The 103,233-nt window shown below is 37.7% G+C and overlaps 2 protein-coding genes across 6 annotated transcripts; one reads left to right on the forward strand and one right to left on the reverse strand.

Moving 5' to 3' along the window:
• The first annotated feature begins 18,900 nt into the window (after positions 1 to 18,900).
• Positions 18,901 to 58,996, forward strand: LOC578180 (staphylococcal nuclease domain-containing protein 1). Of its 2 annotated transcripts, XM_030987884.1 has the most exons (20): positions 18,901 to 19,019; positions 22,944 to 23,093; positions 23,755 to 23,878; positions 24,627 to 24,708; positions 25,367 to 25,524; positions 27,234 to 27,325; positions 28,231 to 28,392; positions 29,477 to 29,583; positions 32,851 to 32,941; positions 33,583 to 33,705; positions 38,259 to 38,425; positions 40,210 to 40,393; positions 41,549 to 41,690; positions 43,669 to 43,778; positions 45,260 to 45,448; positions 49,586 to 49,718; positions 50,828 to 51,024; positions 53,076 to 53,183; positions 56,230 to 56,478; positions 57,264 to 58,996. In XM_030987884.1, the coding sequence occupies exons 1-20, from the start codon at positions 18,969 to 18,971 to the stop codon at positions 57,327 to 57,329; spliced, it is 2,685 nt and encodes an 894-aa protein (XP_030843744.1). In that variant the 5' UTR covers positions 18,901 to 18,968; the 3' UTR covers positions 57,330 to 58,996. The 2 variants fall into 2 exon arrangements, with proteins under 2 accessions (XP_030843744.1, XP_030843745.1); XM_030987885.1 differs by lacking the exons at positions 56,230 to 56,478; positions 57,264 to 58,996 and adding an exon at positions 55,965 to 56,051.
• A 4,550-nt stretch (positions 58,997 to 63,546) lies between these two features.
• Positions 63,547 to 94,249, reverse strand: LOC100890916 (methylosome protein 50). 4 transcript variants are annotated; one of them, XM_030987889.1, is made up of 8 exons: positions 93,899 to 94,055; positions 76,817 to 77,002; positions 75,971 to 76,106; positions 75,057 to 75,177; positions 73,377 to 73,497; positions 68,313 to 68,424; positions 66,711 to 66,785; positions 63,547 to 66,247 (listed from the first exon to the last, which is right to left on the reverse strand). In XM_030987889.1, exons 1-8 carry the CDS (start codon positions 93,966 to 93,968, stop codon positions 66,112 to 66,114), a joined length of 957 nt encoding a protein of 318 aa, XP_030843749.1. In that variant the 5' UTR covers positions 93,969 to 94,055; the 3' UTR covers positions 63,547 to 66,111. The 4 variants fall into 4 exon arrangements, with proteins under 4 accessions (XP_030843749.1, XP_011678366.2, XP_030843746.1 ...); XM_011680064.2 differs by lacking the exons at positions 63,547 to 66,247; positions 66,711 to 66,785; positions 68,313 to 68,424; ... (1 more) ...; positions 75,057 to 75,177; positions 75,971 to 76,106 and adding exons at positions 80,951 to 81,701; positions 83,020 to 83,231; positions 83,919 to 84,065; ... (1 more) ...; positions 86,478 to 86,644; positions 87,233 to 87,379 and having other exon boundaries at positions 76,864 to 77,002; positions 93,899 to 94,249; XM_030987886.1 differs by lacking the exons at positions 63,547 to 66,247; positions 66,711 to 66,785; positions 68,313 to 68,424; ... (1 more) ...; positions 75,057 to 75,177; positions 75,971 to 76,106 and adding exons at positions 80,124 to 81,701; positions 83,020 to 83,231; positions 83,919 to 84,065; ... (1 more) ...; positions 86,478 to 86,644; positions 87,233 to 87,379 and having other exon boundaries at positions 76,919 to 77,002; positions 93,899 to 94,249.
• Positions 94,250 to 103,233: the final 8,984 nt, after the last annotated feature.

A 103,233-nucleotide genomic window follows, 5' to 3' on the forward strand; every position in this document is an offset into this window, starting at 1 on the left:
AGAATATGCCGACGCCTTCCCCCTACAAACAAAATTAATCTTGCAAGTATTTTGTCATCATTGATATTATATCATGCAATTCAGAGGTGGCGGACCCGGGGGGCAGGGAGGGAGCACAGTGCCCCCCCCCCACTTTTTCAAGTACCCCAAAAGTGCCCCTTTTTCCATAGGAAAAGTGCCCCTTTAACTTTGTAAGAAGCGCCCCTTTTTACATAAAAAGTGCCCCTATTACTTTGATATGTGCCCCTATTAATTTCCCTCCCCTTTCCACCTCTGATATGTGCCCATTTTATTTTGACACGTACCTCTTTTCCCTGACAAGTTCCCAGTTTCCTTTGTCTATTTCCATTCTTTTTAATCTCTAGTAGGTGCCCCTTTTCGGGTATGAGAAGCGCCCCTTTTCACTTTTGTTAAGCACCTCCTTCAGCTCTGATGATTGCCCTATTCGAATCTTAGAGGTGCCCCTTTTACTTTGACAATTGCCCTTTTTCCTTTGTAAGAAGTGCCCCTTTCCCTTTTAATAACTACCTCTTTTAACTCGGATAAGCACACCTTACACTTTCACATGTGCCCCTTTTCCTTTCTAATAAGTGCCCCTTTTCCTTATGATAAGTGTCCCCATTTAACAAAGAGCCCTTCGCCTTTTCATAAATGCCCCCTTTTCACCTATGAAAATAGTCCTTTTTCATTCTCCTTCTAGTGCCCCTTTTCATGTCTGGTAAATAACCCTATTCAATTCTGAGAGATACTCGTTTTATTTTGACAAGTGCCCCCCTTTCCTCCTGATAAGTGCTCTTTTCATTTCTAATAACACCCCCTTTTATTTTGACACGTGCCCCTTTTCCTTCCTAATAGATGCTCTTTTTCCTTCATAATATCCGTTTTTCATAAAAGCCCCCTTTCACCTCCAATAAAAGTCCCTATCAAAATCTGATCGGTGCTCCTTTTCTTTCAACAAATGCACATTTCCCTTTATTATTAGTGCCCCTTTTCCATTCTCATAAGTGCCTTTTTCATATATGGTGTGTGCCCCTTTTCAGATGCGATAAGTGCCCCTTTTCACCTCTGATAAAGTTAACCTTTTTAACAATGATACGTGCCCCTTTTCCTTTCTTATGAGGAACCTATCCCTTTTTCAGAAATGCCCCTATCAAAATCTGATGGTTGCCTCTTTTCCGTCGACAAATGCCCAATTTCCATTCTCATAAGTGCCTTTTCATCCCTAGTAAGTGCCCTATTTTCACCTCTGATAATAATCCTTTGTACTTTGACAGGTGCTCCTTTTATTTTGTAATCAGTGTCTTATTCCTTCGATAAGTGTCCCCTTTTCCTCTCATCATTAAACGTGTCCCTAATTTCAAGCGACTAAGAGCAATATCTCCCAAAGATCGCTCGCTACGCTCTCTCACATTTATAGATGTTATAATTATGTTTATTATCAAAGGTCTTCTCAGTTTTACTATCATGAGAATGTGCTTATTTATAACCCGATGAGGATTGGTTTTTTCCTCTTTATAAGATGTAGTTTCGCACTGCGACCTCACAAATCTTATATTTTTCCTCGCTCGCAAATGATTTTTTTCGACCATCACACCCAACTGCAAGGTTTGATGCTTAAGCAGTATTTTATACGATGTATAAGAGAAACAAATATTGAAATCATCCCTGATAATGTAATCAAATTATACGGGTATATACCAATGTCTAAAAATAGTATATTTTCGCTTTGAGATTTCCCTTTGTAGGTGCCCCTTTTTTCCAGAAAGTGCCCTTTTTTGTTGGTGCCCCCCATTTTGGAAGTCGCTCCGCCGCCTCTGATACAATTGGATAAGATATCACATGACATGATTATACAACATGATATGAAATAGAAGTAGACCTGTGTGATTTATTTTAACAATATTATAGTATTAATGACTGCTTTGAGAGAAATAGTTGTTTTTATACGCTCAATGGAAGGTTAGAATTGTGCTATTCCCCGAGGCGTGCCGAGGGGAATAGCCCAATTGTAACCTTCCCGAGAGCGTATAAAAACAACTATTTCTCGAATATTAAAGCAGTCATTAATACTTTTATATGCCGAAAAAAAATTTTTTTGTCGAAGCTGGGATTCGAACTCTTGCTTACAAAAGGTGATGTAACTACAGTCAGCGCCACCATGTACAGTAGTTTTCTTTAATATATACATTAAAATGAATTAAAAACGGCTTCGCGTGGTCGATGCTTCGCCGCTGCTCCATTAAACGGGCCCTTCTTTTACTTTTGCAATGCATATTGGCACGAACTTAGATCAAGATCTATCGGCAGATGTTGTTTTTTTGTTTTTTGAAGTTTATTTTCGTCTTCCTGTCAACAATGCAAGATAAAATTGTCGGTAAGATCTATCGAGATTCAATTGTATCGAAATTACCGACCAATTTTTCGCACACGTACGGTATCCTCGATCGCTCGGACCATTTTTTAACATGTAAACCTATTGGGTAACCATGGAGACTGACCTATTTTCCCGATAACCATGGTTATTGGGATTTTGAACTGTTTTTTAACCATGGTTACCGAGAATTTTCGGGAACAGTTAAAGTTTATGAATGCAATTTCGACCAATCAGATTGCTGGATTACTTAAGTGAGGTATATAAAGTGTGATATGAAAGGTCTACTGATATGATTTTCTTAATTATATGGTTGTAGGCCTATAATATATTTTCATACATTTTCGCGTTTTTCTTGTGTAATGTAGGAAAACTATGCATTCGTCTATGAGTTGATCAATGAATACCTGTCTGCCAACGAGTACGAACAATTGCCAGTCCCGGTTGAATACGAACATACCTACGGGAACGTCGAGTCTGCTCCCCTCGCTCCGCCAGGCGATAGCGTGTACGAAATCACCCAAATCCAAGATGGCGCCGATGAGGGAATCTCGCATGGAAACCTAGCTAAAAGGAACTTTACTATGGACGTAGTGCCTCCTGCAGCTGAGGGAGGTCAAGCACAAGGGAATTCCGACTATGAAAATGTTAGCTACCAGTAGTAAGAATACAAGAAGGTACAGGAGAGAACAAATCGTTTAAAAAAGACATATGCCCAATAAATATGCTTCTTTATCATTTGCCTCTTAAATCCACCATGCCCATATTATGATTTTTCTAATAAATACTTGCAATAAAAACCGGTTAAATCGGTGGTTTAGATAGTATCTTGGTGGGACGATTTCTCTTTCCTCGAGAAAGGAATATGTTATGTTTTTGTATCCACAGCCCATGATATATTACCTCTTCTTTGGCAATATTGGGTTATTTGTTAGGTCATATATTAAAATCTAGTTCTTCTGCGACTTTTGATATAGTATTGCTGCTGGGTTTCATGTTGTGGTTGCCTGTTTGATTATTTGTTTCATAAATGTATCTTTCATTGTAATGTAGTTCAATTTGTTATTTGTTTCAATTATTCATTGATGTTTGTATATTTATCTGTCTTTGTACTTAGTGTAGAGATGTTATCTCGCTATATAAAGACATTTCAGAATGAACAAATTATGGTCAATTTTAAAAAGGAAAACAAAATGATGAATTATGTTTCTGTCATGCCCATGCAGTTATATTAATGTTCTTGTTCAATTATGTACATTGTTTATGAAGATGTTTATTTTTATCAATCAAAACAACATAAGTATCAAATGTCGTAAATTCGTTCATGAATTGCCATGTTAAAGGTACTATGTCCCATTCGTAGTCCAAAAAAATGATAAGGTTAAATTCCAACGGCATTTGAAAGATAATACTAATTTAGAACTTCACTAAAAAAGGTGGGGCTTGAAAATGTCTTCAAGTGGGAAAATAAAGACTATTAGTTGTCAAATCGACTTAGGAGCTATAGATCCAATAAGTAATAGTCTTGATTTTCAGACCATTGTACTGAATGGTCATACGTTTTATGCTGCGCAAAGATTCAATCAGTTTAATTTTGGCCATCACAAGAAGTGGGTTATTGATGTAGACAAATGCTCATGTACCCTTTACAGCTCATTTTATGTATGTTATTATCAAGGAAGAATAACAAGCCAGTCGGTCACTCAATAGTGTCTGACAGTAAAGTCTAGCAAGTAAACAGGTTTCCTTGCATAATTTAAATAATAGGACACTGTTAAAATTTAAATTTCACAGATAGGACACACATGACATATTCATAATTCCTGCAAAGTTCTACAGAATTTGAGGTTGGCTGCAAAAGGGACATAATACCTTTAACATAAATGTTCCTTGTTTTTTTAAAAATATGTAGTGTATGATATTTTGTATTGTATTACCTTTAAAAAAAAAAGTTTATCATGTTTATAATTGCGATTATGTTTAATGAATTATCGGTACTTGTAAGATGATGGCCCAATTATTCAAGGTAAAGACCAGTTTTGGAAACGCACGCCTCTCAAAAAATGAAATGGAAGCTCTTATTACCTATTATGTGAAAGAATATGATTTTACTAATACGTGACGATACAAATGTTGCCGGGAAACCGCCTACTAATTGATATATTTGGTAAATTAGTTTATCTACTGGGACCAAATAAATGGTTTTTACCTTTAATGCATGACAACTTTTAAGTGGTATAAAGAAAAATTAAACTTACTTAAGCACTTGAAAAAGAATTGGTCTACCTAATAATGAAAATACATTGGTTTTCGTATGTGTTCCCCTTCTGAACATTATGATCTGCCATGTAATCAATTAATTCAGATAAAGGTTGACCTGGAGTCGAAGATTACGTTTACTGAAAGTAAAACTTATTACTCAGACTAATCCCCCTTGTTAGACCCTAGCATCGGGTTTAAATTGTAGTAGAAAACGAGCTTAAGTATACCAAATCTGTGCATTATGGTTTAAAAGCAAACAACTAATCATTTCGAAATTTAGATATGGAACCGTCATGTATTCAAGAGTTTAAGAATATGTTAAATTAATATAGAAATATACGATAAGTAATATTGAGAAAGAAATCTTAACAATTAAAGCCCGTCTTTTTCATGGTTGCACAGCTGATCATAAGCCCCGTGCTCAAAGAATATCGCCCCCTTTCCCAAAACTTGAAATTTAAATATTGATTTAATACTCAATTAGTACAAGTCAATATTAAATATGTTCTCAATCTTAATATGCATTGACTTTTCGGTCATGTGGTAACGATCAAGTCAGACTGAAACTGTCGGTTTCGTGATATTATCGGTTTACTGCAGGGCCGGGATGCTCCCATACATACCGCATCGGAGAAAGGATGTTACCGTAAATATGGCTTGACCGGGGTGATTCTAGTAAATTGACAACCAATGATACACTCAGAAAGATCGAGAGAACAAAGAAACGAATATTAAGAGAAAAAGAAAAGATGAAAGTTCAATGAGGCCCATGGGAAGGGAAAGTGTTCAGATTCGATCCCTCGAGTTGGCGGTCTAGTGAATCATGTAGAAAGTGGTATGAAGTCCCGATTCTTCTATGTTGCCGGTCTCCGGTGCTGTTTGTTTAGTGGCCTGCGTTGTCGGTGCATACTTCATTCTTTTACAATCAATAGAATGTGTTTTATGTTACTTTATTCGGAAGTACGGCACGAGAAGTATTGTTCGGTAGTTGCAACCAGGCCTGGTTGCAACACAGACGAGGTGTGAAGAAACAAATAAATATGGGTGTTCCAGTTGCTGGATTCATGTAACGATATTTTTTCTTTCAGTAAAGAAGTTTATATCAATAAAGAGTTTTTTAATGCAAAATATGGCATTGTCGTTGTTTATTCCGTGCGTGTTATATGTTGTTATATTATCACGGTATGTGTGTTGTTTAACTACAGTGTATATCTTTATGATTGAATGTTTTAATGAAATATGAAAATTAGATTTCGTATTTTAGTACGTATTTTACATCTATTTTTTAAACAATGTTTTGTGAGAGACTAATATTTAATAAACTCTTCAATATATCTGACACTTAATAGAAAACCAACTTCCTCACCTCGTGACATGTAACAGCAATACGGTAATGTAATGGTACGCTCATTTGGGCATCTCATTTGACCTAAAGGGGGCGCTAGAGCCATAGAAGAGCCGGGCTGGGTTGATTAATTGTATTCACCTAAAAGTTAAATAGCATTAATTATGTGTCCAATAGTATGCCGGGAATGGGTAAACAACCCCAGGTTTTGAATTCTTGCATTAGATTAAAGTGTTCATTTCGAAATGCACGTTGGAAATGAATTCCTGCATCAAGATGTACAGGTGTTCATTTCCAATAACACGTTAGACAAGACTGTTTTGCCGGGGACGCGATATTCTCGCGAAGAGATATACTCCTCCCATTTTTGTCGGTGACTAGTTCAAATCATTCTTATATAATGCTTTGTCGTTGGTTATAATTAATTAAAGGTATAACTCCTCTCTTAATTGGTCAGATGACCTAAGGGTAGTTAGATATATTCCGTCTTGTAATTGGCTGTCTTCATAAGGGTCCCACTGGTTGGCTGGTGATGTCTAAGCCTCGTCGGGTGCCGCAGTATTTAAATGCCATGTGCGGGGTTTTGTAGTCATATCATTTGAGAGTTTATTTCATTCCGTTAACATGTTTAGGATGTGCTGCTAGTTTACTGTCAATATGGCCGCCCAGCCTCTGAGAGAAGCAGCTTATTTGAAATGTTTATACAATAATTACTCATCGTTTGTGACGATTGGAGCTTCGGCTGACTTATATAACTAATAAAGTGGACTTCAACTGTAATTCCGAGCTTCTTTTGTTTTCATTAGGTGATACGTACGTAGACGTATCACCTTTTGATTTCGTCAAGATTTTTATTATTATTTATTAGGTGATACGTACGTAGACGTATCACCTTTTGATTTCGTCAAGATTTTTATTATTTATTTATTTATTTATTTATTTATTATTATTCTTCCTCGAATTTGTTCGCAGGATATCTCAAGACTGAATAAAGCCATTATCATGAAACTTGCCATGATGATAGATCTTAGTCTAACTTAGAACTGCGTGACTTTTCAAAGACTCAAAATTATCGTGACGTCATCCAGGCGCCATTTTGTGAAAATAAACTTATGATCATATCTTCATAACGGAAAGGAATTTTTCATTCATATTTATCAGGAAGAAGATCAATATCCATCCGGTCAATTTCAGATCAATAAACGTGCGCAAATGCGCGCGTGCGCGTTCGTACGCGCGTTTACGCGCGCGAAAAAAATTAAAATGCTCCAAATCATCCCAAATTTTTTTTGCATACGTTTCAGGCCATATGGAGCATTTGACAAAAAATCACGCAAACGCGCATGCGCGCGCGTTTTTTGCGCGTACTAGCATTTTGCAACATAGAATCGCCGAATGTTCTCTATCATCATATTTGGTACATCTTTCCAAGCATTTTGATAACTTGTTCACCTTTTAATAACGCAATGAGCGTCCGTCAAAGTTGACAGCGCGCGCGGACCTGCGTTATCTTTATCCACAATACATGAGCAAAAACATGTCTATACAAAATTCTTTGTAACTCTTCAGAATAGATAGAAACTCCCAATATTTTTTCATATTTAGATAGGTTATAAGTTGGAGATATGATTTCATGTCTCATTTGACCCTCAATTAACTCATAACGTCATCATAATGGCCTCCAAACTCAAAATTTCAATTTGCATATTATGACGTCAGCATAATTTTGGAAAATTGATTGTATCTCTGTAAATATTGATTGATTTTCTTTTAAATTTTGATATGTTCTACCTGAGACAATTTTCTACAAATAAATAATCCACAATTTTCCATTTTGACAAAGGCATCATGGCGTATTTTTGCAATTAAAGAAGGCATGTCAATTTTTCACATTTTACGTGTATTCTCTATGGGACATGACTTTTTCTCAAAACTGGATTCTACACTCCTGTCTTTCGCGAGCAAAATCTCTGTTGTTTTAGCTTCGTTTTCGCTGAACTTCGGATATGTTGTAGCTGAGACAATGAGCTATCACAAATGCGCCCTTTATTTTTCGATTAGATGCCGGGATCATGCTCATATTTCACTTGCAAAGTAGGATTTCTGAATTCCATTTCCCGTTTACGTGTAATCGCTATGGGAGATGTTTTGGTATATCGGTAACGCACTTGACTTCCAACCTCGAGATCCCTGGTTCGAGTCCGGGTGTCTCCAACACTTTTTTTTTCACTTTTTTTTCCTTTTGACCTTCACTGTACCATCTCCTTTGATTATTTAAACACGTAGATTCGCACATAATGTCATAAATAACCCTTTTTACTTTATTATTACCCTATTTTCACTTAATCCATTACTTTTTGCGTGTAATCCCTAAGGGAGATGACTTTTTTCTAAAATCTGGAGTCTACATTCCTGTCTTTTGCGAGCAATATCGCCGTTATTTCGGCTTGGATTTTGTTAATTTTTGAGTATGTTGTAGCTGAGACTAAATGCTATCTAAATCAACCCTCATTTTTTCAATAAGATGTCATGATCGCGCTCATGATCATGATCATGATCATCATGATCATCATTATCATAATGATGATAATCATTTATCAATTACATTTTCCTTTCTTTGAATAAGATAAAAATCATCAAAAGGTGTTCTTCATGATGTAAATTAGAGTCAAATGTGTAACTGGTTACTGCACAGGGTCAAAGGTCATATATTGTTTCAATCTATCTTCCCTAGATCCATGATGATCAAGGAGACACAATTTAATCTTGACATATGAATAGATCATAATGGGAGAAGCATATGAATGGGAGAAGCATTTTACAAAATAATATATCGTGTAATGCATTATTCGTTATGTAGACCATTATCATACGTATCACCTAATTCGTCTAAGTGACGAATTAAAGTCTAGTTTATTTATTATTATTCTTCCTCGAATTTGTTCGCAGGATATCTCAAGACTGAATAAAGCCATTATCATGAAACTTGCCATGATGATAGATCTTAGTCTAACTTAGAACTGCGTGACTTTTTAGAGAGTCAAAATTATCGTGACGTCATCCAGGCGCCATTTTGTGAAAATCAACTAATGATCATATCTTCATAACGGAAAAGTATTTCTCATTCATAATTATCACGATTAAGATAAACATCCGTCCGGTCAAGTTGAGGTCAATAAAAGTGCGCAAATGCGCGCGTGCGCGTTCGTCCGCGCGTTTACGCGCGCGCAAAAATTAAAAATGCTCCAAATCATCCCAAATTTTTTTTGCATACGTTTCAGGCCATATGGAGCATTTGATAAAAAATTACGCACACGCGCATGCGCGCGCGTTTTCGCGCGTACTGGCATTTTGCAACATAGAATCGCCGATTTTTTTCTGTCATCATATTCGGTACATTTTTCCAAGCATTTTGATAATTTGTTCACCTTTTATTAACGCAATGAGCGTCCGTCAAAGTTGACAGCACGCGCGGATTTGCGTTATCTTTATCTACAATACATGGGCAAAAACATGCCTATATAAAATTCATTGTAACTCTTTACAATAGATAGAAACTCCTAATATTTTTTCATATTTGGATAGATTATGAGTCGGAGATATGATTTCATGTCTCATTTGATCCTCAATTAACTCATGACGTCATCATAATGGCCTCCAAACTCAAAATTTAAATTTGCATATTATGACGTCAGCATATTTTTGGAAAATTGATTGTATCTCTGGAAATATGGATCAATTTTCTTTTTATTTTTGATATGTTCTAGCTGAGACAATTTTCTACAAATGTAGTGTTCACAATTTTTATTTTTGACAAAAGTATCATGCTGTATTTTTGCGATTAAAGGAGGCATGTCAATTTTTCGCATTTTGCGTGTATTCTCTATGGGACATGACTTTTTCTCAAAACTGGATTCTACATTTTTGTCTTTCGCGAGCAAAATCTCCATTGTTTTAGCTTCGTTTTCGCTGAGCTTCGACTATGTTGTAGCTAAGACAATAAGCTATCACAAATTGCCTTTTATTTTTCGAACAGATGTCAGGATTATGCTCAAATTTCACTCGCAACGTAGGATTTGAGAATTCCATTTCCCGTTTACGTTTAATCGCTATGGGAAATGTTTTGCTATATCGGTTACGCACTTGACTTCAAACCTCGAGATCCCTGGTTACAGTCCGGGTGTCTCCCACAATATATGCCTTAATTTTGTTTTTCTTTTTGACCTTTCACTGTACCATCTCCTTTAATAATTAAAACACGTAGAATCGCAAATAATGTAATAAACAACCCCATTTTCTTTATTATTACCCTATTTTCACTTAATCCATTACTTTTTGCATGTAATCCCTATGGGAGATGACTTTTTCTCAAATCTGGATTATACATTCCTGTCTTTTGAGCAATATCGCCGTTATTTCTGCTTGGATTTTGTTGATTTTTTAGTATGATGTAGCTAAGACTATATACAAACTAAATCATCCCTCATTTATTCAATAAGATGTCAGGATCACGCTTACGATCATGATCATCATGATCATAATGATGATAATCATTTATCAATAACATTTTTATTTCTTTGAATAAGATAAAATCGTCAAAATGTGTTCTTCATGATGTAAATTAGAGTTCAAGTTGTAACTGGTTACTGCACAGGGTCAATGGTCATATATTGTTTCAATCTATCTTCCCTAGATCCCTAATGATCAAGGGGACACAATTTAAACTTGACATATGGATAGATCATAATGGGAGAAGCATTTTATGAAATAACATATCGTGTAATGCATTCTTCGTTATGTAAACAATTAGCATACGTATCACCTAATTCGTCTAAGTGACGAATTAAAGTCGAGTTTTATTTTTATTATTCTTCCTCGAATTTGTTCGCAGGATATCTCAAGACTGAATAAAGTTCTTGTCATGAATCTTTCAATGATGATAGATCTTAGTCTAACTTAGAACTGCATGACTTTTCAAAGACTCAAAATTATCGTGACGTCATCCAGGCGCCATTTTGTAAAAATCAACTTATGATCATATCTTCATTACGGAAAGTAATTTTTCATTCATATTTATCATGAATAAGATCAATATCCTTCCGGTCAATTTCTGATAAAAAAACGTGCGCAAATCCGCGCGTACGCGTTTTTGCGCGCGTTTACGTGCGCGCAAAAATTTAAAATGCTCCAAATCATTCTCAATTTTTTTTGCATACGTTTCAAGCCATATGGAGCATTTGACAAAAAATCACTCAAACGCGAATGCGCGCGCGTTTTTTGCGCGTTCTGGCATTCTGCAACATATAATCGCCAAATTGTCTCTGTCATCATGTTTGGCACATTTTTCTAAGTATTTTAATACCATGTTCATCTCTTTATCATTATTAATAACGGAATGAGCGTCCGTTCAGGATAAATATCCGTGTGCGCGAGCTCATGTATTACATAGTATATATGGGCAAAAACATGCCTATAAAAAATCCATTGGAATGAATAAGGACTGCCAAATATTTTTCATATTTTGATAGAGTATGAGTCGGAGATATGATTTCATAGCTCATTTTGCCATTAAATTGATCTTGACGTCATCATAATGGCCTTGGAAGTCAAAATACAAAATTAAATATTATGACGTCATTATATTTTTTGAAAATTTAGTGTATTTCTCCTAATATTGACTGATTTTCTTCCAAATTGCGGTATCTTGTAGCGTAGGAAATTGCCTACAAGATTAATACACACTGCTTTTTATTTAATTGACGTCATCATAGTACAAAATTCAATTAAAGGCCACATTTCAGAATTTCTTAATTTGAGTGTTATACCTAAGGAAGGTGAATTTCCTCACATCATGAATCTTCATGACATTGATCTTTGAGCACTTTCTAGCTTATTTGTATTCTATGTTCTCCCAAATTTTGATACGGTGTAGCTAATAAATTATCTACAATATAGACGTACATCATTTATCATTTCGATGACATCATCATAGTGAAAATTTCAATTAAAGGTGACATGTCAGAATTGTCTTAGTTTGCGTGTTAGGCGACTTTTTCTGAAATCCTGATTCTACAAATCTCTATCGAATACCTGAAGGGGGCGCTATACCACTCTTAATCATGGTCTTTATCGTATTAATTATCATTATCATGAGATCATCATCGGCACACTTTCATGATAAAAAAATAGCACGTATCACCTAATTCGTCAAAGTGACGAATTAAAGTCTAGTTTATATTTGAACTTGTCATCTCCAACTCATTAACTGGCCCACCACAGTAACATACATCTTGCAACCGTTGACAGTTTTCAAACACAAATAAATATAGGTTATTGTAATAATCAACCCCTAAAAATATTTCTGTATGATATTGCTTAACAAATAGTCAGTGACGAGATCAACAAATAAAATGTTGTGGACTTTGTTTGGACTTTTCTGCACTCGACTTCTCAATCGAGGCAAGTAAATGAAAGCGTGATAAGAAGTTGCATTTTAATATCGGTCTCTTAGTAAAGTAGATATGTTAGATAAAGACCAGAGAGAGATTTAAAAAAAAAAAGCAAGGAAAGTTTTACACCCACGTAAGTTGTGTGCGGGCGTGTGTTATATATATATATATATATATATATATACTGCATATGAGTTTTTGTTTAATTATGTTTATGTATAAGCAATCAATGTTGACAACGTTTATTTATTTCATTCAATTATATGTTTGTATAACACAATAATATTGGAGGAATACAAACAAATTATTATAAACAAATGTGCACGTGCGTGTGTGTGTGCTAGGTTGGCGCTCCTCTTGCTCCTATTGTAACTTTGCAGACAAAATACACTGTCTGTGTATCAATATTAGCATCATCAAAATGAAATACAAAATATCAGGTACAGACATGAAAATCATGTGAGGGTTGCACGTCCGTGTCTGCATGCTATAGTATTACAATCAAGAAATTGATTGTGTTTGCGTTCACAACTGGATGATAAGTAATCGGTGAAAATAATTTCAACAGAAGATGAGCAAGGACAAGTCACTTTCAGGATAATATATTGAGTATTATTGGTGAATTATGGCACGATATAAATATGTTGCACTGGATTTATGGAATATATAAACAAATCAGGCACCTCGTCGTAGGACACCCCGTTATGTATGCAAACGCTCTAGGGGAGGGGGCGGGGTCGTGAAAGCATTATACAAAACTAATGCATTAATAAAAGTAACAAATCAAACAAAAAATGCAGACTTTCTTTCATCGTTACAATGTAATTTAATGACAATAAAAGCTTATAGGGCGTACATGTGTATATTCCAAATACAAAGATGCCAACGTTTCATTTAATACGTTCAACAAATTTAATTTAAAAAAAAACACTTCAAATAATGCTATTTCAAACAAAAATATGAAGAACAAAATAATATCCTAAAATGCTAGCTTTACGTTTGAATAAATTCATAACTCAGAACAATTATTTACAATGCAATGAGAGAAATTTGACAAATGCTAACAACTTTTGTAGTTCTCTTGAAGATGAATGCACCAAGGTGAGAAGTTTAACTAATGCTACGGTCACAAAGGTTCGTACGAACGATAATTTCGTACGAATCTCCCTGTTTTTCCATTGTCTTCCCGAATTTCCATTGTCTGAAAATCGTTCGTACGGCGTTCGTAGCAGGTCGTAATGGCATTTGTGACCGAGGCATAAGAGAATAAAAATAATAATGGTGCACAGCTCTATCAAAGTTCCGCATTCCCTTGTTCCCTTTTTTATTTTTTTTACAAAGCTTGAAAAAAAAGTGATTCCGTCGGAAATCAATAGGTGCCCTTTTCAGGTACAAGAAATGTATCTTACCTCATCTGATAAGACTTAGTGCCCCTTTACCTCTGACAAGAGAAAACAATTCCTAATGGAAGCAAATACATGTTTTTCCCTTTAAAAAAAGGAATTCGTCCATGTACATTACCTTGTATTGTATTTTCGGGGAGGTAAGAAGGGGCGTTACCTTACCCCATTTGTACAAGAAACAAAGTAAATGTATCATGTTGTGGTAATTAAAATTTCTAATTTCAATCATATAACAATTTTAAGAAAAAAATATGGCTAAAAGGTTGTACGACTCAATCGTTTACTTGAACTCAGTAAGCCATCCCCTCCTTTTTTTTTCTGTGGGGGGGGGGGGGGGGGGGCTTTACATATATAATTCTTTCTATAAAAATTAAATCAAACGTCTAAGTTTTTCGCGCTTCGCGCGGAAAGGGAGATACTGAATTCAGACAAGGATCAAGATTCGAAAACGGTACAACGAATCGCCTGCTTTCTCTAATAATTTAATGAAACGTCAAAGCTTCCGCGCTTCGCGCTAAAGGGGGAAACTGAATTCAGACAATTAGGACTGTTTAATAGTCGAAAACGGTACAACGAATCGTTTTCTTTCTCTAATAAGTTAATGAAACGTCTAAGCTCTTCGCGCCAGGCCTATCACTATCACCCATACCCCCCTGAGCGCGCTTCCCTTGCGGGAGGGGGAAACTGAATTCAGACAAATATTAAGAGTCGAGCACGGTTCAACGAATCGTCTACTTTCTCTAATAATATTTAATGAAACGTCAAAACTTCCGCGCTTTGCGCTGGAGGGGGAGGACTGAATTCAGATAAGGATTAAAGCAAGTTTTAGCGAATCGTCTAAGTTCTCTAATAAGTTAATGAAACGATTCGAAAACGGTACAACGAATCGCCTGCTTTCTCTAATAATTTAAGGAAACGTCTAAGCTCCCGCGCTTCGCGCCAGGCCTATCACTATCACCCATACCCCCCTGAGCGCGCTTCCCTTGCTCACTACCGCCCCTCGATCCCTAAAATAAGATCCTAGCTCCGCGCCTGATGCTGACTAAGTTGACGAAATAATTCGTATGTCGTCGAGGAAAATGACCATTTGCGCATACTCAAATACTATATAGATAGTCTAAAAAACACTTTAGCCTTGAAGAAACATGGTTCATACAAATACAATTTACATGAAGGACAGCCTTGGCTGGAATATTCATGTTTACATGTTCGGCACAATAGATAACACTTTTAAATATATACATGTAAAAAACTAGCAATTTCAAAAATAAAACTTAGATTCTGTAACTAAAATCCATAAACACATTGCACAAGTTTCCAGAAATACAGCTGTATTTTTTTACAAATGTTCTATAAAAGTCAATACAAGCATGGTAAAAAGATTAAGAAAGATACATTTTAAACAGCCTGCTTGGGGGAGGAGACAAGCACTTAGTATACCTGCAATAACGATAAAAGTAAAAAAATAAAACAAGTTTGTTTGTTGTTTTTTTCAACTTTTATTGAGTATGTCAACTAAAAATGACAGTGGCTATTTTTAAATCTTTTTGTTTTGAATTGAAATTGTTGATAAATGGGAATACGGCGAAGAGTGAAATTAGTGTTTTTTTTTCTTAGGTAACCAGGTCTAACAAATAGAGTGATTTGAAAGGGATTTTGCGAATTTTCTACAAAGTGCTAGTCTCCTCTCCTCAAGAGTTGGTAAATTGCATACTTGACATGCATTAGAATAGGTAATGTAACTAGGCCCTTAAATAATCTTACATACTCTACGTTGTATTTTTTCAAGATTATTATTTTGTTCTACTGTAAGACTGCTATGGAACGCTGGAGCACAATATTCTAAAATTGGTCGTATATAACCTACGTATATTGTCACTAAATCTTTAAACGGTAAATTGAATTTCTTAAGTTTCCTCAACATGTACAGTTTTCTATTGCACCTTTTGACTAAATCATTAACATGTAAATTCCATTTTAAATCAGATTGTATAATTACTCCAAGAATTGTGAGAGTTTGTACATTGCATAGAGTAGAGTCATTAATGGAAAGAACTTCAGGAGGAGCAGGATTTTTCATAAAAGTAACCTGCAGGGTAAAACACTTGGATTGAGGATTGAGTGACATATTGTTTGATTGAGACCAGTATTGCACAGAGTTATTGGTTGTAATTGTGAAACGTCTGTTGATTTACGACATTGTACTAAAGATAAATCATCAACATATTTGAAGTAATGTATAGGAATATTTTCACATAAATCTTTAACCATAATTGAGAACAGAATTGGGCCAAGGCGTGTCCCTTGGGGAACACCGGCATGACAACATTTAATATCAGACAGAGTTCCGTTATATAATGTACTTTGTTTACGACATTCTAAAAAACTTATGATCCAACTTATTATCCAAGTTCGTATGTGCATATTAACCATTTTTTCAATTAGAATGTTGTGATCCAAGCGATCAAAAGTCTTTTTAAAATCTGTACATACAATAGATGATATAGACCTGTTGTTTTCTGCATGTTTATAGAGATGATGTAAAAGGCCAACAAGATAATGTGTATATAACCCTGGTCTGTTACCGAACTGACGTATATCAATGAGTTTCTCAATATCTTTCAATAACCATTGAGCCATAAAAGATTCAGCTAACTTAGAAAAATGTGAGGTCAAAGCTATAGGACGCAGATTATTAATACAAGGTGGGTGCGATTTTGGAATAGGAGTTACTTGAGCGGATCTCCATTGTCTAAAAGATATATTAAGGATCCTAGTAACCGGTACACTCAATTCACATGCAAATTCTCTAATTATGCGAATAGGAAGATCGTCTCTAACAGATGCTTTATGTAGCTGCATTTTACGCAGTTTACAATAAACTACCCAAGAACTAATCTCTGGACTTTCACACTGAGAAGGTAAAAAGGCTGGTAATGATTTCCTGTTTAAAGGAGAAATTAGATCAGAAGCAATAGACACAAAAAAGTCATTAATTGCATTAGCTGCTTGTTGAGGATACTGTGTACTTTGAACATTAATACCAGGAATAATTATCGGAATATGGTCCTGGTTACCATTTCTAAGTATCTTTATATGTCTATACCAGGCTGAAGGATTATTCAACTTTTCCTTTTTAATACGAGTATTATAATAATTCTTTTTTGCAACAGAAATAGCTTGAGCAACTTTATTTCTCAAATGCCTCCAAAGAGTATCGTTTCCTTTTTTAAAAGCTTTTTGTCGGTCACGAATAAGTGATTTGATAAATGGAGTTACCCAAGGTTTGTCAGTACTACTCACTTTCACTTCATGCGAAGGTAAGTATAAATCAAAATCAAATTTTTATTTTAATGGTGTCAATTAACCTATTACCCGTTAATGATAAATCAGAGGTATATCTAAAAATACTTCTTCCCAAGTTTGTGCAGTCAACCATTGACCAAATAATCGTAATCCACTGTCCTTCAAAGGACGAACAATCCTGGTCTTTTTATTAGTAGTATTTTTTGAACCAATAGTTGAATGCCAAATAATACAATTGTTATCGCTTCTACCAATTGGAGGAAGAATTGAAATATTTGCATAAAATTCGGAAAAGTTTGTTTGCTTTTTTTTTTCAACATCCCCTAGTTGGTTTGTTGACTACTTGTCTAAAATTATCATCTCTTAAAATTTCTTGAAAACTTAGATCATTAAAATCACCAAGTACGGTTATCCCCGCGTCAGGATATTTTACAAGTAAAAAATCAATTGTCGAAATTACATGGTCAATAATAGTCCGTCCCATTAGAACTTCTTGGAGGAAAATAGAGTACACACAGAATAATATAAGAGATTTTCCTCGGTAAATGTGCCGGGGTCTTAAAATAACCCATATTACTTCAATATCATCTGGTACAGAGATATCAGTCAATAAACGAGGATGAAATATGTGCTTAGCAAACAAATCTACTCCACCTCCTTGTCGTTTTTCACGAGGCCTGGATCGGAGAAGGTGGCAAACCCATCTAGGTTTAACAGCTCAAGAGGTGAGTCTTTTATTTCCCATGTCTCCGTTAAAGCTACTATATCAACAACATGATCTCTCACGATGATTTCAAGCTCATCCAATTTGTTATTAATTGATCTTGGATAAGACAAAAGAACTTTAGGCAAATTAAAACCTGTATTTACACATCTCTCCTTTGTAATTCGACGAAGATTGGAGAAATTAACCTGCACTTTATCTTTATGCTGGTATTTTTTCCTGGGTCTGGTAATGACTGGTATTTTATGTTGAAAATCACAAGATGCATTATCCTGAGCTGGATTAAAAAGAAGAATTGGATCCTGCTTTTTAGATATAGTAACTTTTCTCTTTTCCGCTCGTTTGCCGCGATGATGAAAAGGTTTCCGTTGAATGCCTAGATCTTTGATGATTTTCCATGTTGTCTGTGGCAGCTAGGTGAGTTGTTGATTTACACGAGTTTTGTAAGGCATATAATTGAGACAGAGGATATTGACGATTGCTCTCAGTAGAAAAGGTGGGTCCTGGATTCGGGCTTATGTCTCCGCATTGTAGGAGCTCAAGCTGAAAAGTCGAATTACTGTTACTGTACGTAGTACAAAATACGTGTAGACAAATATGATGAACACATTTTTATATTACACCAATTAATGAAAAGTTAAAAACGTAAATATTTTCAACGAATGAACGTTGATCGTAATAGAAAACAACAAGAACAACAACGAAGTTCTTATGGGTATATTTCTGGAGCAGCTTATGTTATGTTCTAGTTTCCACTGATTTATTTGTGTTTCAACTTTAACCAAGACTAGGTACGTACTGCGTGCCTCATACATATTCATTTACATGACGTCATAACGAAGAGGATTGTAGTAATTTACGACGTGTTTCTTTTTGGGAAGTACTGATCGAGATCATTAATACAATGCCATGTTTGAATAGAAAAATGTATTAATGATAAATTTAACCACAAATTTTAAATAATTCAGTATTTTTAATTTATTTACATTAAGATATGTATTTCATATTACTATAAAATCTATAAAATATTGTTTTAATGGGTCAAACCTTTGTGCAGTTGAAATTGGCATCGTTGAGCAGCAGTGTACAACGTGTGCAAGCAGCAGACATGGCTAACCCAGCCCCTCGTCCGGTTCTTCAAATTGGTATCGTAAAGCAGGTATTATTACTCGTTTTAACTTTTAATTTGAACTATTACAATATGGATGGATTCTTTCGTTTTTTAAATAATTTCTCATGTTTTTATTATGTTGTGTCGTCCAAAAGTATCATACCATCTGCATGGTCTACTGCACAGTGCATTGCCACTGCACTGTGCAGTCTGGACACAGACAGCTCAGTCAGTCACAACTCACACAGTGGCATGGCACTGCAATTGGCACTGCCAGTAGGCAGTAGATCTAGGCCTAGCCCTAGACCGAATTTTCCGTCTCTTTCGTTCGTTAGCCTCTTATTGGGGTAGGGTCGGCCGGCTCTCTCTTTAGAGACGGAAACCGTCTATACACATTCCCTTGATAACGCCACGGCCATTTCAGGTCGTAGCGTTTTGCCCCCAAATTTAAATCCCCCAAAAATGTCATTTTAGTTTACCTCGTGCATTTTATATTGTAAATTAGGCCTAGGCTATAATAAATCAGTTCCACTTACCAACTTGACTGAAATAATCGGTTTAATAGTCCCTTTTTAGGAATTTATGGGTCAAAATCGAAATCCATGTTGAAAAAGATTTTCAAAATGGATTTCGATTTTGACCCATAATTTCCTAAAAAGGGACTAGGTCTAGACTATTAAACTGATTATTTCAGTCAAGTTGGTAAGTGGAACTGATTTATTATAGCCTAGGCCTAATTTACATGTGGATATGCAAGAGGTAAAATGACATTTTGGGGGATTTTGGGGGCAAAACGCTACGACCTGAAATGGCCGTGGCGTTATCTAGGGAATGTGTATAGACGGTTTCCGTCTCTAAAGAGAGAGCCGACCCTACCCCAATAAGAGGCTAACGAACGAAAGAGACGGAAAATTCGGTCTAGACCTAGGCCTAGCCCTAGCCCTAGGTCTAGTCTACACCGAGTACAGATCAAGACAAGTAGAACTTTACGCATTGAGCGCTGTACAGTGAGATTATCAGAGATAGCGTGCTCTCATCAGTAGGGGCGCTGGTCGAGAATGAGGATCATCCTCGTATTCATAAACGGTGATATCCTCGTCAATGGCAATGCGGACGAATTGCATCCTCAAAAAAAAAAAAAAAATTCATTGACGCTCTGCCGGTTTCGGGGTTCCCGAACTGCGCGCTGGTGATGCGAAAAATATAATCTGCGTAATAAAAAAAAACCCAGTTCACCGTCTGCTTTTATGGGTTCTTGTCTGGATTTATCAGTCATAACGTGAAAGTCTCGGTAGTCTACAAAGTCAATGTGAAATGCATCAAGAAAATCATTGCAAAATCTGTTTCTTGCATCTAAACGTGCGGATCGGATATAAGGAAGTTTAGGCCCGAGTCATCACAGGTTTTGCCGCACCCGGGTTTGACCAGGTCCCCGAACAGAAACTTTTACCACTTGCATCAGCGCGAATTAAGATGAAGTTGCTGTTCTAAAATGTGACGGAAAAGACAGTAGAGTGGGCCGCCATCTTGGATTATAATGCATATCTACATTATAATCCAAGATGGTGGCCCGCATGTTTTGTCTCTGCTCTTAGACCAATATTATTAATTTCAAAGTCATGAAAAGGCACTAAAGATCAACAAACATGGTCTACAACAACTCTAAATGACAAAATAATCCCAGCCATGATTTTTTTTTAAAGCATTTGATAGCCAAAAACTTGAAAATTTTCATAATTAAAAAAAACCAAAAGCCTACATTATAATCCATGATGGCGGCCCGCATGTTTTGCCTCTGCTCTTAGACCAATATTACTAAATTTCAAAGTCATGAAAAGGCACCAAATATCAACAAACATGGTCTACAACAACTCCAAATGACAAAATAATTCCAGCCATTAATTTTGTTTGAGCATTTGATAGCCCAAAACTTGAAAATTTTTGTCATTTAAAAAAAAAAATTAAAAAAATCAGCGGATTTTTTTTTGTCGATCTTCCGATCCGTTTCCGATCATAGGTGCGAGGGTGTCGCTCCGATCTTCCGATCCGATCAGACTTACAAGGTTAATCTTATCATGGTAATAAAAAATAATATATTGAATTTTAAAGCACTAATGCCTGGATAACATTTGGCCTGCGATTAGTCTATGGAGCTCGTATCCTGCTCGTATTCTCTTTTCCGTGCGGCCTCTGTGCGGTGGCAGGAGGCGGCCGTGAGATTTTCGTACGGATTCACGGGCTCCGCAGCCTTAACGATTTTGTTTCGCGAACAAACAAATTTGAGAAAATTGTAAGCCCGTAGCCCGTATACATGTCGTAGGTGGCAATGCACAATCCCCGCACGGGCATCGCCCGAAGGCCTCGCACTTATTGTGCAGCAAACGTACGATTTTTCGGTGAACATGGGGGCAAAGAAAATCGTACAGAAATTGTAGACTCATGTAGTAGGAGACCAGCCTGTAGGTCCCGTGACCAATCTCTGGGAACAAAGGTTTGAAAGTGTTTTTGTGTTCCCTGATGAATACCAAACAATTTTGACTTGGGCTGCCCCCTTGAAAATCCCAGGCATTTTCGTGAGGGGTCAACAAAGGTCACACAGGGATAGAAATTCAAATAGTTCCAATCGTGTCAATATGCATATCAAATTACTTGTCTGGTCATGAGGATTCCAAAAATGTATAGTTTGCTATACCTCCGACCTTAAATGAGGGCGCTACGGTAAAAAACGTTGAAAGGTCAACACACTTTTGACTGGTAGTCAAATTCACCAGCACAGTTAACCTTATCAAATTGCATATCAAATTACTCGTCTGGTCATAAGGATTCCAAAAATGTATAGTTTGTTATACATCCGACCTTAAATGAGGGCGCTATGGTCAAAAAGGTCAATGCACTTTAGAAATTCACCAATACAGTTAGCATTGTCCGAATCAAATAATTTTAGGGTCTAATAATATGTTCTCTGACATGGCAAATTCAACTATACAACTTTCAAAAGTAAAAGTGCTTACCTTGACCACGTACATTCAATATGGCTGCCGTTTCGGTGACAAACATCTAACAACTTCTTATCGATGGGTTTGGGGGAAATTTCAAGGTTATGGCAACCACTTTTGATTTTAAAAGTTGCTTAGTTGAACTTGTTATGTCAGAAACCATATTATTAGACACTAAAATCATTAAAATCGGACAATTCTAACTATGTTGGTGAATTGGTGATTGGAACTATATGAATTTCTATTCCTGTGTGACCTTTGTTGACCCCTCACGAAAATACCTGGGATTTTCAAGGGGGCAGCCCAAGTCAAAATTGTTCAGTATTCATCAGGGAACACAAAAACACTTTCAAACCTTTGTTCCCAGAGATTGGTCACGGGACCTACAGGCTGGTCTCCTACTAATGGGGCATTCGCACGACAATTGCACAGCTATCGCAAGGTTGCTGTACGGTCACCGCGCCTTCTCCGCGCAACCTTTGCACGGAAGCTGCACGGCTACTGCATGCAAATTGCACGATTTTCGTACAATCTCCGAGCAGCCTCTGTACGGATTTGCCCCGGCCTGCCCCCGAGGGCCAATACAATAAATGGCACGATGCTCGTAGATAATGTAAACACAAACATCGTAGCCTGTAGCCTCCTACGATGTCTACGAAAAATCATAGACTAATTTATCGTATGGCGCCCGGGGCAAATGTAATCCAGGCATATTGTATAAGTCGTAACAAGTTAACAACAGTCATTTCTGCGATACACCCCGAAGGCCGTGAATAGCCTCCCAGAGCTTGCAGTGGGGGCTTTGAAATTCGAGCGGGCAAACTAAATAGATCTTGTTAAGAAAAAAAAAAGAGCCTTTTTCATTCAGTATTCCAAGATTCAGAAGTTTGTCTTGTTCTGTGTGTTCATTTAATTCTTAATAATAATAATAATAATGTATTCATGATTTTATCTTGGTTATTTTTGTTGTTTACAGGTTCTTTCTGGTGATTCTGTAATCATCCGAGAACAGCCAAGGAATGGACCTCCACCAGAGAAACAGATCTGCTTGTCTAATATCACTGCCCCCAAGCTAGCGCGCAGAGCATTGCCCAGCGCCGAGAACTCAGTACCCACCAAAGATGAGGCAAGTAATGGTACTGGGGAAAACTACCTACATGTAGGGCTCTGATATTTATTTCATAACATTCACATGACGTGTGTGAACTATGGTACATTTTTCACCCTGTTGTCTGTAATATTTAACTTCATTTTTTTTTCTTTTTCATTTTGACTCCCGCTTTAGTTCGATGAATTCATTGTTTTTATGCCTCCGCCCTCCTAAAGTGGAGCCGGAAGAATACAAAATTACAAACAATGCAGCCCACTTGCAGAATATTTTCTTATCCCTTTAAAACACAATCCGTCCTCCAAACAACCATGTATTGCAACATTTCATTTTTTACTTGGCTTAACAATCAGGTGTACTGCACAATCTGTGATTAAATAATACCGGTAATTACGATTGGGGCATCATTGTAGAGGGGAATAAACAGGCTTTTCAATGAAACCAAGATCAAGAATGATAATATGTTACAAAACCTTTCGAGTGTTAAAGTATACAAATTAACTCCCTTCTAGCTTCAAACAGATGGTATAGATTTGTACATGAAGGCTCCTGAAAATCTAACCGTCTTTTGATGCATGTTTAATGAACTTTTTGAAATTTTTATTCTGTGCATAAAGCTACAATAATGATTTCCAAATGCTTTGTTTTGAAAGATGTTTTTCTCTACTTTTTTCTGTAGCCATACGCATGGCAGGCCAGGGAAATGTTGCGCAACAAACTTGTTGGGAAAACTGTGTGTTACACAATAGAGTACACAGTACCTGGATCAGGAAGGGCGTATGGATGTATCTATATTGGAAGAGGCAAGTATACAAAAATTTCATGTTTAAAGGTATAGACCAGTTCTGGTCATGCGATTGCATTGTGAAAGAAACGTTGTGGAATCGATCAGAAAAGGTTGATCATCTAGCATATGAGTATTGGTGTCTACTGCAAGGTTCTGGAATCATCAAAATGATTAGAAATTTGGCCCAGTCTTGGTAAAGTTACAAGCACTGTACACAGAAAGATGTATATGGGACTACGCGACATCTATCCAGTCCGTATAGATATAATAACTTACCAAATGAATCAAATAGTAGGCAGTTTGCCCGCAAAATTTGTATGATCACGTATTAGTCAAAACATATTCATTCACATGATTGGTAATAAGAGCTTCCATTTCATTTTTGAGACGGGGGCGTTTCCAAAACTGGAGTAGTTTAAATCCTTACACGGCACTAATATCCTTTGGCAAGATATTAACCTGCACTTGCCACTCTCCACCCAGGTGTAAAATGGGTAACCGGTAGGATGCGACCGTCATTGTTGGTCAAACGGTGTTTAAGCGTCAAGTAACGCCTGACTGGAATGCTCCCCAGGGAGTGGAGACTGTGCACACAATGTGTGTGGGCAAGTATTGAATCCAATGACCGGGTTAATAGTACAGGTGTATATCTGTAAAGCATTTAGAGACATTTTCATTAAGCGCTATTTAAAAGTGGAATATTACCGGTATTTTTATTATTATTATTATTATTGAGTATCGTATGTCTTGTTTTGATTTGCTAGATACAACTGGAGAGAACGTAACAGAGGCACTTGTCTTAGAAGGATTGGTGGAGGTACGGAGAGGAGGAATCAAACCAAGCGAGTGAGTACATTTCTGTAATCATCCGGGCCGGAAAATTCTATGAATTATGAGACTTGGCAAACAAGATTAAAAACAGTATTTCTTCCATCATTTATTATAATAATGATAATAATAATAATATCGGACGTTTATATAGCACATATATCCATTATGCAAGGTGCTGAAGGCACTCTGAATATTGCCCAGCTCTGCTAGGCAGCCGATTTCGGCGCTCACAGCATTCAAGGAATTCCTTCCTACCGGTAACACCTGGGTGGAGAGTGGCAAATGTTGATTAATGTCTTGCCAAAGGACATTATGGCCAAGATGATTGAAATTGGGACCATATGTCTGGATGGAATAGGAATCATTTTCTATCATTAATTTTATCATTGCATGCCCCTTGCATGGAGAATGTGAAACCATACATGAATTGACATATGTGGGAATACACCAAAACAAAAGTATGGATGAAATATTAGATTTAGCATACATTGAAATTGAAGATTGGATGGAAATGCACCAAGTCAATGAATTAAATTATACATTTTATTTCTAAACATTTCAAAATTGCCCATTGCAAAAAAATAAATTCACACCTTATCGCTGAGTGTAGTAAATGCATTGTATGACCTTATGGCTCTGAATGTTAATATTTGTTTTCTCTTTATGTGTGAAGTGATCAGTCTAGGTTGTGCGACCTGGAAGATGCGGCAAAGGCTGCTGGGAAGGGTAAGTGGGCGAAGGAACAGGCTGCTGATGCTGTGCGTGAGATCAGTTGGACCGTGGAAAACCCTCGTCATTTAGTTGACTCACTGCATCAGAAACCAGTCGATGGTGAGTTTACGGATGATGAGATCCACATTTCCCATTCTTCTTTATATTGAGTTTGAAAAAAAAGTCAGTATAAATGATGCATTCTTTTATAAAAGTTGATTGGAATCAATCTTAATTCCAGTGTATCTTGATTCCAAATAAAGTACATGGTTTAATCGTCTCCTATATGACACCAAACTCATGGTGATCCGACATTTCATTAAAATATATCTATTAAAATAACAATGCTTTGTCAGAAAGGCGACCATTATTGAAACATTTAACTGTAACAACTGTTGCAAGGGCTCCTAGGCTAAAAAAGTTTATTATGTACATAATGGAAACTTCTCACAAAAACTCCTGCTTTTGTCATGATAATTAATAGTTTTTACCCTTACCCACCAAGCTATTAAGGGCTTAACCAGAAATAACTATTAAGTTAATAGTATGATTAGTATTTGTGGAAAAGATGTAAGATCTGGCAAACAAAACTTCTCTGCTTGAAATAGGTGAGTGACACCAAAACCGTTTGTTCTTGCTTGAATTGTGACAAAAGTTTTGGCATGGTTACTCTCTAGAATATATGGAATAAGACGTAACCTGCTGGGGTGTTTTACAAAAATCCTAATCTAAAATCATTGAATTTTCGCTTTTGAATATATTTTATTTTAAAGGCACACTGTCCTACTTGTAGCTACTTGCTCCCTCTATATAGAAAACTTCCCCAATCGGTGCCTGTTGGTCCCCCATGATCCTCTTTTTCTTATGTTAAATGAGAGCTGAGTTAATGAGATAGCCACCTGTCACAGTGACCTCGCTGGCTCGCTGGGTGGTCTAATCCCTTCTAGCTGAAGTAGTAAAGCCTGCCTTTTAGGCTACACATAGCCTCTTGTCGATGGCCCTCGCTTTGTTGGAGTCCGTAAATTCTGGCGAGCGAAGCGAGTCAGAGAAACCGAGCGCGAGCGAGGGCCTCTTGACAAGTGATATGAATTATATATTCATGAGACCCGATTTCCTACTGAATTATGCATGTCTAGACTGCAGCGATTGTGTGTGTGTATGTGTGTGTTCGAGATTGCCCAACTAGGCTAGTCTGCAAGCACAGACCCTAGTTTGACACTCTATCAAAAAGTAATTATGCCTTGAGAGAAACCTAGCCCAGCTACCTACTGGTATCTACTGGTTGTACCAATATAGGTCAGGAGCAGCTATAGTACATGGCCTATGGTAGTCGTATAGTGCAGAATCTCTTTTACAACTGACCAGGGTTTGTGCTTGCAGACTACAACTAGGCGGCCAGTCTCGCTCTCACGGAGGGAATTCGCACAGAGCGGTAGATATTACGTCATAGTAGCTCTCTCTGATTGGATGACTTTCACCGACTTCTCATGGGTCGGAATATTCGCCAAACAATGTAAAACATAAGAACTTCAGATCACTTGTCAAGAGGCCCTCGCTCGCGCTCGGTTTCTCTGACTCGCTTCGCTCGTCAGAATTTACGGACTCCAACAAAGCGAGGGCCATCGACAAGAGGCTAGGCTACACATGGCTCTCCATAATTTTTAAGTTCCACTTCGAGTTAAGTTTGACTTAAAATCTTTGTGAAACAACCCCCATGCATGATGGGAATACAATTTAAGTGAAAAGTTATGCATGCAGAAATAGAGTTGCCCTGTCATACATGTTGAGCAAATAATGACTGATTGAAATTGTTTATATTTTTAAAACAGCTGTTGTGGAGCATGTCCGTGATGGATGTACACTACGTGCCTTTTTACTACCCAGCTTCCAGTATGTCACAGTCATGCTCTCTGGAATCAAGGTAACCTCTCTCTTCTGCCTACTCCTAACGCATGCTAGGGCACTATTGACTGCTCTGAGGGGCACGGTTAAAACTATTGCCCAAGGTGATCTTGAAACTATACTGTGACCTGATATCACCGAGGAGCACTAGTTCTAAGCGAGACCTGAAAAATAAGCAGATATCATTTGTTTTGTATACTGCATCCACAGTGTCGATCCCCAAATAGATATATTATAACATATCGTGATACTCAAAGCACAGGACTATTGACTGCTCTGAGGGGCACGGTTAAAACTATTGCCCAAGGTGATCTTGAAACTATACTGTGACCATATATCACCGAGGAGCACTAGTTTTTAGCGTGACCTGAAAAATAATAAGATATCATTTGTTTTGTATACTGCTTCTACAGTGTCGATCCCCAAATAGAGATATAACATATCGTGATAATCAAAGCACAGAAATTTCTGTAACATAAAATATATGGAATGTAATAAAAAAACTGGAATATTTTCCTTGAGAAAATGATTAAAGAGAAGTCTAAAAGATTTGACAGATTTGTTTCTGATAATGAAGCACTATGATTGTCTCTGTGATGAGTTGCGCCCTGGGGACATTCTTGCATACCGTACTGGTGTACGGCAGCATACTGTCCCTCAGATATACCAGGTCATGTGATCACTTCATATGACCATACCATGTGATTGATACATCAAGTGCACAGGGGCCATCTGAGAGCTGTTAAATGAATTATGATTATCTGCCTGTTCAGAGCTAGAGCCTAAAGGGCATTAACTCTTGTGTGAACGAATGAGTAAATACCCTTCTGGCTCCGAACTGACAGCATCGTGTAAATCCTACTCTGAAATTGCATCGCTTGGTAATTCTGTAAAGTTTTTTATTGTATTTTGTATGAACTACAGTGTCCTATGTTTAAAAGAGAGGGTGAGACTGAGGTTCCAGAACCGTTTGCAGATCAGGCTAAATTCTTCACTGAAACCAGACTACTCCAAAGAGAAGTCAAGATCATTCTGGAAGGGGTATCCAATCAGAACTTCCTCGGAACCATCTTGCACCCTCTTAACGTAAGTATCATCCATACCATTAGAGTCATTATAATTGTCATTGTTAGGCCTAAACAAAAAGATGTTGTATTGCCCTTTGCGACCGACCAAAAATCTTAAGATCTACAGAAGATCTCAGTAGGCTTTTTAATAATTTTTTTTTTTAATCGTTTTTTAGGAAAAAAATGTTTGATGAATAAAAAAAAATATGTATTTTATTTGTTTGAATGGGATATAAATGCATAATATTATCAAATTATTCCCAAATTTTCACTTGTCTTCTGCCCTAGTTTCGAAATCCTGCTAGCGTAAACAAGTAGACCCCGGCCTCATGTACGTGTATATACCATGCAATGCACCAGCGAGAAACCAGCGAGATTTGGGCGACGTGCCCGGTTTTGAGTATTTTTGGCAACGGTCGCTGTTTTGAGGGGGGAAAAAAAGTTGGAGAAAAAGACCGACCCAGGTTCTGGCACCTAAAGGGCAATACAACATCTTTTTTTAGGCCTTATTGTCGTCAACAGTCATGCTATACATTGGACAAAACGTTCATTGTACAGGTTTCTTTTACTACCAAAAAATATGAATAATTGTTGTTTTACTAAAATTGCTGTATCTTTGCAATTGTGACCAAGGCTATGTCTTTTTACCGATGATATTAATAATAATATCGCTATAATTAGATGTCTTGCGAGTAAGCTCTTTGTGAAACTGTTTAGGAAGATCACAGACATCTCCGTAGTTGGCAAGCAAAGTTATGACCGATTTGTCGTTGGTATAGAGAAACAAGCCCCCTCGTGAATCATAAGTTATCAAGCATTGCATTGTTATAAAAACTGTTTAGGAAGATCACAGACATCTGCGTAGTTGGCAAACAAAGTTATGACCGTTTTATCGTTGGTTTAGAGAAACAAGCCCCCTGGTGTATCATAAGTTATAAGTATTGCATTGTTATAAAGAAAGATATGATCTTCATATTTAATAATCAGATATACTGAAATTTGAGGTGTGGTGTATAACGGTTGGCACAAATTAGCATGGACTTGGCCAGAAATCCTGCATTGCATCAGGATTATTTTCTTTCTGCTTTATTTTCTGTTGTTAGAACACAAACATTGGGGAGTGTATGCTTCGAGATGGTTTTGCACGCTGTGTAGACTGGAGCATGGGAGTAGTCACATCAGGAGCGGACAAACTCAGGGCGGCAGAAAAGTGAGTTTACCTACACCGCTCTTATTCAGCTTTCCTAGTGCAGAGAGTTATGATAATAGTAATGATAATACATCTGTAGCAGAGATGCCAGCCGTTACGGTTTTAATGCTCTTGTTACGGCGTTACGGTAAACAATCAAAAGGTTACGGGGAAACGATAAATAAAAGTACATTATAGTGGATGCCGCCTTATCACATAGCCTCCGTACACAGCGCTGCATGTCGCACGCATTTACTCATAAGTTCACTGAATTTGACTACACTGGATAGGCACTTTCGCATGCATGGTCCGTTCGACGCCATCTTGTTTAATTCCGAAACAACACGGCTGCCGTCATAACTGTTTAGTAGTATACTAGTATAGTACGTGTGGTCGTGCGTTTTGTGGGGAGCATGGTGGTGGATGATCGTGCGCACGGCGCCCGCAATACCCGTTCAAATTATAGTAGTGAAGACTTTGGTGATTCAGCGGGCGCATTGCAAGTGCGGTATACGGTGTGTTGTTGTTCATGAACGCCGGGCCTAGCGGCCTGGGCTGTTGTGTCTGTGGTACTGGTGAGTGTACGTGTGCGTGTGTAGGATACGAGTTCTGCCATTTGACTGTGGATTCGAATTTGCCGTTCGACGCTTGAACGAGGTGTTTTCTTCCTGAATATTAACATGGATTCTCTCAAAAGAGTGAGTACCCGAGGAGGAGATCCTTTGACCGCAAACAGATTTTTTAAAAAGTTTTTATGCACATCTAAGATCTTTATTTTGGACTAGGCCTGAGTCATGTCGGGATTTTCATAAACCGGTACCCGACGGCCTTGTACCGATCGGGACCCGGTGTCCCGAAATCAGCTCGCAGGATTTGTCACTTGCCTCTATAAAAAGCGCATATCATCAGTATGTCCCTTAAAAGTGACCTTTTTTATCAATCAAATAAATCAACACATGCATACCTCGGCTCAGATCGGTATATTATTCCATTTGACATTATTTTCATCCATGATTGGCGATGTTTAGTGCCATTTTCGTGCCTCTAAAAGTAAAAAAACTGGGGCAGAAATGGAAAGACAACATTCGAGCCGCCATTTTGATTTATGCAGGTTGAATAAATCTGGTCAAAAAATATGAATGTTATAATAATAAAACGGCTTTCTAAAAATTTCTTCTGTACAATACACCGATCATATAATATTTTAAAGACAAAATAAATATTTATCTCTTATTTTAAACATCGCATGTTTTTTTTTTAAAGCTGAAAATTACTTGGTAATCAAGAGTTTCGATACGGATAGCCGTTACAAGGCAAGTTCAGACTAGTCTCAGAAAAATGCGCAGTGCTCCTCGTAAATAGCTGTAATGCGTGCCAGAACGAACCCAAACAAAGACGTGATCGTAACGAGAAAAAAATCATTAAAAACTACGAGAGCACAATTGGAAAGACAACTACTGCTCAAAATTACCATAATCAGATAGATAACTTGGACAAAGAATTCAATAATCGCCCAAGAAATGTCACAGAAATTGTGAGAATCGAGGAGTAACTGGGTACATTTTTATCGCAAGGAGCCTACTGCAAATACTTGAATCCTTTGTTATACTGCTTTTTACCGTAGAGGACGGTATTTGCCTCGTATAGCCTCGTGTTCAATTTAAACACGTGTAATTCAGATATTGCAGGCCCTTCCGATAACTTGATTGTACCTATAGTAACTCCTTAAATATCACTATTTATATGTCTTTTCTTGGACAACTATTGTTTTCTTCCTCCAAGTTATGTATCTGCTTACGATAATTTTGAGTAGTTGTCTTTCCAATTGTGCTCTCGTAGTTTTTAATGATTTTTTTCTCGTTACGGTCACGTCTTTGTTTGGGTTCGTTCTGGCACGCATTACAGCTACCGAGGAGCACTGCGCATTTTTCCGAGACTAGTCTGAACTTGCCTTGCAACGTATCGAAACTTCTTGTGATTACCAAGTAATTTTCAGCTTTTAAAAGAAGCATGCGGTGTTCAAAATCAAAGAAAAAATATATATTTTTGTCTTTTAAAAATTATTCGATCGGTATGTTGTAAAGAAGTACTTTTTAGAAAGCCGTTTTATTATTCAAACATTAATGTTTCTTTCAACCTGATTTATTAATCCTGCCGAGAGACCCGGCCAGTACAGTAGCTAGCTAGCAGCTGGCAACAACAACCCCATGGGCCGAGCGAACTGCCTTGCAATCCATTTTTATATCACTTATCAGCAGTTCGGATTGATTCAGGATATGAGCTAGAATATGATCATGGTAACCATTAAATACTTAAGTTTTAAGGTGGATTGATTTTAGTGGTGTGCAAAACTGCAATTTCTTTCATATTTTTTTCGGAGCGTCGGTTCTCAAAAAACGAAACCGGGACCCGACGGCAACGGTCGGGTCCCGGTGTGATCGACCGTACCGACTCGAGCCTATTTTGGACTTAAAAATGGTAGGTTCGAAATGCAGTAAGAGTGATTGAGTGTTTGTGTACGTTTTGCACAAAAATTATGCTGCAGTGTCTTGCGTTCCGGAAAGACCCCCATTTGTTACGGACAAATGTGGTAAATGTTACTGACAGCTATCCTTTAGGGTTGGCATCTCTGCTGTAGTAATGATAATAATAGTGGGTTCTTGTATCGCACTCGTGTCTGTCCAACTTGACTCTCCTGGCACCCCACAATTATTACCCTAGCTTTAGCATGGCTGCCATTATGACGCTCTAGCATTTCAAGGAATTAATTCCTACCAGGACTTGGGTATTCATCTCACCTGGGTCGAGTGTGGCAGATGTAAATAAATTTATGTCTTGCCAAAGAACATTGGTACCACGGCGGATGGGATTCACAGTCGGGTGACTTATACGCTAGACCAAGATACCTCCCACTGTGGTGAACATGTGATTGTAATCTCAATATAACAATGATAATTCTGCTTTTATATAGCGCTTAAAGCCCCACTGCACTAAAAGCTACTTGCGCCCTCTATATAGTAAACAATACCTAATCGGTGCCTGTTGGTCCCCCATGATCCCCTTTTTCTTTTCTGGCAAAACTAGTGCAGACAGACTTTAATACACCTACGATGTCTCTAAGCGCTTGACAGATATACTATTACCCCTGTCATTGGATTCAATACTTGCCCACGATCTCCACTCCCTGGGGAGCATTCCAGCTAAGTCTAATTCAATAATGCCCAGGTCATGTGTTTATGCAATCCATGTATATCTTCTATCACCTTGTCTCTCTTTGTGTGCTTATAGGGTAGCCAAGGAGAAACGGTTACGCCTCTGGAAGGACTACACCCCATCTACTACAACCGTTGACATCGGAGAAAAGAATTTTGGTGGCAAGGTTTGTGATTAATAGAATTCAACTTTGAAGAACATCTATCGCTACTTTAAAGAGCTCGTTTAACAATGTTAAATCTGAGATGCACGGCCCTACGTGTTATCAGTGTCTGTGATATGGTGTTTTATTGAAGCCCTAAAAAAATTGCGCTTCAAAATGGTCTAGAAGAGGCTCAAAAAAGTTTAAAACTTTGAGTGACCGGTTTTACCATACTCATTTTCCCTAATGGACTGTAGTGTTATGAATAGTGTATGACAGTGAAGTCTAGAAGGTAAACAAGTTTCCCTGCATAATTTGAATCCTAAGACACTGCTAATATTTAAATTTCACAGACAGGACATACATGACATATTCATAAATCCTGCAAAGTCTACAGAATTTGATGTTGGCTGCAAAAGGGACACAAAAGTATCTTTAACCCTATTTTAACTGGCTATTTGAATAGTCAATAGCCTCTCTCATAGAATGTGTTTTAACACAGAGCTCAGTGAATACACCCATGTCCTTTGTTGCATGCAGTGGCCAGTCATTAAACATATCTGTACAAGCCTGTATAAGATCATTTTGTTCAGTCAATAGTCTCGGTCAATAGTCTCGGTCAATAGTCTCTCTCATGGAATTTTTTTTTCTTTGAATGAATACAGGTGGTGGAAGTAGTCAATGCTGACGCCTTGGTTGTCAAACTTGATAATGGTACCTTCAAGAAAATCACCTTGTCTAGTATACGACCCCCAAGACTCCCTGCTCCAACAGAAGATGCTCCTAAGGTAATCAAAGCATCCTATAGATTATCTATAGAGCAATAAGACCAAGGGGGGTGTTTCACAAAGATCCTAAGTCGAACTTAACTCTAAGTTGAACTTAACAATTATGGAAAGATTTTGTAAAAGTTATTTTAAAAAGCATAACATTTTGATTCAAATCATTCATATTTTCTATTATGAAGGAGAGTTCATGTTCTTGATGTGGAATTTATATAAAGTCTTAAATACTTGAATTTTCGCTTTTGAATATATTTTATTTTAAGGTTACAAATGGCTCTCAATAATTTTTAAGTCCGACTTAGAGTTAAGTTCCACTTATGATCTTTGTGAAACACCCCCCAAGCTCTGTAATTATTAGGATCTTTGTCCAGTAGTGCCATCAACCTGGATCGACCAAATCAATTGATTCATAATATGTATATTTGTTCCCTCGTAACATGAGAGTAATATTAATCGCTTTATTATTTCAATTAAATGTAATGTTAATTGTTATTGTATAATTGTGTTAAGTGGGGGCACGCTACAAGAGTCCTATATCGCACCCCGGGGCAACGTGTCTGACACGGCCGGTTGTAGCAACTACTCTGAAGATCAAGATACATTAATCTTAATCTAAGGAGACACAAATAGATTATCTTAGTTTTTATTTTTATTTTTATTTTTTTGGTTCACATTTCATGATTAAACATGTATTAATTGACAAATTAATCAGGACTACAAAATTACATATCACCTGACATGTTTGACAACTATTATCATAAATGAAATTCTTCCTGGGAGAAATTTCAATAGTCTAAACATATCAGTAGATCTTATTTACTGGGTGTAAGCATCAAATATGTTTAAACTAGGCCTGAGTCATCACGGGTTTTGCCGAACCCGGGTTTGACTTGAAAATTTCGGGCGGGGACCGGGTACCCGAAATTTTCGGGCAGGAGTAAGACTAAGTTGCTGTTTTAATAATGCGACGGAAAGGACAGTTACTGCTTTCAAAACAATAAAATAATCAATTTAATTAAATTAAGATGCTTTAAAAAATAAATGGATATCGTTTCAGTTGACGGTAGGTGTTTTTATTATGAATATCTATAGTATTATTTGTCAAAGCAAATAACTATTTTACGGTAATTTTGTTGAATTGGAGTCCCTCAAAGTCTTACGTGATGTTTTTTTAATTGGTTCAATGCTTATTGTTCCGATCAGGTCGGATGACGGTGCAGGGATGTGAACATACATATCAAGCTTGACTCGTAACTTCTGATTGCCGTTATACACGCATTTTTAGAACGAACGAAAGGCACTTCGATGTTATTTCAAGAGCTTTAATTCATTTTCCTTCATCAAACTATCAAGGGTAAACCATTATATTGTGGAAATATTTTGACAATTAAATTAATGCCTTTAGTATTACGATTTAATTGCAATAGTCTGATCAACATTTTAGTCTTCTGTGTGGCACTTTCTTGCTCTGTCTTCAGTGAGTCTAAGATCTATTTCCACTTCCGTTTCTGAACGCACTCGATCGGTACCACGAAGCGTGATTCCTTTATTGCAGCCTCAATTTTAGAGCGATAAAAACACCTACCGTCAACTGAAACAATATCCATTCATTTCTAAAGCATATTTATTTGATTATATTGAAATATAAGTTTGTGAATTGCATATTTTTAGTTCTATATTTCACAATATCAGTGTGAAATTTAATTTTGAAAAACCCGAAACCCGAAAACCAAAAACCGGGTTTCAGCTCGACGGTCGGGGCCCGGGCGGGGACCCGTTTCGACTCAGGCCTAGTTTAAACTATTATCATGTTAAAGGAAACCCAGACATAAAAGTACAAAACTGTGCAGGAGCCTATAAAAAGCATAGCTTGTAAAGAATAGGTTCCTGAGAGACATGGACAAATAACCAGGAAAGAATATGTTTCCTACATAATCAATGTAAGAGGGCATTACTTTGAAAAATATTTGTATACAAGTTCAGTAGAATTTGAGACAAATTTGATATCAAATTGTGTTCATAAAGATTCTTGTTAGTCTGAGTTGCATACCATAAATATCAGTTACACACAATTATTGCTTTGACTTGAAACAGGGCTCTCAAACTCCATCTTTCATTTGCATCATTCATACATCAGGCCTTAAATTTCGTCATTTTTATGGCAAGGCCAGTTTGGCCTCGAGTACCTCATATTTTTAAGGGCACCAAGGCCAAAATATTTTTACAAAAAGGGCATCGAGGCCAAAATATTTTACAAAAAGGGCATCGAGTATGAGGCCAAAAAAATTGATTCTACTTTTGTTAGATGTCATGTGTATTTTATGAAACTTGTGTGGGATCAATTTCCCATGACTTTTAGCACCAGCTTCTTCACAGAATGTATAGAGGTCTACGGTACATACAAACAAGGCGGCGGCCCGCAAGCCTTAGATTTAGCAGCCAGGAGCAAGGGGCAATTTTTTTTTTTAAGTCGCCCTTTGCCACAGGAATTTACCAGAGCAAGGGGCAATTTTCCAAAAACAGATAGGCCCCTATCTAATCATAAGTTCAAACTCAAAGAGAGTTGTTAATTTCATAATGTGAATAGATCGAACGATCAATTTAATAACTTTTTAATCTTAACAATATGAACAGGAAAGATTGATTAAGAACATTAAACTTGCACATTAAACAGTATTCTAAAGTAACTAAAAATATTGATGAGCAAATGAATAAATAAATTGTCAATTTCACAAACATCGAAAGTCAGAAGGACTTGGCAAGTTTACCGGGCCGGGTTTCCCAAATCAAAATCGCACCTCACACACAAACCTTCCGCCACTCTCTCGGTAGTACGAGCAAATTTGAAGAAATTATCTTTTTAACTGTTGTATAGAAAGGTCTAGATAGGCTTACTAATGAAATAAGATGTAAAAATGTCCTTATAGACTAGACATTCGACAGCTGAAAGTGACACGCTCAGCTCAGTTGCGTAACGTGCATTCACGAAACCAAAATCGTTCCTCGCACACACACTCTCGCCACTTTTGGTGGGAAGCTGTCGGGCTGGAAGTTTGCCAGCGAAACCGATGCACCCTCGGAGACTCGCAGCGCGTAATTTTACCGGGACTCGAAACGTTCGTCTTGGGAGGCTGGCGGGGTAGCTTTTTGAAGCGAGGTCGGCTGGTGGCAAAATGAGAGTAATTACGATCGAGAACATCGTAGGTGTTCTTAACTTATTAATAAGATAATTCTAAATTCTATTTGAGATAAAATAATAAACTAGACCTACAAACAAACCTCGACAGATCTCTAATGACTATTTGAATGCTTGTTTATTTCTCCATTTGACGATTTGTTTTCTTGATCCTGGCCTTTGATTTGTACGTACGTACGTGCGTGCGTCAACAACATGCACCATAATTATGCATATCATGCGATCGCATGAACGTACGTACGTGCGCTAGCGCATTGCCTATATAATAACAAAGGGCGCATTTTCACGGCACTTGCGCCTTATTAAAGCACTAAATACGAAGCTAGAAGAGAGCTCGTGGGTGGCAAACTGTTTGTGATTCGTGTATTTTTTCTGTTCTAATAATTTATGGGCGCATTTTCACGGAAAACACTTGCGCCTTGCCGTCTAGTTTTAAGCGCAATTGGTGGTTTTATGTGCGCAAATTAAAAAAGAGGGCACGTCCAGTTGGAAAAAAGGCACGTCGGCCAGTTTGAAAAACAGGGCACGGCCTTTTTGGCCGTGAATTTATCTTTTTTTGGGAGGGCACCGCGGCCAGTCATAGGGGCATCGACGGCCTGGCCGTCGATGGCCGTCGATTAATTTAAGGCCTGATACATGTATAAACCTGTAGGTATCTTTCAATAACATTTGCAACAGTGATGACAACAGATCATTCCATTCATTTTTATAATGATATCAAATTGTGATTATAAAGTATCTCGTTAGTCTGAGTTGCATACCATAAATATTTGCTTGAAACCTTCATTAATCTCCCAAGTTCAATAGAACTTGAGACTTGAGACTTGAGACTGAAAGAAAAAATAAATAAATAAATAAACTGAAAGGAAGAGGAGTAACGAGCCAATAAATGGAGTATCTGAAGTGGTCATATTATCCTCAAAGTTTGTTATCCTTTATTTCAATGAATGGCTCTTTAATGTTGATAGCAAATTGAAATTGCTTAGAATTAACACTTAAATGCATTCCTGGTGCTTGGGCAAATGGTGATCTGGGCCCCGTCTTACCAATCGCAAGTCCTCCAATCTCTCGCAAGTTTGCTGTTTCCGATCTCTTATGTACATACTGGTAGTTGCAAATGATATCAATCACAGATAATTTGCTATTGATATCAACTCTTTGTAAGACGGGGCCCTGTGCACAAATTATGCAGCTTTGCATATATACATCCATTTATTAATTCTATGTCCTGATACAATGTAAGGTAATGTATTATTTTTATTTTTTAATGTAAAGCACATAGAGAATTGTATTATGTGCTATATAAAACACTTTCCATTATTTTTAATTATCATCCCATACATGTTGTCTTATGATACAGGACCGTCGGATCAGACCTCTGTATGACATCCCATACATGTTTGAAGCGAGGGAATACTTGAGAAAGAAGTTGATTGGTAAGAGGATCAATGTGTCTGTGGACTACATCAAAGCAGCTTCGGATGGTTATCCAGAGAAAACGTGTGCGACGGTCACCATTGGACAAGTGTAAGTAGACCAATCACCAGCAAATATGATGCTCTGAATTTTTAGCATTCAACATAAAATATTAGGGACTTTTCGATTTGCACGTTTATAAGTGGACTGCGACGTATGTGGTCATTTTTAAGCAGGGTTGACGAGGCACGCTGACTGTTGTTCGTTACCTTTTCGATTTTACACAACTACGACGCTCGCTTAGTGAGCGCGAAACTCAATCGAATAGCTAAGATATAACACCAAATTTGGTGCATGGGACTGTGCTAACAAATAATGCTGCAACCGATTAGCGTTGCATAAATAAAATGTGTTTATTTAATGAATTATTCTGCTTAGTGAGCGCGAAGTTCAATCGAAAAGCTAAAGATTCAACACACCGAATTCGGTGCATGGGACTGATCTCGAAAATTATGCTGCAACAGATTGGCGATGCATAAATAAAATGTGTTCATTTTATGAATTATTCTGCAACAATTTTGATTTAAGGGAAATTGCAGACATGAAAATGTGTTAATTTAAAAGAATTCACGCTTCCACCACTCTCCGGTTCTAGAATTAGGTCAATTTGGGTCCATTTTGTGACTTCAATGTGATGTTTCGTGCTACAAAAGATTGCTTACGAACATGTATCGTCACAGTTTGCGAACGACGGCAAAACAAGGGCGAACGCTTTCGAGAATGCTGCTACGAACGATGAGCTCGTCGATGCGCATGCGCACTGCTTCAAAAGTGACCGCATACGTCGCAGTCCACTAGTGAACGTGCAAATCGAAAAATCCCTATTATAGAGATATCGCCTGCTTTGAGAGGACTGGCTGTTTAATAGGCTCAAGGAAACGGGCGCATATCCTACCATGACCCTGAGGCACGCCTCAACACTTCATTTTCCTTTACTATGTGTGTGACATTTGGGGAACGAAACTACACAAACTGGAAATTAAAGTTTTAAAAAAGAGAGCTCAAAACAAACTAAATCAGTTACTAAGAATTACAGGCTTTGACTTGAAACAGGGCTCTCAAACTCCATCTTTCTCTTTCATCATTCATACATGTATAAACCTGTAGGTATCTTTCAATAACATTTGCAACAGTGATGACAACAGATCATTCCATTCATATTTAGAATGATATAACATTGTGATTATAAAATATCTCGTTAGTCTGAGTTGCATACCACAAATATTAATCTCCATTAATCTCCATTAATCTTCCTTGTCCCTGGGAACTTTAAAATGGGATACCGTACTGAATTCTGTGCAGCAACTCTACTTGAAAAAATATGTTATGTACATGCTTGTATGATGTTTTGTCTGTTTATCTTTTAAAAACAAATTATGTTATATTATATTATTTTGCAAAGGAAAATGTCTGTATGGAATGTTGCTGTAATTTTCAAAGGAAGTGTTCCTCTCTTCTTTTTAACAATGATTAACAATTTTTTAGATTTTTTAAACACAAGTCTTCTTGGTCTTCTTACTAATATGTTTTATGCTACACCTATATTTATTTTATTCGTTTAAACATATTTGTGGCTTACACCCAGTAAATAAGATCGATTGATCGATCTGTATTGAAAAACAAGTCAGAAAAAAAAATCTTGGAACCAGCGGGACTTGAACCTGCATCTACTGCTTGCCAGGCAGCGACTCTACCACCAGGCCATCACTGGTCCATGGCACAGTCACGATGAACTAGAACACATACCTTTGTAAGCCACAAATATGTTTAAATAATTGAAATTTCTCCCAGGAAGCATTACATTGATAAAAATATTTTGTTTGTTTGTCATACAGTAATGTTGCTGAGGCTTTGGTGAGTAAGGGACTGTGTACGGTGCTGCGTTACAGACAAGACGATGATCAACGATCGGCCCACTACGATGAACTACTGGCAGCAGAGACACGAGCTATCAAGAATGTGAAAGGCTTACATAGTAAGAAAGAACAACCACTTCACAGAGTAGCTGATCTATCAGGGGTAGGTCTTTTCTTTTAAAGCCCCACTGCACTACTTATAGCTACTTGCGCCCTCTATATAGCAAACAATGCTTAATCTGTGACCATTGGTCCACATGATCCTCATTTTCTTATGTTAATTAAGAGCTGCTTTGATGAGATAACTACCTGTCCAGTGACCTTGCAGGGTGGTCTAATCTCTCCTATAAACTAGTACAGATGGGCTTTAATCTCTCTCTCTCTCTTTATCTCTTTCATAGTGTAAAGATCTATGACTGTCTCTCTCCATTTGTTAGTTCATTGTTAGCATTGTTAGTTTATATGTTCTGTTGTCTTCTGTTTGTGTGTGTGTATGTGTGTGTGTGTCTGTCTGTCTCTCTCTCTCTCTCTCTCTCTCTCTTTATACATTGTAGGGTTCATGTCTGTCCTGCTCCCTCATCTCATAGTCTTCATCTCTCTCTTTTTCTTTCTGTTAATTTCATGATACTGTAAAACAAAAACAAAAAATAGAGAGTTGCAATCAGCAAATAAATACAGGGAACGGGTGAGTGATTTAGCTAGATGGTAAGCACTAAAACAGCTCTGGTAATTTGGAGAAGAGCTCTGTTAACAAAACAAAACATAATCACTTTATAAATATCATTGAGAGTACAACATCAAATCCTAAAAGAGCTCCCCCGAACATGAAAGTTTTTTTGTTTTTATACTGGTTGAAATGACAGGATTAAAATTGTACATGTATACCTTAAAGCTGAACTGCACTACTTGTAGCCGTACTGTTGATCCCCCATGGTCCTCTTAAAAATGTTAATTGAGAGCCAATTTGATGAGATAACCACCTGCCAGTGACCACGCAGGGAGGTCTAATCCCTCCTGGCCAAACTAGTGCAGATAGGCTTTAAGCGAAAAAAGATAGATAATCTTCTAGCACAAATTATTTCTAAACTTAACTAAATTGATTCCGTCTCAAATTGTATTGTTTACATCAATACGTTTGTAAATTTTGTATTTATGTTGTTGGGTCTCCAAAGAAAACAGTACTTAACTACTGAAGGAGCTACCCTACTGTAAGCAGACTAATAAATAAATAAATAAATAAACTTAATCATGTGCGCAGGACGCATCTCTTGACATTTTTTTGTTGAATAACTGATGTAATGATATGTTTCTTTGACAGGACTCTGCCAAAGCAAAGCAATTTTTACCTTTCCTTCAACGAGCCGGTCGAACGGAAGCAGTGGTAGAGTTTGTAGCAAGTGGATCCCGACTCAGACTCTTCCTACCCAAAGACACCTGTCTTATTACATTCCTTCTTGCAGGTTAGTAGAACTTATCTCATTCTTCCCAAAGACATAGCAGAACTAATCTCTTTCTTCTCAGCTGACTTACTAAGCAGTTTAATAGCCAGTTTCGCAAAACCAATCCTAACAACTCGCCAAGAATTTTCGTACTATTAAATTAATAATTCAGGGTTTTTTTTGCTTTTTTTTGTGTGGTATTTTAAGTGCATGTCAAACAACTTGAAATTACATTGTAACATGTGAATATTATTTTTGTGTGTGTGTAATTATATACATTTATTCAATTCAAATTCAATCTTGTCAAAAAGTCCAGACTAAAAATGTGAGTTAAAAAAAAAAGGGAATGTACAACATACATCCCATGTCAAATTGTTTATGACTATGTTATATTTTGATGTTATCACTCATACAGGCCTGATAAAAACCCGATTTAAATCGGTTTCCCGATTTTTTTTATTTTTCCCGATTTTTTCCCGATTTTTTTTTCTTCCCGATTTTAAAAAAAAAAAAAAAATGATTTTTTTTTTTTTTTTTTTCCAATTTTTTTTTCCCTTCCCTATTTTATCCTGATTTTCCCGATTCCTCCCTTATTTTCTCTATTCTTCCCTATTTTGCCCTATTTTTTTCCCCCAATTTTCTTACTCGAAAGGGGGGAATGTTGTTAGATGCCATTTTTTCCCCGCGAATCCTCTTTTTTTTTTTTTTACTCAATGGGGGCGTGGTTGAGGGGAAAACAAAAAACCTATTTTTTTTTTAGTGCTCACTATCACCCCTGCTCATAGGCCTTCTTAGGCCAGCCATCTGATGACGTGTGTGTTTTCTAGTAAAGAAATGATTTCTCACTAAAACTAAAACTAGTAGAACTAATCTCTTTCTTCTCAAGGACTTAGTAGATGCTTTCTTGTAAAATCTTTTTGTAAATCTTTTAGAATTTGATAAAGCAGTTTGTCAATATTGGATGGTTATACAGGCATTAGCTGTCCAGGCATGGCAAGGACTGGCCCGGGATGCTTTCTTCTCAAGGACATAGTAGAAATAGATGCTTTCTTGTAAAATCTTTTTGTAAATCTTTAAGAATTTGATAAAGCAGTGTGTCAATATTGGATCGTTCCAACCGGAGTGTTGGCTCAGTCAGTAGAGCATCCGCCTCACAACCAGGAGGTCGTGGGTTCGAACCCCGGCCACGTCATGCCAAAAGACGTTAAAAGATGAGTTGCTGCTACCTTGTTTGGCGTTCAACAATAAGGCCTAAAAAAAAAAATTGATGACTTGGCGTAACCCGCCCGACCCTATTTTTATCGCCGACCCTACGCTTTTTTATTTTTTTTTATCCGATTGCGATTGCGTAAATATCGATATCGCAGTGGGGAAAACCCGGATGTTTGTTGCTTTCGTTCTGGGCTTTGCCGCGTTGGAAACCTATTAATGCGTTCGTATGTTTGCATTTTATGTGCATGAGGGTGTATGTACATGTACATGTATGTATGCAGGGGGGGGGGGGGGCAGGTGTATGTATGCATCCCCCAGGTCCCAAGGTGATCAAGATTTCAACAATTTCTTGCTCACTTTGCTCACACAGTGTGTGTGTCCATATATGTGTGTGTCCATATATGTGTGTGTGCGTGGAGTTATTTGAACATATTGTGGTCTACCCCTCTCATCAGATCATCCCCAAGGTCTGAGGACCTATCTACGCCACTGTATGTATGTATGTGTATGAATGGCTAATTTCATGTATGCAAATATAAGCAACAACAACAACAACAACAAGAACAAAAAACAAAAAAATCGCCCTACCTACCCTAATTTTCAGTGACCCGTTACGCCAAGTCATCAATTTTTTTTTTTAGGCCTAAGGGATAGAGCAACGTCGATCTGGCGCTGCTCAGTGGCTGCCGGGCTCACGATCAATTAGGCCAAAAGAATTTCCATTTTTGGTTTAAATAAAATTTGGAGTGGACTTTGAAAGGTTATTATTATTATTATTATTCTACAGGCATTAGCTGTCCACGCATGGCAAGGACCGGCCCGGGAGGTCCAACTCAGGGAGAGCCATACGGAGATGAAGCCTTGCAATACACCAAGGAGATGTGTCTACAAAGAGAGGTAAGATAGAACCAGTCAATGGACATCCAGGGGCAGATCTAGCTTTTTGCCAAGGGGGGTGGGGGGGGGGGGGTGGGGGGTTGACCCAGTGGCGGATCCAGGATTTTCAAAAAATTGCGTCGTTTTACTGTTTTACTTTTCTTTTCTTTTTTTCCCCCCTTTTTTTTCCACTTGGACGCCCAAGGTGCGTCATTGCCAATGGCATAACTACGGGGGCCTTGGTAAATGTGTGTGTGTGTGTATTGGGTTTTTACAGACATCTTTCAACCATATATGATTATTTACGTCTAGGGACCAACCTTTAAACATCACCATCCGAAAGACGCGACTCAGTTTAGAACCTGCGTCCTCCTCGGAATCAGTTTGTAACTTCCATTGTTAGCTGGATAGATTACAGGCACACACAACGCCTTGAAACATCACCCTCTTAATATAAAGACAACGGGGGGGGGGGGGGGGGGGGGGGGGGGGGGGAGAGAAAGAGAGAAAGAAAAGGAGAGTCCAACATAATAAGAAATGATATGGCTGTACCTGTCACTGCTTTCCCTGTTCACGCCAACGTCCTTGGTGAGTCTTAAGAGATAGATGGGGTAGAAAAATACATTATTTATCTAAAAAAAGCTGTTAGAATTACATAAAAGGGCATGGAGGGAATATACCATTCTACCATGTTTACCTCTTCATTTTAGAGATATGTTTTTAGTGGCTGTAGTCAATTGCACGATCCAAACATGCAGGATTTTTGCAAGTCCAAGGTATTTTGTCCCATACATGCATATGTTGATGATAACACTAATCACAACAACAATAATCACAGCAACAACAATAAAAATAATAATAATAATTATGATAATACTATTCATAATAATACTTTTTAATAGTTATAGTGATACTACAACTATTTTTTTAAATAAGGATAACTGTTGATTTAGTGTTTAAAGGTAATACAAAAATTTGGTATGGGGTCATGAAATTGGTTCAAATGAACATATTGGAAGCATATGCAATCCTATAATATTCAGTGATCGTTGTCCCGGTTGAAATAGAGTCATGAAAAGTTATGAAAGTTATGAAATTGTAATAATAAACTGTCTACATGTATGTTGTATAACTCCCTCTCAAGGTCAATTTATTGATTTAGCTATGAAACGATGTTTCTTGACTAAAATCTACCGATGGGCTTTTCCCGTCTGGAAATTATATATCACAACTACATATTCTGAGATTTTCATGGTATGGCCGTAGGCGCTGTTTGAAATTCATCAAAATTTACAGGGAGCACCAGTAAATTTTTATATTCAATTTATCTCGAAAGCAGAAGTGTTTTACGGGCTAAATTTTCTAGTGCTTCTAATACATCCATAGGGGCACCCAAATATATCAAAATTGTAAAGAATCCCTATCCAGCCAATTTTCAAAATTTCCCAAAACTTTGTATTACCTTTAATATTGAGAACAATGCAATGTATTTTATGTTTCAGATTGAGGTAGAAGTTGAAAGCATGGACAAGGGTGGTAACTTCATTGGATGGTTGTTTGTGGATGGCGTCAATCTCTCGGTGTCTCTGGTTGAACAAGGTCTCTCTAAGATGCACTTCACCGCTGAGAGGAGTAACTATGCCAGGCACATCAGCGAAGCAGAGAGTGCAGCAAAGTCTAACAAGTTAAAGGTACACTCTTCACTTTTTATCATAGATACACGAAAAAAATACAGAAAATATGAGTATAAACCAATTGATGCGATTTGTTTTTTCTTTTGATGTAAAGTAATTAAATTATTAGGCCATATTTGATAGAGACTAAGAGAAAGAGCTAGTAATAAGGCGTTGCAGTGTCAGGACAATCAATACATGAATGACCCGGTTCAATGACCTGATTTTAAAGCCCCACTGCACCACTTATAGCTACTTACGCCCTCTGTATAGCAAACAATGCAGAATCGGTGACCATCTGTCGGTGACCATGGTGGGAGGTCTAATTCCTCCTGGCCAAACTATTACAGAGGGGCTTTAATCTTAATCACAGAGATTGGAAAAAAGTGAGTCAAATGGAATAGTCATATTATAGAGTGTAAATGGATAAAAAGTATGCAACAGTGATGATAACAGATCATTCCATTCATTTCTAGAATGATATCACATTGTGATTATAAACTATCTCGTTAGTCTGAGTTGCAAACCGCCCCATAAACTTTTACAGTGTATTCAGTTTGCTCCTTTTACAAGAAAACATGATGTAGAGTCTGGTAAGAAACCATTATTAGGGAAGTCAATGAATAATGCTGAGGTAATACCTCAGTCACTCTACAAGACCAACTCCAGACCAACTCAAGACCAACCTTAAAGGTATAGACCAGTTTTGGAAACGCCCCCCTCTCCAAAAATGAAATGGAAGCTCTTATTATCAATTGGTTATTTCTTCTGATGTATGACGTTTGAAATTACAAATTGCTGAACGATTTCATCAGGATGGTTTGGTTAATCTAGAAATGGGTTCTATGACACATCCAAAGTCAATTAGCTTTTGGGTGGATGAGTCTTATTTACTTTTATCTTTCTGGATCAAGTGTTAAGAAGGGTGGATCTTGAAGGATTGAGTTCTGGGGAGTGGTGAAAAATAATTTGTGAGCATTATCATTGTTTTTATGCAAGTTTGGAAGAACATCAGAGAAAAAATGTTCCCTGAAAAGCATGGCTCTTCAAATGCCTTCATGTTCTAAATATGACAAATAACCAGCTTAAAAATGAGGCCCGAGTTTTATGCCACATGTTTGTGTAGTCCCATATACATCTTCCTGTGTACAGTGCTTGTTACTTTACCAAGACTGTGCCAAATGTCTTGTCATTGTGTTGACTCCAGAACCTTGCAATACATACATACTTATATGCTACATGATCAGCTTTTTCTGATCGATTCCACAACGTTTCTTTCACAATGCAATCGCATGACCAGGGCCCTATTTCACAAAACCTTTTTTTCAATGACAAATAACAAAATTCAGTGACAAATCTGCAGATGTCACAAGCAAGGATTTCACTAGCTTATAACAAAAACTGTCATTTGATACTGATGACAAGTTTTGTGAAATGGGGCCCTGCACTCAACTTTATCTTTAATTCAGCCAAAAAAATACACGGGGGCGGAGGGCGGATTCGCCCCGGAAACACCATAAACAGCCCCCGAAATAGGCTCAAAATCCGATTCGGGGGCGACATCAAAAAGTGAAATGATCTCAAATCATCCCCGTAACGATTACGAGCGGTCGCATGCTCTCTTCTAGCTGTAACGATTACGAGCGGTCGCATTCATTGTATTCATTGCGTGCATTTCTTGGTCCGCGCGCTGAATCTCTGTGTAAAATTGTATACACAAAAATCGGTCGTAAAAAAACTTGAACCATATTCCATACCTTACCTGGCTTACCATGTCGCACGCAAGTACGCCAAAACACGTACATTTTCGCAGTTGCGAGATCGAGACGGAGCGTAGGGGTCGAATTTTTGGCGGTCGATTTTGTTTTGGTAGAAGCTGAACCTAGACCATGAACCACTAAATGTCGCGAAACTGCAATCAATTTCCATCACGAATTCACGACTGCCGCAATTTTATAAAGTTTCCATAAATAGAGGTATGAAATTAAAGACTATTTTGTGATATTCTCGCCATGTTTACGTAATTTTGATAATCATTTCTTCAAAGTAAAAAAAATCAGACAAAATCACTGTGACTGACACGCATACAATACAGTGCATTGCCGCTGTGCAGTGTGTGTGAGTTGAGCTGAGCTGCAGTTAACTCCAGGAAGCTCCAACACCGGCAGCGCAGGCGTCCGACGCCTGTGGCGCCGGTGTTGGAGCTTCCTGGAGCTACGCTGCAGTTACGCTGCAGTGTGTGTGAGTTGAGCTGAGCTCGAGTCAAAGAGATTTGACACTTTGAAATTGTTATCTGTTGGTTTGCATCATTATTGCCGCGATTTCAATATAGTTTCGTGAATAGATTTACGAAACCTGAGCTTAGAATTAGTAAAAGTATTGTCTACGTTTTTAAACGACTGTCTGATTTTCTTGTGAAAATTTTACTTTCAAAAATGATTACCGTATTTTCCGGCGTAAAGGCCGCAGTATTTTTGGGTGAGAAAAAATCAAAAAGTCGGGGTGCGGCGTATACGCAACAACAACAAAATTCAGCGGTCAAAACATCACGTCCATTTGCACGTATGGGACTATAGGAACGGTAGCATGACTAGACAATGGTACAGGACAATTCTAGAATAACTCTACACAACTTACCGACAAGTTTATGTTGCATAGTTGACATGAAGACGTAAAAAATTATTTTTCTAATAAAATCTGCCGATAGATCTAGATCTAAGTCCATACCATTGCATCGCCAAAAAGTAAACAAAGGGACAGGCCGTTACTTACGGAGCTAGCTGCCGCGCAACGCAACTGCGCAGGTCGAAAAATGCTATTTCGGATTACACCGCACATCGAGGAAGGGGTATTGTAGGATACCAAATCTGCGTACGATACAGTACTAGCTTAAAAGTCGATGAAGATCTGCTCAATTATGATCATTTTTTAGGTTAACTTCTTGTTGATTTATAAGAATATTGATGAATTTGGTATAGTTTGTAAAAAAAAAAGAGTGTTCTACAAGAAAATTACGATCATTTTGTTTGGTCCGCTCTTTTTTTTGTTCTTTTTTTTGTTGTTGTAGTTCTTTTTTTTCATCTACGAAATGTCAAAGTTGGGGGTGCGGCCTATACGGCGGTGCGGCCTTTACGCCGGCAAATACGGTATCGAAATTCATGGCCAGAAATAATCACAATCTAGGGTCTATTATGTTACAGTTCTTGCATCAAATCAATGCATGAAAACTTAGTTATTGAACTAGAAAAAGGGGTTTCTTTTTTAATAGGCAATTATGAAGCCAGAAGCCAGAAACCTTAGCCTACTAAACAAATCTCAACAAACTGTAGGCCTATCCTTTTATGAATTAATGAAAAAGTAGCCCCAGAAAAAAGAACCCTTGAAATGGAAAAAAGATCCCCCGAAAGTTGAAAAAGTAGCCCCCGAAAACTTCCCCAAAATTTGAAATGGAGCCCCCGAAATGAAAAACTTAATTTTTTGCCTGCTTTAATTGTCAAACATGAAGCCAGTGTAATAATTTTAAATTGAAACTTTCATCTGGGGAGTGAACTTTTTTGTGATAGAGTAAAAGGAATCATAGTTTTTTGATTACTTTGCTTGAAATAGTAATTTTTAGCTGCAGGATATTGAAGAGGATGTGAAATAAAGCGGTACAAACCTCCTAGCAAAGACGCGGGGCGCCCCAAACTTTGAATTGTCAACATCCCGATGATGGCCAATTATGAAAGAAGGGTCAATTTGGGTTTCATTACTGATGAAGACTGTAGCTGAACAGCTGAACAAATTTGGCTGTGAAGATTTTGTTTTGAGATCGAAAGTTCAACTTTTAAACATATGATTCATCAATGCAGATGAACTAACACAATGATGATAATAATACACAGCATTTATTAGTTGTTTAATACGGTTGGTTCTTAGCACACCGTTGTCTGACTAAAAAGTACCAACCAAAACTTATAATAAACACACAAATTATAAATCTGTTCGTATTCAATAAATCATGCATATATAATATTAAAAAAAATAAATGAGATCAAACATAAGGTCATACATAAGATCAAACAAACAAACGAGGAATAAGATGGTGTGCACCTCCTTTGACTGGCTCACAACTGCAGAATATCATTCATGAATTAATGTTTTTGTTTTCTTCAGGTATGGGAAGGCTTTGTAGAACAGGTTGAGACTATCCAGGTGGAGGAGACTGAAAGGAAGACCAAATACGTGAAGATCTTAGTGACTGAAGTAGGCCAGGAACTGGACTTCTTTGCACAGTATGTAGAGTCGGGTAAGAAACCAGTATTATGGAAGTCAATGAATAATGCTTCTTTGCACAGTATGTAGAGTCTGGTAAGAAACCAGTATTATGGAAGTCAATGAATAATGCTTCTTTGCACAGTATGTAGAGTCTGGTAAGAAACCAGTATTATGGAAGTCAATGAATAATGCTTCTTTGCACAGTATGTAGAGTCTGGTAAGAAACCAGTATTAGGGAAGTCAATGAATCACAGTATGTAGAGTCTGGTAAGAAACCAGTATTAGGGAAGTCAATGAATAATGCTGAGGTAATACCTCAGTCACTCCACAAGAACAACTCCAGACCAACTCAAGACCAACCTTAAAGGTATAGACCAGTTTTGGAAACGCCCCCTCTCCAAAAACGAAATGGAAGCTCTTATTACCAATCTTGTGAAAGAATATGTTTTGACCAATCTGTGATGATACATGATCTGTTATGCTTGTTGAGGATGGGTTGAATTGCGTGCATCACGAATATAAGAACCAGCGAATATGTTTTGGGGTCGATCAGCGCGAAAATTTAATCACGCTAGAATAACAGGGTTTACAGTAGTGTGTAAAGGGTCAAAAAGTATGCAACAGTGATGACAACAGATCATTCCATTCATTTTTAGAATGATATCACATTGTGATTATAAACTATCTCGTTAGTCTGAGTTGCAAGTCGTCCCATAACCGTTTACATGGTATTCAGTTGGCTACTTGGTGGTGTTCTTTCAATGATTTTTTAAAGTGATGGCAATATTTAAAGCCCATATTGCAATAAGTTGGGTTTTGGATTGCATTCTTTTTCTGTTGAACACCTCTTGCGCTAGACGTTAATCTACATTTGCCACTCTCCACCCAGGTGTTAAATGGGTACCTGTTACGATGCTAAAGTTAATGTGGTTGGAAGAGCTAGTGGCGCTTGTAAAATGGCGACTGGCTGGGATGCTCCCAAGGGAGTGGAGAATGTGCATGCATTGTGTACGGTTAAGCTTGAATCTGATGACCGAGGTAATAATATGTACTGCGCCTAGAAACAAAGTACTGTATTAGGCGCATTATGAATATGAACTATTATTATTTTTATTTTTATTATATAATTTGTTTGTTTAGGTCCTAAGTTTGAGCAGTTGATGACTCAGTTACGTGCAGAGTTAGAAGCATCTCCACCTCTCCCAGGATCTTATACTCCTCAAGCCGGTAAACTGTGTGCTGCTAAGTTTGATATGGACGGTCAGTGGTATCGAGCCAAGGTAGAGAGAGTCACATCCAGGGAGAAGGTCACTGTACTCTTCATCGACTTTGGAAATGTGAGTAGAATTGGTACACATATATATATATATAATATATATATGCGTGAAGAAAATGGTCTAGGAACGTGAGACGTAGCTGTACTTTACAATTTTATTACGAGCTTTCAGCTTGTGAGGCCTTCTTCAGGTTCTGAAGTGCAAACACATACAAAAACCAGTACATTGTATGAACAAATATTCTGGAACACCCGCTGTCATGTCAGAGTTGAAAATTCTCGAAATTTTATACATATATATATATATATATATATATAAGAAGTTGAGTTCAGTTTCGAAATATGCTACATCCACTTTTTATTGACTCTTTTTTTAAGCACGAATGTAGTAATTTTGAGTAGACATCCCCAAAAGTTGAATTTCATAAGAATTTCATGTGTGAGTAAGGTATGATTTTGGTACCTTACTCACACACTCTGTGGTGGGGAGCTACGGGGCTGGAGTTGCTAACAAATCCAACGCACCTTCGGAGACTCACAGCGTGCAATCATCGGTGTTCTTAACTTTTCAGTAAGATAATTCTGAATTATAATTGAGACTATCTAATTAATTAAAGCGACAAACTAACCTCGGTAGATTTCTAATAACAATACAAAAGCTTGTTCATTTCTCCATTTGACAGTACGATAGGGGTAAGACCAGATAACATTATAAAAAAGATCATTCCTTCCACCATGCTTCCATCCTGCGATAGGTTGGCCATTCAGGTTTCTGTATGGATGCGAAGCACCTAGTGTCCCATGAATGTGCTAATCTGCCTAAAAATCGATGAAGATTTGCTCAATTACGATCATTTTTTAGGTAAACTTCCTGTTTATTTATAAAATGATTGATAATTTTGGTAGGAAAAATAGGTAGGAAAAATAGAGTTCTACGGGAAAATTACAATTATTTTCTGTGGTCCGTTTTTTTTTTTTTTTTTTTTTTTCTCTACGAAATGTCAAAGTTGGGGGTGCGGCCTATGCGGCGGTGCGGCCTTTACGCCGGCAAATACGGTACACAATGTTGTGCCATGTGAGCCCTCCCTGGCCAATCACTTTACAGGAATCTTTAATTTTTGATGTAGGATATAATATTGTCAAATATTGAATTGTAAACATTTAATCTTACTCTGCTAAATTGAGGAACATTCAATCAAGAAAGAAGTTGGCAGTTTGATAATAATAATAATATTGCTGCTTATATAGCGCTTATTACATATGTGATGTCCGAGTTTCTAAGCGCTTTACAAATATGTTATTACCCCGGTCATCGGATTCTGGTTTGCCCGCTCACAATGTAGGCACTTTGTTCAATCCCTGGGGAGCATTCCAACAAGAGCTACTAGGCTCAAATCGCACACAGTGTCATTTTCGAGTGGTTTAGGGCACTTGACTGGAGATGCGAAGGTCGAGGGTTTGAATCCCGACACGGCACTAATATCATTTGGCAAGATATTAACCTGCACTTGCTACTCTCCACCGAGGTGTTAAAATGGGTACCCGGTAGGATGCAACTGTCATTGTTGGTCAAACCGTTTTTTTGCGTCAAGTAACGCCTAGCTGGAATGCTCCCCAGGGAGTGGAGATTGTGCACACAGTGTGTGTGGGCAAGCACTGAATCCCAATGATGGGGGTAATAGTATATCTGTAAAGCGATTAGAGACGTACGAGATGTATTAAAGGGATCCAGTAACTTTGTCTTAGATCCTTTAAAACAATCCTTGATTTAGCTCATGCTGCAATGATAATTATTAACCTTTATGCCAATCAGGAACCCCATGACTTTTACAAGCCGATCGTCTGTCTGATTATCAAGATATTTATGATCGAAATTACAAATTTTGAAAAACGTTTGCCAAACGGTTTTTATAACACTACAGTCTATTGGGATAAACGAGTATGCTAAAACCGGTCACTCAAAGGTTTTTACGTTTTAGAGGCACTTTTTGATCATTTTGAAGCGCAATTTGTTTAGGGTTTCAATATAACACCGACACTGATAACACGTATATTATTATTATTATTTCTCCAGTTTGAACTATAATCCATCCCGATGTTTGTTTTGTACAGCGTGAACTGGTACCATCGACAAGCCTGGCCACTCTTCCCCCTAGCTATCACACTCAGACTCCTCAGGCACAGAAGTATCATCTAGCATGCGTACAATTACCTAAAGATGTAAGTATTTCATATTAGTATTATTATTCTTATTATTATTATCAATTTCATTTCATTTTTTGTTTGGTACATTTGATAAAAATCACAATTACAAACATACACAATACAAAGGAAAGTCCAACAAATGACATAGCAGAACAGAAGTATCAAAATGTAGGGGGGGGGGGGGGGACAAACAAATGTTTTACTTTTTTGAGGCACTCCATGATCGTTTTGAAGGGCAATTTTTTAGGGCTTCAATATTACACCATATCACAGACAGTGATAACAGGACGGGCCATGCATCTCAGATTTAACATTTTTATACGATGCCTTTACAGAGACTTTAGAAATAACGCACAGAGGGTCAATTTTCTCTTACCAGATTGAGAATCTAGTAAATGGACAGTCACACCCTGGAATACTTTGTTCCCCTGTGATGCTGCAAGTCTAGGTCACTAATTTCAGAGCAAAGTTAGGTCTCTCAAGTTAGACTAAGCCTAGGTCACTAAAGTTGAATCAAGTCTAGGTCACTAATTTCAGAGCAAAGTTAGGTCTCTCAAGTTAGACTAAGCCTAGGACACTAAAGTTGAACCAAGTCTAGGTCACTAATTTCAGAGCAACGTTAAGGTCTCTCAAGTTAGACCAATCCTAGGTCACTGAAGTTGAACCAAGGCTAGGTCATTAATTTCAGAGCAAAGTTAGGTCTCTCAAGTTAGACCAAGCCTAGGTCAATGAAGTTGAACCAAGGCTAGGTCACTAATTTCAGAGCAAAGTTAGGTCTGTCAAGTTTAGACCAAGCCTAGGTCACTGAAATTGAACCAAGGCTTGGTCATTAATTTTGGAGCAAAGTCTAGGTTTCTCAATCGGAACCTAATGTAGAGAATCAGGATTATTATTAATCATTTGAATTATTATTGGAATTTTTTAAATATAAAAGTTCTTCCACGGAGTTGTTATCCTGAGGCCATTTCCTTCTGAACTTGTCACTTGCACTCAACTGTGTTTTTGGTTTGTTTGTTTTTAAGTAAAGCCCTTGTGAACTTGACTTTAGTGCCCCCCCCCCCCCATCCCTCCCTCATATTTCATGAGATTTCTGAGATGTCGTTGATCCTTGCTTTGGATGTAAATTCCCATATGTAAAACAGCAGTCGGCTATGAGGTTGCATTGTGATAACCTTGATTTGACTTTCCATTATTGAAAGCTATTTACACAATGATCTCTCTCAAGTTATGAATGGAGTACTTAGATATTGCTGCATGCATCTTTTTATACAATAAGCCAGTTCGTAAATAGCTTTGGATACGTCTCACTTGTGCACTTTAGAATAATCACTGCCGAAGTGATGGAGGTGCTTTATGAATACCTTTTGTTTGCCTCTTGAGAAGTATACTTCCACCTGTGTATCAGATAAATGTACTGTCGGTGCATAAATGAATACTGATTACATAAGGTTCATGAGCTCGATACCAGTATTCGACTCAATGGTTTTACAATTTAGGAACAAATGACCTTTATCTGCCCAGCCCATGCGCAAATCCTAATTACGAACTCGCTTATTAGGACAGTATATACAAAACATATACAAGCAGGACCCTGTCTATTAAAAACTTGTTATCAATGCTAAATATCTGTGACAAATTTAGGTCTCTGTTAATCAAATTCCAATAACGATTATTGTAACTTGTCATTGATAACAAGTTTTATGAAACAGGGCCCAGATCAGTGTACACAAGACATTGCAGTGTCAGGACAATCAATACCTGAATGACTCTCGGTTCATAGGTCTGAATTTAATCCTGATCATAGAGAATGGAGCAAAATGAGTCAAATAAAATCTAGTCATATTATAGTGTGTAAAAGGATAAAAAATATGCAACAGTGATGACAACAGATCATTCCATTCATTTTAGAATGATATTACATTGTGATTATAAACTATCTCGTTAGTCTGAGTTGCAAACCGTCCCATGAACTTTCAGTGTATTCAGTTTACTCCCTTTACAAGAAAACATGATTAAAAACCAATTGATGAAATCCATTTTTTCTTTTGATGTAGGACTTATGAAATTACATATAAATATCTTGCTTAATGATTTCATCAGGATGGTTTGGTTAATTTAGAAATGGGTTCTAATACACATCCATAGTCAATTAGCTTTTGGGTGGCGGAGTCAAAAGCCAACCCTCTATGATTGCGTAAATATGAAAGGGGTATTAGAAACAGCAAGTGTGTGTGAAATGTAAGTTCTTATTAAAAAAATGAGAGTAAGTGACCATCGATTAAGACTAGGAAATGAGTTTTATAAAACTTCTTATTAATGCTAAATATCTATGACAAATTTGCTCTCAGTCAATCAAATTCCATGATTTCAGTAGCTTAGAACGACTATTGTAACTTGTTGTCATCGATAAAAAGTTTTTATGAAACGGGGCCCATTACACAAGTCGAACAATATATTAGGAAAATTCATTTCAATTTCGTACTTTAAATGAACATGGTGATAAATATAGAGCCGTTTGTTTTTGTTTATAGGAAGAGAATCGGCAGGATGCGATAGGAGCTATACAGGTCATTAGGAAAATTCATTTTAATCTTGTACTTTAAAGTTGCTCAAGCGTGGATGTATAGAGGGCAGCACACGGAGGTACGCACGGGAGCGTAATACCCATTGGCTCAGTCTTATAGTGATCGGGAGTGATCGCCAAGTGGCCTACTTCACGAACGACTATATACCCACGCTTGAGCAACTTGAAATGAACATGGTGATGAATATTGAGCCGTTTGTTTTTGTTTGCAGGAAGAGAATCGCCAGGATGCGATAGAAGCTATACAGGTCATTAGGAAAATTCATTTTAATCTTGTACTTTAAAGTTGCTCAAGCATGGGTGTATAGAGGGCAGCACACGGAGGTACGCACGGGAGCGTAATACCCATTGGCTCAGTCTTATAGTGATCGGGAGTGATCGCCAAGTTGCCTACTTCACGAACGACTATATACCCACGCTCGAGCAACTTGAAATGAACATGGTGATGAATATTGAGCCATTTGTTTTTGTTTGCAGGAAGAGAATCGCCAGGATGCGATAGAAGCTGTACAAGTCAGCATCATGAACAACACCTACCTGGCTAACGTGGAGTATAGGAATGGCGCGCTGGAGTACGTTACGCTGCTCACACCGGAGAAGAAGGACGATGTGGCAGAGGGACTGCTCAGAGATGGTCTCATCTTAGCCGAGAAGAGACGAGAGAAAAGACTAGCTAAACTCGTCACCGAATACGCAAAGGCCCAAGAAGCCGCGAGAAAGGACCATGTAAGTACTTCTCCTCAACATTTTTTTTCTTCTTCAAAATAGTTTTTTTTATTGATTCCAAACAATATATAAATCAATCTTAGAAATGAAGTACAGTTGTTTTTCACCTTGACATGAATTCAAAACATATTCATTACATAGATTGTATGTTTGATGGAGGAAAAAAAATGGAATCAGTTGTAACATAAAACAAATAACCCCATCCAACAAAACACTACTAACCCCCCCCCCCCCCCCACCATGCGACACACACACACACACACACCACACTTCCACACAAATACCACACACTGTTCCTAGCCTCCTCAAAATACCCATGCTCACATGACAGTTGCTCAGTGGGCAGTCGGTAGCGAATTCCAAGCATGCAGTTTCAACCAATCAGAGGCCTAGAATCTACATATGCGTTTTATAAAGTAAAACCTGTTTATAAAGACCGCTCAAGGGCAACAAAAAAGTGGGTCCTTACCGAAAATCATATACTACACTGTTGTTTGTGTAAATAACCTTCCACTTTCGCTTTTGTTCAACTTCAAGCTCATTCAGATATCAAACAATAAGCTGCTGTTTGTTTTTTAATTTTGTTTATAGGGGAGGGGGGGCGGTTAACATCTAAATGAACAGCAACCGAGTGGACCTAAGTTCCCATGTGTTACGTTATAAGATAAAGAAGTTTGAAGTGTATTACAATTATATAAAAAATGGCTCAGTTTTAATACCACTTTGTATCTGGAGGAGGCTTTAGCTGCCGATGTATGAAATATTCTCATATTTTCTCTTTACAGAAAAATTTGTGGCGATACGGCGACATCACAGAGGACGACGCCAAGGAATTTGGCTTTTCGGGGTGAAGCGTCACAGATCTAACCTCGACTTCAGTCTTCAAATAGAAAGAAAAAAACACTTGACATGACCCAAAATTCAAATGCTTTAACAAAAATTAAAATAAACAAGTCAATATCATGAATTCTGTCAAATGCTTTTGAAAATGCTTTTGTTACATGAATGTCTGTTCAACCTGATTTTGATAAATATTTTCTTTTTTGCTCCTACTAAATTTGAGCTGGACATGGACATCGTTAAATAGGGTTTTTCATTACAGATCTTATGAGGAAAAAAAATGATAAAGGAGAGACAGTCAGGAACAGTCTTTAGTAGGCAGTTTACATGTAGGTACTTATTTACTGGAAACAAATGTTTTTATCAAGTTGTTATGTTTGAATTTTGTTGAGTTCAACAACATTTGACTATGTTGAATTTACAACCCTAAAGCATCCCTTAAAGCAATGCTGATTTCAGTGTCACGATACTTGCATGCTTGAAAACTTCCCTTCAAATAAGGGCAAGAATAACCCTGATGGGCGGGGCATCGAATATGCCCGTTCCAAACCTACATTTAAACATTTACAAAGCAACTTTCTATATAAAAAAACAGCAGTGAACGGTGTTTGCCATTTTTCATCTTGTTAGGTGTATACATAATATATTCATCAGTTAACGATGCATAGGCTTTGCCTTAAATATGGGGCTCGTCCTATACACATAAGGGTTAAAATCATGTCAGTGTGACTTTTCTATTTGAAGACTTGAACAACCCAGCATGCTCAAGTGAATAATAGATACTCTCTAACAAATTAAAAGAGAACCTTAGATACATTTAATCAGAAATATCTTTATTATGCTTCCAAGAAGAAAAGGTCAGAGATAAATTAGGAATTTAAAATGTAAATGGATGTCTCGACAGTAGTTTTACTTTGAGACGATTTATTAATTTTCATTGTATTAGTAGCATGTAACAATGTATGTCTATGTTAGTTGTAGTTTTAGTTGAATGGGGTCAAAACAGGAGTTGTTTGTTTTTGGCCGAGGTATAACACGGCTTGTCTTACGTAGTATTGTTCTTTCTTTATGTGGTGTTTGGGAAATGATCATCATTATTCCTTATTTCTCACTTTATTTCGGTATAAAAGGACAATAGGAACGACCTTTGTTTCTTCTTCTTTGTCCCCTGTAGCTCCTCTGCCTTTTGCATGAAAGTGAAGGGTTGGGGGGGGGGGGGGCATTTTATTGAAATTAGCCATTCTTTTGTGCAAATTTTCGTGTAACATTTCGTTTCTTTCTCCTTCTTTAACTCCATAATATTTCTGCTATTATCTACCCTCTACTTTGTTCTCTTGTATTGAATAGTTCTTTATTCTAAGTTGACAACAGGAATGTAAGAATCATGACAGTAATTGTAATTCTACTTGTTCTTTACATATAATACATGTATTTGTGTTTCAGACAAAAACTGAATTTCGTTATAACGTGGAAAGGAAAAGTAATCGCTTTGGAATATGTTACAGTTGCTTGTAAACAGTTTTTAAGTTTAGCATTTTTTCCCAGATTATGCATCTTCAATAATATACATTGAGAAACATTGATAAATACCAAATGAAATATTCAGGAAATTTACTTGTGCTTAAATTCGTTATTTTTTAAATGTATTAATTAATTAAACACAAAGTGTCATTATCTACATTGTTCATTCTTTCCAGAAAATATTTTTTTATCCTTGGTTATCTAGCTGTGTAAACAATTAACTCACAGTTTTAGTCATACTTGGTGAGGGAAAACATTTTGATGATGACTTTTCCTATTATTATGGGGCGATTGATGGAAAATGCAAAGCGCATTTTATAAGACCTGGGGGGGGGGGGGGGTGTTTCACACAGATCCCAAGTTGAATTTTATCTCTAAGTTGGACTTGGAAATGATGGAAAGCTGTTAGCATCTATGAAAATATTTTGTAAAAGTTATTTTTAAATGTCATAAAATGTTGATTCAAATCATTCATATTTTCAAGGAGATTTCATGTTCTTGATGTGGAATTTATGAAAAAATTAAAATCTAAAAATACTTGCATTGAATATATTTTATTTGAAGGCAACAAATGGCTCTCCATAATGTTTAAGTCCAACTTAGAGTTAAGTTTGACTTCAGATCTTTGTGAAACACCCCCCTGTTGGTCTTACTAGTGAAGGCCACTCCAGGTTATTCAGTATCAGAATGACAACACATTCTCCATGAGAATCGATTCTCTAGTGTCTTTAAGAAATACATGTGCAAGAGATAATACATGGATATTATATGTAAGACATCTCATCATTACATGAATTTGGTAATCACTTCATTATCAAATGTACTATGCAATGGTTTAATGTATCATTGTTTGTACACAACCATGAATCAAGACATTGTTTCTTGATAGGTATTCATTGTTTATAATCAGGGGGGTGTTTCACAAAGATTATAAGTCAAACTTAACTCTAAGTTGGACTTAAATATTATGGAGAGCCATTTGTAGCCTTAAAATAGAATAAATCCAAAAGCGAAAATTCAAGTATTTTTGAGTTTTCATAAATTCCACATCAAGAACATGAAATCTCCCATGATAATAGAAAATATGAATGATTTGAATCGAGATATTATGCCTTTTAAATACCTTTAACAAAATATTTTCAATGATGCTAATGGCTTTCCATAATTTTTAAGTTCAACTTAAAGTCTTTGTGAAACACCCCCCTGGTATTTGATGAACTAGCCATCTACTTCAATTGCTCATATTCCATTATAAAACATATATGTCTTTATGGGATTTTATTACTTTTATTTTTAGTATAGCAGCCAAGTAGTATTAAACCTTTTCTGAGAAGAAACTTGTCTGTTGAAGTGATTTCTCTGGGGATTTTAGGTCTGTAACCTGACCTGGGGGGGGGGGGGGGGTGTTTCACAAAGATCCCTAGTCGAGCTTAGCTCTAAGTTGGACTTAAATATTATGGAGAGCCATTTGTAGCCTTAAAAATAGAATATATTCAAAAGCGAAAATTCAAGTATTTTAGAGTTTTTATAAATTCCACTTCAAGAACATGAAATCTCCTTGATGATAGAGAATATGAATGATATGAATCAACATTTTAAGCCTTTCTAAATAACTTTTACAAAGAATTTTCAAAGATACTAACGGCTTTCCATAACTATTAAGTCCATCTTGGAGATACCAGTAAGTTCAACTTTGTGAAAAACACCCCTGGTGTCTAAGATGTTTATTTAAAGGTAATACAAAGTTTTGGGAAATTTTGAAAATTTGGGTGGATAGTGAATCTTTACAATTTTGATATATTTGGATGCCCCTGTGGATGTATTATAAGCACTACAAAAATTGACCCCTAAAACACTTCTGTTTTCGAGAAAAATTGAATATAAAAATTTACCGGTGCTCCCGGTAAATTTTGATAAATTTCAAATAGCGCCTACGGTCGTACAATGGTAGCTGCGACCATGAAAATCTCAGAATATGTAGTTGTGATATATAATTTCCAAACGGGAATAGATAATCGGTCGATTTTAGTCAAGAAACATCGTTTCATAGCTAAATTAATATCTTGACCTTGAGACCTTATAACTTCATAACTTTAGACTCAATTTCAACCGGGACAACGATCAATGAATATTGTAGGAACGCATATGCTTCCAATATGTTAATTTGAACCAAATTCATGACGCCATACCAAAACTTTGTAATACCTTTAACAAATGCAAAATTGTGCTAACTTTGCTAAGCCCAAATTTCAACCAAATTTGACCAGTGTGTTTTTGCCATGTGTATACACATTTATGCCTGTATGCACCCCTTTTAGGCACAGGAAAAGTGTGGTGTAATGACCGACAATAGAATGCCAATGAGACTATAAGAGCCCAAGTATAGAAGAGGATGGCCCACCCGCCACATTGGGTAGCTTTTGATCCTTACAACCTACTTGATCTACAGTGTGAAATTTACTCACTGTGCCACGTCTTCTCACAAGTCCCTGTCTTACAAAAAAAAACTGTTTTGATGTCGCTACTCGACGGCAACCCGCTCTTGTAGAGATCAATTTTCAGCTGAAGTTCTCATTTTCACCACTACCGGTATGAAGATTTACCTTGAATGCTGTCGTAGGATCTAGTTGAGGACTTAATCCTTAACTTGACGCATGCGCAGGTCTCTGTGACCGTTTCATGTTGTAGATTACGTCGGTCGTGCAAATCGAAAGCTCTCTATTATATGGAGGAGAGACCTGGGGGTGTTTCACAAAGATCCTAAGTTGGACTTAAATATTAGGGAGAGCCATTTGTAGCCTTATAATGAAATATATTCGAAAGCAAAAATTCAAGTATTTTAGACTTTTCATAAATTCGGCATCAAGAACATGAAATCTCCCATGTTAATAGAAAATATGAATGATTTAAATCAACATTTTATGCCTTTTGAAAGAAGTTTTCAGAATATTTTCAAGGATGCTAATGGCTTTCAACAATTATTGAAAGCCATTAGCATCCTTGAAAATATTCTCTCCCTAATATTTAAGTCCAACTTAGAGTTAAGTTTGACTTAGAATCTTTGTGAAACACCCCCCTGGGCATGTGAAGAAGCTGGAAGCTGCAGAGATGAGATGTCTGAGAGGTGTGAGAGGAGGGGAACGATGAGGTGCGAAGGGAAGTAAAAGTGACGGGATAAGGGAGAAGATTAGATACGGTAGACTGGGATGGTATGTAACTGTGAAGAGGAAAGATGAAGATCAACTGATTACACACGTAGAGGGCAGCAGAAAGAAAGGAGCAAGTTAAGGAGAAAGAAAGGAAGAGGTGTTAAAGGCATCCTGTAACGGCCCTACGTGTTATCAGTGTCTGTGATATGGTGTAATGTTGAAGCCCTAAAAAAAATTGCGCATCAAAATGATCAAGAAGTGCCTCAAAAAAGTAAAAATCTTTGAGTGACCAGTTTTACCCTACTCCCGAAAGACTGAAAAAAGTCATGGGATTCCTGACTGACCTAAAGGTTTGTAGTTATGATTGCAGCATGCGCTAAATCCAGGATTTTGTTTCAGAATCTGAGGCAATGTTACCAAGTCTTTTTAAAGGGATCCGGTAACTTTGTCCTAGATCCTTCAAAAAAAATTCCTTGATTTAGCTCGTGCTGCAATGAAATGATAATTATAAACCTTTAGGTCAGTCAGGAACCCTATGACTTTTACAAGCCGATCGCCTGTCTAATTATCAAGATATGTATGATTGAAAATCTAAATTAAAATTTGTGTTTGCCAGTTTTCATAACACTACGGTCTATTGGGGAAAATGAGTATGGTAAAACCAGTCACTCTAAGGTTTTTACTTTTTTGAGGCACTTCTTGATCATTTTGGAGTGCAATTTTGTTAGGGCTTCAATATAACACCATATCACAGACACTTAAGTCCAGCATAAGTCTTAAAAGATTAATGAAATATTGCTTTTAAACTTCTTTGAAATGTTGTTTAATCAACTGTCTGAATACACAACCTTGCAAGTGCATTTATTTTTTGTCAAGACATTAGTCTACATGTTTTCCTTATACATGTACAATGGGTATATGATATACTCAAGCCCTATACTACAATGGGTATATGATATGCTCAAGCCCTATACTACAATGGGTATATATGCTCAAGCCCAATGCTCAAGCCCAATACTACAATGGGTACATATGCTGGAGCCCTACACTACAATGGGTTATATGATATGCTCAAGCCCTATACTACAATGGGTATATGATATGCTCAAGCCCTATACTTAATACAATGGGTATAATATGTTCAAGCCCTATACTACAATGGGTATATGATATGCTCAAGCCCTATACTACAATGGGTATATGATATGCTCAAGCCCTATACTTAATTCAATGGGTATAATATGTTCAAGCCCTATACTACAATGGGTATATGATATGCTCAAGCCTTATACTACAATGGGAATATGATATGCTCAAGCCCTATACTTAATACAATGGGTATATGATATGCTCAAGCCCTATACTTATACAATGGGTATATGATATGCTCAAGCCCTATACTTGTTGGCCTCTGGGCTAATTAATTGGGTTGTGAAATTGGAGTACAATAAACATAAGATGCACGCTTGTAAGAGCATTTACACAACAGTCACTATCATCAAATGTTTCATTCAATGATTACAATATATTAGATTTCAATAGAATGAAGCCATGAACATTGAAAGAGTTTGACCACAGCTGCAGTATTTTTATTTGGATTTATTTCCACAAAACATGAAATAAAAGTGTACAAAATGATAAATGTACAATCCAATGAAATGGAGGGATACCAAAAGTATAAACTATTATCTAGGTTAAACACAATACGAAATAATAATAAGTATGGATTTATACATGTAAAGTGCTTAATACCTTATACGGTCTTTAAGTGCTTTACATATATTATTATCCCATTCATCGAAACACACGATGTGCACACTTTCCAATCGCATGACAACAAAAAAAAAGAAGAAGAGAAAATTGCAGACATCTTCATGAGGTGCACCTTTCACATGCACAGACCATAATGACTTGCTGAACATTGTTTTTATCTCATAAAGACTTGAAACTCTCAAAGTATACTTAACAGGCATTCAAGATAATACAAGGAGACACATGTAGGCTGCTACACATTATACAGTCGTGTAAATATGAATCTTCTTGGTGGGTACGAGGCATGACATCATCATAAATTTATCCAGGAGTGTTTCACAAAGATCCTAAGTTAAGCATCTATGAAAATATTTTTGTAAAAGTTATTTTAAAAGGCATAAAATGTTGATTCAAATTATCCACATTTTTTATTATCAAGGAGATTTCATGTTCATGATGTGGAATTTATAAAAAGTCTAAAATACTTCAATTTTTGCTTTTGACTATATTTTATTTAAGGCTACAAATGGCTCTCCATACTATTTAAGTCCAGCTTAGAGTTAAGTTTGACTTGGGATCTTTGTGAAACGCCAGTTCTTGCGCTGGAAGGTTATAAATAAACTAAACACGTAGATATGCAACGCTATGAATACACACAATGTCAATGTTGACTGCTATCCAATGATTATATTACCGTGAGACAATCAGGAGTGACATCATACTGGCCAACTTGGTAAAAGTTGCTAGTTCTAGACAATTTGGTGCTGAACAATGGTGTGGTGATCACACCATGCAGTGCAAACACTGAATTTGCCCTGCTCTAGCCCGTTGCTTGAACGATTTCGGGATGAACCTCATGCACAGGCTCTGTTGTTATAATCATCAAGCAATATGACGAATATTATCTTCGGGCAACCTCCAAAAAAATGTCATTACCGTACTGCAAAACAGCTATCTTTTAGGATTTGTAGAAAGCTAGTGTTGCAAGAAATTTCTTATATTAAAGTACTGTATTTGTTTATAGTTAACCTTGCACTACATATACTCCTTAATGGCACAATGTTGTATAATAAAGTGCACCATGCAATGACCTAAACAAACAAAAAACTTATGTACAGCTGGAATGTACAAACTCAAACTCAATTATCTTTACCGGTACCTAGCATTCTAGGGGTTAACAAACATGAGGCAAATCAAGAACAACATAAAGCCAAGCACATGGAACCTGAGTTGGATTTGGTTCCTTGCAGGTGAATCGAGTATAACGATGTCAAACCCCTATCAACACACAGAGCAAAATATTTTTGGGGTGGTTGGTACAGCACTAGATATAGAGGAATGTCTAAAGGGCCATTGATGTTGCTGTCTAAAGGGCATAGATGGAGCTGTCCAAAGGACCATAGCTGGAGCTGTCTAAAGGACCGTAGATGGAGCTGTCAAAAGGGCCATAGATGGAGCTGTCTAAAGGGCCGTAGATCGAGCTGTCTAAACGACCGTAGATGGAACTGTCTAAAGGACGTTGATAGAACTGCCTAAAGGGCCTAGATGGAGCTGTCTAAAGGACCGTAGATGGAACTGTCTAAAGGGCCGTAGATGGAGCTGTCAAAAGGGCGTAGATGGCGCTACGTAAAGGGCCGTAGATGGAGCTGTCTAAATGGCATAGATGGAGCTGTGTAAAGGGCCGTAGATGGAGCTGTCTAAATGGCGTAGATGGAGCTGTGTAAAGGGCCGTAGATGGAGAAATGGCGTAGATGGAGGTGTCCAAAGGGCGTTGATGGAACTGTCTAAAGGACGTTGGTGGAACTGTCTAAAGGACGTTGGTGGAACTGTCTAAAGAGCTATAGATGGAACTGTCTAAAGGGCCATAGATGGAGCTGTCTAAAGGGCGTTGATAGAACTGTCTAAAGGGCCGTAGATGGAGCTGTCTAAATGGCGTAGATGGAGCTGTGTAAAGGGCCGTAGATGGAGATGTCTAAATGGCGTAGATGGAGCTCTGTAAAGGGCCGTAGATGGAGCTGTCTAAATGGCATAGATGGAGCTGTCTAAAGGTCGTTGATGGAACTGTCTAAAGGACGTTGGTGGAACTGTCTAAAGGATGTTGGTGGAACTGTCTAAAGGGCCATAGATGGAGCTGTCTAAAGGGCGTTGATGGAACTGTCTAAAGGGCCGTAGATGAGCTGTCTAAAGGGCGTTGATGGAACTGTGTAAAGGGCCGTAGATGGAGCTGTCTAAAGGACGTTGATGGAACTGTCTAAAGGGCCGTAGATGGAGCTGTCTAAAGGGCCGTAGATGGAGCTGTCTAAAGGGCTGTAGATGGAGCTGTCTAAAGGACCATAGCTGGAGCTGTCTAAAGGACCATAGCTGGAACTGTCTAAACAGCCATTGATGTTGCGATGTTGATATCATGAGATATGACTTGGCGATCCCAACCACAGGTTAGAAGCTTGTTACTCTGAGAATCCCAGGATAGTCCATGAACAAAGTCATTGTGGGCATAGCTACGGTATCTGCAAAGGCAAACAAAATCAATGTGTGAAAATACAGTATGATGGGGAGGGTTGTGTGTCTAGATGCTTTATGAACAGAATAAAGCCATCACTTTTACCTTCAGATATAACAAAAATGTATTCATCAAATAGCATTAATCGTCATAAATATTTATCCTTTATAACATCGTCTAACATAATCTTCAATATTAATGAAATACTGCATGTAAACTTCTTCAAATTACCATTTTTTGGCCAACCGTTTGGATACACAATCTGTCCAGACACACAACATCTGGACAGCCATTAAAGGTATTTCCATCAAGTCTGGTGTCGGCGAACTATGGCCTTCTGCTCATGGAATCTGATGACCCTCTCCCTTTAACGGTATGTATATTGTTTTATATTCTTTCTTCAACTGTCAAGAGTACAGTTTCTTCATCAGCCCAATGAAATTAATTTAAAAAAGGGGGATTAAACTTACATTTGTTTGAGCTCTGGTTGTAGTTCAGTAACTGCTGCTGTACAATCATCAGATACAGATGCAAGTAAGAGAGGACTGGGAAGAAAAATATTGATAAATAAAATAAGGTTAATTACTTGATAATTACTTGATACAATTCAACTTTAAATTTATGTATAATATTTTACCAACACCTGTTAATTTATTCAAATGGAAAATCAAAGAAAACAATTTGTGTTATTACTGTAAAAGACCTGGGACTATTATACATGTATTTTTTGAATGCGGACATATTTACCCATTTTGGAACGTTATTGAAATATTATTATGTAACTCCTTCTGTAAAAATGTTAAGTTCTCACCCATTTGTGTTGCATATGGTTTTCATGACGCATATATTGATTTAATACTTGGAAATCAATTTAATAAAAATGTAGTAACAAGAATAATAAGCAAATATTTTTGGTTATGTTGAAATACAAAATAGAAGTAGAGGAAAATAAAACTTAGACAACAGATTTGAATATTATTAAGTAAAAGAAGACAATTACTGATTTACAATCTGCTATCAAGTAAAAAGAGATATATAATTTGCTTTGATCTCATTTAAACATGTGATTAAGTGCTTTGTTACGAATATTTATATACTATCTGTGATTTTATCTGAATAAAGATTTATTTCAACAACAAAAACAAAAATTTAAAAAAATAAGGTTCACGATGAATACAAGATACAAGATATGCCAGGGGGAAAAAAAATTGTAAGTAGCCTGAACCATCCTCCAGATTATACCATTGAAATGAAATCATTTAAAGAATTTTCAAACTTTAAAGCGAAAGACCGGTTATGGTCATGCAATTGCGTAGTGAAAGAAACATTGTGAAATTGATCAGAAAAGGTTGATCCTCTAGCATAGATGTACTGCAAGGTTCTGGAATCATCAAAATTATAAGAAATTTGGCCAAGTCTTCATAAAGTTAGAAGCACTGTACACAGAAAGATGTATATGGGACTACACACGTGCGCGACACGTGCATTTGTATCTCTCAACAGTATAGAGATATACTAATTTACCAAATATATCAATTAGTACGCGATTTCTATTTTACCGTCAAAAATGTTATCGTCATGTAATATTCAAAACATATTCTTTCACATGATTGGTAATAAGAGCTTCCATTTCATTTTTTGAAATTGGGGCGCTTCCAATATTATACTCGTCTTTACCTTTAAGTGCATGTAATTATTTTATTCACCTGTAAAGAATAATTGTATTTGTATTTCAATAGTCAGAATGCACACTTCATATTTTATGTGTTGCTAGGTAGGGGCAAGTCACGTTTGTCCTACCTAACAAAAATACTGTATGCCATTCACATTCTGACTGTTGAGATTAAAGGGGTGATTTGTATGAGGCACTTCACAAAGTATGCATTAAATTTGGTTACATTGTGAAAAAAGCCTATTGCAGAGAAGTTGATGGGAATGAACTAGAAGAAATAATAAATAAGAGTCAAACACCAAATTCATACCAATTCACCTAATCACCACTCATGCTAAAACTGAATAGCACGCATAGGCACAATGCAACAGACTAAAAAATGAGATAGAAATTAGCTTACGATTTGGTGGAGAAGGCTAGCCTGTGTACTGCCCTCGTGTGAGCTGATGTAACAATAGCTGCGTTTTGATGACTACGAGCGTCTAGTAGAGTAATGCTACCACTCTCGTCACCTGCACAGCACAAAATACAAAGGCAAGGAATTTCAAAGCATTAAATATGTAACATTTGATACATCATTTAAAGATAAAGACCAGTTATGGTCATGCGATTGCATTGTGTGAAAGAAACGTTGTGGAATCTATCAGAAAAGGTTGATCATCTAGCATATAAGTATAGGTGTGTACTGCAAGGTTCTGGAATCATCAAAATGATAAGAAATTTGGCCCAGACTTCGTAAAGTTACAAGCACTGTACACAGAAAGATGTATATGGGACTACGCACACGTGCGCAACACATGCGTTTATCTCTCACAGTCCAAGAGATAAACTAATTTACCAACTATATCAATTAGTAAGCGGTTTCCCTGCAAAATTTGTATCATCATGTATTAGTCAAAACATATTCTTTCACATGATTGATCATTGGTAATAAAGAGCTTCCATTTCATTTTTTGAAATTGGGGTGTCTCCAATACTGGTCTTTACCTTTAAAAAGCAAAACTCAAATGTACCAATCACCATAATTATCAGCAAGTATTTCTGCGTTGCTTTATGATAAACGTTATTTTATGTGCAAAACATTTCAGGGGATAGATTTGTTTGTTTTTGTTGCAACATTTTTTGTTTTGTTCATGTTGTGGTGATTGTTTTTAATGTTACACTGAAATGTGAAACAACATGATTGTAAGTGTGAAACAATATGATTATTCCTTTATTTTTCTGCAAAAAAATGTAACGCATATTTTGTAAATCATTGTTTCCTGACCAATAAAACTCATCAAGATTTTTAAAAAAATTAAAATTTATTGGTTTTAAGCTGGGGATCGATTCTAATCCATATTCTCTTCATAAGACAGGCCCTAAACACAATAATACCCCTGTACATCTCAGCTGATACTTAAAGGGATAGTTTAGTTAAAGGTAACACAAAGTTCTGGTATGGGATCATGAGTTTGGTCAAAATAAATATATATTGGAAGCATATGCGATCCTATAATATTCAGTGATCGTTGTCGCAGTTAAAATCGAGTCTAAAGTTATGAAATTGTAAATAATAAACTCTTTATGTTGTATAGCTCCCTCTCAGGGTCAAGATATTAATTAAGCTATAAAACAATGTTTCTTGACTAAAATCGACCGACTAGCTATTCCCGTTTGGAAATTATATATCACAACTACATATTCTAATATTTTCATGGTCGCAGCTACCATTGTACGGCCGTAGGCGCTATTTGAAATTTATCCAAATTTACCGGGAGCACCGGTAAATTTTTATATTCAATTTTTCTCGAAAGCAAAAGTGTTTTAGGGGCTAAATTTCCTAGTGCTTGTTACACATCCACAGGGGCATCCAAATCTATCGAAATGGTAAAGAATCACTATCCACCCAATTTTCAAAATTTCCCAAAACTTTGTATTACCTTTAAGTTTTGTTGCAGATGGCGCTAAACAAAATATTTTATTGTGAGAAAATGAAAAACTGAGTGTCAAATTTGAAAGAACATACAATTCAAATGACAAAATCATCTTTGTTAGGTCTACTTGGTCAAGGATGACATCGTTAAAAACAACATAGCTGGATCATTCATCAAACTATGAGGAAAAAATTGACTTTAAAGGGATGAGAGAAAATGGTGCTTAGGTAGTGACTTCAATGCTAGAGGTACAATTAAAGATAATCTGAAAGTTTGAGTGAAAACAGACCATTGCTAATGATAAAATTGGGAAATACTCATCTGATCGATTCCTTAATTGTTCCAACTACATGTATATTACTACAATTTAATCACATTTTAGGTGAATGTAAATCGTCACAAAGCAATGAATTGGCTCTACATGTATATACCGTTCCAGACATTAAAAAAGACAGACGTGTGTTTTTTTTCAATGGAAAAATGGTTGGGAAAATCCAAAACGGTTGGGAGAATTTACTGTTAGAGGGTGTTGCACAGTGACGCCTTCAAAGAAAATCATTGATATTGTAGCGGCTCTTACATTCGCCCTACTTACATTCGCCCTACTTTCACCGTACATTTATGTCTCCTGTATTTTTCCATCACGCTACTTATTTATATGCATTATTCGGACCACGTGTGTTCATTCCTCCAATCGAGCATCGTGGTTCCGCACTGTTCACCCCGCGTATTTTCAACTCCACGAGGTTTTTCTTCACTCCCGCTTTCACCTTGGTCGAGTCAAGACGTCTCCATAATTTCCTCTCCAGGCTTTATTCTTCTGTGCCTGTCGTTTCTTCTACGGCACGTCTACTCTTTCTCTGCCGTGTTCATCGGGCTGCAGTCTCCCAGTGGAACGTTATAGTCAGGACCGACATGGCGCCTGACTCTCCGCTGGGAGCTGCCAGTTTCTTCGTTCCGGTAGCTCTTTCCACTCACGAGCTCATCATTTCACCGCAGCTCATCTAAACATTTCTTCATCAAAGTCCGGCGCATCAAACGAGCAACTATTACTACTCAGCACCAGTGCCGGCTTTGCATGTCTACCTTTCTACTCTTCGCCTCCGACATCGAACGACCCACTGTTCCGTCGTCGAGCGCCACATTTCTTCTCTTCTCTTCTCGCCTGAGAGCTTCTTCACATCTTCATTACGAGCGTCAGCGTCGAGATTCTTCACGGCTCTTCAGCCACGACAACGAAGCTGCATCTCCGCCTTCAAGCCTCCGCACATCATCGCGTGAGCCCCTTCCTTCGTTCTCAACTCTCTTCTTCTTCATTGGACTTTCGACGGCATTTCATATATGTCGTAAGCTCTATTTATTCATCGCATTTATTCATGTTCATTCTTATCTTTGATCATTATAATGTAACTACGTGCAATATCTCCAATTCTCATTTATGCATTCTCATTCCGATTCTTCGGCTTGTGCTTGGCTACACTTTGCAAGTGTACGGCCAGCCTCATCAGTACCCAATAAACATAACGAAAAGGGAATACTTTCTTTCATGTTTTTTATTGTCAGTGCAACCTTGTTTCCTCGTAGCTAAAATAAAAATAAGAGTTATGTTGTGTGACGAGTGAACACGCTTTCAAATATCCATTCACATTACCTCACACTCATATCTCTAAAGTGGTGACCCCGAGTTTACTTTGAAGCTTGGTTGTACGAATTTATTATTCCCAGACTTTTTGGAGTTAGCAATGTTTTATAAAATGTCTTCATTCTGGATTATGTATCGACTGTTTTTTATGCTCTTGCATTTATACACGTTTATTCGATGCATACCATGTCATTCATTACTGTTCAATTTTTGGCAACTAAACAGCCGTTCGCATACCATGCTTGTTATTCTTTCAACATGCCATGCTTGTACATTTCTCAGGCTGTTGTAAATTACTGCATACACTTTATTATACAATACATGCATTTTTACATTTTTATCAGCCATTGATTCTTGTGACATTTTGTACTTTGCTCATTTATATATTATCGCCTTTTATCTGTGTATTGCATACACAGCTTCAATTCTGGCAGGGGAGTAATGTAGCGGCTCTTATATTCGCCCTACTTACATTCGCCCTACTTTCACCGTACATTTATGTCTCCTGTATTTTTCCATCACGCTACTTATTTATATGCATTATTCGGACCACGTGTGTTCATTCCTCCAATCGAGCATCGTGGTTCCGCACTGTTCACCCCGCGTATTTTCAACTCCACGAGGTTTTTCTTCACTCCCGCTTTCACCTTGGTCGAGTCAAGACGTCTCCATAATTTTCTCTCCAGGCTTTATTCTTCTGTGCCTGTCGTTTCTTCTACGGTACGTCTACTCTTTCTCTGCCGTGTTCATCGGGCTGCAGTCTCCCAGTGGAAGGTTATAGTCAGGACCGACATGGCGCCTGACTCTCCGCTGGGAGCTGCCAGTTTCTTCGTTCCGGTAGCTCTTTCCACTCACGAGCTCATCATTTCACCGCAGCTCATCTAAACATTTCTTCATCAAAGTCCGGCGCATCAAACGAGCAACTATTACTACTCAGCACCAGTGCCGGCTTTGCATGTCTACCTTTCTACTCTTCGCCTCCGACATCGAACGACCCACTGTTCCGTCGTCGAGCGCCACATTTCTTCTCTTCTCTTCTCGCCTGAGAGCTTCTTCACATCTTCATTACGAGCGTCAGCGTCGAGATTCTTCACGGCTCTTCAGCCACGACAACGAAGCTGCATCTCCGCCTTCAAGCCTCCGCACATCATCGCGTGAGCCCCTTCCTTCGTTCTCAACTCTCTTCTTCTTCATTGGACTTTCGACGGCATTTCATATATGTCGTAAGCTCTATTTATTCATCGCATTTATTCATGTTCATTCTTATCTTTGATCATTATAATGTAACTACGTGCAATATCTCCAATTCTCATTTATGCATTCTCATTCCGATTCTTCGGCTTGTGCTTGGCTACACTTTGCAAGTGTACGGCCAGCCTCATCAGTACCCAATAAACATAACGAAAAGGGAATACTTTCTTTCATGTTTTTTATTGTCAGTGCAACCTTGTTTCCTCGTAGCTAAAATAAAAATAAGAGTTATGTTGTGTGACGAGTGAACACGCTTTCAAATATCCATTCACATTACCTCACACTCATATCTCTAAAATATCTTTGTGGTTTGAGAATTTTTTCAGGATTTTTTGCACATTAGAGGGTTAGTACAGTAGAAGGAAAATAGTACCGGTAAGTAACATTTCATACAAAAATTACGCAGATTTTTCATCAACATTCAACAATGTATATATGTATATATGTTCTTACTTATTGTTTATTGCCGTTATAAATTCATGTTCAAGATTTTGATATTAATATTATTATCATATTTGTTAAACTATAATGTACCTCATTAAGTTTAACAGGGCCTCATGGAAGACCACCATTATTGGAGATGAGTCACCCTGTCTAAATATCAGAAATAAATAAATTAATAAATAAGATGTTACCAAGTCACTTTAAAGCTTACCGACTGCTATAACATAGGATTCTCCTGGTTTCCAAACTACACTTGTAGGCAGGCCTGAAGGACAGGATAGACGCTGTGCTGGTTTAGCTTTCCGCATATCCCATAACATTACCGAACCATCCTGTAACAAATGCATATTATTAAACCAATAAAATAATAATAATAATGATAATAATAATAATAATAATCTTTTAAAGTCCACCCTAAATTTTATTAAGTTAAACCGAAAATGGGAAATCTTTTTGCCCAATTGATCGTGAGCCCGGCAGCCACTGAGCAGTGCCAGATCGACGTCGATCCCTTACTGTTGAACGCCTAACAAGGTAGCAGCAACCCCCGTCTTTTAACGTCTTTTGGTATGACGCGGCCGGGATTCGAACCCACGACCTCCCGGTTGTGAGGCGGACGCTCTACTGACTGAGCCAACACACCGGTTGAGTGTCATCTTTGAGAGAGGGTTTATAAAACTTTGGAAAATTCAAACAATTGTTGCCAATTTTAGGAGTAGAAGGTGATTCATTTAGAACTCCAGGGGGGTGTTTCACAAAGATCCTAAGTAGAACTTAACTCTAAGTTGGACTTAAAAATTATGGACAGCCATTGGAGTCTTTAAATGAAATATATTCAAAAGCAGAAATTCAAGTATTTTAGACTTTTTATTAATTCCACATCCAGAACATGAAATCTCCTTGATGATAGAAAATATGAATGATTTCAATAAACAATGAATGCCTTTCAAAATAACTTTTACAAAATATTTTCAAAGATGCCAATGGCTTTCCATATTTTTTAAGTCCAACTTAGAGATAAGTTCAACTTAGGATCTTTGTGAAACACCCCCCAGAACTGCTAGAGGTCAAAACAAAATTGTTCAATAGGTCATTTTTGTCATGTAACCAAATTTAATGAATTTTCATTCATTCATTCGTTCAGTTTATATTTTTTCTTTCTTATGTAATTGTACACGATTCCTTTTTCAAGATGTAATGTGTTCCCTAATAATATGAAGCGCCTTGAGCATTTAATTAGAATGGATAATAGCGCTTTATCAAATCTCATGTATTATTATATGTCTTTGCATATTGTTCTTTGTTTCAAGGCCATGAATAATAGTCACAATATGAATTGCATAATGCATACAGTAAATATAGTAGTTGTTGCTAGGTAGGACAAACACTAGGGTTTGCCATACAACACGTTACACATGCAATTTGTATCTGAATGATTAAAATACAAATGTACTGGGGCCCGTTTCATAAAACTTTTGATCAATAACAAATGCTAAATTTCTATGACAAATTTGCTCTCAGCCAATCAGATGCCATGATTTCAGTAGCTTATAACAGTAGCTTGTAACTTGTTATTGATAGCAAGTTTTATGAAACAGGGTCCAGTTCTCTTGACCTGGTGAGCATGACACGTGTGACACTATGAACATGGCAGACAAAATATACAGTTCCTCATTCTACCCTCAACAATTGTTGTGGTAGACAAAGGAACATCCCTTCACTGCTATTATGTAAAAATGTGTAGAACAGGTGTCACATGCATATTCACCTGTTTTTACATAATAGCAGTGAAGTGATGTTCCTTTGTCTACCACAGCAATTGTTGAGGGTAGAATGAGGAACTGTATATTTTGTCCTCTTTCTTTGTCCGTCATATTCATAGTGTGATTACCTGGGAGCATGAAACAAAGACTTCTAGTTCGTTGGGACTACACGCCAGCTGTTCTACCTTCGCTGTGTGAACATTGAGAGTACCAATAGAGCGCTGTGTAGCTAGATCCCATAGCTTGATCCTGTATTAAAGATAAAGACCAGTTATGGTCATGCGATTGCATTGTGAAAGAAACGTTGTGGAATCGATCAGAAAAGGTTGATCATCTAGCGTATAAGTATTGGTGTGTACTGCAAGGTTCTTGGATCATCAAAATGATAAAAAATTTGGCCAAGTCTTGGTAATGTTACAAGCATTGTACACAGAAAGATGTATATGGGACTACACGAACACGTGGCGTACAAATCTGTCCCAATTTTTACGATGTTACATGACATATTTAGAATATGAAGTCATATGAAGAGCCATGCTTTTCGGGAAGCATGTTTTATCTGATGATCTTCCACACTTGCTTATGCTCACAAATTATTTTTCACCTCTTCCCAGAACTCAACCTTCTCTTTAATAAGAAGGTTTCCCTCAAGATCTTCATTTCATCTCCCTATTTAAGATGTTATAGATAGTAGTACCAAGTTTGAAGGTCATGGCTCAAAGAGTCCATGAAATGAGGCTATTAAAATACATATTTGAGATACATGTGAGTTGGTCTAGCGGCATGTTCATTTGGTCAGCTCTCTGTCTTCGCCTAAAAACTGATTTTAGATCTCGAGGTGTGTTTGAGTAGATTAGCAGAATAGAGAGCAGGGGGGTGTTTCACAAAACTTGTCATCAGTGACAAATGACAGTTTGTGTTATAAGCTACTGAAATCCTTGCTTCTGATTGATTATCAGCAGATTTGTCACTGATCTTTCTTATTTGTCATTGAAAAAGGCTTTGTGAAACGGGTCCCTGTTGTGTAATCATGCATACTCACAGTCTGTCAGATGAACCGCTGATGACCCTAGTCTTGTTAGAGTTCACACTGACAGAGTTCACTGCACTGTCGTGCTCGTACAGATAGAACAAATTGCGGAAAGCGTTGCTCTCCAGCTGCCAAATCTCAATTGCACCTTAAGAAAAAGAAATTAATATTATCATAATAAAAGTTGAATGAATCAGTATTCCCTTTCCAAATTGGCAACAATCATCTTTTCACTATCACATTTTATAAATACAGTTTTATACAAATAATACACAGGTGTGAGTGTGTTATGGTCCAGTGAAACAAATACACGGGGGCTCAGGGCGAATTTGCCCCCGAAATGCCCAAAAGAGCCCCCGAAATGCCCAAAAGAGCCCCCGTAAATGTGCATAGAGTTCAATGCAAAACAAATTTTAGAGTGTTATTTTTATGCAGGCAAGCTTGAAAAGTAGCCCCTGAAAAATAAATATTAATTTTTTCCCCGTTATGGTCGATGCAGCGCATGAGGGTATTCACTATGGTGCAATAACATTCACGAGGCATAGCCGAGTGTATTTTGTGCCATTGTGAATACCTGATTAGCGCTGCATCGCCAAAACGTCACAAACGAAAACCTGTGTATTATTGTTTTATAAAATGGGTCGACAATCTTACAAGCAAAGCGATAACACTGTAAACCTGCAACCTTCATAAGTAATAACATGTGCACACAGATGATTGTAGCAGCAGTGGCCTCGAAACAAGACTGTGCAGTGCATGGTGCGACTTCTCATGAACATGCATTGAATTTCATTTACACGCAGCGTGCATTACCATACCATACACCACACATACACCATACACCATGCATGCATGTACCTGTATCAGATCCAATAGCTAGTCTGTTTTCATCTATCCATTCCACGTCTGTGATCCCTGCTTCTGTACGCACGCCTGCACTGCATCTATTTACATCTGGAGCACTCGTAGAATCTTCATAGTACCATAGAGAACCCGTCCAAAGTCTCCCAGTTAGTCCAGATGCAGCTAAGATCACAGAACCATCTACAAAGAAAACAAATCCTTCCAGTTAATTATAACTATCACTGTACATGAGAGGAAACAAATGTTCGTGCCTTACAAGTTCAATCGAGGGTTCAGTGACACAAAGACGTAACTCCATATTTTGCCAAAATGAGTATTTGATATCAAAATGTTCAGAAAAGTGTGGGCTTTCCAGGAAACAGAAAGACTTAACTCTACCTAACACCCCCATTGAAGTCAATGGCTAGTGAAACATAGACTTAACTCCTTAGGGCCCAAGTGCTCAGTGACTTTAAACCACTTTTTCAAAATGGCCAAAATGGAGTTACGTCTTTGATGCCACTGACCGCTCCATATATTCATGGCTTGAACTGAAGCATGAAATGCCATCTACATGTATACACATGCACAGAAAAATGTTTAAAATAAACTAGAATAAAAATGTATTGGTTTGTATACCCTACCAGTAGTCAAAATAAAATAAAATAATACTATTTTCAAATCTGAATATATTTTTCATCTTATCTCTTGTTCCAATTCCTTATCCAAAAAATATGCTGTTTGTCCATTTTCCAGAAACATAACATGCCATCTATACACGTACACAGAGATGTTTAACATAGACTAGAATAAAAAAGTATTGGTTGGTACAGTATACCCTACCAGTAGTCAAAATAAAATACAATACTACTTTCAACTCTGAATATATTTTTCATCTTATCTCTTGTTCCAAATCCATTATCCTTACCCTAGAGATATGTTGTTTGTCTATTTTCCATTTTTTTTTCTCAAGAAATAGAACAAATACATTTATACCGGGTGGTCTTAAAGCCCCACTGTCCTACTTGTAGCTACTTGCTCCCTCTATATAGAACACATCCCCAATCGGTGCCTGTTGGTCCCCCATGATCCTCTTTTTCTTATGTTAGTTGAGAGCTGAGTTGATGAGATAGCCACCTGTTAGTGACCTGGCTGGGGGGTCTAATCCCATCTGGCCCAGTAATATTGACGGTCTTTAATTTTTCTTATAGGAAATATCATATAAATAAAGAGAAAAAAGCACAAAATATTTTTTTTTAATGTGAAATACGAGCAGGATAACCTGTTAAACTCAGTGATTCTGCTCATAAAAGCATTGATCCTGCTCAATTCCTTAACTTGTTTGTTAAAGTATATTGTGGTCAACAAGCCATGTCTGATTAAGCCGATCAATTTAGATTTTTGATAACTTAAGTCTTATAGTACCAGATAAATGGGGAAAGGGGAAACCGAGAGAAGACTTAGATCAGTCCGGTTTTCATATTACATGGTTTGCCCGAGCGCCAGTCTCGGCTGGCTACCCCAAGCAAGCTGCGCTATAGATGTGATACAATGCAGGCAGGTTGCACGTTTGAATGTATGTACGCGTAATGCACATGCAGACAGGCCTACCATATACTATAACGTTTCATCAACGTTATATTATATCCACTCGCTATTTGAAAGTTATAAAATAGATCTATAGTCTAGAGATCTGTCAAAACTGCATTGTTGCTGTCAGAGGTACTTCCTTCCTCTATCTCCTCAAAACTCAAATAAAATATGTTTTCGTCCATATCAATATTTCCAGGGGATTTTGAGTGTTTGCAACTAAATGTCACCTTGAAAAAAGTGACTTTATGAATCTTGTGAACCAGAAGAAATAGAAATTATAGATTTCTGGTAATTGAGAAATTAAGGTTTTGTGGTAATTTTATGTACAAGTAATTCAAGTACATTTAATTATAGAGGTGTCGTAGTCGAGTGGATACGTCACCGGACTTTCGATCACAAGGTCCGCGGTTCGAGTCTCGCTGCGGCACGAATGTCCTTTGGCAAGATATTACGATACCTACGTTTGCAACACTCAACCCAGGTGATGTAAATGGGTACCTGGCAGGAATTAATTCCTTGAAATTAGTACTACTTGAAATGCTGGAGCGCTGTAATGGCAGCTAGGCTAAAGCCGGGGTAATAATAAATGCAGATATAGAATTTCTAGATAGATGGCGCTATAGAAATGCCCATTAATATTATTATTATTGTCAACTGTTTTATTGACCCAGACAAAAGCATTAGAGAGCATATCTCAAACATAACGCATGCATGTCCAGTACATAACGAGGGGAAACAATGCACACTCAAGTTGTATGTACATGTATGCAAAATATTTTTTAAAACACATACAAATTGAAATAAATTGGAATTGATTGATTTGCTTCAGTATTAGTATTCAGGTTAATTATGAAAACTATGCACAAAAGGTACAGAAACTACATTTGTTTCCTTTATTTGAGAAACAACAGGATGAACGCAACTGCGTCTCTAATATGCCTCCGTCTACATTCAGTTCATTCGTTCATTTGATTTAATAGCAGATACAGTCAAACCTGTCTATAGCGACCGCCCAAGGGAAACGGAAAAAGTGGTCTTGTAGACAGATTCCTTTAGTACATGTTTCAATGAGAAAACATTTCTAAGTTAAACAACAAATATGGTCTTTGTAGACAGGTGGTCACTAAAGCAGGTTTGACTGTTTTTTATCAAGCCAGACCAGACCAGGATTGTGGATTACGAGCTACAGAACTCAGTGCAAAAAATACACGGGTGCTCCGGGCAAATTAGCCCCCAAAATGCTAAAAAGAGCCCCCAAAAGTCATAAAAGAGTTCAATGCAAAACAAATTAAAGAGCGTTATTTCCATGCAAGCAAGCTTAAACAGTAGCCCCCAAAATGTTTAGAGTATTTTTTTCCCTGACAGAACTAATACAATATTGATTTCTAAAATGGTTATTCTCGCTATCTCCACTACGGTATTTGGTCATAGAGGGCAGCACTCACTATGGGTATATGTGGCAAAGGCACTTCCGGGTCCCATACAAATATAATGGGTAGAAAACGGGAAAGTCTGATAGAAGTTAGAGTTTCAGAACCAATAAAATATAAGCGACAGATTATGATGGTGCCTACTTAGATCATATGAAATCATCAGGGAAGATCCTGAAACCTGAACAATATTGAGGTAAAATCAGGAATTTGTTGACACTGCTGTACATTCTCTTTGGAAGATAGAAGAAACTTTGTCTCATCACCCTCCCCGGTATTGTATCTGCGCATGTGCTGACCTCAGTGCCATGTGCTATGAGGGGTGGCCCTCTACTGGCTAACATCGTCCAGGCTGTAGGGTGAATCACAACATTAGTCAGCTGTGAGATGTGTTTTCATTTGGGAAGACTACTGATTGCAGAGAGTTGAGGGCAGATACAGCAGAATGAACATCTTCACATCTAGGGCACTTCCATGTAGGTCTTTGGGTAGAATCGGGAATGCCACAGCAATTGGAATGCCACCATTCCCCACACATACTACATTGTGCCATCTTCATCTTCGATTCATGTGTAATAGCATTCCATGGCATCCTACACAGGCAGAACACATCCACGCTGACCATCCTCTTGGCTGTACGTTCAACTGTTTGACTAGTCTTTGGGAAAGGTTTGAGACAATGCTTCTTGAAGCACTGATACAGATGACGTCTCATGGAGGTGATGTCATAACATACCAATCCTGGATCTTCAGAATGGAGGACACTTGCGGCAAAGGCTAATGCAAAGAGACCACAATCAGTTGTATTCTTGGAAAGCTGAACTGGTTGGATTTCCACTGAGATTTGGGTGTCCTGTGAACATACAATACATGCAATCTGCTTGCGTATGATGTCTGGAATCGTTCCTGCACCCATACTATCATAGTACTTCACCATCCCAGGATCACAGGAAATAGACGTCACAAAAACCCAGTGGTCCTTCCCATCATGCATCAGCTGTCCAAACTCCCCCTGGGCTGCTGAGAAGAGAAGGTGCTGACCTAGTGTCACTTCTTCAAAGCCATGCAGAAGAGGGAACATGTCAAGAATTAATGCCTGTGCTTCCCTGATAATCCGGCTACTCACAGTCTGGTTTGAACCTAGTTCATCACAGATAACCTCGGTGATCTCAGCTCTCTTTGCAGTGGAACAAACCCTGCAGCTTCTTTCCTTGCATGAACAACTCCTCTTGGTTGTATCAGGGAGTATCTTCACAGGTTCTTTGTTGCCTTCAGATCTATCTGAAGGTTCTCCCGTCTGTGGCTTTGGCGTCATAGTATCTGTACAGGAGGTGAATCTATCTAAAGGTTCTCCCGTCTGTGGCTTTGGCGTCATAGTATCTGTACAGGAGGTGCATCTATTTGAAGGTTCTCTCATCTGTGGCTTTGGCGTCATAGTATCTGTACAGGAGGTGCATCTATCTGAAGGTTCTCTCCTCTGTGGCCTTGGCATCATAGTATCTGTACAGGACTGTCTGGATGGGATCCCAACCCTTTTCTGTTTCGCTCTCTGTACATTCAGGAGAGCACCCTCGAGTTGCTGATGCAGAGCATCTAAGATGGATGAATCTTGAATGCTAAAGGTCTCTTCGGTCAGCTGATCAAGTAGTCTCCTGCATTGAATAGCTTGGTTTGTATCACCGCTAGTCTGATTAGATTGAGGTGAATCTATCATCTGTCTCCTGCATTGAATAGCTTGGTTTATATCATTGCTAGTCTGATTAGATTGAGGTGAATCTATCATCTGTCTTCCATATTGAATCCTTTGGTGTGTATCACCTCTGGTCTGACTTGATGGAAGTGAATCTATTTTCTGTCTTGATGTTTCTGGTGATTGCCTGAAACAGATGAATAAAAACAGGTAAGTTTTAGAAGTAGCCCCATGTACATTAACAATCTACAACGATAATAATAAACCAACCTGGGTCCAATAACTAACATAGAGCTTTATACCAATTGAATATACAACTGATTTTTGCGATTGACTGCACATGGTGATCGTAGCAATCAATCGCGAAAAAAATTATTATAAAATCAAGTCAACAAACAAGTTATCCCCAGGAAAGGAGGTTACTACTACTTTTTGTGTTCATCTGCTCTGCATTCATTTTGCTTTTCGGCTCTTGCACTTTTCATTTATTTTGACCACGTAATACCTGAGGAACGTTGTACAGTCAAACCTGCTTTAACCCTTACTGTACTGGGCTATTTTGAGCACCTCCTGACTGGGGGGGGGGGCCTGGGAGGCCCCCCCCCTATGATCTCGGCCGTCGGATGTCCGATGAACACAAAAATTTGCATGTTTGTAGATATTTACGTAACAAACAAGATGGTGTAATTAGTTTTTTGCGAATATGCAAATTTTTGTCGTTATAGCCTAATTAATTATGCAAAATGCTAATTTTATGCATTTTACAGAAAACGTGTCAAACTTCACTTTTTGAACGTTGAAACTCATTATTCATATGAAACTTCTTTTCTAACACAAAATATTTATTTGGATGTAATTAATAATGATAATTTATGCAAATTTGATGCGATTTTCAAATATTTATTTTCTTATGTATTTTATTGTTTTTTTATTTCTTATTATATCTATTGTTTTTATTTCTTATGTATTCTTTTGTTCTGGAATACATCAAGTTACTTTGAGAAACATATAAAAGCAATTCGATATCAATTCATATCACCCACTTAGGAAGGAATACATCTAAACCTGTATTCACATTTCTGCTTGTACATGAATATATGCAATTATAGCATATTTTTGATGACATGCGCATACTAATTGTTATGTAACACCTCACAGGTATATCCGATTGCGACGAAAATGGTATCAAAACGTGCGTAAGACTTGAGGGAAAAAAGTCATGAAACGACAATTCAAAATTTCAAGCGGTTGCGGCGCAATCTCCGAAAATGTCGAGGGAGGGGCCTCCCAGGCCCCCCCCCCCCCCCAGTACAGTAAGGGTTAATGACTACCTGTCTACAAAGACCACCTGTCTATATGAAGGCCACATTTTTTGTTTCCGATGAAAATGGTTTCTCATTGAATCATTTACTAATGGAACCTGTCTACAAAGACCACCTGTCTACAAAGGCCACTTTTTGTGTTTCCCTTGGGTGGTCGCTATAGACAGGTTTGACTGTACATACCTGGAAAGTGCTAGATGTGCTTGATGTCCTAGATCTTGCTCAGCAAACTCAATATTAATTGGTGTCTCCTGAGGCTCCTGATGCTGATCTTTGTCGCTATGTATCTCTGATCTACTTCCAGACCCATCGGTAGCTCCATGCAGATCACCCATGATTCTTAGGGCTATACGTTCCGAGTCTGGTCGGTGAAGTACACTGTCCTCTGCGACATCCTGAACATACAAACAGTATTGAAGTCATTCAAAAGTCCATGTACAACAGCTGACACATGCATGTGTCAATATCATTCATGCATTCCATCTATCTCTCAAAAGAAACCAAACCTTTAATACCGGTTCATCAAGCACAATATAAAACCACGTACATTTGTTTAATATAAAATTTGCAACCTTCATCTCCGATCTACTTTATTATTTTTTTCACTTTGGTACCAGAAATAATCTACCCAAGTACATTTTGAGGGTTCAGTGACACAGAGACACAACTCCATACGTTGCCAAAATGAGCATTTAATATCAATATGTTCAGAAAATGTGGGCTTTCCAGGAAATACAAAGACTAAACTCCACCCAACACCCCATTGAAGTCAATGACTAGTGAAACATAGACTTAACTCCTTAAGGCCCAAGTGCTCAGTGACACGTAAACCACTTTTTCCTAAAATGGCCAAAAAGGAGTTGCATCTTTGTGTCACTGACCCCTCGATTTGCAGTCCTATTTTCATGCTTGCAACTATTTTGAAAAGCATGTCATACAGAATCACTGGCTCATTTCACTGAGCCACAGGAACATTGCCATGAATACATGTACCTAATCATGACACCCTTCTGTAATTAGCAAAACAAAATACATAACAAGTATCTGAACAAGCCATTAGTGTACTGTACATGTTCACTTACAAAGTTGATTTGATGCCCATTATGGTCACTGGCCTCTGGAAATTTGATGTAGATACGTCTCTCCCCTTTCACCTCTGACCCCATAGAAAGGCTTTTCCTAAGCTTTTCTGACATGACTTTCCTCCTCCAAACTGTATTGATATCAACCTAAACACAAATTATCAAAATAGTACATTCAACTGTTAAACATATTGTCTAATTATTTTGATAAATTAAATTTATGTTCCAGATATCACTTGCAATTTTTTTCTTCCTTTAATTTCTTTCCACTTTTTATTTAGATACTTTCTGAACAAAATCTACTCCTATAACAGCGCCATGTACCCCCATTAAAATATATTAAGAGTTGAAAATGGTCAAAAAACATATATTCTGTACTGTTTTTTCACTATTTTAATACATAAATAAATAATATGGTTATTTATATAGCGCCGGTATCTGTCAGGTTCTAACGCTCATGGCGCTTTACACATATTACCCTGGTCGTAGCCGAGCTGCCAAAGTAACTGGGGCTAGTTTGATACTTTTTTAGTTTGACTAGGGTGTGCATACATGTAAATATATTGAACTTTCTTCTAACCGCTGGGGCAGGTTTACAAGCTCACCAAGATGGTGATAGAGAAAGAGAGAATACAATCAGGTTATCACAGCTTTTTTCATATTCAGAGGTGTCGTGGACGAGTGGATATGTCATCGGACTGTGGATCAAAAGGTTCGCGGTTCAAGTCCAACCGCGGCACTAATGTCCTCCCTTTGGCAGGACATTGATCTACATTTGCCATACTCCACCCAGGTGTTAAATGGGTACCCAGTAGGATGCGAAAGCTAATGTGCTTAGATTAGCAAGTGTGCGCTTGTAAAAATGACGCCTGGCTGGAATGCTACCCAGGGAGTGGATAATGTTGCATACATTGTGTGCAGGTAAGCCTAAATCCAATGACCGGGGTAATAATATGATTGCAGGACCCTCAGGGAGAACAGTATGAATACTGATGAGGCTACCCTGGGTAAACAAGACATATTATTATTATTATTATTATTATTAAATATCGTACTTGTACTGTATGTACATGTAACTTTTTAGGCATATACTGTACAAAAGAGTCAAACCTGTGAGTGGCCAACACTCTATAAAGGTCACCCACATGTACATGACTTGTACCTATAGTGGCCATGGATTTTGTTTCCCTAGGGTTTCCTCAATAGACAAGTAAGACTCAGAAATTTCTAAATGAAGTAAGGTATTAATTTACCTCAATGACAATGTATAATATAGACTCTTCCTAAGCATAGCTTGCTGCTTTGAGGGTATACTGGACAACATAATGTTTTAGTTTTCCTTCTTTTCTTTTTTTGTACTCACTGCATAATTTGGAAATTTCAGGATATCTCTGAGAGCGATTTGAGCCGGACAGTCAACCTTCTTGCCTGTCACCTGTTTCCGCTTGCCGTGATGATCTTCACTCACAAACTACACAGCAGAAATGATAAACAATGTGCTCTTTTTGTTTAAAGGGATCCGGTAACTTTGTCTCAGATTCTGAAACAAACTTCTGGATTTAGCTCATGCTGCAATCATAATTATAAACCTGAAGGTCAGAAAGAAATCCCATGGGTGGTATTCTCTTAAGTTAAGCCGGGACTAAGTCCAGACTAAACAAGAATTTTCGTTCGCACTTCTATGGAATGCTAGGTTTCATCTTCCTCCTTCAATATTCATGACAAAGATAATCTACCAAGGACTTTGTTGAAATTTAGTGTATACTCATATTATCTTTTTCTTCCTATTTCAGTGCAAAATTAATTTTTTTGGACACTTTTCATTGAAGGATTAAAATAATCTGTTCAGGGTAAATTAGTTCACAACAGGCACTCCATAAAAGTGTGAACTATCTAAGCACGCCCTTACTTAGTACGCGCTACCGGAATACCACCCCATGACTTTTACAAGCCAATCACATGTTTGATTATCAAGATATTTATGATTTGAATTTCCAATTTCAAAAACCGTTTTCCTTACGTTTGTTTATAACACCACAGTCTATTGGGGAAAATGAGTATAACCAGTCACTCAAAGATTTTTACTTTTTTGAAGCACTTCATGATCATTTTGATTTGTGTAGGGCTTCAAAATAATCAAGACACTGATAACATGAGGGCCATGCATCTCAGATTTGTAAAACTGGAAACATTGTTAAACAATGTCTTCAATTATTTTTTTGGTTTTCTTTGTCTATTTATTTGGTACAACTTTTTAGTTTGTTTCTTCTAGGGTTCTACTATGATCAATATATATATATATATATTTTTTTTCTTTTTCTGGGGGATCCACAAACTACAAGCACTGCTTTTTAGTGGACCCCCCCCCCCCCCCCCCACCCCATTTCCTCAGAAATTAAGAATTTCTTGTAATAATATTATTATGTGCAAAGTTAATTTGTATAGTTTCCTGAAAAAATGAATTATGTATCAAAAAAATGTAATATCTTTGTTTACCTTTCTGTTGGAAATGAAAAAAATATGAATATGAAAATATGAAAATACATATTTGTGACTGACCTGTGAGAGAGAACGCTTCTTCCTAGCAATGTGACGATCCTTGCCGTACTGACAATCTAACATCTTGATACCAATCACTATGTACGGCACATAGTCAAATACAAGGTGACCTTGACGCAACCTTGAGCTATCTTCCCAGCATACTTTGTGATGATCAGTTTCAATATCTGAAAGAACAAGGCATATGTATGTTTCACAAAATATTTCTTTGTACAATGTAACTTCACAACAACTTTAATACATGAACACCTACAATTGTACTTGTAGATGAGAAGTCTCGAGTTGAATCATTTATCAAAATATACATCTATATATTATTCAAAAACAATTTTAAACAAGACAAATGCGTCTGGGTCTCCGATATGCCTCAGCCAAACTCAGTTAAATATCATGAGGGAAAAAAAAAGTTAAAAAGTACATGCCATATGATCTATGACCTTTGATCTTTGACCCGACAATCCCAAAATCTGGTCACTAATCTCCCTATTGTGATGCATACTAGTCACGGTTATTTATATGGTGATAAGGTTTAAAAAACCTTGAAATTCATCTCTTGATCAGATACGAAATCGTAAATCGCCACAAACAAACCACCAGTTTTGCCATACTGTATACAGTAATTTATCAAATCCCAAGAGCTCTAGCATAAAACTACACATCATTGTTCACACTGTATCAAGCAACGCCTATTAAATAATAAGATCTGACCGTTATGAGTCCATGACACAAGAGAGAATGACATTTCAAAATCTTACCTTGTTTTCCATAGTCTTTGCTTTGCCTGTATGTAGAAAACTTGATGCCCACCGTTTGTTGGTAATGTCTGCGAACTCTCTCCGCACTCTCTATATTACTCACATAGCCAAACGTAGGAGACAACTCTACATCAAATCCATCTGACACTGAAATGGTACAGAAATATCAAAGAAAAAAGTTGGTTCCCTTTCATGTTTGCAAATAATTAAGATGAAGCCCTCTTCAATTGATATTTGCAGCTCGAGTCTACCAGGGAAAAAATTAATATTTATTTTTCGGGGGCTACTTTTCAAGCTTGCCTACATGAAAATAACATTCTAAAATTTGTTTTGCATTGAACTCTATGCAAATTCATGGGGGCTCTTTTGGGGGCTAATTCGCCCCGAGCCCCGTGTATTTTTTTCACTGGAGTCAACCTTCCGCTTGTCACCAATCAACCAAACTTGTTGTATTATACAGAGTTTTCTCCCCCTCCCCAAAATACCAAAAAAAAGAAGATAATAATATAATATTTGGGGGCAAATTGCCAAATTCTTGGGAAATGAGAACCAACCTTTTTTTTATCAATTTCTGTCCAGATTTAACATGAAATATGTTTTTAATGGTCCAGTATTCCACTTACATGTACAGTATTGCTTGAAATAAATTAGACACATTACCACCAAGTCACATCAACGTCTATGGGATAATGCATGCAGTCACGCACGACACAGTGTGAGACTGTCAACTTTATTCCAAGCAATACTGTACATACCTACATATACATGTATTATACTCTTTCTTTGTGTACTTGCCGGATCCAGTCCCGGAAAAACTTGCATACATGTAGAAGTGGGCTCTCATGTGCAATTTGGCACCATTTGGGTGTTTACCCAATAACAGGTGTTATATACCTCACTTAAGAAATCCAGCCATCTGATTGGTCGAAATTGGAGTCGTGATTTTAGCCATTTCCGTAAAGAAATGAAAAATGCCAAAACCCATTAATAGTCCAAGAGTGAGATCCTCAAAATTCTGGTTACTGGGAAAATATAATATTTTGCTGCGATATATGTTCTTTGAGCGAGCGCGGACACCATACAGTGCTTTTTGTCTGCGATTCCCAACTGATCGAAAATTTCAGTCATTTCTCTGGCGGTGACAGAGATGCCAACCCTATAGGATGGCTGTCAGTAACATTTACCATATTTGTCCGTAAGAAATGGGGGTCTTTCCGGAACGCAAGACATCGCAGTATAATTTTCGCGCAAAACGTACACAAACACCCAATCACTCTTACTGCATTTCGAACCTACCATTTTTAAGTCAAAAATAAAGATGTGCCTAAAAACGTTTTTAAAAATCTGTTTCCAGTCAAAGGTTCTCCTCCTCAGGTACTCGTTCTTTTGAGTGAATCCATGATAATATTCAGGAAGAAAACACCTTGTTCAAGCGTCGAATGGCAAATTCGAATCCACAGTCAAATGGCGGAACTCGTAAACTACACACGCACATGTACACTCACCAGTACCACAGCACACCAGCCCAGGCCGCTAGGCCCGGCGATCATGAACAACAACACACCGTATACTGCACTTGCAATGCGCCCGCTGAATCACCGAAGTCTTCGCTACTATACTTTGAATGGGTATTGCGTGTGCTGCGCGCATGATCATTTACCACCATGCTCCCCCAAAACACACATAGCATACTAGTATCAAAACAGTAATAACGGCGGCCGTGTTGTTTCGGAATTAAACAAGATGGCGGCGGACGGACCATATGCGCGAAAGTGCCTATCCAGTATAGGCAAATTCAGTGAACTTATGAGTAAATGCGTGCGAATGCAGCGCTGTGTACGGAAGCTACAGTACATGTATGTGATAAGGCGGCATTCGCTATAATGTACTTTTATTTATCGTTTCCCCGTAACCTTTTGATTGTTTACTGTAACGCCGTAACAAGAGCACTAAAACCGTAACAAATACGGCAAAACCGTGACGGTTAGCATCTCTGCGGTGATAAACAGACAGTTTCTCAGATTTTCTGTGATGTTTAACCAATCTTTACTCGATAGAAGGATATCGGTAAGGTGAGAATTCTTGGTAGATTTTTGTTTGATTTCGGCATATAAAAGGGATATCGACTGCTTTAAAAGGATCGTTTAACAATGTCAAATCTGAGATGCACGGCCCTACGTGTTATTCGTAATCAGTGTGTGTGAAATGGTAATATATTGAAGCCCTAAAAAAATTGCGATTCAAAATGATCAAGAAGTGCCTCAAAAAATTTAAAAGCTTTGAGTGACCTGTTTTACCATACAGTAAATCTCTGTGTATAAGGCGCACTTTTTTTCCGTCAGCAAAAATAAAAAGTGCGCCTTAAAGTTATACACAGGAACAGGATATTTTGAGTCTCGGAGTCTTTGCGTCTCGCTCCAGGTGCTCGGCCGTGTCAAAGCGCGGTGCGACGTCCCAGTCATCGTCGACGTCGTCGATGGGTCCGCACGTCCTACTTATCCGTCACGAATTTCATGCTTTAGCATGAAGTAAAAATGGCCGAGCGGTATAGGCGCCAGTTTCGTTCGATTCACCGGCAGCTTTTGCACCTTTTGCACGCACAGGTTCGATCTAGTGCTGTAGCCGAACCGCCGAACCAAACGGAAGTTCGCCGAACATGGCACTCCCGAACCGAACCGAGCCGAACCGAACGCAAAGGCCTGGTTCGGATGTTCGGCAAAAAAAATGTAAACGTTTTTGTAAGCTAATAAACTTTTCATTTTGTACCTAATTTTCATGTTATGATTGCTCATATTATATTTACTTTTTTCCCATTTTCCGCCCTTGTGATTTATGCCTATCCAGTGGTGGGCGCAACTTCACTGGCACCATTTAAATCCCAAATCCTGACCACGCTACGTCGCGATCGCAAGCCATAAACAAGAATACATGTGCGTGATCAAAACAAGTTCAGCTCAATTTGCTCAAACCCATTGAACAAAAAATTAATATTTTAATTGTAACCATATTGGACAAATTTTACAATATAAATAATGAAATAAATATATATTATAGTATGGTATTTATTTATTCACGAAAAATAGGGATTTTATATTTTTCCTATTGAAAATAAAAACTTATACAAAACAGTTCTTGGCGAGCCTGAAAGTCTCTATTCAAGATGGCACCTTTTATGACTCTAACATTAGACAACAACCGTCTCGGAAAATCTTTAAAAATATCATTTATTGACAAATTGAAAACATGAGTCTTTTAAAATTGAAAATAAAACACGATTCAAGACGGAAATACGAATGTAAGTAGTATTTTTCTTCACAAATAATTACGTTTAGAGCAGTTTTTTAATGTGAAATTTGTGCTGGTCGGAAGCAGTGTGCAGAAGTCCTCCGTGCCGGTCGGGCCCGGCAGGGCGGGCGGCCTGCCCAGTCCCGACCGCCGTGGCTATAACGCTGCTTGCTATTAAATTACCGAACCCCGAACCGAACCAAGTTCGGGTGAAAAATTGCCGAACTCTGCCGAACCGAACCGAACACGAACATAGCGTCTGACTTACAGCACTAGTTCGATCCCGCCTCCAACACAAGTTTTTTTTCTTTCCTGTGTTTGTATGATATATTTTAGATATTGTAATCTTTACCATTCTTTTAATTCTAATTAAAATGTAATATTTAAAATTTAATTTAAATGAGAATACATTTAGTCTTTATTTGATATTTATTAGCAAGTCTTTATTTGATATTTATTAGCAAGTCTTTATTTGATATTTATTAGCTTATTTCATGATGAAATCAATTAGATCTACATCTAGGCCTATAAATAAAATCAGTGCAACAGATGTCTTCCCATCCACGTCCAAACTTAGAGACCTATTTCCATCATTATTGCCGGGATTTTTATATAGTTTTCGTGAATGGAGGTATGAAATCAAAGCTTATTTTGTGATTATTCTGGCACGCAACTGAGTTTTGATTATCATTTATTAAAGGAAATTTTTCACAAGAAAATCAGAGAAAAACATTGTTCAGTTTCAAGAGCTCTGCCGTACGCATACAGTGTGTAGAGCAGTGCACTCTACATGTACATGTAGCTGCGCTGGCTGCTTGACTGAGTGAGTGAGCTATTCAGAGTCGAAGAGACTATGAAGGGCCAAACATGCCGATATTCGTACAACTATATGCTATATTATGTCTATCCATCCATGCGGCTATTTACGTCTATCCATTCATTGAAGTAGGCCTACATGTGAACACAACAGCGTGCATGCCGAAGTGCCATAAGATCGTTGGGGGGGGGGGGGGGGGGAAAGAAAAAAATCTGCATCTTACATGTTACACGCATGTGAAACATTTTTCAAAGTGTGGGGGGGGGTCAGGTAGATCAAAGCGAGTTGAGTGTAGGCGTGGGGTCCACGGGTTGTGGGGGGGGGGGACGAGGGGGATCAGGTGTTTTGAAGCGAGTTGAGTGTAGGCGTGGGGTCCACGGGTTGTGGGGGATGGGGGGGGGGATCAGTGGATCAAAGCGAGTTGAGTGTAGGCTTCGGGTCCACGGGGGTAGAGTTTCGTACCAACTACGCCGAGCGTACGCAAGATGGACGCAAACAATTACATGTAAACATGTTCAAATTTTTGGTAGCAGCGCCCCATGAATGTGTGGCTGAGATAAACGCAAAATGGCTGCCACAGCAAAGAGCGCCCGTTTAACGGGCGCAAACAGCTAGTTGTACTAAATATTGTCAGAAGGTACATGGACAATAGTCTACCATGTCTACTGTGATTAAATCATTGTTTTTCAGAAAAATACTCCAAAAATAGCAAGAAAATTGACACGAAACAGGTAATAAACATACCAACTTTTAACTCATGATCTTTATTTGGACATTTAATGAATATTTACTTCATTTTGGGTATGTTTTAGTAGACCTCTATCTAGGTATCTCCACGCCAGAGTTACAGGTCATATTTTGGATACCATACTGAACAAGCGCCCTGGATTGATATCTGCAAATTATGACACGATCACATGCAGTGGATTTTGAATGAATGAAGGAAGGTGGGCATTATATAAGTCTTAAAGGTACTATGTCCCTTTTGCAGCCAACCTCAAATGCTGTAGAACTTTGCAGGAATTATGAATATGTCATGTATGTCCTATCTGTGAAATTTAAACGTTAGCAGTGTCCTCATATTCAAATTCTGCAAGGAAACCTGTTTACTTGCTAGACTTCACTGTCAGACACTATTGAGTGACTGACTGGCTTTTTTTCTTCTTTGGTAATAACATACATGAAAAGAGTTGTAAAGGGTACATGAGCATTTGTCTACATCAATAACCCACTTCTTGTGATGGCCAAGATTAAACGTATGACTATTCGGTACAATTGTCTGAAAATCTAAGACTATTACTTTTGGGCTCTATAGCCCTAAAGTCGATTTGACAACTAATAGTCGTTATTTTCCCACTTGAAGACATTTTCAAGCCCCACCATTTCTAGGGAAGTTCCAAATTAGTATTATCTTTCAAATGCAGTTGGAATTTAACTTTTTCATTTTTTGGGCCTGCAAATGGGACATAGTCTAGACCTAGTCCCTTTAAATTAGAGTCTGTGAAGACAGGTAACTAGATCTAGGCCTAGATCTATAGTAGGGACTTTTCGATTTGCACGTTCACTAGTGGACTGCGACGTATGCGGTCACTTTTGAATCAGTGCGCATGCGCATCGACGAGCTCATCGTTCGTAGCAGAATTCTCGAACGCGTTTGCCCTTGTTTTGCCGTCGTTCGCAAACTGTGACGATACATGTTCGTAAGCAATCTTTTGTAGGCACGAAACATCACATTGAAGTCACAAAATGGACCCAATTGACCTGATTCTAGAACCGGAGAGTGGTGGAAGCATGAATTCTCTTAAATTAACACATGTTCGTGTCTGTAATTTCCCTTAAATCAAAATTGTTGCAGAATAATTCATAAAATGAACACATTTTATTTGTGTATCGCCAATTTGTTGCAGCATTATTTTCAAGATCAGTCCCATGCACCGAATTCGGTGTGTTGAATCTTTAGCTTTTCGAACGAAATTCGCGCTCACTAGACCCTAAGCAGAATAATTCATAAAATGAACACATTTTATTTATGCAACGCTAATCTGTTGCAGCATAATTTTTGAGAACAGTGCCATGCACCGAATTTGGTGTTATATCTTTAGCTATTCGATCGAGTTTCACGCTCACTAGAGTCTAGACTAGGCCTAAGCATGCTAAGCGAGAGTCGTAGTTGTGTAAAATCGTAAAGGTAACGAACAACAGTCAGCGTGCCTCGTTAACCCTGCTTAAAAATGACCGCATACGTCGCAGTCCACTTATGAACGTGCAAATCGAAAAGTCCCTAGTGTAAAGTACTCGTTCGTTAGTGCGTTTGCACGCACTTGTAATGAACACACGTGTAGATCTAGCCTAGATCTACTGCCTAGATAGAAACGCTCTTGAAGAGCGTCACAAAGCGAACCATCGCCCCGCCGTACACATGGTACAGCTGTACAATACTAGTCTAGACCTGTACACTATATCGGTGTATCAATCAGTGCAGTGTACGGTATCATGTGCAGCTAGTACTTGGTGCATGGTGCTATTTTATTTTACGATGATCAATGCTCATTAATATACGGTACCTCTGTTGTGTTGTATAGCTTCCAGATAAGTTTCCATGGCTCCTGGTTCATTATGATCGGGAGAAGTCATCTCTAACGTTAATGTTAAACTTAAAGCACCTGTTTTCTCGTACCTGTTTTCTCGAGAGCCTACACAATACCATTCATTATTAGCGTGCATATTGTGACCTCAAGCCAAGTCGTTTAAAATTAAAAATTAAACGATGATCATGATCGATGTAGATGTACAATGTTATTTATTTGTGAACGTTTAATTTGAAAGGTTTATGATATTATGAAACTTTTGGACATTTTTTTGTAGGATTTGTCAGTAAATATAAGATGAAATTGTCAGATTTTAATGTTTAGTCATGCAGGGAAAAGTTAAGCTTTCGAACATTTCATTTTTGTCATGTGTTTTTCCATCAAATTTGTTAGTTATCATGCGCCCATTTTTTTTATTTTACAGAAAAAAGACTCAAATGTACGGAGCCCCGGAAGTGACATGGAGAATTTTTTTTTTTCTCGTTTTCCTGAGATAAATTCTCGTTTTCCTGAGATAATTTTTCGTTTTCCTGAGATAAATTCTCGTTTTCCTGAGATAATTTTTCGTTTTCCTGACATAATTCTCGTTTTCCTGAGATAAATTCTCGTTTTCCTGAGATAATTTTTCGTTTTCCTGAGATAATTCCCGTTTTCCTGAGATAAATTCTCGTTTTCCTGAGATAAATTCTCGTTTTCCTGAGATAATTTTTCGTTTTCCTGAGATAAATTCTCGTTTTCCTGAGATAATATTTCGTTTTCCTGAGATAATTCCCGTTTTCCTGAGATAAATTCTCGTTTTCCTGAGATAATTTTCCGTTTTCCTGAGATAAATTCTCGTTTTCCTGAGATAATATTTCGTTTTCCTGAGATAATTCCCGTTTTCCTGAGATAAATTCTCGTTTTCCTGAGATAATATTTCGTTTTCCTGAGATAAATTCTCGTTTTCCTGAGATAAATTCTCGTTTTCCTGAGATAATATTTCGTTTTCCTGAGATAATTCCCGTTTTCCTGAGATAAATTCTCGTTTTCCTGAGATAAATTCTCGTTTTCCTGAGATAATTTTTCGTTTTCCTGAGATAAATTCTCGTTTTCCTGAGATAATTTTTCGTTTTCCTGAGATAATTCCCGTTTTCCTGAGATAAATTCTCGTTTTCCTGAGATAAATTCTCGTTTTCCTGAGATAATTTTTCGTTTTCCTGAGATAAATTCTCGTTTTCCTGAGATAATATTTCGTTTTCCTGAGATAATTCCCGTTTTCCTGAGATAAATTCTCGTTTTCCTGAGATAATTTTTCGTTTTCCTGAGATAAATTCTCGTTTTCCTGAGATAATATTTCGTTTTCCTGAGATAATTCCCGTTTTCCTGAGATAAATTCTCGTTTTCCTGAGATAATTTTTCGTTTTCCTGAGATAAATTCTCGTTTTCCTGAGATAATATTTCGTTTTCCTGAGATAATTCCCGTTTTCCTGAGATAAATTCTCGTTTTCCTGAGATAATATTTCGTTTTCCTGAGATAAATTCTCGTTTTCCTGAGATAATATTTCGTTTTCCTGAGATAAATTCTCGTTTTCCTGAGATAATATTTCGTTTTCCTGAGATAAATTCTCGTTTTCCTGAGATAATATTTCGTTTTCCTGAGATAAATTCTCGTTTTCCTGAGATAATATTTCGTTTTCCTGAGATAAATTCTCGTTTTCCTGAGATAATATTTCGTTTTCCTGAGATAAATTCTCGTTTTCCTGAGATAATATTTCGTTTTCCTGAGATAAATTCTCGTTTTCCTGAGATAATATTTCGTTTTCCTGAGATAATTTCCGTTGTAAAATGAACAGTTAAAATGAATTGAAAAAATACAATTTTCTTCTAATTTTATAACGTTTTGGCATCTGAATGCCCCCCCCCCCCCCCCCCCTGAGTACGATGTCATATATATTTACTGTAAATTGCGAGCGGGCGAAGAGCGCAATTAACAAATAAAAGACACTAGTCTTACTCGTACAAATTTAGGTACAATACCAATTTGGATGATAAATCTTGATTTAAGAACACTTTATTAACAGACTGCCCGATTACAATAGGGGACAGCCCACGAGGCCGACGGCCGTCAGCCTAGGGCCTAAATCCAGTTTTAGGGGGGTATTCAGCAGGCGCGGATCCAGGATTTCTTAGGGGGGGGGGCCCAAATTTGAAATTTTGCGAGCCAAATATTGGTACGTAATGGTGACCAACAGTGACGTAATGCGGGGGGGGGGTCGGTGCAGGGAGGGGCGATTTTCCCCCTCCCTCCTCCGCGAAACGCGGAAGCTCTGACGTTTCATTAAATTATTAGAGAAAAAAGACGATTCGTTGTACCGTTTTCGAAAATAATTCTCGTCTGAATTTAGTTTTCCCCCTCCCGCGCGAAGCGCGGAAAATTTTACGATTTATTAAATTATTAGAGAAAGAAGACGATTCGTTGTCGAGTTCTCGACTCTTTATCCTCGTCTGAATTTAGGTTCCCCCCTCCCGTGCGAAGCGCGGAAGCTTTTAAATTTCCTTAAATCATTAGAGAAAGAAGACGATTCGTTGTATCGTTTTCGAAAATAATCTGCCCCCTGGATTTCACCTAGGGCCCTTCGGCGGGCCCTTAGATGCTCATCTGACGGTAATTTAATGCCTATAAAACCCCTGATATTTTGGGCTCCGCCCCCTGGACCCCACGCCAATTAGTGACGTGCCAGTCTCACAAAATAATAAGGTATACAAAAAAATGCTCATCTGACCTTAATTAAACGCCTAAAACCCCCTCCGCCGCCTCGACCCCCCCCCCCCCCCCAGGGGCCCTAAGACGGCCCCAGATTCAGACAAGGATTAAGAGTATAGAGAACGATACAACGCATCGTCTTCTTTCTCTAATAATATAATGAAACGTCAAAGCTTCGCGCAGGAGGGGAGGGGGGGGGACTGAATTCAGACAAGGATTAAGAATCGAGAACGGTACAACGAATCGTCTTCTTTCTCTCATAATCTTATGAAACGTCAAAGCTTCCGCGCTTCGCGCGGGAGGGGGGAACCTGAATTCAGACGAGGATTCAGAGGCGAGAACGGTAATACGAATCTTTAATGATTTAATGAAAGGTAAAAGCTTCCGCGCTTCGCGCGGGATGGAGGGGGAACTAAATTCCGATGAGGATTATTTTCGAGAACGGTACAACGAATCGTCTATTTTCTCTAATGATTTAATGAAACGTAAAAGCGTCCGCGCTTCGCGCGGGAGGAGGGGGTTGGGGGAGAATCTAAATTCAGACGAGGATTATTTTCGAAAACGGTACAATGAATCGTCTTCTTTCTCTAATGATTTAAGGAAATTTAAAAGCTTCCGCGCTTCGCACGGGAGGGGGGAACCTAAATTCAGACGAGGATTAAGAGTCGAGAACTCGACAACGAATCGTCTCCTTTCTCTAATAATTTAATAAATCGTAAAAGCTTCCGCGTTTCGCGGAGGAGGGAGGGGGAAAATCGTCCCTCCCTGCACCGACCCCCCCCCCCGCATTACGTCACTGTTGGTCACCATTACGTACCAATATTTGGCTCGCAAAATTTCAAATTTGGGCCCCCCCCCCCTAAGAAATCCTGGATCCGCGCCTGCTGAATACCCCCCTAAAACTGGATTTAGGCCCTAGGCTGACGGCCGTCGGCCTCGTGGGCTGTCCCCTATTGTAATCGGGCAGTCTGTTAATAAAGTGTTCTTAAATCAAAGTGTTCTTAAATCAAGATAGATTTATCATCCTTTTTTGTACCTAAATTAATTTTGTACGAGTAAGACTAGTGTCTTTTATTTGTTAATTGCGCTCTTCGCTCGCTCGCAATTTACAGTAAATATATATGACATCGTACTCATGCAGGGGGGGGGGGGGGCATTCAGATGCCAAAACGTTATAAAATTAGAAGAAAATTGTATTTTTTCAATTCATTTTAACTGTTCATTTTACAACGGAAATTATCTCAGGAAAACGAAATATTATCTCAGGAAAACGAGAATTTATCTCAGGAAAACGAAATATTATCTCAGGAAAACGAGAATTTATCTCAGGAAAACGAAATATTATCTCAGGAAAACGAGAATTTATCTCAGGAAAACGAAATATTATCTCAGGAAAACGAGAATTTATCTCAGGAAAACGAAATATTATCTCAGGAAAACGAGAATTTATCTCAGGAAAACGAAATATTATCTCAGGAAAACGAGAATTTATCTCAGGAAAACGGGAATTATCTCAGGAAAACGAGAATTTATCTCAGGAAAACGAAAAATTATCTCAGGAAAACGAGAATTTATCTCAGGAAAACGAGAATTTATCTCAGGAAAACGAAAAATTATCTCAGGAAAACGAGAATTTATCTCAGGAAAACGGGAATTATCTCAGGAAAACGAAATATTATCTCAGGAAAACGAGAATTTATCTCAGGAAAACGAAAAATTATCTCAGGAAAACGAGAATTTATCTCAGGAAAACGAGAATTTATCTCAGGAAAACGGGAATTATCTCAGGAAAACGAAATATTATCTCAGGAAAACGAGAATTTATCTCAGGAAAACGAAAAATTATCTCAGGAAAACGAGAATTTATCTCAGGAAAACGAGAATTTATCTCAGGAAAACGGGAATTATCTCGGGAAAACGAAAAATTATCTCAGGAAAACGAGAATTTATCTCAGGAAAACGAGAATTTATCTCAGGAAAACGAAATATTATCTCAGGAAAACGAGAATTTATCTCAGGAAAACGGGAATTATCTCAGGAAAACGAAATATTATCTCAGGAAAACGAGAATTTATCTCAGGAAAACGAGAATTTATCTCAGGAAAACGAAATATTATCTCAGGAAAACGAGAATTTATCTCAGGAAAACGGGAATTATCTCAGGAAAACGAAATATTATCTCAGGAAAACGAGAATTTATCTCAGGAAAACGAAAAATTATCTCAGGAAAACGAGAATTTATCTCAGGAAAACGAGAATTTATCTCAGGAAAACGGGAATTATCTCAGGAAAACGAAATATTATCTCAGGAAAACGAGAATTTATCTCAGGAAAACGAAAAATTATCTCAGGAAAACGAGAATTTATCTCAGGAAAACGAGAATTTATCTCAGGAAAACGGGAATTATCTCGGGAAAACGAAAAATTATCTCAGGAAAACGAGAATTTATCTCAGGAAAACGAGAATTTATCTCAGGAAAACGAAATATTATCTCAGGAAAACGAGAATTTATCTCAGGAAAACGGGAATTATCTCAGGAAAACGAAATATTATCTCAGGAAAACGAGAATTTATCTCAGGAAAACGAGAATTTATCTCAGGAAAACGAAATATTATCTCAGGAAAACGAGAATTTATCTCAGGAAAACGAAAAATTATCTCAGGAAAACGAGAATTTATCTCAGGAAAACGAGAATTTATCTCAGGAAAACGGGAATTATCTCAGGAAAACGAAAAATTATCTCAGGAAAACGAGAATTTATCTCAGGAAAACGAGAATTTATCTCAGGAAAACGGGAATTATCTCAGGAAAACGAAAAATTATCTCAGGAAAACGAGAATTTATCTCAGGAAAACGAAAAATTATCTCAGGAAAACGAGAATTTATCTCAGGAAAACGAGAAAAAAAAAAATTCTCCATGTCACTTCCGGGGCTCCGTACAAATGTCAAATTTTTATTGCAAATTTTGCAATTGTGCCGAATTTTAAGATAAAAAAGAAAACAAAGGAATGTCAGATTGAGATTGCAGGGTTGACCTAAATTATTTTACAAAGAAGACTGCATATAATGTGTCAAAATTAAGAATTGAGATGTGATTATAATTATATACGAAAATCCAATTGAATCCCCATTGAATGTCCCCATTGAATCCCAATGCAATTGGCAATTTGGAGTATATGGAAAGTGAAACAATGGGTACCCATTGACAGGCGCGGATCCATGGATCCGGAAATTTGAAAATTGAGCAGCAATTAGGTCAAAAATAGAAGCACCATAACAGTAGGCCTACAATTTTTGACATTTCCATCGGGGGGGGGGGCTATATAGCCTCTTGCCCGTAAAAGTAATTTTCTGGTTTCACAACTCGGCTAGTGAGCGAAGCGAGCGAGCAACAATTTGAGCATAATATTGTGAAAGTGTTCTTTATTACCAAAATAAACGAGAAAAGATATCAAAAACTCATATTCGGGCAGCTCGCTGCCACCCCCCCCCCCCCCCCCCTTACGCGCGAAGCGCGGAAGCTAATTTGACCTTTCTTTTATAATTAGAGAAAGAAGACGATTTGTTGTACCATTCGCGACTCGTATTCCTTGTTTGAATTTATAATTTAAATTGAAATTATTAGAGATCGAAAGATGATTCGTTGTACCGTTCTATAGACTCTAATCCTTGTCTGAATTCAGTTTCCCTCTCCCGCGCGAAGCGCGGAAGCTTTGACGTGTCATTAAATTATTAGAGAAAGAAGACGATTCGTTGTAACATTCTCGACTCTTAATCCTTGTTTAAATGCAGTTCCCCCCCCCCCCTCCTGCGCGAAGCGTGGAAGCTTTAACCTTTCATTAATTATTAGAGAAAGAAGACTATTCGTTGTACCGTTCTAGACTCTTAATCCTTGTTTGAATTCAGTTTTTGCCCTCCCGCGCGAAACGCGGAAGCTTTGACGTTTCATTAAATTTTTAAAAGAAAGAAAACGATTCGTTGTAACATTCTCGACTCTTAATCCTTGATTAAATACAGTTCCCCCCCCCCCCCCCCCCCTCTCCCGCGCGAAGCGTGAAAGCTTTAACATTATATTAAATTATTAGAGAAAGAAGACTAATATTCGTACCATTCTAGACTCTTAATCCTTGTCTGAATTCAGTTTTCCCCCTCCCGCGCAAAGCGCGGAAGCTTTGACGTTTCATTAAATTATTAGAGAAAGAAGACGATTTGTTGTACCATTCTCAACTCGTATTCTTGTCTGAATTCAGTTTTCCCCCTCCCGCGCAAAGCGCGGAAGCTTTGACGTTTCATTAAATTATTAGAGAAAGAAGACTATTCGTTGTACCGTTCTAGACTCTTAATCCTTGTTTGAATTCAGTTTTTGCCCTCCCGCGCGAAACGCGGAAGCTTTGACGTTTCATTAAATTATTAAAGAAAGAAAACGATTCGTTAGTGTAAAATTCTCGACTCTTAATCCTTGTTTAAATGCAGTTCCCTCCCCCCCCCCCTCTCCCGCGCGAAGCGTGAAAGCTTTAACATTTTATTAAATTATTAGAGAAAGAAGACTATTCATTGTACCATTCTCGACTCTTAATCCTTGTCTGAATTCAGTTTTCTCCCGCCCTCCCGCGCAAAGCGCGGAAGCTTTGACGTTTCATTAAATTTTAAAGGTGAAATTCAAAGAAAATCACAAATATGTCAACTAATGTATGACTAGAAACTGGTAAGCTTACAGATGGCCATCGTACAAGTTTGAGGTCAGCTATATATCGGGTGATTTATAAAAATAAAAATACAACCAACTCCATAGCAGCTGGGATATACGAGAGATTCGCCAGAAAAATAACGATGTTTTAATGACGTCACAACAGGGACCAATACTGCCCAAGTAGACGACATCCCATAAAGAATGAACATAACGTCGGCCTTATGCCAAAAGGGCCTTAACTGCTTTTGGCCATTCCGAGATAATCGCGTTTAAAGGTTTTGGCATCTCTAATATAATCAAAATTTTGTGGTCGTTTTTTTGGTTTTGAAGCCAATTTCGATAAAATGTGTTAAGTTATTAAGTTTTACATGAAATGTGTTAAATTTGTTATAAAATATTCAGAATTGTACATGCTATGTGCAAAAAACATGTTAGGGCCTTTTTGGCATAAGGCTTGAATGTAGCGTATTTATGCCAGAAGGGCCGTAACCTACTCGGTATTATGCCAAAAGGGGCGTAACCTACGCGGCGTTATGCCAAAAGGGCCTTAACCTGCCGTTATCGTACGCGTAACTATGCGCGTAACTATGTGCGCGTATGCGCGCATAGTTAGCGCCCTTTTGGCATAAGGAAATTTTCTTGTTTCGCAACACCTTTGGTTTGCCAGAAAGGCCCTCCTAACGCAAATGGATCATCCGTGTAGGTTAAGGCCCTTTTGGCGTAAGGAAAAGGCCCTTTTGAAATTCATAATTATCTTCATAAATAAATCGAATTTCAACAAGTGAAGCACATCACTTTAAAGAGAATGATGAAATCTACAAGGTGATGTTAATAACTCAATAACCCCCATAATCGGGTTAAGGCCCTTTTGGCATAAGGCCGACGAATTGCAAAGCTATTATTTGTCAAATTATAATGAGTTTAGTGTATATAAATGTAATGGCATGTCAAACCATTTAAAAAGGGATATGACCCGATTCTGATAACTAAACTCTTTTGCTAGCTTGTAAATACACAGGATAGGGGTTAATTAACAATCAAATAAACCAGACTTTCAAATTGAAAAGCCCCCGATTGATATTAAGGACGGCATTTGTTCCCTCTTGAAAAACCGAACATACCGCGGCGTGTGCAGCTGACACTATGAACATGACAGACAAAGAAAGCGGACAAAATATACAGTTCCTCAGGTAGACAAAGGAACATCCCTTCACTGCTATTATGTAAAATGGTGAATGTGCATGTGACACCTGTTCTACACATGTTTACACAATAGCAGTGAAGGGATGTTCCTGTGTCTACCTGAGGAACTGTATATTTTGTCCGCTTTCTTTTAAAAAATCTATTAAAAAGAAGAAGATTTAATTAAATTCTCGATACGCGATTGCAATTCGCACACACACATGCGATATGCACAAAGTACGTACATAATACATGCATGCAAGCATGCAGTGCTAGTGTGCAGTGCAGTGCAGACGAAAATGGCGGAACACGGGGCAAGGCGACGACTTGGTTCTTCTCGGCTTCGCCGATGGGGTTTAGGTGAAGTTATAGAGACAAATAATAATGTTGTCATGCACTGCCATGAATATGATGAACAAATGTTGAAGTAAATTGGCAACAAGCTCTGCATGTTACAGTGTATAAATCGTTGTGATTATTGCAGGAGTGGTTCCAGTAGGTCATTTCACAAATTCAAACATCCAGATAATAACCATTAAACAGTTCTGTTTAAAAATTGAAACAACTCCTTTTAAACAACCCAGTTGTGCAGTAATACTGAATAAACAACAGTTGCTTAGTAATTTAAACATTATTGTTTAAAATTTAAACAACTTGCTTTAAACAACCGATTTGTGCAATTTTATTACTAAAC

Source organism: Strongylocentrotus purpuratus, unplaced genomic scaffold, assembly GCF_000002235.5.
Source record: "Strongylocentrotus purpuratus isolate Spur 01 unplaced genomic scaffold, Spur_5.0 spur5_scaffold_17, whole genome shotgun sequence".
Lineage (NCBI taxonomy): Eukaryota > Metazoa > Echinodermata > Echinoidea > Camarodonta > Strongylocentrotidae > Strongylocentrotus > Strongylocentrotus purpuratus.

Excerpts from the sequence above, each read along its gene's own strand:
- LOC100890916 (XM_030987886.1), bottom strand. The coding sequence starts at position 94,058 with ATGCACGCTAATAATGAATGGTATTGTGTAGGCTCTCGAGAAAACAGG. Across the intron at positions 84,066-85,281 it reads TGAAATTTCCAAATTATGCA|GTTGATATCAATACAGTTTG; the intron begins GTGAGTACAAAA and ends ATTTGTGTTTAG. Across the intron at positions 83,232-83,918 it reads ATGGGCATCAAATCAACTTT|GATGTCGCAGAGGACAGTGT; the intron begins GTAAGTGAACAT and ends TTGTATGTTCAG.
- LOC578180 (XM_030987884.1), top strand. The coding sequence starts at position 18,969 with ATGGCTAACCCAGCCCCTCGTCCGGTTCTTCAAATTGGTATCGTAAAG. Across the intron at positions 27,326-28,230 it reads TCATGCTCTCTGGAATCAAG|TGTCCTATGTTTAAAAGAGA; the intron begins GTAACCTCTCTC and ends TATGAACTACAG. Across the intron at positions 32,942-33,582 it reads AAAAGAATTTTGGTGGCAAG|GTGGTGGAAGTAGTCAATGC; the intron begins GTTTGTGATTAA and ends GAATGAATACAG.